Source organism: Mauremys reevesii, linkage group 1, assembly GCF_016161935.1.
Source record: "Mauremys reevesii isolate NIE-2019 linkage group 1, ASM1616193v1, whole genome shotgun sequence".
Lineage (NCBI taxonomy): Eukaryota > Metazoa > Chordata > Testudines > Geoemydidae > Mauremys > Mauremys reevesii.
This window is the reverse complement of record NC_052623.1, coordinates 216,074,861-216,218,591: the sequence shown is the minus strand read 5'-3', so window position 1 is coordinate 216,218,591 and position 143,731 is coordinate 216,074,861. Positions and strand designations below refer to the sequence as shown.

General features: G+C 48.5%; 2 protein-coding genes across 7 annotated transcripts in view; one reads left to right on the top strand and one right to left on the bottom strand.

Moving 5' to 3' along the window:
• The first annotated feature begins 42,570 nt into the window (after nt 1-42,570).
• Nucleotides 42,571-116,648, top strand: EPHA1 (EPH receptor A1). 3 transcript variants are annotated; one of them, XM_039495777.1, is made up of 18 exons: nt 42,571-42,708; nt 52,071-52,138; nt 74,996-75,271; nt 79,054-79,444; nt 86,466-86,621; nt 86,865-87,197; nt 88,262-88,386; nt 93,393-93,552; nt 95,278-95,374; nt 108,795-108,850; nt 109,170-109,295; nt 109,416-109,601; nt 110,090-110,151; nt 110,526-110,735; nt 111,326-111,475; nt 112,420-112,613; nt 112,907-113,062; nt 114,549-114,627. In XM_039495777.1, the coding sequence occupies exons 3-18, from the start codon at nt 75,014-75,016 to the stop codon at nt 114,625-114,627; spliced, it is 2,739 nt and encodes a 912-aa protein (XP_039351711.1). In that variant the 5' UTR covers nt 42,571-42,708; nt 52,071-52,138; nt 74,996-75,013. The 3 variants fall into 3 exon arrangements, with proteins under 3 accessions (XP_039351711.1, XP_039351701.1, XP_039351691.1); XM_039495757.1 differs by lacking the exon at nt 42,571-42,708 and adding an exon at nt 42,936-43,032 and having other exon boundaries at nt 114,549-116,647; XM_039495767.1 differs by lacking the exons at nt 42,571-42,708; nt 109,170-109,295 and adding an exon at nt 42,743-43,032 and having other exon boundaries at nt 114,549-116,648.
• Nucleotides 116,649-135,242: 18,594 nt separating this feature from the next.
• ZYX (zyxin) overlaps nt 135,243-143,731 on the bottom strand; it is an 18,187-nt gene continuing 9,698 nt past the window's right edge. For 3 of the 4 annotated variants that reach the window (XM_039516233.1, XM_039516235.1, XM_039516245.1), the window contains exons 3-10: nt 139,802-139,983; nt 139,203-139,307; nt 138,192-138,725; nt 137,707-137,851; nt 137,434-137,603; nt 137,034-137,212; nt 136,715-136,835; nt 135,243-136,479 (exon numbers count right to left, since the gene is read on the bottom strand). In XM_039516233.1, the coding sequence (XP_039372167.1) occupies nt 136,369-136,479; nt 136,715-136,835; nt 137,034-137,212; nt 137,434-137,603; nt 137,707-137,851; nt 138,192-138,725; nt 139,203-139,307; nt 139,802-139,983 (1,547 nt within the window). In that variant the 3' untranslated portion in view covers nt 135,243-136,368. The remainder of the gene's footprint in view (nt 136,480-136,714; nt 136,836-137,033; nt 137,213-137,433; nt 137,604-137,706; nt 137,852-138,191; nt 138,726-139,202; nt 139,308-139,801; nt 139,984-143,731) is intronic. The other variant, XM_039516253.1, reaches the window with a different exon arrangement.

The window sequence follows — 143,731 nt, the reverse complement described above, 5'->3', positions numbered from 1 at the left end:
CCTTTAATGGCAATCCGCTGACATGTTCTGACGGACAGGTCTGGGTTCTTTTGGATCCCGCCACCCACTCAGCAGGGTGAATCATTTTTCTTTTTTGTTATGAAATTAGTTGGCGGTGCCTCCACCCCCCTCTCTCCTTCCTGGCAGGGTCACCAGGGCAGCTTGGGCGGAAAATCCTAACTCCAGAGTAATCCCCACTTACTTGCCAGATAGTTGGAGACTTCCAAGAAATAACACAACACATAAAAATATATTCAACACAACAATTATATTAAACAGGCAACATATACAACATAACAGGATGAAACACTGTTTTTAGGGTCACCGGTGCCCACACTTAAAATACCCGTGACTTGATTTAACAAATGTAAAATTAGTGTCCTGTTGGTACATGTACTTTGCTGGGGCCCTTGATGACCTATACAATTCTCTGCAGCGGTTTAGCAGTGTGGCTGACTGGGTTCAGTACAGTCCAAAGGACCCACAAGTGGGAGGAGGTGGTGAATCCCTCCACAGGTGTAATAAGCAGTAGGTTATAAAATCCTCAAACCCTCACTCCCTGGCTTGAGGACACAGTTCAGGGAGTAGAGGGTCCCCAAAACAAATTCCCTGACTAACTAAAGACAGTGCACTCACGAACGATCTTCAGGTTTGAGGATGACGCTGGACTCCTCAGTCACTGCAGGTTGGCTGCTGTCTGCTGACAGGGATCCTGCTCAGGTGGGAATCAGGCTGCGTTGGTCCCAGGATTTCCCCTCACCACAAAGGGGTGCAGGGCTCAAGGTGTAGGTTATACAACTACCCTAACATCCAAACTGTAGCCTCCTCGCCCAGCCTCCAGTCACTCACTCTGCAGGCAGCAGCCCTGGACTAGCAGCACCGACCATGTGGGGACTGGTCTCACCAGGGGAGCTGGAGGCGAACCCAGCCTGGCTGGGGAAATATCTCAGCAAATGTAACAATTGGGAATCATCCGTGGGGAAGGAAAACCCAGCTGGGGAATCTGGTGTCAGGTCCCTAGAGGCCAGTTCTCAGGGGGAACCCTGCTTGCAGGCCTGGGACTCACCAGCGCCCCACACAGCCAGCTTGGCCTTTTTCCTGGCTGGCTCCAGCCTCCCCTCAAAATGGCTTCTCTGCCCTCCTCAACCCCCTGGGAGGGGCATCTCACTCCCTATTGGTTGCTGGGCAGACTCTGAGTTTGCCTTGACTCCTCCTCCCTGAGCTGCCAGCAGACAGAGCTCCAGGAATCTATGTAATCTCCGTGGGGGTTACACGTACATTAGGTACCTTTGAAGCACGGTGCTGTAACATTTAGCCTTTTCGTATTCGGTTAAGTCGTTTCCTTGAAGAACAGACTTCATTTCAGCAGCCAGTAAGGGAGTTCGGTTGTTCTGATATTTTCCTCTGCTGGAGGGGGAGCTCTTAATTGCTCCAATTGGCGGCTGGGCACCAGGTACATTTTTTTCTGCAAACTCCATTATCGATTAGTCAAAAGCCCCGTTATCAGAGGGATAGCAAAACTTAAAAGAGGTCCAGACTGCTTCACCAGATGTTTCTTTCTTTTAAGTGAAACTCTTTTGTTACACAAAGTTATTATATCAGAGGGGTAGCCGTGTTAGTCTGGTTCTGTAGAAGCAGCAAAGAATCCTGTGGCACCTTATAGACTAACAGATGTTTTGCAGCATGAGCTTTCGTGGGTGAATACCCACTTCTTCGGATGCAAGCAGTGGAAATTTCCAGGGGCAGGTGTGTATATATAAGCAAGCAAGAAGCAAGCTAGAGATAACGAGGTTAGATCAATCAGGGAGGATGGGGCCCTGTTCCAGCAGCTGAGGTGTGAAAACCAAGGGAGGAGAAACTGGTTCTGTAATTGGCAAGCCATTCACAGTCTTTGTTTAGTCCTAAACTGATGGTGTTAAATTTGCATATGAACTGGAGCTCAGCAGTTTCTCTCTGGAGTCTGGTCCTAAAGTTTTTTTGCTGGAGGATGGCCACCTTAAAATCTGCTATTGTGTGGTCAGGGAGGTTGAAGTGTTCTCCTACAGGTTTTTGTATATTGCCATTCCTAATGTCTGATTTGTGTCCATTTATCCTTTTCCTTAGAGACTGTCCAGTTTGGCCGATGTACATAGCAGAGGGGCATTGCTGGCATATGATGGCATATATTAAATTGGTGGACGTGCAGGTGAATGAACCGGTGATGGTGTGGCTGATCTGGTTAGGTCCTGTGATGGTGTTGCTGGTGTAGATATGTGGGCAGAGTTGGCATCGAGGTTTGTTGCATGGGTTGGTTCCTGAGTTAGAGTTACTATGGTGCGGTGTGCAGTTGCTGGTGAGAATATGCTTCAGGTTGGCAGGTTGTCTGTGGGCGAGGACTGGCCTGCCACCCAAGGCCTGTGAACGTGTGGGATCATTGTCCAGGATGGGTTGTAGATCCCTGATGATGCGCTGGAGGGGTTTGAGCTGGGGACTGTATGTGATGGCCAGTGGAGTCTGTTGGTTCTGTAGTCTTGAGAATGCTTGGTGGAGATTTTCTAAGTGTTGGTCTCTGTCTGCAGGGTTAGAGCAGATCGGGTTGTACCCTCAGTGGCTGGTAGACAATGGATCTTGTGGTGTGGGTATAGGGTGGTGTTAATGCACCACAGTGGACCTCCCGTGTAGATAGGTCCAGGCTGAGTTGATGGAGGGGGGGAGCTGTTGAAATCATGGGTTTTTTTTTCCAGAGTCTCCTTCCCATGGGTCCAGATGATGAAGATGTCATCAATGTAGCGTAGGTAGAGAAGGGGCGTGAGTGGACGGGAGCTGAGGAAGCGTTGTTCCAGGTCAGCCATAAAAATATTGGCATATTGTGGGGCCATGCGGGTGCCCATAGCGGTGCCACTGATCTGGAGATATATATTGTCATTAAATTTGAAATAGTTGTGTGTGAGGATAAAGGCACAGAGCTCAGCAACCAGTTGTGCTGTGGCATCATCAGGGATACTGTTCCTGACAGCTTGTATTCCATCAGTGTGTGGGATGTTTGTGTAGAGAGCCTCTACATCCATGGTGGCTAGGATGGTGTTCTCTGGAAGGTCACCAATGCATTGTAGTTTCCTCAGGAAATCAGTGGTGTCACGGAGATAGCTGGGAGTGCTGGTAACATAGGGTCTGAGTAGAGAGTCCACATATCCAGACAGTCCTTCAGTGAGAGTTCCAATGCCAGAGATGATGGGGTGTCCAGGATTTCCGGGTTTGTGGATCTTGGGTAGTAGATAGAATAACCCTGGTCGGGGTTCTAAGGGTATGTTGATTTGTTCCAGTGTTAGTGTAGGGAGTGTCCTGAGTAGATGGTTCAGTTCCTTAGTGTATTCCTCAGTGGGATCTGAGGGAAGTAGCCTGTAAAATTTGGTATTGGAGAGTTGTCTGACGGCCTCCTTTTGGTAGTCAGACCTGTTCATGATGACAACAGCACCTCCTTTATCAGCCTCTTTGATTATAATGTCAGGATGGTTTCTGAGGCCCCACAATATGCCAATATTTTTATGGCTGACCTGGAACAACGCTTCCTCAGCTCCCATCCACTCACGCCCCTTCTCTACCTACGCTACATTGATGACATCTTCATCATCTGGACCCATGGGAAGGAGACTCTGGAAAAATTCCACCATGATTTCAACAGCTTCCACCCCTCCATCAACCTCAGCCTGGACCTATCTACACGGGAGGTCCACTTCCTAGACACCACGGTGCAAATAAGTGGTGGTCACATTAATACCACCCTATACCGAAAACCTACCGACCGCTATGCCTACCTTCATGCCTCCAGCTTCCATCCCGGGCACACCACAAGATCCATTGTCTACAGCCAAGCACTGAGGTACAACCGTATCTGCTCTAACCCTGCAGACAGAGACCAACACTTAGAAAATCTCCACCAAGCATTCTCAAGACTACAGTACCCACATGAGGAAATAAGGAAACAGATCAACAGAGCCAGATGTGTACCCAGAAGCCTCCTACTGCAAGACAAGCCCAAGAAAGAAACCAACAGGACTCCACTGGCCATCACATACAGTCCCCAGCTCAAACCCCTCCAGCGCATCATCAGGGATCTACAACCCATCCTGGACAATGATCCCACACTTTCACAGGCCTTGGGTGGCAGGCCAGTCCTCGCCCACAGACAACCTGCCAACCTGAAGCATATTCTCACCAGCAACTGCACACCGCACCATAGTAACTCTAACTCAGGAACCAACCCATGCAACAAACCTCGATGCCAACTCTGCCCACATATCTACACCAGCAACACCATCACAGGACCTAACCAGATCAGCCACACCATCACCGGTTCATTCACCTGCACGTCCACCAATTTAATATATGCCATCATATGCCAGCAATGCCCCTCTGCTATGTACATCGGCCAAACTGGACAGTCTCTAAGGAAAAGGATAAATGGACACAAATCAGACATTAGGAATGGCAATATACAAAAACCTGTAGGAGAACACTTCAACCTCCCTGACCACACAATAGCAGATTTTAAGGTGGCCATCCTCCAGCAAAAAAACTTTAGGACCAGACTCCAGAGAGAAACTGCTGAGCTCCAGTTCATATGCAAATTTAACACCATCAGTTTAGGACTAAACAAAGACTGTGAATGGCTTGCCAATTACAGAACCAGTTTCTCCTCCCTTGGTTTTCACACCTCAGCTGCTGGAACAGGGCCCCATCCTCCCTGATTGATCTAACCTCGTTATCTCTAGCTTGCTTCTTGCTTGCTTATATATACACACCTGCCCCTGGAAATTTCCACTGCTTGCATCCAAAGAAGTGGGTATTCACCCACGAAAGCTCATGCTGCAAAACATCTGTTAGTCTATAAGGTGCCACAGGATTCTTTGCTGCTTCTAAAGTTTTTATAAGCGTGTGTCTCTTTTTCAGCACGCACAGTTGAATTTTGTGTCAAAGGTATGTTTCCTTTTACGGTATTGAGCGCTATTTCTGAGATGGCCGCTATTAAATCGTCAGAAGCGGAACACAGGATAGCCCTCCTTTGCTGCAGGACAATTTGCTAAGTAATTTTTAAAAGACCAGGTTTCTCTTCACACAGCTAGACATATTTTCGGTCAGCAACCCCGGCAGTTAAAAAGGGGCCCGCCAATAATTCATCTCTTTGTATACCCGGCTGTTGTTCTTTTCAAAGTATAAACCACTACCCAGCCTGGAGGGAAAAGACCAGTTCTTAGTCTATAAGCTCCTGGTGTGGAAGCATTTAAATCCACCACCAGGTAGCCATAAGGCAGTGGTCCCCAACCTTTTGTGGCCAGTAGCACATTCATGTTTTCAGAAGAGTGTGGCAGGCGCCAACAATTTTTCAAGGGTTATTTTGTATTTGTATATTAAATAATATGAAAAACATCATATTTAATATTACATAATATATGAATAAATAAGATAAAAAGGGTAATTTTACATGTAAAAGCTATTGATTAAGTTATTCGGCAATTACCGGTACTTTTTCACCTTACCATGTGAATTTGCTTTTTTTTAATCTACCTGTAAGAAAAATGAAGGAGTTTTGACAAAATAAATATCAAACAGTTTTCATCTTATTTATTTTAAAAAAGTAAAACTTTGTTGAATTGCTGGTCCAATATATTTATTATTCTTACTTTAACATAGAATGAAGCCTGCAGCCCCAGAATTCTCTGTCCCCGGCAGGCGCGGGGACGCGGTTTCTCTCCAGCTTAAGCCATGGCCCTGCGCCTGCCAGGGACTGAGAACACTGGCACCCGCAGCCTGCAGCCCCAGAGTTCTCTGTCCATGGCAGGCGCGGGGCGGCGATTTCTCTCCGGCTTAAGCAGGAGCCCCATGCCTGTCGGGGGCCAAGAACACCAGCGCCCACAGCCTGCAGTCCCGGAGAAGCCAGAGAGAAGCCGTGGCCCGGTGCCTGCCGGGGACCGAAAACACCAGTGCCCGCAGCCCCAGAGAAGCCACAGCCCCGCAGCTGGACAGAGAACACTGGCACCCGCAGACTGCAGGCCCCGGAGTTCTCTGTCCCCGGCAGGCACGGGGCTGCGGCTTCTCTCCCCTGCTGGGCACTAGGCAGGCACACATAAATGCCCAGGCAGGCGCCATGGTGCCCGCGAGCACCACGTTGGGAACCACTGCTATAGAGTCATCTGCTGTCGTCCTTGGCCCAATGACTATCCAGTCTTATTATGAATGACTACAAATTCCACTCTGAATGATTTGAGATGAAACAACATTTTGAAATGTAGGTGTTTCCAGTGGGATGGGAATTAGGTTTTTCGAACAGCTCTAATATCCAGTCTGAACACTGCATGTGATAGAAAATCCACCATGTTCTTAGGTGAGTTATTCCAGTGGTTAAGTGGACTATGCCTGGGCATGTAGTGCCCAGTCCTGAGGAAACAACCACTGGTGTACAATGCAACAGAGCACCTCCTGGCAACCCAGGTCACCAGGGCACACCAAGCCTGTTCTGGGCTCACTACACTGGCTTCCTGTTGTGTATTTGGTTGTCATGGTTTTTGTTCCTATGGCAACTGAGTTAGATTATTAGGGGATAGCTCGGCCAGCTTCGGCCGGTTGAGTGAGCTCTGTGTCTGTAAATAAAATGGCAGTTTTGTTAGCTGACTGCTGTCTGGCCTCAAGTGATTTCTTCCTAAACCGGCTGCCACCAAGGATATAACAAGTGGCAACGATGGATGGGATTCCGGTGCTGCTCCAGTAACAGAAGGAAGTAGAAGTCAAGGTAAAGAACAAACAAACAAAAATACTGCTTGTTTGCACTGACTGTGAAAGTGAAACTAAAAATCATGGCTACTCTGACCAGGCCACTGGAACCTTTTGATAAGAATATAGAGCAGTGGTATGTGTATACTGAGCGTTTTGAGCTTTTTTTTTATTGCAAATGACATTACAGAAGTGAAGAAGGTGCCAATATTCTTAAGTGTTGTAGGGGCTAAAACCTACTCCCTGCTACGCAGCTTACTACAGACTGTTAAGCCTGAGACTAAATCTTACAGTGACATTGTGGAAATCCTGGGGTCCCATTTTTCCCCAAAACCACTGGTAATTGTTGAAAGACAGAGGTTCCACAAAAGAGACCAAAAGGAAGATGAAACAGTTGTACAATTTGTAGCAATTTTTAAAAAGCTAGCAGAACACTGTGAATTTAAAGAGATGTTAAATGATGCCCTGCGTGGCAGGTTAGTGTGTGGCCTCTACAGAGAAGCTATATGGAAGCGCCTACTGACAGAGGCTCAGCTTACATTACAGAAGGCTGTTGATATTGCTGTCTCCATGGAACTGGCTACAAGGGAGGCACAATACATCGGTGCATCCCCTAGGGTGCAAAAAGTGTCACAAGAACCGACCCACAAAACAGTGCAGAGTCAAGAATGTTACCGCTGTGGTAAGCCGGGTCACCAGGCATCAGAATGCTGGTGTAAGGACCTGGTGTGTCGACACTGTGGCAAAAAGGGACACATTGAGTGTGCCTGTAAACAAAAGAAAAAGAGGCCTGTGGTCTGGCCGACAAAAAGAGGAACCCTGCATACCCTAGAGCAGACCCAGGATGATCAAGGTGACACCTCATCGCAAGAGGAAGTGCCACTGCATGTTTTGTCTTTGGCAGTGGGCTCACATGAATACTGGGTAACCCCGTTGTTGGATGGCAAACCTATAGGCATGGAACTGGACACCGGTGCAGCCGTCTCGCTGGTCTCCGAGACTGTGTATAAAGAAAAGCTACAGCATCTTCCGCTTAAGGCAACAAAAACTGTTCTGAAGACGTATACGGGAGAAGCTGTGCCCATGTTGGGCACTATTGATGTTAAGGTGGAGCTCAATGGACAGGCTGCTAAATTGCCACTGTTTGTGGTGAGAGGTAACTACCCAGCCTTAATGGGTAGGTCTTGGCTTGGGAAGATTCAACTGAACTGGGCAGAAGTGCACCGGATGACTAAAGAAGAAACCAGTCTAACCCCTATACTAAGGAAACATGCTGCTGTTTTTGGAGATGATTTAGGAAGTATGAAGGGAATCACTGTGACATTGAACATTAAACCTGACAGTCCACCAAAATATCTGAAAGCCCGAACTGTGCCATATGCCATCAGGCCAAAAGTTGCAGCAGACCTGGAGCGCCTGGTCACCAATGGAGTCCTAATAACAGTTACCCATAGCTCATGGGCCACTCCTATCGTTCCAATAGTGAAGAAAGATGGCTCTCTCCGGATTTGTGGTGATTTAAAAGTTACTGTCAACCCAGTGTTTTGTGCAGAGCAATACCCGCTTCCCTGCATCGATGACCTCTTCGCAGGCCTGGCTGGGGGACAAAAGTTCAGTAAGATTGATCTGAGTCAAGCATATTTACAGATGCACGTCGATGAAAAGTCCCAAGAGCTGTTGACTATTGTGACTCATAAGGGGCTTTATCGATACTGTCGCCTACCCTTCGGAATAACGTCTGCTCCCGCCCTGTTCCAGAGGACTATGGACCAGATCTTGTGTGGCTTGTCAGGAGTTCAGTGCTATCTGGATGATATCCTGGTCACTGGAAGAAATGAAGAGGATCACTTAAAGAATTTAGAGGCTACCCTACGAAGACTGGAAGAGTATGGCCTACAAGTTCGCAAAGACAAGTGTGAATTCTTCAAGCCCTCTGTTGAATATTTGGGACACATCATTGATTCTGCAGGTCTTCATAAGGCCCCTGCAAAAGTTAAAGCTATTGTGGAGGCTCCCCCACCTTGAAATGTAAGCCAGCTGTGCTCGTTTTTAGGACTACTGAACTATTATGGAAAGTTCATCTCACAGTTAACCACACTGCTAAAACCACTTCATGAGCTCCTTGGGCAGAACAAGGCCTGGAAGTGGACTGAAGCCCGTGATGTTGCATTTAACAAAGCTAAGGATGCATTGCTAAATTCTGAAGTTCTAACACACTTTGATCCGTCCTTACCCCTACAATTGGCCTGCGATGCCTCCCCTTATGGAGTGGGAGCAGTCGTGTCACACATTATGCCTTCGGGAGAAGAGAGACCTATTGCTTTTGCTTCACGCACTCTAAGCAAAGCAGAAACTAACTACACCCAAATTGAACGTGAGGTATTAGGAATTGTTTTTGGAATTCGGAAGTTTCATCAGTACCTGTTTGGCCAAAAGTTTACTCTTCTCACAGACCATCGACCTCTGACGTCAATTTTTGGACCCTACACAGGCATTCCCCCATTAGCTGCTAGTCGTATGCAACGTTGGACATTGTTACTTTTGGCACACACATATGAAATCAAATATCGGAAATCCACTCTGCACGGCAATGCAGATGGCCTCTCAAGGTTGCCTTTGCCGGTTAAACATCAAGATAGTGCCCAAAAGGAAATCTTCTACTTTGAACAGGTAGAGAATACACCCATCACTGCTACTCAGATAAAGAAGGCAACTCGCGTTGACCCAGTATTGTCCCAAGTTATGGACCTGGTGATGCATGGAAAATCTCGACAAACCTCTCCGGTCTCATCCGACCTTGTTACTTACATGTCCAGGAGGACGGAGTTATCGGTCCAATCTGGTTGTTTGTTGTGGGGGAGACGTGTCATTATTCCACCACCACTGAGATCACAGATGTTAGAACAGCTCCATTCCGGTCACTGTGGAATAGTGCGCATGAAGGAAATTGCACGAAGCTATTTTTGGTGGCCTGGATTGGACAGTGCTATTGAAGAGAAGGCAAAAGCTTGTATGTCATATCAGGGTGTGAGGAATGCACCCCAGTGGGCACCCCTACACCCATGGGACTGGCCTGAAAACCCGTGGCAATATATTCACATTGACTTCGCTGGCCCCCTTGAAGGAAGCATGTTCTTGGTGGCAGTAGATGCCCATTCTAAATGGCCAGAAGTCTCTATAATGCAGTCCACTACTGCAGAGAGTACTATCCAAAAACTACGAGGACTCTAGTCGTTTTGGTCTGCCAGAACAACTTGTGAGGGACAACGGACCGCAGGAGTTTCAAAATTTTATGAAGGCAAATGGGATACACCACATCACGTCAGCGCCATATCATCCATCCACCAAGGGATTAGCTGAAAGATTTGTGCAGACAATGAAACACGCTTTGAAATCAGCAAGGAGACAACACTCCATTCAAAAGCGTCTGGATACCTTTTTACTTTCCTACAGAAACACACTTCATGCTACGACCCAGGCATCCCCGGCCTTTCTAATGATGGGACGACAGCTGTGCACTTGCTTTGATCTGCTCAAACCTTCTGAACCCCGACAAATTGTGCAACATCAGCAGCAATATCAAGTCATCAGACGGGCACCCAGAGCAAAAGACCGAACCTTTAGCCCAGGACAGCCAGTTTTGGCTTGGAATTATACTTCCAGAGCTAAATGGGTCCCAGCCACAATCATCACTCAAACAGGACCTGTTTCCTACACAGTCCGGACTGCAGAGAATCTTACCTGGCAGCGACATGTAGATCAGCTGTTGCCAGGTCATGCCAGTCCTCAGGACACCTCTGCAGTTGAGGGGTCTGACTTCACCTCTTCTGGTGAGACACCAAATCACAAATCACCTGATCCTGACTGTTCTCCTCCATTACTGCCGGCGGCTGAGATACCCCTTTGCCCAGCACGAGCTGATACCACCTCCTCACCTGTTCGTGCTGCGGACCCTGAGCCCATGGTACTTTCGGGTGCAACAACACCAGAAGTTCGCCGTAATCCACCTAGAGACAGAAGGCCTCCTCATCGGCTGGATCTTTAGCTAGGGCGAACCCTCGGTTATGGGGCAAAATAATCCCCAGGGTTTAGCCGGGAATGGAGGGATGTTCTTATTGGGGGGGAGGAATATGTTGTGTATTTGGTTGTCATGGTTTTTGTTCCTATGGCAACTGAGTTAGATTATTAGGGGATAGCTCGGCCAGCTTCGGCCGGTTGAGTGAGCTCTGTGTCTGTAAATAAAATGGTAGTTTTGTTAGCTGTCTGCTCTCTGGCCTCAAGTGATTTCTTCCTAAACCAGCTGCCACCAAGGATATAACACTTCCCACAGAACATTATGTCTAATTTAATGTCTCAGTCATTCAAGGCACATCATGATTTGGGCCTGGGACACCTAAGAGATTCCCACTCATTCCAGGACTGCACCCATCAGCTTTGTCCCTTAGACACAAAGGAGCTGTCTCCTGCAAGGGGAAAGCTCATTTGTGCAGGAGACAGTTTTCTTGGGGGCCGATCAAAGACTCAAGAACAAAATTCCACAAGAACTAAAAAATCACCTGAAACTTCTTTCTGATCCACTTGCGGGGTTCCTCAGTCTGCTTTTGCTAATATAAGCCCATATCATATCATAAAATAAACTCACCAATAACCATCCATGACCCTCCATAAAAAATCCATGTGTTTTTGTCCCAGGGGAGGAATAAAGAATGAACCACGTACACTGAAAGTAAATCATTGGAAGGTGCTTTGATGCCAGAATGATGGGCATGGCAATGAATTTGTATAGATGAGAAGAGGAAAAGATAGGGGCATATTTTCTCTGCCATCTAATTGTGTGTGTTTGGGCATTAAGATACCTGTAAATAGCATCCTATTTATCTTCCTGAATTTCAAAGGAAAGTCTGGACTGGGGGTTAGGGCCATCTCTGGAGTGAGGAATATTCTGTTGCTAGGTGTCTCACCATTACCACACACCTGGCAGAATGTTCATTCTCAATGCAACACCCTGTCCAAAAGCTTGCAATACCCAAGGGGTGACATTTTACCATTATAATTTTTCGGTGGTTCAGTCTCAATCTTTCCCTCAGTGGTCTCAGGGAGCTGCCCAATACACCTCGTCAGAGAAGCATCAGCCCTGGAACAGTCTTTCAAAAATTGTTTACTAAGAAAAAATAAAAATTCACAAGGAAGAAATGTTAGAAAAAAAAGAGCAGGAATAAAAAAGCAGGACAGTTCCAGACAGTCTGATCAATAGGTAATTACAGGGGAAATCACAGACCCTGTCTCAGTCACACATATTTCTTGCCAGCAGACAAAACTCCAATATAAAAGCTGTATGAACTAGTTCCCAGGTAGGGATTGTTTCTGATGCCCTGATGGCCCAGAGAGCATTTGAAAGCAGAATAGCCCAATCATACAACATTTATGTCCTCACAGGACATTTGATCTGTACTCAGCATTCTTATAGTGATGTTCCAGAGACCCCATCTTCAACATCATCATAACCTGGGTCTCCAGGAAGCAGGGACAGGGCATCTCTCTCAGCTTCAGAGACCTCTTCGCTTCTTAGCAAGACCAGACTCCAATCTGAAAATAAACAAGGGGGCATATTACAGTCAATGTAACTATTCTACACCCATGTGCACTCATATCACATGGGTGAGCTCCCTATGGTATAGGCTGTGACTTATCCCCTCTGTTCCTGTGACTGGGGCCCTGACAAGTTTAATCCATTATCTCACTATAGCCTACAAAGAAAACATCTGGGAGTGCATTCACTCTATGCTGAGACCTGCCTGTGGCAGGAGTAGTGTAGGGATGTCAGTGAGCTGGTGTCACCTCCCTGATGCTCCAGTAGGGGCTGCTTTAATTTCCGATCGTGGTATAGTCCCTAAGGGTTCATACACCAGCTGAAACCAGGTGGGGTGGAGCAGGCTGGGGCTTCTATCTCACAGGACATTCAAGGGCAAGAAGCCAAAAAGCAGGGGACATCATAGATCTCAATTGCCCCACAATATGTGTTTCAATGTTTCTCTCAACAAGAACAATTAAATGCACATTTCATCGTAACCCACTTTCCTCTGAGGTGCAAAGTGGGAGCTCAGCCCTCAGCCCCATACTGTGAGTTGCTCTGATAAAAGGCTAATGGAGCAATTTACATACTGAAGAGAGTGATTTCAAACCTGATGCCAGGTCTCTAATTAACCCCACTGCAGGGTCCTGCTCTTCCCATTATCATCCAGGGCACTGACACCTTGTTTGGGGTAAGACATGCAGGCTGTGATCCTGCAAACGCACCCATGTAACTTTGTCCTCACAACAAGTACTTTGGCCAGGGTCACTTCCTTGCTGCATAATCCATATTCCCACCTGGACATTGGTCCCATGGATCACTGGGAAACACAGACATTTCCAGCTTTGCCAACCCCAAGCGTTCAAAAATTAGGAGTTGACAGGATGTGGGGCCTGCAGCAGAGCCAATCTCCAGAGAACCTAATAATCTGCCTGATTGGCTGAAAGAGTCCTTTGAGTGGCTCACTAGTCCAGCAGGGCTGCAGTCCAGCAGCTGCTCATAGCATTCACCCATGGCTGCCAAAGCTCCTGCCTTGTTCACACTCCTGTTCCTGCTTTACCTCAGCCTTACCCCTGCCTTGCTTCCCTCCAGGTTACCTGGTCCTGACCCTCAGCTCCAATTCCTGACTCCAGTTCTGCCCCTGAGCTCCAATTTCTGACTTTACCTCTGAGTTCAGCTCTAACCACTGGGCCTGATACTGGGTCTAACTATTGGACACGACTAACTATGTCTCAGTCACTGACAGGAGTCAGGCCTCAACATAGCATGAGATTGGCTTAAAAATCATTAGATTAAACATACTTTTTTTGGTCTTTTTTTTTTGTCCTCTGGTTTCTGAGCCTTTAGGTGAAACACAGTTCATGTTCTGAAGCAGGGCCGGCTCTAGGCACCAGCAAAGCAAGCAGGTGCTTGGGGCAGCACATTTGCAGGGGCGGTAGGGATCCAGCATGGGAGCTGAGAACCCCAGGGGCCCTGGGAGCTGTAGTTCTTAGCCAGCTCCCTGCCTATAGAGACAGCCCTGGAGCAGGGAAAGAACTACATTTCCCAGCATTCCCTTGGTAGTGTAAGCAGAGTCAGGATGAGCTCTACCCTGACATCTGGTGGTGAATTATGGGGAGTGTGGAAGGAATTTCAAGGAGTGGCAAGGATTTGCATTGCAATAGCCCACGGCAGCATGGGAGCATTATTTTGGCAGCTGGGATCTCCAATTTCTTTGTTATTGGGGCAGGAAGGAAAAAAAGTGCTGTCACCCTAATTATGTGAATGAGGAACTATGAGACTGCTTTATGACAGAAATGACTCAACCTACATTAAATAGTACTTGCTAGACAAGGGACAGGGGTTCCAAAACCCAGTAAATTGAGAAAGGCTGGGGAGTGGTGTGTGCCTGATGGTATGGGCACCTTTTGAGGGTCTGGAACACCAATTGTACATCCTTCTCTCTCCACTGTCAAAGAGCAGAGCTAATTTTGAATCCTTTAGGAGTCCATCTAGAGGCTGCTGACCTGAATTCACATTGGGCCAATATGACACTGGGGCTCCCCTACTACAAGCTGAAAGTACTAAAAGAGCTGAGCTGAGATCACTGAGTGCTGTGTTAAGTAGTGGGAGAGCCTGAAGATCTATCACCAAGCAGCTGGCAGAGCGGTGCAGTCTGTAGCACCTTGGAGCAGCCCATGGACCAGTGAGCAGTGTGGAGCAGTTTGCAGGGATGGCTGATGTGGTTCACGGGTCAGCTGGAGGAGCGGCACAGCTGGTGGAGTGGAGCCAGTCGTGGTGAAGGCTGCAGCAGAACTCCACAGAGAGGCAGAGCAGTCGGCCCCGGCCCATGTAAGGTGTCTCTTAACACCCTGTGTGTGCCCCCCCTCATTTCCACCCAGGCTGGGGGGGGGGGGAACTCTGCAGATAAACTTTTGAACTCTGAGGTGGCACTGACCAGAGACAGAGACTTTTGGGTTGTTGGACTTTGGGGTGATTGGACTTAAGACCCTAAGGGGGAAAGGACAGTGCCAAATGTACTTGGAGGTGGGTTTTTGCTTATGGTTGTGTATAGTCCTGTTTGTGGTGTCTCTCCAACGTGATGCCACATTGTTTCCCTCCTTTATTAAAAGGATTTTGCTACATTCGGACTCTGTGCTTGCGAGTCGGGAAGTATTGCCTCCTAGAGGCGCCCGGGGGGGTGGTATGTAATTGTCCCAGGTCACTGGGTGGGGGCTCGAGCCGGTTTTGCATTGTGTTATTGAAACGGAACCCCTGGATACTGAACCTGGCCCTTGTTGCTGCCAACTCAGAGGGGCAGAAGGGTTACAGTAGTGATCAACAGGAAAGGGAAGGGAAGGGAGTGAGGTAGCTGAGACCTCTTGCTGCAGTTTGCTGTGAATGGAGAGCTCACTGCTAGAACGGGGTGGAACTGTGAACACCCTCAACATTCAAGCTCAATTTGGGCAGCTGTTACTTCATTTCTCCCAAATCAAATATACTAATCCACTGTCACTTGCTGTAGAAAAAGTAGGATGAAATTGAGCAAGAAATTCTTCCCAATGGTTATTAGGACTGGAATTGCTATTTTCAACAGCCATTGCCATCTTTTTCTCTTTTTTCTTTAAGTTTTATTTGTTTAAAAGGAAGACAGTGATATTCCATTGGCAAATTCCCCATAGAAACAAAGAGTGGAACAAAAGAATAATAAAGGCACCTCAGCTTTTCCTTGTTTATGTAGGACAGTCTTATAATATGCATCCAGCTCTCTTCCAATCACACAAGCTGAAAATTGTTCCACTTTACTGCAGTTCTGTAACCATATGGGAACCAATCCTGTCTGTGTTGTGTGCACATCCAAAATTCCTGCTGAATGACCCACCCTGGGAGCGAGTTACCAGTGACCCAGGGCTGGGGCAGCAGGGGGGTACGGGTGAGGGGGGGCAGAACTGGGGTGGCAGGGTTGTGGTGGGGAGCCCATGTCTGGGGTGGGGGGCAGCCAAAAAATTTTCGCTTGGGGCAGCAAAAAAATTAGAGCCGGCCCTGTTCTGAAGCTTCTTTCTGCAACCATCAGGGCTAGAAAACTTGCTTTTTAAAAAATTAAAGCAGAAATTCTCATGTCTCCTGGAGTTTGAACTTTCAAAAATACTAGATACCATGAGACTAGCAATAAACTGCAAGAATTGGCAAAAGTGCATTTCCCCACTCACCTGTCTGTGAATCCCTGTTCCTGTCACTTTCTCCTATGGCTCCAGTGACTTCCCGGGCAAACTGTCCAGGGTCATGGTCATCATTGGGGTCAGAAACTTCTTTGACATCATCATAATCGTCCTGTGTGACATCTTCAGGCAGTGCAGGAGCCTCTGAAAAAGAGGCAAGAATTAATGGTAATGAGGAGAGACCTTCCACTGAATAGAGAAATAAATTATACACCAGGCACAAACAGCCTGAGGTACTGACACCCCAAGGGGGATGAGAAACCCAAAGTCCCTCCCCCCCAACCTTAGTGTCAGAGGAATTTAATTCATGTGACATTTGTCTGACACATTTCAAGGACCTGATATAACTGTAAATTGCTCAAAGGAGCCTCAAACAGAAACTCAAATGAAGGTTGTGGGAGATTTGAGAAGAGGTGGCTGGCAGTGGGGTTTATGTCAGAGGAAGATTTGCCCATGGTACTTTGTTGTTATACTAATTAAACAGATAAATGATTCTTTAATTTGTTCTATCCCCCATTTTCTAAACTTTCCATCATTGTGTAAAAGCTCATTTTGCCATTTCTCTAAACTAGTCTGGCACATAACCTATCTCTGATCTGCAATTTCTGGAAACTGCACCACCAAGTCAGGCCAAGCATGGGTCTATGGGTATGAAATCTGTTCATCCCTTTCGTATGTGAAACTCAGGTGTAGATTAGTGGACTTAGCCAGGCAGGGATGACTGAGAGAGACCATTACCCCAGAGCAGAGGGCTGTGTTCAGGAGCTTGTCCCCTAACTTTGTGAGTAACGTTAGTGCATATTAAAGTGAAGGTCATGGAGCAGTGACTAGAGTCAGGGGCACCATGGGCAGGGGCTGAATAAACTTATTGTAGAGTCACACTGGTTGGCCTGTGTCAGGGTTCCCTCCCCACTCAGAACTCTGGGGTACAGATGTGGGAACATGCATGAAAGACCCCCTAAGCTTATTTCTACCTGCTTAGGTTAAAAACTTCCCCAAGGCAAAAATCCTTTCCTTGTCCTTGGATGGTATTGCTGCCACCACCAAGTGATTTAGAAAAAAATTCAGGAAACAGACCACTTGGTTACAATGTGAGCATAAACCAAACCCCTTGGGTTTTAGGACACTGAAAATCAATCAGGTTCTTAAAAGAATAATTTTATTTTTTTTAAAAAGTAAAAGAATCACACCTGCAAAATCAGGATGAAAGGTAACTTTACAGGGTAAATAAAAAGATTTAAAACACAGAGGATTCGCCTCTGACTCTGCTTTCCAGCTACAAAACAGGAATTAAATTACTTCTTTGCATAGGGAAAATTCACAAGCTAAAACAAAAGATAATCTAACTCATTTCCTTTCCTTACTTACATTTTTTGGAATTTTAGATGCTCATTTCAGGTATAAAGAACAGGAGTACTTGTGGCACCTTAGAGACTAACAAATTTCTTTCAGCATAAGCTTTCGTGGGCTACAGCTCACTTCTTCAGATGCATAGAATAGAACACACAAACAGGAGATATTTATACATACAGAGAACATGAAAAGGTGGAAGTATGCATACCAACTGGAAGAGTCCAATCGAGATGAGCTATCGTCAGCAGGAGAAAAAAAACCTTTGAAGTGATAATTGGGATGACCCATAGAAGGTGTGAGGAGAACTTAACATAGGGAAATAGATCCAATTAGTGTAATGACCCAACCATTCCCAGTCTCTGTTTAAACCTAAGTTAATTGTATCTAATTTGCATATTAATTCGAGTTCAGCAGTCTCTTTTGGAGTCTGTTTTTGAAGCTTTTTGTTGCAATATTGCCACCTTCAAGTCTGTCACTGAGTGATTAGAGAGGTTGAAGAGTTCTCCCACTGGTTTTTTAATGTTATGATTCCTGATGTCAGATTTGTGTCCATTTATTCTTTTGCGTAGAGACTGTCCGGTTTGGTCAATGTACATGGCAGAGGGGCATTGCTGGCACATGATGGCATATATCACGTTGGTAGATGTGCAGGTGAACGAGCCCCTGATGGCATGGCTGATCTGATTAGGTCCTATGATGGTGTCACTTGAATAGATATGTGGACAGAGCTGGCATCGGGCTTTGTTGCAAGGATAGGTTCCTGGGTTAGTGTTTATGTTGTATGGTGTGCAGTTGCTGGTGAGTATTTGCTTCAGGTTGGGAGACTGTCTGTAAGCGAGGACTGGCCTGTCTCCCAAGATCTGTGAGAGTGAGGGATCAACTTTCAGGATAGGTTGTAGATCTTTGATGATGCGCTGGAGAGGTTTTAGTTGGGGGCTGTAGGTGATGGCTAGTGGCGTTCTGTTATTTTCTTTGTTGGGCCTGTCCTGTATTAGGTGGCTTCTGGGTACTCTTCTGGCTCTGTCAATCTGTTTTTTCACTTCAGCAGATGGGTATTGTAGTTTTAAGAATGCTTGATAGAGATCTTGTAGGTGTTTATCTCTGTCTGAGGGATTGGAGCAAATACAGTTGTATCTTAGAGCTTGGCTGTAGACAATGGATCGTGTGGTGTGTTCTGGATGGAAGCTGGAGGCATGTAGGTAAGTATAGCAGTCAGTGGGTTTCCGGTATAGGGTGGTGTTTATGTGACCATCGCTTATTAGCACAGTAGTGTCTAGGAAATGGACCGCTTGTCTGGATTGGTCTAGGCTGAGGTTGATGGTCGGATGGAAATTGTTAAAATCGTGGTGGAATTCCTCGAGGGCTTCTTTTCCATGGGTCCAGATGATGAAGATGTCATCAATGTAGCGCAAGTAGAGTAGGGGCGTTAAGGGACGAGAGCTAAGAAAGCGTTGTTCTAAGTCAGCCATAAAGATGTTGGCATACTGTGGGGCCATGCGGGTACCCATACCAGTGCCACTGACTTGAAGATATATATTGTCCCCAAATGTGAAATAGTTGTGAGTGAGGACAAAGTCACAAAGTTCAGCCACCAGGTTAGCCGTGATATTATCAGGGATACTATTCCTGATGGCTTGTAGTCCATCTTTGTGACTTTGTACCCGCATGGCCCCACAGGACAACTGTACTAGTATTCTCCCTCTGTGGGCCACCAAGGGCACCCACTCAAGGCCCCTGGCTCCTCAGCTGTCACCTCTCTTGGGCAGATACCTCCATCCCTTCTGACTGGGATTTTTCCAGGCTTCACAGTTCTCTGGCTACGTGGTGATATTCCCAGGAAGTCAGACTGCTTAAAGGCCAGTGTGTATGCTTCACTTTCTCTCTAGAGGTTATTCCCAGTATATTGCCTGCAGTTGTAAGTTGCCATTCACCTCCTTCCAAGCAAGTACATTTATTCTTAAGGTAAAAGCATTACAAAGAAAACACATTCGAGCAATAAAAGAACCTACACACAAGCTAAAAAGCTTACCAGAGACCACCCCAACTCAAACTTCAGGCTCTTGTAGGTGCCAGTCCTTCACAACCCACAAATGGGTTTTCTCCAGAGTTACATGTTCACAACTGTCTCAGATTCAGAACCCGAATCCAGGTTGGGTGGTACAGCTATTTCTTTACACAGGTAATCCACAGACAATGACCTACTCCTCAGGGCATAGCTTTAAAAGCCTGGATTTTTACATAACTGAAGGTGGTGCAATTTGCATTAACCACTCCCCAGAAAATCCACCTCACACTTATTTTGCCAAAAGTCCATTCTTGTCTAGCAAATTTTCAATATAGTCCTTTGAACACCCAGAACTCATATCACACCTCCCCTCAAATAGCTTATATGCAATCCCGGCTCATGGTAATACATAACCGTTGCATTTAATACAATGGACCCCAAACATATTTAAATTTAATTCAATAAGGCCTCCCAATGATATGCAGGAAATTGTCATATCTGCCATAGCATTCATTCTTGATTTGAAGACATCAAGAGATGGAGAATCCATCATTTCCCTTGGTAGTTTGTTCCAGTGATTAATCTTATCTTCAGACTGAGCTTGCTAGCTGCAGTGTTGAATTAACCCATTCTTTGCTTTCTTCTTTCTCTCCCCTGCCCCCGTCCCCGCCTCTTCTACCTGCAAAGGAAACTTCCACTCCCCACTCACACCCCAAAATGCTTCGCGATGCTAGCATCAGCGTTAGCAATATACAATGCTGATCTGCCTTCTGACAGGACTCCCTGAGGGAGAGGACCTTGGGGTGTGACAGTCCCCCCCTTGACCCAAATCAACATTTTGTTGGGAGGGGTCACCACTGAGGTTTCCATCCTCCTCTGGGTACAGTGGCAAGGGTTACTGTGGGTCTTCTACGTAAACAGTAATATAGCACACATAAAATTATTAGGGCAGCAACAATTGCATACACCAGCCAATAATGACATAACACATCCCCCCGTTGTCACAAATCGAAAGGCACTCTGGGGTTTGTGGTTCTCCAAACACACAGAGAGGCATTGATGAACACATGTGCTGCATGGGGCATATTCCAATGCCTCCCCTTCCCAACAGATGTGTTGAACCACCTCATAAAAGCGGCCTGGCACTACCTTCCCTTTATACACCACAGCTGCCAAGTGTTGCCCTCTGCAATCCATATGTGCTGATAGAGGATGTAGTCAGCGGGGGGGGACCCATCTCCCACACGTCACAATGGACCAATCCCAGATCCCAGATAATATGTGATGCCACCTTCCTAGGATGCTAAGCCACAATTCTCCCCCCACCCCCCCCACCAATGGATAATTGACCTTTTCTTTTACCAGGGTCAATTTTGGACACTGGTAACATTAACAAAGGAGGCCAAAAACAATGGAGACTCAAGGATTCCCATAAAGCTGTGTCATCATACATACATTGTTTTACCCTGACAAATTTTGCAGGCCTGAAGCAGCAAGAGCGGTCCCACCACTCCTGTTTGGGGTGTTCCTGGGCTCTTGCTATTATTGCCTTATCCTGTTAACAAAGCAAGACGGAAATAAAAAAACAACACACCTGTTGGGGAAACTGAGGCACAGATGAAAACTCCCTAAATTATTAATTGTCCCGTTATAGCCCTGGCGTTCATTATGAATGTTGTTTGCCTGGTTTAGGAGTTTACAACAACCATATTACATCCCAAGATCAGTAATTGCTATTGCTTGCCAAAAGGGCTTCTGTCATAAACATACAGCTAAGGGTAGCATAAAATCCCTCTTTACCCTGTAAGGGGTTAATTCCTCTTTTACCTGTAAAGGGTTAAGAAGCTCAGGTAACGTAGCTGACACCTGACCAAAAGTACCAATGAGGGGACAAGATACTTTCAAATCTGGGGGGGCAGGGAAACAGGCTTTGTCTGTCTGTTCTGTGTGTTTGCCGGACACAGATCAAGGAAGCAAGCAATCCAGCTCCTATAAAGTTAGTAAGTATTTAGCAAGGAAATGCGTTAGTTTACTTTTATTTTGGCTTGTGTTTTCCTTTGTGTAAGAGGAAGGTTTATGCTTTTGTAACTTTAAGATTTTGCCTGGAGGGGAGATCCTCTGTGTTCTTGAGTCTTTTGTTATTCTGTAAAGTACTTACCATCCCAATTTTACAGAGGTAATTCTTTTACCTTTTTTCTTTAATTAAAATTCTTCTTTTAAGAACCTGGTTGATTTTTCATTGTTTTAAGATCCAAGGGTTTGGGTCTGTGTTCACCTGTACCAACTGGTGAGGATATTATTCTCAAGCCTCCCCACGAAAGGGAGTGTAGGGGCTTGGGGGATTATTCTCAAGCCTGCCCAGGAAAGGGATGTAGGGGCTTGGAGGGATATTTGGGGAAGGTAGGGCTCCAAGTGGCCCTCCCTAAATGTTTGTTTAAATCACTTGGTGGTGGCAGTGTTACTTAATCCAAGCTATAAGAGAGAAATTGTGCCTTGGGGAGTTTTTAACCTAAGCAGAGTTCAGAGTGGGGAAGGAACCTTGACAGCTTCCCATTCCACTTCCACTCCAGGCCGCCACAAGAGGAACAGGGTTTGTCCCAACGGGATCCAGGGGAGGCTTGGGACCACCCACCAGGTATTTTGCTGTGGCCCTGCTGCGTCTATCCGGACTATGCACTGTTTCCAAGGCTCATTTCCCTCCCGCCTCCCGCCACATTATGGCTTGGGCCCCATCAGCAGCTTGATCTAGGGAGAGCCTTTGGAGGTATTTCTCTTCCTCATAATTATGATTATTCGGATAATCCCGTGGCCAGCTGGAAACCCGAATGGTCCAGGCAGGTGGCTGGTCCACAACCGAGGCCTACGACGCCATGACCAGAAACCTAGGGAGAAACGTATGTTTTGAGCTGATTGGCATGCACCCCTTTCAATTTGCCAGGTAGCTGAAGCTGGTACCTTACCGGGGAGAGGCGACTCACAATGGAGTACGGACCCAGCCACTTAACTTCTGGGATGTGGGCTGCTTTTCCCAGTTTTTGCAACATTACCTTGTTTTCAATTTGCCATCCCCGGATGTCTTTAACGACGATCCCTTACACTTGGCATTTTCCTTATCTAAAGCGGCCTCTACAACTTCATGGGTTTCACATAGCTCCTTCCTCAGCTGGGCAAAGGTGAGAGTTTTTAGTTGTGGCAAACAATAAATGTGATAATTGGTAAACACAGTACTTACATTACATTTACATTTGTCTACTAGCGGGTTGCTAACATTTCCATCCACTTTTTCCCAGGAATTAACACATATACATTGTCCATTGTACAGTAATTTGATCTCATTATCCAATTCATCCCACATGCAGGATCCTAGTGAAATGTCTTACTACAGGGCTTTGGAGCACAAACAGGCAAGGACAAGCACACCCACTTTTGAGAAGTCCACTCGGTATCACCTCTGGTGTCCAATCGCTTCCCTCCCGCCCCAGCCCACTGGCTCGAGGTCCGGGGTAGCCAGAAGGATCCCATGTGCAATATGGGGAGTAGGCTAACTTTCCATATGTTTGCTTCCAGAGTCTGTTGGGGTGTGCGATTTTAACAATTTCCCCCCAATTAAAAGGCCTGGCCTTACTATGCTAGAAACATACTGCATTCACTTATACTGATAAGTATTAAACAGTGACTTCTTTTTTTTTTTTTAGCAAGTGTATTAAAACCTTAGTGTTTCCTAATATTACCCAAAACATTTTGTGTTCCAAGGTGGACAAGTATCTGCATTTCAGTACCTCCCATAGCTATAGCAGTATGGTTTTTCATTTCCATTTGTTTCTGTATTAGGCTGTCCTGTAGCTGGGCTTAATTTATTCTTAATTACTTCCAAGTCTACAATATTTATAATCCCTGCTCCAAAACCAAGTTCTCCCGATATGCTGTCTGCTGCCTGAGGATGTTTCCCTGCAGCATTTGCTACACACCAGTGCTAGCAACACGATAAACAACATAAGACAACACAGAGAATACAAAACACAATTTCTATTGTGACCGTAGATTTATGGTATTTTGGGTTGCTTTTCAGCTGGTATCAGCTTCTTCTGATTTTCTGGAAGACAAAAAGAATATGATTCTACCAGGGCCGCCCAGAGGATTCAGGGGACCTAGGGTCTTCGGCGGTGGGAGGCCCCCACTTCGGCGGTAATTCAGCGGCAGGGGGTCCTTCCGCTCCGGGACCTGCCGCCGAAGTGCCCCAAAGACCCGGTGGGGCCCCCCGCCACCGAATTACCGCCGAAGACCCGGCACTTAGGCGGTGGGTCCTGCTTTGGTGGTAAGACCCCCCACCGCCAAAGCCCCGGAGCAGAAGCAGCTCCGGGGGCCTGGGCCCTGCGAGAGTTTTCCGGGGCCCCCGGAGCGAGAGAAGGACCCCACTCCAGGGGCCCCGAAAAACTCTCGTGGGGGCCCCTACAGGGCCCAGGGCCTGGGGCAAATTGCCCCACTTGCCCTCCCCTCTGGGCAGCCCTGGATTCTACCCCTTTTGGGGTGGCAGATTCTTGCTTAAAATATTCCTTTCTTTTACAAATACCTTTGTTGATTACAGGCAAAACAAAGGAATTACCCCATATTTTCCTGTGTTTGTTCTATAGGCAGGCCGGATTTCAATGGCTTTTACCTTTATCAGTTAGGTAATTTGCATTAACACAATCGCTTTTTAGCTTGCGTTTGGATTTAAAGCAATCAGCAGCTCAGAGACTCTGTCTTAAAAGGGACACAATCAACATTCACCAGAGTTTTGATTACTTTTAACTTTTAACTCCTGCTTCCAAAACACACAGTTATTTGAAAGAGAAAACACAACCTTTTGTGGCTTCCTTTGGCAAAGTGACAGTTTGATTACACAGAGCCACTTTAAGGCTTAGTGTGGGGCACGGTCTTTCTCTCTTTTACTACAGCTCTTATCTGCTATTTTGTTACCAAAAAGCAGATTTAAAAATCTTTTCCCATTTTCCTGGCTTTGACTGCCCTGCTGCAGCCAGGACTTTGGTCTTTATTTAAAACAGTTTAAATTTCTGTAAAGCATTGAGTTACCTTAAGGGTTAAATGCTAAATACAGTACCAAAGTTGAACAACACTAGTTACCTGTGTCTGGCAAAAGCATTTCTTGGTTTTGCAACTTTGCATGGAAGATTCAAATGGATTTTAGCGGTATTATTAAAACAACACCAATTCATCTTAAACCTACAAAACACCAGGAGTGTTCTTTTAGCAAATTTGACTAACTTGTTCATAGTCAAATGATTTCACTTAGATAACCTCTTTGCCTGGATTATTTACAGACATTCTTTTAGAAAAGGGCCCATTTTCGCTTCAGCATGGCTGCAAAGAAACCAAGAATTTTCTTTTCATAACACCTTTCCTTTTTAACATTTTTACAAAGTTTCACTGCTTAATTCCCTCCCGCCTCTTCAGAGTTAACTTCTCACTCTCTCTTTTCCAATTCCTTTAACTGTTGCCTGCCTACTTGTCTGGGCCCGATCCTGTTTTTCTCATTGAACCGTTTCTTTCCATGGACACAGGCTTTGTTCCACTACCAATTTAGCAAGGAGGTTGGTCTCTTTAACTAGCCCCCACCCCTCCTGGTCCCTTTCCTTTTCATAATTACCCCATGTGGTGCTCTCCTCATAGTTGGGGGTGCCATACATATGACCTTCCCACCCCCTTCACCCGCTGGACTTCTCCTCAGTCTTAATGAGGGCCGCTATAGGGGTGCAACAAGGTTCTGCCCAAAATTGAGGCTGCTCACAAAGGGAGAGCTAAAAGCCCTCACAAGGGTCACCCGAATCATCCCCCGTAAGGCTTGCCACCTGGACCGAATGCACAGCCAATTGACCTTCTAACTGCTCAATTTTCTTTTCGTGTCAAGCACACTGCCATTGGGGTGTCTGCTGAGCCCGGATGGTCAAATCTTTGACAAGCCTCTGAAGGAATCATAGAATCATAGAATCTCAGGGTTGGAAGGGACCTCAGGAGGTCATCTAGTCCAACCCCCTGCTCAAAGCAGGACCAAACCCAACTAAATCATCCCAGCCAGGGCTTTGTCAAGCCTGACCTTAAAAACCTCTAAGGAAGGAAATTCCACCACCTCCCTAGGTAACCCATTCCAGTTCTTCACCACCCTACTAGTGAAAAAGTTTTTCCTAATGTCCAACCTAAACGTCCCCCTCTGCAACTTGAGACCATTACTCCTTGTTCTGTCATCTTCTACCACTGAGAACAGTCTAGATCCATCCTCTTTGGAACCCCCTTTCAGGTAGTTGAAAGCAGCTATCAAATCCCCCCTCATTCTTCTCTTCTGCAGACTAAACAATCTCAGTTCCCTCAGCCTCTCCTCATAAGTCATGTGCTCCAGCCCCCTAATCATTTTTGTTGCCCTCCGCTGGTCTCTCTCCAATTTAGCCACATCCTTCTTGTAGTGTGGGGCCCAAAACTGGACACAGTACTCCAAATGAGGCCTCACCAGTGCTGAGTAGAGGGGAATGATCACATCCCTCGATCTGCTGGAAATGTCCCTACTTATACAACCCAAAATGCCATTAGCCTTCTTGGCAACAAGGGCACACTGTTGACTCATATTCAGCTTTTCATCCACCGTAACCCCTAGATCCTTTTCTGCAGAACTGCTGCCCAGCCATTCGGTCCCTAGTCTGTAGCAGTGCATGGGATTCTTCCATCCTAAGTGCAGGACTCTGCACTTGTCCTTGTTGAACCTCATCATATTTCTTTTGGCCCAATCCTCTAATTTGTCTAGGTCCCTCTGTATCCTATCTCTACCCTCCAGCGTATCAACCACTCCTCCCAGTTTAGTGTCATCTGCAAACTTGCTAAGGGTGCAGTCCACACCATCCTCCAGATCGTTAATGAAGATATTGAACAAAACCGGCCCCAGCACCGACCCTTGGGGCACTCTGCTTGATACCGGCTGCCAACTAGACATGGAACCATTGATCACTACCCGTTGAGCCCGACCATCGAGCCAGTTTTCTATCCACCTTACCGTCCATTCATCCAGCCCATACTTCTTTAACTTGCTGGCAAGAATACTGTGGGAGACTGTATCAAAAGCTTTGCTAAAGTCCAGAAATAGCACATCCACTGCTTTCCCCTCATCCACAGAGCCGGTTATCTCATCATAGAAGGCAATTAGGTTAGTCAGGCATGACTTGCCCTTGGTGAATCCATGCTGACTGTTCCTGATCACTTCCCCTCCTTTAAGTGGTTCAGAATTGATTCCTTGAGGACCTGTTCCATGATTTTTCCAGGGACTGAGGTGAGACTGACTGGCCTGTAGTTCCCTGGATCTTCCTTCTTCCCTTTTTTAAAGATGGGCACTACATTAGCTTTTTTCCAGTCATCCGGGACCTCCCCCGATCGCCATGATTTTTCAAAGATAATGGCCAATGGCTCTGCAATCTCATCGGCCAACTCCTTTAGCACCCTCGGATGCAGCGCATCCGGCCCCATGGACTTGTGCTCGTCCAGCTTTTCTAAATAGTCCCGAACTACTTCTTTCTCCACAGAGAGCTGGTCACCTCCTCCCCATACCGTGCTGCAGAGTGCAGCTGTCTGGGAGCTGACCTTGTCTGTGAAGACAGAGGCAAAAAAAGCATTGAGTACACTAGCTTTCTCCACATCCTCTGTCACTAGGTTCCCTCTCTCATTCAGCAAGGGGCCCACACTTTCCTTGACTTTCTTCTTGTTGCTAACATACCTGAAGAAACCCTTCTTGTTACTCCTAACATCTCCGGCTAGCTGCAACTCCAAGTGTGATTTGGCCTTCCTAATTTCACTCCTGCATGCCTGAGCAATACTTTTATACTCCTCCCTGGTTATTTGTCCAATCTTCCACTTCTTGTAAGCTGTTTTTTTGTGTTTAAGACAAGCAAGGATTTCACTGTTGAGCCAAGCTGGTCGCCTGCCATATTTACTTTTCTTCCTACACATCGGGATGGTTTGTTCCTGCAACCTCAATAAGGATTCTTTAAAATACAGCCAGCTTTCCTCGACTCCTTTCCCCGTCATGTTATTCTCCCAGGGGACCTTGCCCATCAGTTCCCTGAGGGAGTCCAAGTCTGCTTTTCAGAAGTCCAGGGTGTTTGTTCTACTGCTCTCCTTTCTTCCTTGTGTCAGGATCCTGAACTCGACCATCTCATGGTCACTGCCTCCCAAGTTCCCATCCACTATTGCTTCCTCTACTATTTCTTCCCTGTTTGTGAGCAGCAGGTCAAGAAGAGCTTTTCCCCTAGGTGGTTCCTCCAGCACTTGCACCAGGAAATTGTCCCCTACACTTTCCAGAAACTTCCTGGATTGTCTGTGCACTGCTGTATTGCTCTCCCATCAGATATTGGGGTGATTAAAGTCACCCATGAGAACCAGGGCCAGTGATCTAGCAACTTCTGTTAGTTGCTGGAAGAAAGCCTCGTCCACCTCATCCCTCTGGTCTGGTGGTCTGTAGCAGACTCCCACCACGACATTACCCTTGTTGTTCATACTTCTAAATTTAATCCAGAGACTCTCAGGTTTTTCTGCAGTTTCATACTGGAGCTCTGAGCAGTCATACTGCTCTCTTACATACAACGCAACTCCCCCACCTTTTCTGCCCTGCCTATCCTTCCTGAACAGTTTATATCCATCCATGACAGTACTCCAATCATGTGAGTTATCCCACCAAGTCTCTGTTATTCCAATTACATCATAGTTCCTTGACTGTGCCAGGACTTCTAGTTCTCCCTGCTTGTTCCCCAGGCTTCTTGCATTTGTGTATAGGCATGTAAGATAACTCACTGATCGTCCTGGTGTCCCAGTATGGGGCTGGAGCCCTCCTCTCTTGCACTCACCTACTTGTGCTTTCTCCCGATATCCCACTTCCCCACTTACCTCGGGGCTTTGGTCTCCTTCCCCCGGTGAACCTAGTTTAAAACCCTCCTCACTACGTTAGCCAGCCTGCTTGCAAAGATGCTCTTCCCTCTCTTCGTGAGGTGGAGCCCCTCTCTGCCTAGCAATCCTTCTTCTTGGAAGACCATCCCATGGTCAAAGAATCCAAACCCTTCTCTCCGACACCATCTGCGTAGCCATTCGTTGATTTCCACGATTCGACGGTCTCTACCCTGGCCTTTTCCTGCCACAGGGAGGATAGACGAGAACACCATTTGCGCCTCAAACTCCTTTATCCTTCTTCCCAGAGCCACGTAGTCTGCAGTGATATGCTCAAGGTCATTCTTGGCAGTATCATTGGTGCCCACGTGGAGAAGCAGGAAGGGGTAGCGATCTGAGGGCTTGATGAGTCTCGGCAGTCTCTCCGTCACATCATGAATCCTAGCCCCTGGCAAGCAGCACACCTCTCGGTTTTCCCGGTCAGGGCGGCAGATAGATGACTCAGTCCCCCTGAGGAGAGAGTCCCCGACCACCACCACCCTCCTCCTCCTCTTGGGAGTGGTGGTCGTGGAACCCCCATCCCTAGGACAGCGCATCTCATGCCTTCCAATCAGTGGAGTCTCCTTCTGCTCTGTTCCCTCAGATGTATCATCCACTCCACTCTCTGCACTAGTACCTGCGGAGAGAACATGAAAACGGTTGCTCACCTGCATCTGTGTTTCTGGTACATGGATGTTTCTGGTACTCTTTCCTCTTCTGGAAGTCACATGCCGCCAATTATCCTCACTGGCCTTCTGTCCCCGCTGCGTAGCCTGCTCTGAATCTTCAGAACATTGTGCCCGCTGAAGCTGATCCTGACGTCTATCCAGGAAATCCTCGTTTCCTTTTATGGAACGCAGGGTTGATATTCGTTTCTCCAGACCTTGAATCTTCTCTTCCAATATGGAGACCAGCTTGCACTTTGTACAGACAAAGTCGCTTCTATCCTGTGGAAGGAAGACAAACATGGCGCATCCTGTGCAGGTCACGACAGCGGATCGCTCAACATCCATGGTCTCTTCCTTCTAGGAGCTTCCTTACTTGTGGCAGGAGCTACTCAGAGAAACCTGTGAGAGGGGGGCCTCGGTAGGCTCTCTCTAGGTGAACTCCCAGGCAAACTCCTTCTGTTTGCCTCTCTGCTGTTCGCTGGTTCGCAGCTGACTGCCTTTTTATAACAGTCAGGCCCAGCTGGAACAAAGCACTCCCAATTCACACTGTTCAAACAAGCAATCAAGCAGGCAAGCACACGGTCAAACTGCCAAACTGTCCCCTCAACAGACACTCAGATACTCACCAGCGCAGTCCCCCTAATGCAGCACTTAGCATACCTCTGCTCAGACAGATCCCAGGCAAACTCCTTCTGTTTGCCTCTCTGCTGTTCGCTGTACTGGTACTTGTTTAGCCAGTGCTTCCAGGCGGGTGCGTTCTGCCTTTTCCGCCTGGAAGTCCTGTCTCAAGGCTTGCAACTTGTCCTGGGCATAGGCCTGAGTTGCCGCCTGGTTAGTGATCTGCGCTTACAGTTGCTCAATTTCCCCCTCCCTCCTCCCCCCCGGCTGTCGGGTACACACCTCTTCCCTTCTTCCCAACTCCTCTTTCTGTCCTGACAACATCTGATACCACATGGCTGCTGCGGTCCAAATTAATCCCACAGCTGCCCCAAGGTTTTTGCCCTTCTGCTTTTCATACTTGGCATACAAGTCTAACAAATCCTGCCAAGAATGCACACTGCTCTGAAGCTCCATCACGGAACCCCAGAGGTTATATCCCACCTTGGTGAGAACCTTCTCCAGCTGGGAGAGGTCCTCACTCCCCTTTTAAAGAGGCAGCAGGGTCCTGTCCCTCTTTGCCACCTCCCCCACGGCTCGGGCATCAATTCCACCTGCCTCTCATGACACCAGCTGACCTGGCATCCGGACTACCATGTCCGCACTCCCGAATGCCCATATGTCTAGGCTTGAACCCATCACTGATGCCATTGCCCACTCCATCCTGGAAGTCATGAGACATTAGAGCCCTCAGAGCAAAGATGCAGTTACAGCTATACATTGGTGTGCATGGTGTGGGGTGCATGGGGAGGGCGCTGTTGAATATTATTCATGGTGAAAACCTCCTCCCCATGGCACAGTGACTTTTATGGGGAGTCCAGAAGCTCTGGACCCACTTCCATGGCACTTTTGTTGAGAGGATTCATTCTTTGGCTTTGAGTCAAATTAAGACACATTGATGTCTCTTCTGACCCTTCTCCTCTCTGTGGGAACCCATGTGTCAGGCTTGGGACAAAAAAAAATTTTAAATGTAAAGGCTTTCCTGTGGTGCTTTATAGTTCCACAAGCCCCCTGTGAAGCAAGGAAATGTGTTCCCCTTTTTACAGGATAGGAATTTGAAGTAAGAGAAGTGAAATTAGTTGCCCAAGGTCACACAGTAAATCTATGGCAGAGTGGTGAACAGCTCCACCCCCATACCTGATTCCCAATATAGAACTTTTACCATATGACCATCTGTAAATTACACGGATGACACTGGCTATGCTCTTGTTTATTCTTTGATGTCTTCACAACAATAATGACTAGGGGCTGGTTATTATGGTTCTCTTTTTAGTGAAGCTCCCAATAGGGCATCTCTGCTGTAGCATGTTTGCTGTCTGACTTGAGCAACCACCATCACATCACAGCTGCCTTGTACTCTTCATGGCCCCGATTCAGCAAAGCACTTCATCACAGAGAACTAACTTATGTGCTTAAAGTTAAGCCTGTATTTAAGTGCTTTGTTAAATGGGATCTTACATTTAGCATAATCAGTGGATTTTAAACTGGTCCCATTGTTGTTTTTAAATCCCTTTATGTTGTAGGCCCTGGCTGTATTCGTGTTATCTCCCTCCTTGAACTTGTTTTTATTTAAACCTAGATTGTGCAACACTGGTGAGCCCTTACTCACACTCCTGAGGCCAGTATCGTTGTCCCACTAACTATACTGGCCTCACTGAAACTGCTCCTGTAACTTAGGGTTCAGCAATAGCAGGAAGAGAGATGAAAACGTTTCAAACTTATGTTAATTGAAACATAATTTTTCTGAAACAAATGTTCATAAAGCTGTTTCAGTTTTGTTGCAATTTTTAGTTTTTTCAATTTTTTTCACAAAATCTGGAGATGATGATTTGAGCATAGTGCCATTAAGTGAAAAAGAGGTCACTTTTCATTTTACTTTCAGTTTCTCTTTTGCCTTTGAGAACTTTGAATTGGCCAGCTCGGTCACATATTGTTAAGTGTTATGTCTTCCTTTTTCCTGATTAGATGAGTATAACAATAACATATAAGTGGAGTGTGCAATTAAATCGCTCAACAACTGTCTTTGTGTTCTAAATCAGCCTGCATTGTCTTCATCATCACACACATCCATAGTCTGTTACTCGGGGCCCATGAACCATACTAGCAGTGAGTAGTTAGGCTTCTGGCTTGGGCTTCCTGTGACATTATCTGATTAAAATATGACCATGTAGATCATTGTCGCTAACATTGTTATACAATTGCAACAAAGCTTTTGCAAAGTATGTCATATCTATGAAAAAGTTATAGTTTGCTGAATATGATTATCCTCTTTGTTTGCACGTATCACTTTTATAACTAACGTTATGAATATTGACTATATACCTGTATTTTAAGTGTGTTTGCTTCTGGGTAACAGCCACAAGGTATTTAACCAGCACATTGTGAAGGGACTATTCAAGTTGAATGGCCCATCAAAGAACACAACTCACAATGGACTATGGACGAAGCCTACCCACACCTGATGGACTTTCCTGAGCTGTGGACGTTCTAGCTAGAATATGGATAATGACCTCCGCTATGACTCAGCGAAGCATGCATGGATATGTGACTTGTCCATGTGATTCTAAACTCCATCTTGTTACCTATAATTTTCGACAAACTAGAACAATGGGTTTCCCTCAACATGGCAGAAGTTATAAAAGGCCCTGTAAACATCTCCCTTTGGCCTCTTTCCTGCTCAAACCTCTGGACTATGAACTTATACTAATGAGGACCTTCCAATGATTTGGGAGCAACCAGAGACTTAACAAGACAGCAGTTTATGCCATCATTGCTTCAAGCCTGATCCAAGAACCTTGCAATTATTGTATGCATTTGATTTCTTTAACCAATTTTAACTCTCACCTTTTGTTCTTTCTTTTTATAATTAAACTGTTAGATGTTAGAGACTACAGGATTAGCAACAGTGCGATTTTAGGATAAGATCTGAGTTATATATTGACCTGGGTATGTGGCTGGTCCTTTGGGATTAGAAGAACCCAAGACCAAGAATTTAAATGGCCCTTTGTTCAGCAATAGCTGAAACAATAGAAGCCACTCTCCGAAACACAAGCCCACATGGCAAGGCTGGGAAGAAGCTGTATGATACTGCCTGAGGTGTTGATATAGCAAACGCAGGGGCTAGGGCATTTATTGGTGGCACTTTGTGAGTGACTGTGTTTTTGAGATAAGCAGAACTGCAGGAGAAAACCCCGGAGAGCAGAAGCAATAGCAAAGCCAGAATAAGCACTGGGAACATGGTCCTGAGAAAAGCCTAGAGAGAGAGAGAGCTTTTGGGCTAAGTGCTGATTGGAAAGGGAGCTTGGAGCTGTGAGCAAAGAAATTGTATCTTGTTTTATTCCTGCCTTGTTCAGGGAAAAAGGACTTTGTACATTCCTTGTAAATAAACAGGAATGTATCAAAGAAATACCTGACTCTATCTCCTAACAAGCCACAAAACCCCAACATTCTGGCCAACTGCTCAGGTCAAAAGAGGTAACAATATTATTCCATGTGGGTTTCAGACTCCAAGAGCAGTTACACCCAGCTAGGGAGAGAGAGTCTGGAAAATGTGTGGGTGTGCACATGGTACACAAGATAGTTGCAAGGTTTGATCATTTCAAGCTTATGAGAGACTAACAGCTACTTGTGATACAAATAAACAATAAAAAGCTAGCCAAGGAGCCCCTTATGTCTATTATTTTCTGTTAAATGTTATGGATTTCAGGCTTGAGACTGCAGAATAACTAGAATATATTTTTAAAATTAATTGTGTAACAGTATCTCCCCAATTTAAGAGACTCTTCCATCTTCCCACAGCTTTATGATGCTCCAACTCCAAAAGCCTTTTGTTTTATACCAAATAATTACAAAAGCTAGGATTCAGAAAGGGAGGGAAGGGCCTGGTGGCTCAGAGTCACAAGGAATGGGATTTACAGATGTAATTTCTACAAAGCTTAACTTTAGTAATGTCCAAAACCTTCTCCATGCTGTTTTGGAGCTGTGGGGGCTTGCAGCGCATGATAAATGTTTCCATGTTTTACTCTGATTTAGAATCTGAAATGTCCACCCTCATCATTCAAGTGAACAACATGAGTTCAGATGATGTTACTGTTGTGGTTAGGGCCAGGCAATTGTTGAAGCTCCTAGATGGCAATGGTTCAGATGGCTGTGAGCCTTCTGGTTCAGATGGCTGTGACCCTGGATCAAAACAGAGATTTGTTCAGGACAAAGGTAGTTAACATAGTGACCAGCTGGAATTTTTTCACTTACACATTAGGCAGCAAAGGATGGTGACTCTATTGTATCAATGTATTCCAAAATTGTGACAAGTTCATTGCTGAGTGTATGACCCCTCTGAATTGCACCTGGATTGTGGATCGACATGGAATTTACCAACAAAATGAACCTGAAAACCACTTCAAATTTAAAAGAGACATTGACTGGAAGGATTGAAATGGGGAACAATTGTACCAGGGCCCCAAGCTCAAGGATGGGTCAACGTCTCTGTAAATGTAATGTCTGTGTAAATAAAGTGAACAGAGGGGGGTGGAGCTTCAGCAAACATGATGTACTGGGAACCCAAATTTCTCTTGACAGGCCTGAACATACCATAAAAATTAGACATGGAAAACCTGCATTAAGTCTTCATCTTCAGGTATTTCAATGGAAAATTATATAGTAAAAATAGTTCTAGACATGTTGGCTACTGTTATTTACATTTTTCCTCCCTTCTATCCTCAGGGCAGTGACACTTGGAAACAAATGTAAAAACCCTTCCAAACAAGACTGAAAACTTTTTTCAGTGACATTCAGAACATGTACTCATCTGAAAATTGTAACATGTGACAAAATACAGAGCTATATGTACTTTTCAAGCAGGGATTCCTATAGATAGAATGTGAACTATGCATCAGTTAATTAACCCCCAGTACTAGCTCCTAATATATCCAAACACTGTTTGAATTTAAGCTCTACTCTTTCTTTCATCACTAAAAATCAAGATTATAAGATCAAATGTTACCCTCACTGATGTGTATGCAGCCTCTTTGCCTTCAGTGGGTTTGTAATCAGAATTTAGCAAAGTTCACAAGAAGTGCACAAGAAGTAATAGAATCCAGCTCCTGCTCTCTGAGCTGTGTAGGCTGTTAATGGGAGCATAAAGAAGCAAAGACTTAGTTGGGCCACTGAACTGAACAAATGTTGCTGAAGATACCAAGGAATCAGATCTGCTAAGCAAGAAGGGACCATTTTTAAACAGTCGTTGTCAGAATAGAACTATAATAAAAGGGAAATTTTACATATGAGACAAATGTAAGAACTTGTATTTGATAATAAAAATGTGCTTGTGACATTACACTCCATATTCTTTATTGAAATATGCTTATGATATGGATATGACATAACTGAGATGTACTTTATGCAAGATGTACTTTGGATGTACTTTATACAAGGAGCTGTAGTTATCATGAAAAGGTTGGAATATGAATGAAAGGCTGCTAGGCAACTCTCTGATACCACATTCTACAGGCCATTACCCTCTGATCCCACTAAGGGATACCAAAAGAAACTGCACCATCTGCTCAAGAAACTCTCTGAAGAAGCACAGGAACAAATCTACGCAGACACACCCCTAGAGCCTCGACCAGGGGTATTCTATCTGCTACCCAAGATCCATAAACCTAGGAATCCTGGACACCCCATCATCTCAGGCATTGGCACCCTGACAGCAGGATTGTCTGGCTATGTGGGCTCTCTCCTCAGGGCCAGCTACCAGCACTCCCAAGCTATCTTTGAGACACCACTGACTTCCTGAGGAAACTACAATCCATTAGTGATCTTCCAGAAAACACCATCCTGGCCACTATGGACGTAGAAGCCCTCTACACCAACATTCCACACAAAGATAGACTACAAGTCATCAGGAACAGTATCCCTGATAATGTCACAGCAAACCTGGTGGCTGAACTTTGTGTCTTTGTCATCACCCACAACCATTTTCAGATTTGGGGACAATTTATACCTTCAAGTCAGCGGCACTGCTATGGCCCTGCATGGCCCCACAGTAAGGCAACATTTTTATGGCTGACTTAGAACAACACTTCTTCAGCGCTCGTCCCCTAGTGCTCCTACTCTACTTGCATTACATTGACAACATCTTCATCATCTGGACCCATGGAAAGGAGGCCCTTGAGGAATTCCACCAGGATTTCAACAGTTTCCACCCCACCATCAACCTCAGCTTGGACCAGTCAAACCAAGAGATTTGCTTCCTGGACACTACAGTGCAAATAAGCAATGGTCCCATAAACACCACCCTATACCAGAAACCTACTGACCACTATACTTACCTACATGCCTCCAGCTTTCATCCAGACCACATCACATGATCCATTGTCTACAGCCAAGCTCTAAGATACAACTGCATTTGCTCCAATCCCCCAGACACAGACCAACACCTACAGGATCTCTATCAAGCCTTCTTAAAACTACAATACCCACCTGGTAAAGTGAAGAAACAGATTGACAGAGTCAGAAAGGTACCTAGAAGTCACCTACTACAGCACAGGCCCAGCAAAGAAAGTAACAGAACGCCACTAGCCGTCACCTACAGCCCCCAACTAAAACCTCTCCAGCTTATCATCAACGATATACAACCTATCCTGAAGGACGATTCCTCATTCTCGCAGACCTTGGAAGATGGGCCAGTCCTCACTTACAGATAGCAACCTGAAGCAAATACTCACCAGCAACTACACACCACACAACAGAAATACTAACCCGGGAACCAATCCCTGCAACAAACCCCATTGCTAACTCTGTCCACATATCTATTCAAGGAACACCATCATAGGACCTAGCCACATCACCCACACCATCCAGAGCTCATTCAACCGGAACATCTACCAATGTGATATATGCCATCATGTGCCAGCAATGCCCTTCTGCCATGTACATTGGCCAAACCGGACAGTCTCTATGCAAAAGAATAAATGGACACAAATCAGACAACAAGAATTGTAACATTCAAAAACCAGTAGGAGAGCACTTAAATCTCCCTGGACACTCAATAACAGACTTAAAAGTGGCAATTCTTCAACAAAGAAACTTCAAAAACAGACTTCAATGAGAAACCGCAGAACTGGAATTAATTTGCAAACTGAATATAATAAAATTAGAATAAAGACTGGGAGTGGCTGGGTTAATACAAAAAGTAATTTTCCCTCTGTTGATATAATATAAATATATGTAGATATACCTATCTCATAGAATTGGAAGGGACCCTGAAAGGTCATTGAGTCTTCACTAGCAGGACCAAATACTGATTTTGCTCTAGATCCCTAAGTAGCCCCCTCAGTGATTGAGCTCATAATGCTGGGCTTAGGAGACCAATACTCAAACCACTGAGCTATCCCTCCTCCCAACTACAGATACTCACATCTTCTTGTCAACTGTTGGAAATGGGCGACAGCCACTGTGAATTGACCTTGTTAGCACTGACCCCTCCACTCGGTAAGGCATCTCCCATTTTTTCATGTGCTGTAATATATATACTGCTTACTGTATTTTTCACTCCATGCATCTGATGAAGTGGATTTTAGCCCATGAAAACTTATCCCAAATAAAAGTGTTAGATTCTAAGGTGCCACAAGGACTCCTTGTTGTTGTTGGGTTTTTTATGCAAGATGGACCATGTAAGATATCATTGGAAAGGTTATGATTTACTGAATGTGATTATCCAATTTCCATGCCTGTATCATTTCTGTATCTGAAGTTAGGAATATTGACTATGTATCTGTATTTCAAATGGGTTACTTTGGGTGTCAGCCCAACTAGCACTTCAGGTACAACAATGGAAAAGCCAGACAGTGCTAATGGCCCATTAGCAAAGACAATGGACTGTGAAAGGTTTAGTCTTCATGTAGACGCTCTACACAGCCTGCAAGTAACGGCTGCCACAGCCCTGCAGAGACATGGGTCCAGGTCACCTGGTACAAGAATCCCTCCCTCCCCTTTTGAAATGCCAGTGTTTTTCCACTGGAAGACAAAGGGTTCCAGCCTTACACAAGAGCTATATAAGGCAAGGGAGTGACATCATTGAGGTTCTCCTCTGCCTCTCCACCCAAAGAGACACTGAAAAGCACCTGGAAGCAAGAACTGAACTGGAGGGAGTGGGGTTGAGCCCAAGCTGGAAGGGCATCTAGCTTGTGATTAAAAATATCGGAGGTCTCAAGCTGCAGGCAAACGCAGCTGCCTTTCAAGACTTTCTGCAATCTGTCTGTAACAATATCTACAGTGAGAAATTATAATTTGTAACCAATTTCTTTAGTGAAACAACAAAATTGTTTGTGTATTTTGTTTTATTTGCTTAATAATCTGTTTTGTTCTGTTTGCTATCTCTTTAACCACTTAAAATTCACCTTTTGTAGTTAATAAACTTATTTCTTGTTGATAATATAACTCCGTTTGTACAATTCATAATTGGGAGTGGGGCAAGAGGCTGTGCATTTCTTCCTCCACAATGAGGGAAGAGGTGGATTTCATAATATACCGTTGGGTCTGCACTCCAAGGGAGGTGGACACCTGAGTGCTTGGGCAAGTCCCTTACGATGAGTCTTCCCAGAGCTGATCTCAGTGTCTGTGTCATTCTGCAGTTGGGTGTGGCCCTGCCTGTGTGTTTGCTGGAGGAGACTTAATGGCCAGGCTCAGCAAGACAGGTAAAAACGGCCCCAGGCTGGCAGAACAGGTAGGCCCAATGGTATCCCAGCACATCAGGTGTACTTAGATTTTAAACTCGTGTTTGAATTGGTCCTGTGCCTCCTTTCACACCTGCTGCAGCAATAGGTGCAGGTGTGGTGTAAACTGGGAGTTCTGGGAGCACCAGCAGACATTTCCCTGCAGGAACTGCTCAGCAGCTCCCCTACTGACCATCTACTGCATCACAAGTGAAGAGAATTGCTCTGGTTGTTCCATTGCCAGCTTTCCTGCCCCAAGGACCACAGGATAGGAGCTTGACTGGCTCTGCCTGAGCCTACTGCTGGATGGCTCCCTTTCCCAACAGCCACTCAGGGTAGCCCAGGAGAAGGGGAAAAAAGTGAATCAACAACCAATTACAGCTACTTGTTTCTCTGCCTCAGCCCTATTTAAAGTGGCCTGGGGGTTGTTCTAATTTGCACCAACTGGGTATAGTCCTCAATAGGCCATATGCCAACTGGGACTAGCCAGGACACGGTTTGTTCACGTCCCCCAGAGCAGACCATAGGCAGGTATAGGAGCCAGCTATGCCAGTACTACACCCACAGGAGGGTAGTACTTGGGGTATTGAGTGAATCCCCAAGGGAGAATTTACAGATGGCTTCCAGGGTAACCAGCTCTTATGATTTTATTGCAAGTTGTGATTTTTGATGTATTTCTTAAAGCTTCGGCTCATGGAGTCAAAAGATTGCATGAAAATCTCAGCTTCCTTTCTAGAAGTAAATTTCTAGACCTCATGGTTGCAGAGAAAAGCTTGAAAACACAAAGCAAGTGCACCCTAAAGGTAAAGAAGGCAAATAAAAAGAAATACAATTTAAAAATAATCTCCTGGTTATGGGCCAATGTCATGGCTTGTGTACTTGACTTATGATTTTTGAATGCTCAAGTGTGTCTGAGAATGAAGAGAGCAGAACAAGGCAAAGAATCTGCCTCTCTTTGAAATTCACTTACCTTAAATAATGTGGGACCTTCAGGCTAAAGTAGGTGAACAGCGGTGAGAAATTAAAGCCACTTGATGGCGCCAAGAGTCCATCCTCTGCAGAAGGACTGTAAAATTACTAAGATACTGCTGGGCGGGCAGCTAGGAAACTTTCGGAGATAAAGAAATACTGGAAAGGTATGCTGTGGGGTATGTGGGTGAGGGAAGGGCAGGGACATAAGGAAGGACAAAATCTCTCCTGAAATAGACAGCAGTAAAGGTTGACAGAGAGAAATTGCAATTGTTTTCCTGTCAGTTACAAAATTAGCAGATGAGGGGAAGGCATTACAGGCCCTACAGCTGGGGTCTTGTTCCTCCTTCCCCTTCCCCTTCCCCAGGATATTGGTAACTGCCTTAGACTTAAGTAGGAATATTGGTATCCTGCAGGGGAGAATTGGGCCCTTGGATCTCTAGATCATTTAGTACTGTCTGTCATAAAATCTTAACTGAAAAATGAATTCCAAATTGCAGTCACAGGGTTTGAGAATTGGCTAAATGATTGTAAAGAAAAAGCTGTGATAAATGCCAGTGTATCAATCTGGAGCATGGTATTTAACGAGGAACCACAGGGAGCAGTGTTGGGCCCTGACTTACCGGTATTTATCATCAGTTATGATATAGAAGGATGAGCAAACAGAACACTGAAATTCACAAATCTTACTGAAATCAGGAGGAACAGCAAACACTAACAAGGACTGGAAAAATAGTTTAGAAGAGACCTAGAGAGCATAGGAGCCTGGGCAAAAACCAACAGACCAAGAAGCAAATTGAAAATATGAAACTAATACATTTGAATGGGGTTGGAGATGCACAGTGGAAGGAAGGAATGTGCAAAGCTGTGATACTGAGAAAGACCTAGAGGTGATAAGACACCAAATAGATTCTATTTTTGATCATCCAGAAAAGTACTAGGCACCAGATAGACATGACTTAGCAATGTGATATGACTGCAGAGAGACAATCCCGTTCTGAGCTGCACATGCAAAGGCATCAAGTCAATGGAGCATTTCTATATGGCTGTGATGCACCTGCATCTAGAATACAATCCCTGATTCTGGGCACCACATTTCCCACAAAGAGACTGACAAATCAGGATGTTCAAAGAACAGCAACAAAGTGATCATGTGCCTGGAGGAAGTGAGTGAGGGAAGACTGAAAAAAATTGCTGAATATATGTCTATGACATGCTAACTATGTTTAAAAAACTATTGAGGCTTCACAGTGAGGCACTCAAATTAGGAAATGCCAGAATTAAGCTTTCCTGTGCAACCTTATTTTGGCTCATGTGTGTATGTATTTTTGCACAGTCTTTATCTGCATGATTGCATATTCTATTTTCCACAGGTCCTGCCTCATTCAGTGACCAGGATGGATGATAAAGAAACATAACTGAACTTTTTTCCCCAACCATCAAAGATCCTTTGGGGGATTTGGGTTTGAGTTTTGGATGGTTGGGTTCATTTCCTGTTTTATATTAAACTATTTGCCCTCAGCCCAGGTCTTAATGTGGGGTCACAGAGTGTTTTGTTTCACTATCTGGGCGTACCCTAAGACAGTGAGCTACTGGTAGAAAATATATACAAAGAGCTAGCAAATTCCAGCACTTAAAGCAACAGTAAAGCCACTTGATGCTATTCCTGGCATTATGCCCCATAAACTAACTAGCTAAGACTCAAAAACCCTGTTGTTCAGACTCCCAATAGTTGGCTGGCTCTGGCTGATGATATGGCAACATAGAGAAATGACAGCCTTGTACAGGAGCCGTGGACAGAAAATTCCTGAACAGGTCATATCAGAGGGGTGGCTGTTTGATAAACTTGCTTCTAGAATTTCTGGAGTGTCCTTCTGAAGCTGTGAAAACACCATATACACAGACACACGTCTTACAGCGCTAAGGACCTAAAAGCGAGTCCTCAGCTCTCTCTCTTCTTCTCCTCCTGCTGTGACTTCTTCCAACTGTTGAACCCAAACTAGAATTGTCATCCCCAGTGAAATCCCCCTCTCCTAATGCAGGTTCTCTCCATCTCCTCAGCACAATCTCTATCTCAGGCCTCGTCTATAGGGGTTGCCTCAATTTCAGATACTGATGACCCACCTTTGGTGTAGCTGCACCAGTGCAAACCCCTAGAGTAAGAAGGTAAGGTGCAATATTTGATCTGATGGAGCTTGAAATGGGTACGCTCCACTGGTGTAAATTGCAGCTTTTCTTGTCTACACTTTGGTTTTACACTGGTGCAGCTGCAACAATAGCTGGAATGGGGCAAACCGCAATAGAGTCAAGGCCTAAGAGAGCAAACACTCTGGTAAAACTTGACAGGGAGAGAGTTCCCCACCACCCCCTTCATTCAGCCTATCTGCCAAGATTGTTGCTATTCCCTCCTGCTTTTTGGCCTTTCTTACTGAGACATCAGCCCCATCTGCTGCTTTTGCCGATACCAGATTCCAGCCATGTACGACATTTGCCTTTTTGGCCAATGCCAGGGCCTGAACCTGGGACTTGAAAAGATAAAAGCACGTGTATTGACAGCTAGAGCTAGGGTGGCCAGATGTCCCGATTTTATAGGGACAGTCCTGAGTTTTGGTCTTTTTCTTATATAGACTCTATTACTCCCCACACCCTGTCCCGATTTTTCACATTTGCTATCTGGTCACCCTAGCTAGAGCTAATGATCAGGCTCAGTAATTGCAGCTGTAACAGCTACATTCTCTGTGGCTCAGCCATAAGAGGAGATGGTTAAGAGACATCGACTAAGATACACTGACTTGTTGCATCTGAAGAAATGGTTTTTTACCCACGAAAGCTTGTGCCCAAATAAATCTGTTAGTCTTTAAGGTGCCACCGGACTCCTTGTTGTTTTTACTGACTAGTGGATTACCTATGAACAGTGCAGGAAAGTTTTGCATGATATTAGTGATTTGTGTGTTTAGAAACAGTCCAGGCAGTCAAAAGGTTTCAATGTCATCCTCTGTGATTTATCTCCTCATTTAGATGTTCCAGTCCCAGTATCTCCTATAGGACACACTAAAACCAAACAAAAGTGGCACTGTCTTTTCTACCTAGTGCTCTGTCAAGGAATGGAGTACACTGACCAGCTAAGGCCCTTTCACAGAGGTCACCAAGAAGCAGCTGGAACAACTTTCAGGTGGCAGGAGCATTGCTTTTATCCCGGATGGGGGCTATGGCAACGCTAGCCCAGAAGATGGCATCCAGGAGCCATGCACAGCATTGGAGCAAAGGTCGGGTGGAGGAACGATCGCAGGAATAGGTGGCTGGCTGCCTTTAAGGTGGATTTATTTGTCTGCCAGATGTGAAGTCTGTAACCAGCCCCTTTAAAGAGCAGGTAAAGCAGCAAGTGGGTAGGGAGAGAACTGGCTTCTCCACCCCTCGCTTTGGTCTTTCATCATAACTCCGGGCCAGGCAGGCAGATTTTGCAATGTGTGCGCTCCCGTCAGGAGGCTCCAGGAGCAGTTCACACAGGGAGCAAGTGCCAAGTGTCTAGGGCCTGAGCCAAGGAAGCAGAGACCCAGGGTGCAAGGGGCTGGGAGCAGGGCTTCCTCCCCGGGGACTATGGAGCTGAGATCCCCTGGCAGCAGGACAGGTCTCTCCACTGGGCTCTTTCTCCTGCTTTGTGCTTTCCTGCCTCCTGAGACACCTGGGAAAGAAGGTAAGGATAGTGCCTGGCCTCCCCCATCCCCCGAGAGCCGGGCTGGGCTCTGCCTCCAGCAACAGGAACCCCTACAGCTTGGCTGAGAGAGGGGTGGGAACGGAAGGTTTCTTGGGAGACCTGGGGAGGTGGGGGGTGGGAAGGAGAGACTCCTCGGAAGAGGGAGGGAGGGAGTTGTAAAATTAAGACAGGGAATTATGTGTGTGGAGGGGTGTGGGGAGACTGACAGGTGCAGTTTGCTCAGGAAACTAACGTCTGACTCCTTACTTTTCTTTGTGATCTGTAAACTATTTTCACACTCCAGGTGCTTGGGGAAGCAGTCATGATGCTGCACCTTCAGGGAACTGCACCTTCCCTCTCCCCTAGTCAGTTTTAAGCACAACACTTTAAAGCATTTGTAGGTCCAGAAAGGATTTTTCTCCTTTTGCATTTAACACGAGCTCTGGGGTTACAAGTTCAAACACAAACCAAATGAATAAATCCCCTCCCCCTTTCCCTGAGGAATCTCTCTGGGGACTGGGGGGAGTTAACACTTTCAGCAATAACATTTTTTGTTTGATTTGTAGCTTTTGTGGAGATTTCTGCATTAGAAAACCCATCCGTACTGGTCTCCCCTTCCACTTCCTTGTGGCAGGGCGAGGAACCTGTATGGGGGTTCATCTACTCTGCACAGCTTATCTACCCTGCCCTGTGCCTTCCCTTTGATCCCTGTCTTCACCCCTCCCATTTCTCTTTCCTTTCCACCTCTTGGCCTGCCTCTGCTCCACTTCCCTTTCCTGCTTAGCTCCTTCTCCCTCCAGTCCCACCTAGCTCCTTTTGCTGGATGTAGTGATAGATACTCCTAGACAGTGTGGTCCTTGTGAGGGATTCAGAACCTGCGTAGAACAGGGTGTGGCGGGGATGATTCTCTACCTTTCTGAGAGGTTAAAGTGAACTTGTGGAACTGGCTGACCCTCCTTTACACTACCTGTCTCTGTCACTTTTCTCTGCACATTTGTATGAGGGGCTTCAGTGTTCTCCTCTCCTACTGGAGTTGCTCTTCCCCTAGCACTCACTCAGCTAGAAGAGCTGTCCACCTCTTTGCGGATTAGGGTATGGGCCTCTCTCTGGCCCTGCTCTGGGCTTTATACTGGATGTGGTTCTCAGACACACTTTAAATAGGGTTCCGGATAAATAAGTTTCTAGACAGGTTTGGCTGTATCTGTCGCTGAGAGGGCCAGATTGGATTAGAACCTAAATTGGGCTCCAAGTGAACTCCAGGAACTGGCTTGTCTGTTGGAAGAATAGTTGGTGATAACATTTTGGGGACTGGATAACTTGTTCAAATACATCTGCCTTGCCCCCTTCAGTAACAGTTCACCTGCCTCAGACTGTTTTGGTTTGGTTGTGGCTGTGATCCCTTCCTCAAGTCCAGACCCTAGAACATGTGTAGACATGCCCTGAGATACTTTGAGCTGGGGTGTAATTTGCAGCTTGAGGAAACATACCCCTGCTGCTTCTGATCAAACTAGAGCTCTAAAAATAGAATGAGGCCACAGCAGCAGGAGGGGCTAGCCTCCCCCAGTATGTGCCCGTCCAAGGCACCAGGCATGGACTCAGCTGCGGCTACAGTATATGCCTAGAGTCTCTGCTGGATAGGTACTTGGGTCAGTTAGCCCCTGATGCCAGCCACGGCAGCTACTTTTTTTTTTTTTTTTTTTAGCACAGTAGTTCAATCAGAGCCAGTGCAGGTATGTCTCCTGGCACTGGGGATCGTGCTCCCAGCCCAAAGGGTAGACATACCCTAACAGGACTCATCTCCACTGCTCATATCCCCTGACTCTGTTTGGGTCCCAGTGTGGATGGGGCCTTTATTTCTTTTGGAGAGATTCTCTCCCTCACTATATGCCACATAACAGTGAGACTTCCACATGTTAGGGGATGGGCAGCCAAGCTCTCTGCCCCACCAGTGTGCCCTCTGTCCCCTAGTATCTTAAATTTGCAGGTCTGTGGCTCAACACTACCTTCCCTCCACCTCCATGCAGCATCCAAATTGTGAGCCTTGTGGGTGGAGACCTGCTTTGCTGGTGCACTGTCCATGGGGGCAGGCAGTGCATGTATGTGTTCCCACCACAACTCACAGCAACTATCCTGTACTACCAGATGGCACTCCAAGGCAGCATGAGCTTCCACACAGCTGGGTCCTGTCCTTGCCTAGAAAGCTCTTAAATCTCTCTTGCTCACTACAGTATTTTTCTCCTCACCCTACCCTTATAAAAACTGTCTCTTCCCCATCACTTTATCCTGCCCCTTACTTGTGTGGGGTAAATATTGTGTCCTCTAGGAAGTGACTGGAGTGAAGAGCACCTCGTGCAGATAGGATTTGGGACTTCCAGTACTGTGGAAGTGTTATCGCCGCAAAAGTCCCAGAGGGAATAGAGTGGAGAGGGGAAGAAGAAGGGAGGGGTACAGGTATTCATGGCCCTATCTCTGATTCTGGGCCATGCCCTGCTTCCTCATTCCACGCGTCTCTTACACGCTTTCTCCTGGACTTTACACTCTGCTGGCTGTAGAATCATAGAATCAGAGAATATCAGGGTTGGAAGGAACTTCAGGAGGTATCTAGTCCAATCCCCTGCTCAAAGCAGGACCAACCCCAACTAAATCATCCCAGCCAGGGCTCTGTCAAGCTGTGAAAGCCAGGGCTGTGTCAAGCCAGGCCTTAAAAACCTCTAAGGATGCAGATTCCACCACCTCCATAGGTAACATATTCCAGTGCTACACCACCCTTCTAGTGAAAAAGTTTTTCCTAATATCCAACCTAGACCTCCCCGACTGCAACTTGAGACCATGGCTCCTTGTTCTATCTTTGTTCTGTAACTGTCAGGCAACACTGATCTAGTCAGGGGCAGCAAAAGAGAGATTCCGGCTCTTTAAATGGCACTTTATCACCCCCAGTTCTTATCCAGTCCAATTGGATATGGCCCTCAGAGTGAAGCTAGTGGAAATTGACAGGGCATCTTCAGGGATTTTTCTCTGTGCTGCAAAAGTGTAATTCTCAGGCCAGGTTTATACTAGGAGCGCTTTGCTGGTATAGCTGACCTGGAATAGTGAGGATGCAGCTTATACCAGCAAAACTATTCTTTGCTGGTATAGTTTATTCCTGGGCACAACCCACACCCCAAGACAAACCAGTAGACTTAGCAGGATTCAGGTTTTATTTTTTGATCATTTAGATGGGTAATAGCAATGTTTATTTTTAAGCAGTTTTTCAATGCTTATCAATTTAAATTTTCACAGTAGTAGAAAATTATTGGGGGGGGGGATCAGACAATAATAATTTAATGACCATAGATGTTGAGATGCAAAAAGTTAAAGCTTTATAATTGCTAAAACACAAATTGTCAACATCACATAGCAAAATATAAAAAGTAAATATCCTTAAATCAAACTCTAGTAAGTTCTCAAGCAGCATTTTTTTACTTTGCCTAACTGAACATTTTGATTATCAATGGAAATATTTTTCCTCAGTTTGTGTGAATTGTGACTAACATTGACCAATAAAAATCTAATCCTTCCAAGCCTAAAAACAAGCAAGACATGGAAGAGTGCAGTTCTGCTGGTATAACTGTATCTACACCAGGGGCTTATGTCAGCACAGCTCTGTTGATCAGGGAACACTCCTCTTCCTACCTTGGCGAACAGAGCCAGCAAAGTTTTATAGTGTAGGCCTGGCCTCAGGATTGCCAACTACAAAAGCATTCAACAATCATGAGCCAAGCCTCAAAAAATCATGAGACTGGCTTCTAGATCCCAAGACTTTAGGGTGCACTCAGATCACATTTTCATTTTTTTCACAGCAGCCATGAGAGATGGAAACTAAACTGAAAGCAGGATTCTCACTTAATCACATGCTTTCCAGGAGTCAAGAGACTAAGAAAAACACCAAACAGCTTGAGACTCATGAGAAAACCATGAGAAGTGGCAATACTGCATTCTGCAGCCCTTGCACACTTGCTGAGTTAACTACTGCATGAAGCAGTTGAGGCAGTGCATTTGGAGAGGAAAGGGATGAAAGGTGGTGCTCATAGGATGCAAAAGTCAAAGGAGAGAAGATAAGTTGAACACTGTGGGTATGAGGGATGGGAGATGGAAGGTTAGTGAGGGAGATATTGGGATATGGGGGGAAGTGAATGCTGAGACAAAGCTTGTAAATTTCTTTCTTATTCCCATCCCTGAACATGGAGGAGATCTTTGAGTTAAAGATCTCCCCATAGAAATACAGAGGGAGAGGAGAGAAACTGAGTCGTTGTGGACAGTCGATACTAAAACACAGCTGACAGAAACACTCCCACTGGAGACTCAAATTAGGGCTGATACTGTCCTGTATTTGTCCTGGAAATTAATTAGTTAATGTTAGTACAGCCCTTTGCACCTTCAAAGCACTGATAAAGTTTTCACTGTTATAGGTTTCAGAGTAGCAGCCGTGTTAGTCTGTATCCGCAAAAAGAACAGGAGTACTTGTGGCACCTTAGAGACTAACAAATTTATTCGAGCATAAGCTTCCAATGAAGTGGGCTGTAGCCCACGAAAGCTTATGCTCAAATAAATTTGTTAGTCTCTAAGGTGCCACAAGTACTCCTGTTCTTTTCACTGTTATAGTTTGCCATAAAGAAAGAAAGCTCTATAATTTCAGTAGGGAAAAGAAAACCAGAGTAAAGACTGCAGGAGAGGGAGAGAGAATCATAGAATCTCAGGGTTGGAAGGGACCTCAGGAGGTCATCTAGTCCAACCCCCTGCTCAAAGCAGGACCAAACCCAACTAAATCATCCCAGCCAGGGCTTTGTCAAGCCTGACCTTAAAAACCTCTAAGGAAGGAGATTCCACCACCTCCCTAGGTAACCCATTCCAGTTCTTCACCACCCTACTAGTGAAAAAGTTTTTCCTAATGTCCAACCTAAACGTCCCCCTCTGCAACTTGAGACCATTACTCCTTGTTCTGTCATCTGCTACCACTGAGAACAGTCTAGATCCATCCTCTTTGGAACCCCCTTTCAGGTAGTTGAAAGCAGCTATCAAATCCCCCCTCATTCTTCTCTTCTGCAGGCTAAACAATCCCAGTTCCCTCAGCCTCTCCTCATAAGTCATGTGATCCAGCCCCCTAATCATTTTTGTTGCCCTCCGCTGGACTCTCTCCAATTTATCCACATCCTTCTTGTAGTGTGGGGCCCAAAACTGGACACAGTACTCCAAATGAGGCCTCACCAGTGCTGAGTAGAGGGGAATGATCACATCCCTCGATCTGCTGGAAATGCCCCTACTTATACAACCCAAAATGCCATTAGCCTTCTTGGCAACAAGGGCACACTGTTGACTCATATTCAGCTTTTCGTCCACCGTAACCCCTAGGTCCTTTTCTGCAGAACTGCTGCCCAGCCATTCGGTCCCTAGTCTGTAGCAGTGCATGGGATTCTTCCGTCCTAAATGCAGGACTCTGCACTTGTCCTTGTTGAACCTCATCATATTTCTTTTGGCCCAATCCTCTAATTTGTCTAGGTCCCTCTGTATCCTATCCCTACCCTCCAGCATATCAACCACTCCTCCCAGTTTAGTGTCATCTGCAAACTTGCTAAGGGTGCAGTCCACACCATCCTCCAGATCGTTAATGAAGATATTGAACAAAACCGGCCCCAGCACCGACCCTTGGGGCACTCTGCTTGATCCCGGCTGCCAACTAGACATGGAACCATTGATCACTACCCATTGAGCCCGACCATCTAGCCAGTTTTCTATCCACCTTACCGTCCATTCATCCAGCCCAGACTTCTTTAACTTGCTGGCAAGAATACTGTGGGAGACTGTATCAAAAGCTTTGCTAAAGTTCAGAAATAGCACATCCACTGCTTTCCCCTCATCCACAGAGCCGGTTATCTCATCATAGAAGGCAATTAGGTTAGTCAGGCATGACTTGCCCTTGGTGAATCCATGCTGATTGTTCCTGATCACTTTCCCCTCCTTTAAGTGGTTCAAAATTGATTCCTTCGGGACCTGTTCCATGATTTTTCCAGGGACTGAGGTGAGACTGACTGGCCTGTAGTTCCCTGGATCTTCCTTCTTCCCTTTTTTAAAGATGGGCACTACATTAGCTTTTTTCCAGTCATCCAGGACCTCCCCCGATCGCCTTCCTTCTCCACAGAGAGCTGGTCACCTCCTCCCCATACCTAGGGTGACCAGATCACCCAGGTCAAATATCGGGACATGGGGGGGGGGGACAGGGACAGAGGGGGAAAAAATGGCGGCAGAGCAAAAAAAAAAAAAAATCCCCCACCCCCGATTCCTCCTCCCTCCACAAGCGCTGGAGGGAGGCCCGGGAGACTCAGGGGAGTGCGGGGCTGGGGTGAGTGTGACTCTGGCCTGGCCCCAAGCAGGCAGGACTCAGGCGCGTGGAGTGAGAGTAGGGGGCGGCCTGCAGGGCCAGGCGGCGGTTGTTCTCCCCACCTGGGCAGCGGGACTTGGGAGCAGCCGCTGCTGCAGCTCCCACTGCCGCGGGGGGAGGAAGCGGCCGCTGGCCAAGCTTGGCGGCTGCGGCTCTAGCACCCATTAACCCCCCGAGCCCGGGCCTGCTGCGGGGACCCAGCGCGCACCCAGTCCCTGGCCAGTCGCATCTGGGCTGGCTGCCCAGCTGGTGCAATCCCGCGGGCGGCCCCGGAGTGGGGGCAGCAGGCCCCAGCCCCTCCATCCCGCTTGGGTCCCGCAGGAGAACGAATGGGGCTGGGCTGCCGATGCCTCCGCTGCGGGATTGCACCAGCCGGGCAGCCAGCCCAGACACGACTGGCCAGGGGCTGGGCGCAGCGTGCGCCCTGCTGGGTCCCTGCAGCAGGCCCGGGCTCGGGGGGTTCTGGCCCGGGCGCCAAAGCCGCAGCCGCTGAGCGCCACGTGCTTGGCCGCTTCCTCCCCCCGCGGCAGTGGGAGCTGCAGCAGCGGCTGCTCCCGAGTCCTGCTGCCCAGGTGGGGAGAACAGCCGCCGCCTGGCCCCGCGGGCCGCCCCCCTACTCTCCCTTCAGGTACCGAGTCCTGCCTGCTTGGGTCCAGGCCAGACTCACACTCACCCCGGCCCCGCACTCCCCTGCGTCTCCTGGGCATGGCATGCTTGGCAAGAGGCGGGGATTTGGGGAGGGAGCCAATGGGGGAAGGAGGGGGCAGAGTCAGGGCGGGGGAGGGCGCGAGCCCTTCTGGGCTCCGGAGCCTTTGCTTGTTTGTCCAGTGTCCCGACCTAACATTGGTCGGGACGCGGGACAAACAAGCAAATATCAGGACAGTCCCGATAAAATCGGGACGTCTGGTCACCCTACCCATACCGTGCTGCAGAGTGCAGCTGTCTGGGAGCTGACCTTGTCTGTGAAGACAGAGGCAAAAAAAGCATTGAGTACACTAGCTTTCTCCACATCCTCTGTCACTAGGTTCCCTCCCTCATTCAGCAAGGGGCCCACACTTTCCTTGACTTTCTTCTTGTTGCTAACATACCTGAAGAAACCCTTCTTGTTACTCCTAACATCTCCGGCTAGCTGCAACTCCAAGTGTGATTTGGCCTTCCTAATTTCACTCCTGCATGCCTGAGCAATACTTTTATACTCCTCCCTGGTTATTTGTCCAATCTTCCACTTCTTGTAAGCTGTTTCTTTGTGTTTAAGACGAGCAAGGATTTCACTGTTGAGCCAAGCTGGTCGCCTGCCATATTTACTTTTCTTCCTACACATCGGGATGGTTTGTTCCTGCAACCTCAATAAGGATTCTTTAAAATACAGCCAGCTTTCCTCGACTCCTTTCCCCGTCATGTTATTCTCCCAGGGGACCTTGCCCATCAGTTCCCTGAGGGAGTCGAAGTCTGCTTTTCTGAAGTCCAGGGTGTCTGTTCTACTGCTCTCCTTTCTTCCTTGTGTCAGGATCCTGAACTCGACCATCTCATGGTCACTGCCTCCCAGGTTCCCATCCACTATTGCTTCCTCTACTATTTCTTCCCTGTTTGTGAGCAGCAGGTCAAGTAGAGCTCTGCCCCTAGTTGGTTCCTCCAGCACTTGCACCAGGAAATTGTCCCCTATACTTTCCAGAAACTTCCTGGATTGTCTGTGTACTGCTGTATTGCTCTCCCAGCAGATATCAGTGTTTGTCTCTGCAACCAGCTACATCTGGGCTGAATGCAAAATGACAGCTTCCCCTGCAGACAGGAAGACTCCTAGAAACTTAAATACAAAAACAATATAACAGTTAGATGGCTCCATATGTAGGGGAGATGATACATCCATAAATTAGCTGCTAAAGGCTCTTGTTTGCTGTGACTGATGCAGTGGAGGTTACACTCTTCATGTGGTCTCTTTACACTGTACCTTCCCATGACCCTCCTTCCTCTCCTTCCCCAGCCCTGGCTAGTTCCCTGAGGCAACACTAATTGATCTTTTGTGGTGGTAATTTGTTCAGTCACTTCAGCACTTATCTCTTTTCATCCCTCTGTCTGTGCTTCTTCTATTCTGAAGGGAGATTCTTGGAAAGGATTCCATTACCAGGCCAGTTTTGGGGCATTGCATTCCCATTTTAATTCATCCCAGCATCCGGTACCCATTTAGGGGGGTGGGGAAGCACTGAGAGGAAGCCTACTCTGCTAAGCTTCACGAAAGGCTGCTCTTCAGATTTTTGTTGCCTGAGTTTGTGGATTGGAAAGCATGTTGGGTAGCTGCAGTGTTACTGAGATCTATGCTATCCTTCATCTAGCTGTGCTGTTGCGTGGGTTGAGGGAAAAGTGTGGGTTTGGGGACAAAGGCAAAGATTCTTCATGCTCTTTTCCTGGCTGGAGAAGAAAGAACTGGGGAGAGATGATGTGGCTATGAATTGTGGGGCAGAACTGCAGACATTGCTGAATGACCTGGATACAGTCACAGTGAATAGAATGGGGAAAGTCAAAAGCAGTAGTGACCTAAGAAGCAATGACAGAATGGGAAGGTTCTCTATGCCTGTTCCATAAACCGTGGGAGTTGGGTTTCTCATCCTTTCCTTCTGGCTTGCAGTGAATCTCCTGGACACAAGCACTGCACAGAGTGAACTGGGCTGGCTTCCGGATCCTCCAGAAACAGGGGTGAGTACTATGCTGGGGAAGGAAGGGCAGAACTGCCATGGAGAGAAATCAAGGATTAATTCCAAAAAGGGACTCTTAGACCTTGGCTACGCTTGCGAGTTAGAGCACATTAAAGCGCCCTAGCTCACTACCCGTCCACACTGGCAAGGCACGTAGAGTGCTCTGACTCCGCAGCTGGAGCGCTCCTGATACTCCACCTCGGCGAGAGGAATAACGTTTGATGTGCCCTCACTGGAGCGCTGCAGTGCCAGTGTGAACAGGGTGTTGCATTAGTGCACTCTGATCAGCCTCCAGAAACATCCCATAATCCCCTTAAGTCAAGTGGCCACTCTTGTCATTGTTTTGAATCACTGCAGCAATGTGGATATGCCCTTTGAAAGCTTCATTTGACTGCTTATCTGCTCCGAGACAAAGCAACCATTAGTGTGGAATGCGAAATGCAGTGTGTGAAAGAGAGAGGTGGGGGAGAGAGGGGGTCTGCTGCTGTGTGAACTTACTAGACAGCATGCTGACATGGTCTCAGCCCCTCCAAAACCCACCCTCTCTGCCCCCACATACACACAACACACTCTCTGTCACACTCCACCCCACCCTCACCCCCCATTTGAAAAGCATGTTGCAGTCACTTGCATGCTGGGATAGCTGCCCATAATGCACCGCTCCCAATGCTACTGCAAGTGCCGCAAATGTGGGCATGCCAGCGTGCTTGAAGCTGTCAGTGTGGGCAGACTGCAGCACTTTCCCTACTGCGCTCTCCGAAGGCGAGTTTAACTGAAAGCGCTCTGCATCTGCAAGTGAAGCCATGCCCTTAGTCTTAGCCTTAGTCCTGCCTTGCAGCTCCCCATAGTATTTCAGTCCTGGCCTCCCCGCACAGCTCTGCCAATGCCCCTCAGTCCTGCCCTGCAGCCCCCCTGTTAGTCTCATGCCATGGATCCCATTACTAAGGAAATATAATAATGTTACTTTTTAGTGATTATTGGCAGTTGGTATTTAAATAAGAAATCTTTCAAATGGATTCATATGTTGAATCTAAATATAGGAGAAGGAAGTATAAAACTGATGTCCTATCTTGTCACCTGAGTTCCTCTGTCTCTTGTTGCAAGTACAGTGTGTGCTTCCCACCCCCATTGACATACCCATGACAGAACTACTTCCATTCCTAATGATTTTGAAGAATCTTGAACAATTTGAAAATAAGTGGGACTCTCTGTTCACTCCCTCTCAGGGCCTTACTGGTTGTAAACTGAATATATTGGATCATTAATTGACTGTGAACAATCAGTTGAGAGACTGCCCCATGGAGAAGCAGTATGGTCTAGTGCAGTGGTCTCCAACCTTTTTATGCCCAAGATCACTTTTTGAATCAAAGGGCAACCAAGGATCTACCCCCACCCCTTCCCTGAGGCCCCACCCCTTCCCCAAAGCTCCACCCCACTCACTTCATCCCCCCCCCCCCCCCCATTGCTCTCTCCCCGACCCTCACTCCCTTTCACCGGACTGGGGTATGGGGTTGGGGTTCGGGATGGGGTGCAGGCTCTGGGCTGGGGCTGAGGGTTTCACAGTGTGGGAGGGGGCTCTGGGCTGAGCCTGGGGCATGGCGTTGGGGTACAGGAGGGAGTGAGAGGTGCAAGCTCTAGGAGGGAGTTTGGGTGCAGAAGGAGGCTCCAGGCTGGGACAGTGTTGGGGTGCAGAAGGGGGTACAGGGTGCTGGCTCTGGGAGGGGGGTCAGGGCTGAGGCTTGGGGTGCAAGAGGAGGTTTGGGGTGCAGAAGGTGTTATGGGGTGATGGCTCTGGGAGGGGGCTCAGGGCTGGGGGTTGGGGTGCAGGAGGGGGCTTGGGATGCTGGCTCCAGGAGAGGGCTCAGGGCTGGGGCTTTGGGTGCAGCCTCCCGCCAGGCAGCATTTACCTCTGGCAGCTCCCAATAGGCAGCGGGAGCAGTGAGGCTAAGGCAGGGTACCTGCCTACCGCGGCCCCACACCACTCCTGGAAGGTGCCAACGCACACCTGCAGTCTCTGGGGGAGGGACAGAGGGCACGTAGCTCCATGAGCTGCCCCGTCTCTGCAAGCACTAATGGGAGCAGCATGCAGAGGGAGACCCCTGGCTGCAGAGCCATGCTGGCTGCTTCCAGGAGCAGCGTGGGACCAGGGTAGGCCTTAGCTGCAGCCATGCTGCACCGCTGGAGATCACGATCGACTGGGAGATCCTCTAGGATCAACCAGTCAATCATGACTGACCGGTTGGTGATCACTGGTCTAGTGGATAGAGCCTTAGACTGGAATTCAGGAGACTGGGGTTCTAGTTCTGCTTGTGTTACTGGCCTGCTGGGTGACCTTGGGCAAGTCACATTGCTCTGTGCCTCAGTTTCCCTATTTGTAAAATGGGAATAGGGATACTGGCCTCATTTTTAAAGTGCTTTGAGATCTATTATTATTACAAATCATAATATGACTCTTCTAGTTGCCAGCACTATAAACTCTGACCTGGCATTTACACATCTCACAGAGTGCTTGGTTTTCTTCTGCTCTTATCTGTTATGTACAAACAAAGCAAGCATGTTGTGATGGGTTGGATGTGCCAAGACTACTTCTGCTCCTGTTTCCCCTGCCAGCTCAGGACTCCAGCACCCTGTCTTGCTGAGCCAGACACTCCCGTCTGCTCCAACAAAGACCCAGGGCCTGAATTACCTGCCCCAAAGCTGCAGGTTTACCTGAAAACAGCTCACAGAAGTGTGCTTGTCTTTAGCACTCAGATGCCCAACTCCCAATGGGGTCTAAGCCCAAATAAATTCGTTTTACCCTGAATAAAACTTATGCAGGGTAAACTCATAGATTGTTCGCCCTCTATAACACTGATAGAGAGATATGCACAGCTGTTTGCTCCCCCAGGTATTAATACATACTCTGAGTTAATTAATAAGTAAAAAGTAATTTTATTAAATACAGAAAGTAGCATGTAAGCGGTTCCAAGTAGTAACAGACAGAACAAAGTAAGTCACCAAACAAAATAAAATAAAATGCACAAATCTATGTCTAATCAAACTGAATATAGATAATCTCACCCTCAGAGATGCTTCAGTAAGTTTTTTCCTCAGACTGGACACCTTCCAGGCCTGGGCACAGTTCTTTCCCCTGCTACAGCTCTCGTTCCAGCTCAGGTGGTAGCTAGGGGATTTTTCATGATGGCTCCACTCTCGCTTTGTTCTCTTCCCTTTATCTTTTGCATAAGGCGGGAATCCTTTGTCACTCTCTGGGTTCTCACCCCCTCCTTCTCAATGGAAAGACACCAGGTTAAAGATCACGGGTTTCAGAGTAGCAGCCATGTTAGTCTGTATCCGCAAAAAGAACAGGAGTACCTGTGGCACCTTAGAGACTAACAAATTTATTTCAGCATGTGAGCTGTAGCGCACGAAAGCTCATGCTGAAATAAATTTGTTAGTCTCTAAGGTGCCACAGGTACTCCTGTTCTTTTGCAGGTTAAAGATGGATTCCAGTTCAGGTGACATGATTACATGTCACTGCAAGACTTCATTACCCATTTGCCAGCACACACATATACAGGAAGACTTGCAGGTAAAACACAGCCATTGGCAGACAATGGTCCTAGTTAATGGGAGTCATCAAGATTCCAAACCACCATTAATCGTTCACACTTTACATAATTACAATAGGCCCTCAGAGTTATATTTCATATTTCTTGTTTCAGATACAAGAGTGGTACATTTATATAAATAGGATGATCACACTGAGTAGATTCTAAGCTTTGTAATGATACCTTACAAGAGACCTTTTGCATGAAGCATATTCCAGTTACATTATATTCACTTATTAATTTTTTATAAAACCATATAGAATGTCACACATGTACTGTCTGTAAAATGACTTTTGTTTTAGATCAAAACTAAATAAATAAGAGAACAAAAATAAAGACTCTGTGAAAAGACGGCATGGGTTTTTTGTCTTCTCCATAATGTCTGAACTGAACACAAAATAGCAGATGCCTTCAGCAGACTACCAGAAAGTTAAAGATGCACTATGCATAAAATGAAGTGCTGCATAGCCACATGCCATTACCACAGGAAGGGTGTCACTAGTTGGCACCAAGATAATATCTACTGTAAGTTGGGGAATCAGCCAGATATTAGCTCCCCAGAAGCAACAACAAGGAATCTGCATAGGTTAAGCCTGCAGAGCCAGCTTTGGTAATGACTATCCAAAGAGCAGCAACGAAAATAATGTCCCTTCTCTATGTTTCTCGGGAGCTGGGAATACAGTTCCAGGGCATGACAATTCCTATGCAATAACCCCACCCCCACCAGTGTGATCACAGTTATATCAGTATAAATGTGCTTGTATCAGTATAACTTATTCCATCTTAAGAAGCAGAATAAGCTAGCAGAACTGCATCCATACTAGGGCTTTTACCAGTATTACTATTTTGTTTAACCAAAATAGTTATGCCAGTAACACTTCTCAGTCTTTTCCCCTGCCTTGCCACCACCATGTGGCTTTGACTAATTATAGTATTCCCAGTTGGCTAATGGGGAGTACTGAATCCAAATGTTCCACTCCAGTAGATTGGTAGCAATATAAACCCCACTTTGGACTCCTGGACACTGAAGAGAAGGTATGCAGCCCCAGCTGTTGAAAGAAAAGCCTAGGATCAGGCAGCAGGGAGTGCGGAGTGCCAGTTTTGAGTAAGGGAATTTGGGAGATGGAGTAGTGTAGAGAGAACAAACTCTGTCTGTTAGTGGCAAAGTAATTTTTTGAGTAGGTTTTGCCAGGTGTCACAATGTTTGGTGTGGGGGGGGGGGGGAGTTTCCCAAAGCCCCAGCTGCTTGCATCAAGAGATTGCATAAATATCTCACCTTCCATTTAAAAAAAGTTTCTAGCCCTTGTGGTTGCAAAGAAATGCTGGAGAATGTGACCCGCTTGTACCCCAAAGGCTCAGAAATCAAAGGCAAAGAGAAGAGCCCATATATTTTGAAATCTCATTATATCTGGTGCCTGACTCATGATTCTTGAACAGACAGGGTTGGCAATAATAGATTCATCTGTACATATTGGGCAGCAAATATTCTTAGAGCACTGAGAGATCCAGGTTGCCAGATGCGTTTTATGGAGACTTTTACAGAACAGTCAACAAACACAAATTGTCTTTTTAGCCTGCCTGCTTGCAAAATGACCTGTACAGTACAGCAGAGAGTGATAGTGACTTAACTGCAATGTGCATTCAAAAGGCTTCCATGGTTGTACTGGAGTTACTAATAGAGGCCTAGTGAGATAGGAGATCTATCCTATTTTGAAAGGGCATTGAGCTCAGACTTGCTGAGACAAGGTACTCTATGGTTACTGCTCCATGACTGTTTGATTACTTTTCATTTATGGAACTCCCTGATCTCTGACCCGTATTGGTTTTCAACCAACAAGATTGCAGGGATTTGCTTAATCATTGTGCTGTTATTTCTCAGTAACTGTAATGTGGTTGGATGAAAAGTTGCCACAAGCACAAAAACAATGGGCAAAGGCATCCCTTAAAAATTAGAAGTTAAATCCTACTGAGGAAAATAGAATGGCGCATAAACTTTGGCAAGTCAAGTGTAAAAGTATAATTCGTCAGGCCAAAAAAGAATCTGAAGAGCAACTAGCCAAAGACTCAAAAACTAACAGCATACATTTTTTTAAAGTACATCAGAAGCAGGAAGCCTGCCAAATAATCAGTGGGGCCACTAGATGATCAAGGTGCTAAAGAAACACTCAAGGAAGACAAGGCTGTTGCGATGAAGCTTGATGAATTCTTTGTCTTCATGGCTGAGAACATGAGGGAGATTCCCACACTTGAGCCATTCTTTTTAGGTATCAAATCTGAGGAACTGTCCCAGACCGAGGTATCAGTAAAGAAGGTTTTAGAACAAACTGATTAATTAAAGAGTAATAAGCCACAAGGACCAGATGGTATTCACCCAAGAGTTCTGAAGGAATTCAAATGTGAAACTGCAGAACTTCTAATTGTAATATCTAGCTTATCATTTAAATCAGCTTCTTTATCACTTGACTGGAGGATAGCTAATGTGACATCAATTTTTAAAAAGGCTCCAAAGGCAATTCTGGCAATTATAGGCCAGTAAGCCTAACTTCAGTACCAGGCAAATTGGTTATAACTATTGTAAAGAACAGAATTATCAGGCACATAGATTAACCCAATTTGTTGGGGAAGAGTCAACATAGCTTTTGTAAAGGGAAATCATGCCTCACCAATCTATTAGAATTCTCTGAGGGGATAAACAAACATGTGGACAAGGGTGAACCAGTGGATATAATGCATTTGGACTTTTAGAAAGCCTTTGAAAGGTCCCTAACCAAGATCTCATAAGAAAAGTAAGCTGTCATGGGATAACAGGGAAGGTCCTCTCATGGATTAGTAACTGGTTAAAAGACAGAAAACAAAGGGTAGGAATAAACGGTCAATATTCTGAATGGAGAGAGGTAAATAGTGGTGTGTGTACTGGGGCCAGTGCTGTTCAACATACTCATAAATGATCTGAAAAAAAGGGATAACAATGAGATGGCAAAATTTGCAGATGATACAAAATTACTTAGGATATTTAAGTTTAAAACAGAGTTAAAAAGGGATCTCACAAAACTGGGTGAATGGGCAACAAAATGGCAGATGAAATTCAATGTTGATATATGAAGTAATGCACATTAGAAAACATAATCCCATGGGCTCTATATTAGCTGTTACCACTCAAGGAAGAGATCTTGGAGTTATTGTGGATAGTTCTCTGAAAACATCTTCTCAATGTTCAGCGGCAGTCAAAGAAGCTAACAGAATGTTAGGAACCATTAAGAAAGGGGTAGAAAATAAGACAGAAAATATCATAATGCCACTATATAAATCCATGGTATGTCCACACCTTGAATACTGTGTGCAGTTCTGGTCACCCCGTCTTAAAAAAGATATATTAAAATAGGAAAAGGTACAGAGAAGGGCAACAAAAATGTTTAAAGGTATGGAACAGTTTCTGTATGAGCAGAGAATAAAAAACTGGGACTTTTCAGTTTGGAAAAGAGACAATTAATTGGGGATATGACAAAGGTCTATACAATCATGAATGGTGTGGAGAAAGTGAATAAGGAAGTGTTATTTACACTTTCACATAATACAAGAACCAGGGGTCACCCGATGAAATTAATAGGCAGCTGGTTTAAAATAAGCAAAAAGAAGTAATTCTTCACACAACACACAGTTAACCTGTGGAACTTGTTGCCAAGGGATGTTGTGAAGGCCAAAACTATAGCAGGGTTCAAAATAGAATTAAATAAGTTCATGTAGGACAGGTCCATCAATGACTATTAGCCAAGATGGTCAGGGATGCAGTCCCATGCTTTGGGTGTCCCTAGCCTCTGATTACTAGAAGTTGGAAGTGGATGACAGGGGATGGATCACTTGATGATTGCCTGTTTTGTTCATACTCTCTGAAGCATTGTCATTAGCCACTGTTGGAAAATAGGATACTGAGCTATATGGACCATTGGTCTGACTCAGTATGGCTGTTCTTATGTTGTTGAAACGAACAGTTCATGAACAATTCAGTTTGAAAGCTATTCCTCCAAAATACTGGAAATAACAAACATATTCCAAGCAAATCAGGATCAGTTCAGAAAATTCATGAATAAAAATGGCCAAGTTAACAATGAATAGCTTAAGCAGCTTGATTAACAGCTAAGGGACTGGAAGGAGGATCAGGATTTGGTGGTTATTGCTGTTCTCAAATGCAGGATCTCCCATTCCAAAACTGGATTTGTGTGAATGTGTTCAGCTTGTGTGTAAGACACAGGACTGGAGTTCGGATGGGGACAGTGTTGGTGTATTGGCCACCCCACACACTTTCAGAGTCTCTGCTTGAGCTGATTTGAGTTTCCTCTGGCAGTGGTTTTAGGAGTTTCTGAAATTGTTTATTCCGGGTAACGTGATTATCCATCCTGGTGATTATTCTGGATTAGCTCAAGACCTCATGGCCATCTTGGATGTTACTGACTTGGGGCATATAGCTAGACATACATGGATTAGAGAGGAGACGAGAGGTAGAATTATACTCTTGTCATGGACTAGCTATTACCCTCTCTTTCATGGTCAAGGGCTCACTTCTCCCACTGAAGTGATGGAACCTATTATACTGATCTTACCTCAGAAGCTAATGAAACCAGGTTGGTATTGGATGACTTTGAGGATGAATGCTGACACACCTCTCTTTTGATGGCCTGGTCGGAGCATAATTTTGTGTCCTTCACTGTTGATACAATGACACATAAAAAGACCTCTCACCCACTTTTGTCCTCTAAGGTAATTTTGATGGGAGAATGGGCTGCCACAAGTGACTTAGGAGGGGTGATGGTTAGAGAACCTTGTGGTGAAACTGTGGACAAAGCTAAGTTGACTTGTGGCATAAAGAATGTTTGAAAGCTAACATCTATACAGGAGCAAAGAAAGGATTCATTGCCTCCACCCATAAATCTTTAAAGGTCTCATCAGTGGTGGATAACCTGGAGCTTTCAAGTTGTCTTCTGTCTGCTTAGCTATAGAGGCAGAAAGCATTTCTTGCTGGGAGGAATTTTCAGTTTACTTTGTGGATAAGGTAGCAAGAAATGCTTGCTGCCTCTATAGCTAAGCAGACAGAAGACAACTTGAAAGCTCCAGGTTATCCACCACTGATGAGACCTTTGAAGATTTATGGGTGGAGGCAATGAATCCTTTCTTTGCTCCTGTATAGATGTTAGCTTTCAAACATTCTTTATGCCACAAGTCAACTTAGCTTAGGCCACAGTTTCACCACAAGGTTCTCTAACCATCACCGCTCTCTTGTAACTATTTCAGAGTTAATTGTCTTTTCTCAAGGAGTTTATCAGAGGGTTTAGAAATATTTTGTCGTGTCTATGAGTCTCTGAGCTAGTGAATCCAGTAAAGCATTGTGAGGTCTGTTGTGATATTCTCACAATGCAAAAGACAGATCCCTTGAATTCATCAAGACTCTTTAAATCAAGTCCTTTGTTATTTGTCTTGACTTTTCTCCTAACACACTAAACTGTACAGATTGGCATGGGGTACTTGAACTGACATACTTCAAGAATGACTGAATTGATCCAGTCATGTACTGTGTTATCTGTTATGAATTCATCTGTAATCCTAAAAGTAAGCAAACTGATTTACAACACATTTATTATCCTGCTACTTGGTGTGTTGTAGAATAACACAATTTTAAAAACAACAGTAATCTTTTTCTTTAACACAAATAGATTTACATCAACTTTGGATCAAGGATTATGGTTTTTCTTTCAAAAGTTTACAACTGAACATTGACTTAATTCAGCTTTGAAACTTTACTATGCAGAAGAAAAATGCTGCTTTTAACCATCTTAATATAAGTGAAACAAGCACAGAAACGGTTTCCTTACTTTGTCAAAGCTTTTTTTAAACTTTCCCTTTATTTTTTTAGTAGTTTATGTTGAACACAGTACAATGCTGTATTTGCTTCTTCTTTTTTTTTTTTTGGACTCTGCTGCCTGAATGTGTACTTCCGGTTCCAAATAAGGTGTGTGTTTGACCGGTCAGGTTGTAACTCTGGTGTTCATAACTCTAAGGTTCTACTGTAGTTTCATTCTGACACCCGGTAATAAGGGTGTGCACCTCATCCCAGTCACCTGAACCCGGTCAGAGTCACAAGGCGGTGAGCAAGTCACTATCGCTCATTCCAGCCATTACTGTTGTGAAAAGTTATGGCTTGATGCAGGAATTACTGTGTGAGGTGGTCTGGCCTGTGTTACACAGGAGGTCAGACTTGATGATCACAATGGTCCCTCCTGGCCTTGGAATCTATGAATAGGACAACTTCAGCAGTAGACAGAATTGTCAGATTTTCTTTGCCGCTGTTAGTCTGGTGTTCAGTCCCAGGCATTGCATAGGCACTGCGTTGGTCAATTATTTTCTTCTGGTGGTAGGCGAAGATCAAGGATCCATGACCTGTCAGCAGCCTTTGATACCATTGACCACGAGGTATTGTTTACACGTCTGCTGACCTTGACAAGGGTAGACAGTGTCCCTCTAAAAGTGAGTCAATCCTTCCCTTTCTGAGAGGTCCCAAAGGGTAGTGTTAACTGATTTCTCGTCTGCCTTGAGGGTGCTCTCAAGCAGGATATCGGAGGGCAGTATAATCACTCCTGCTCAGTAGGTAGACACTGTCATTAGGGGAGATAGGGAGGCAGTGTGGGCTGTGCTGCCTTCCCTATGCAGCTAAATACCAGCTCTGTGCCTATTTCATCATACCTAGACGGTGCAATTAATCAGCTTTCTCAGTATCTTCCTGAAATAAGGGCTTGCAGAGGCCTGGCCAGTTGAAGCTCATTCCAGATAAGACTGAGATAATATTGATTGATTGCAGGGGAAATAACCTGTGGAAATTCTATACCTAATATTTGTCTGTCCCCCAGCTGATGAGTCTGTCTCCATGTGGCTCTGTGTGGAAGGACTAGCTCAAGGGGTGTGTGTAGGTGTGGGGTACACTAAGAAGTCCTGGGTGGGGTTGCCTCCTGTGACTCCACTTGCTGTTAATGTACGGGGCTTGTCAGGTTGGCAGTCCTTCATCTGGACTAAGTTTGCAAGGAAGTTACAAAACCTGGGATAAAACACTGGCAGATTTTTGTTTGACTTGCAAAATCAACAGCAACTGGCTGTGGAAATAGGAACGCTTCTCCTTCTCACTCTTCTGCTCCTGCTGCTGCTCATCTGCACCAAGTGGGGGAATGCCAATGTTCTTCCTCATAATAAATATTCAGCTCAGTGAAAAATAAACTGCTTTTGCTGTGGGCTGGGGAGGCAAGAGGGGAGAATTCTCTTTACACTAAGGTACTCACTGTAGGGATGAGGGGAGGATTGACAGAAGCATGAGTTGGGAGTGAATGAAAGGGCCATAACTTGAGTTCTCTCTGGTTAATTGGTAATTATTGTGTCCTGGGCTAACTAACTTTGGAGGTGAACTTAGTAGCCCAGGATACAGTCATTACCCCATAAACAAGAAGCACTCAAGTTATCGTCTAATTAATCCATTGCTATGAAGAAGAGAGCTCCAATGGCACTCCTGCAAGGATACTGTGTTTCACCATTGGCACAGAATTTCCATAGCTAATCCTGTACTAAAAAGAAGATGACAATGTTGTCTAGCAATTTCTGAGAGGTGATTAACCCCTTTACGGATGTTTGTGCAACATGCTTCTCATTAGTGCTCTGTAATGGCACGTTTCACTAAACTTCCTTTATAACTAGACTCCTCTGTCTTCTCCTGCTCTGTATTCTTCCAAGTGTACTGGAAAGTGTTTGCTTTCTTTTATAATTGCTGACAATGTGCTTGACCCTGCATGAGACACACCATGGAAACCCTTTGCCCTGAAGAATTTGCTTCTTTTGAGGCTGTGTCTGATAGGCTGTAAGTGAACTATTATGTAGCATGTGTGTGGAATTTCATTATTGCACATGCTGCACCCAGTACCACTCCAACAGGAGAGGTATCATAAACTAAAATTACAGGCAAAGTGGAGGTAAAATGCTCTAACACATGGGCACACAACACTTTCAATGTTCCACTTCGGCCACAGGAATACCATTTGTATTGAGTCAGTCATGTTGTACCAGAGCAGCCACATGTGAAAATGAGTTTTCCGTAATAGCTTACAAATGCTAGGACAGTCACAGCTGGCTAACTGTAGATATTGCTCATAGCTTCAGGGTTGGATTTCTGTGGTTAATTCCTTCATTGTTGAACCTGTTTTTGACATAGGCTACACCAGGGGTCTAGTCCATTGGCCCGAGGGCCGCATCACTGACACCCCCACCCTCACTGCCCCAGGCCTCATCCCCACTCCACCCCTTCCTGAGGCCCTGCCCCTGCCCTGCCTCTTCCCACCCCTTCCCTGCCCCTTTCCACCCCCTTCCCCAAAGTCCCCACCTCAACGCTGCCCCTTCCCTGTCACCAGGGGGTACAGGAGGGGTGCGGGATGCAGCAGGGGCTCAGGGCAGGGAGTTGTGGTGCAGGAGGTGTGCAGGGTGTGGCAGGGGGCTCAGGGCAGGGAGTTGGTGTGTGGGGTGCAAGATGGGTGAGGTGTGCGGCAGGGGGTCAGGGTGCAGGGTGCAGTAGATGGCTCAGGGCAGGGAGTTGGGTGCAGGAGGGGTGCAGGGTCCGAGCTCCAGCCCAGCGCCACTTACCTAGTATTACTTCCAGGCTTCCATCTTACTGCCATAACGAGAACACCAGCTGCTTTCAGATCTCTGGTCCATAGTAAAGACATAAACAGCTAATGCACTAGTTGTACCATAGCGTGACCTTTTTATTTAACTTGCACTGGTCACTGTGGTGGCTAAGTCCATTAGAGACCTTTCCCACTACCAAATGGAAAAATATCCTCTTGCTCCTAGTCTAGATGATGAAAAAAGCAAGAGTGAACAAATGCCTCTTGGATGCTGATCCACAAAAGTACTCAGAGTTAGGTCCTAAATCTAGGGTTAGGTGCCTAAGACCCACTTTTAGGCTACTCCTGCTGAACCAGTAGGTCCCTAAACTCACTTGGCACCTAACTTTTCAGAGTAAAAGTTCCCCTGGCACCTAAGTTTTTGCCTCTGGGCATGCACAATGCTGCCTCACTTTAGCCATCTGAGTGCCTATCTCCCCACTGATCCCCAGAGCAATCCATGAACCAGGGGAAAACATGCCCATCTTGCGTATGAGGTCTCTTCTGATGAGATGCTGCCTACTGGCTCAGGTCCCATTCAAAATTCACCAGCAGGAGGCACTGCTGCTCACTTTATAGTTTTTATCCCAGAGGTTAGAGCACTCACCTGGGATGTGGGAGATCTGGATTCAATTCCTCCTTCTGCCTGAGGGGGAGGGAGGATTTGAAACATGGGTCTCCTACCTTTGAGGCAAGTGCTTTAACCACTGAGCTATGGGATATTCTGATACGGGGTTTCCTCGGTCTCTTCTGTTAAAGCAGTTCCACCATGGTTAAATAATTAAAGTATGTTTAGAGAAGGGGGAATGAACACAGGGTCTCCGACCTCCCAGGTGGGTGCCCTAACCACTGGACTACAGAGTCACAGTCTCTCTCTGACCCAGTGACTGTGGATAATTACTATTAAGTCAAAAATAGCTGTGTAAATGTTGCTTAGACATTGTGGCTCAGGCTGTGAAGCCACCAAGGCACATAGTGGGATATGTATGCAAGGCTCTTTCTCCTCTCTGAGGTGTGTTGGGGTTTTTTGATGGGGATGGGGGGTTGATCTTTGCCTGCAAAGTAGGCCAAAGTGGATCTATGTAGCAGGGGTGGATGTGTGTGTGTGTGAGAGAGAGACAGAGATCATGTGGGAAGGTGGGAGTGGTGAGGGACATTGTAGGTCAAAGTCAAGATGATCTGAGAGAACTCAGACTTGTCATGACAACTAGTTGGGCTTGGGCTATGACCTATTAGATTAGTTATCAATGTTCAAATAGACCTCTCCCTAGGCAGTTAACAGTGGTGAGTCCATTATCAAGTCTGGTAGAAATTTGGTTTCTCAATTCTATTTTTGCCAAATAGAACAGAGCCTTTGCCTCTTTCCAGTGCTTAATTTATAAGGAAAAAAGTGCTGTAGCTCAAGCATTTTTTTACATTCATAACTGATGCAGCAAGCCCAATGGTACCGGGGCTAATTAAGCACTGCCTCTTTCTAAGATTGTTTGTTTATATCTTTACCTGACCCTAGAGCTCAGGACGCAATTTGCATTTTCTGCACATACCGTTTTGCAAATTTTTTAAAATGGCAACAAAATTTCCAGTGTCTGTTTCCATTTGGATCTTTATGCCTTTGTGGGCACCGCCCAGGTATGATTTTTTGCACACAGTCTGTACAACTTGTGCTTATGTAGTTCCCATACCAGTCTTTCTCCCCCCTCCGCAACCCGGTCTCCACAGGTCATGTTGTGGGTTCTTGGGAATGTAGAGAACTGTCAGAAAGCAAACTGTCTAACTTCTCTTAGAATATTGTGGGCTGCAGAGCTTGAGAATAGTGCCCTAAATTCCCCTTAATGGCATTACACCACTCTGGCCCCATATCTGGGCCATGACCTGCCGACTCCCATGTTTTGAAGGGTGATCCTAATTCCACATCCATTCTTGATCTGCCTCCACTGTGAACATACCCAATTCTAGAATGTCTTTAAACCTGAATATATCCAGTGCTAGTCCTCAGTCAGTGAAAACAAAGGGCTGATCTCTTTACAAGTCTTGCTTTCTGGCTCCATGTTGCTCTATGATCAGAATTTTCAGTATGCCCGTGTAGAGCAGCATTATGCAGTCCATAGATACTAAGGCCAGAAGGGACCTCTGTGATCATCGAGTTCAGTAGTTTTCAAACTTTTGTATTGGTGACCCCTTTCACACAGCAAGCCTCTGAGTGCAACCCCCCCCCCTTATAAATTAAAAACACTTTTTAATATATTTAACGCCATTATAAATGCTGGATGCAAACCCGGAGGGGTCCTGACCCCCAGTTTGAGAACCCCTGATCTAGTTTGACCTCCTGTATAACACAGGCCATAGGACTTCCCTGAATTAATTCCTCTCTGAACTAGGCTACAGCCATATTTTTTTAGAAAAATATCCATTCTCAATTTAAAAATTGCCAGTGATCAAAGTTAAATCATTAAATGCTGTGTCTAAGGCTCTCCCAATTATTCGCAATGGCCAGAGTTCAGATCCAAGACCAGTCTTCTCCAAAGGCTGCCTTTACTGATTTGCTGCTCAGCTCACTACTAATAATCCCCTGAACAAATTTACCTCCCGGCCATTCTCCTGACATAAAATCACACTTGCCCAGGGAAGCCCAAGCCTGTTGTGCTGCTTCCGCCTGTCTACGGGCACTAATGATACTTTTGCTAAGAAGCTATCTTAAGAGCTATTCATTCACTTAGCACTCTGATGGTAACATTAAACATGGTTTATCCTGGATTTGTCCTTTAGTTGACCAAATGCCTTTGGGCACAACAATGACAAGAACTTGGCTCTCTTTCTGCATTGTTCCTAAGTTATTTAGCCAAGACTTGCTTAATTAGGAGTCTAAAATTAGGTGTCTAAATAAGAGGGCTGATTTTTCAAAAGTATGGAATACCCAATCACTCCTTTTGATCCCGGGTGGAGTGGGTAAGGTGCTTAGCCCTCTTTGAAAACCAGGTCCTTAATGTTAGGATCCTGTCTTGAAAATCTTGGCCCTGCTTCTAAAAACTCTTAGATGCTTCTCATGAGCTCTAAGCTCTCTGTAGGATCACAAAAGCATGATCCAGACTCACTGCTAAAATGGTCCTTTCTCTGTTTTTCCCTCTCTTCCTAAAGCAACATCAATTCTTTTCCTCATTGCCAACCTATGGTGATTGGAGCAATGGTAAAGAGTGTGGAGATGAAATGGAAAGATAACAACTGTATTAGAGGAGATTGATTCAATACCACCAGCAGGCAAGCTGGAAGGGCAAGTAGTTTAGAGTGATTGAGCCAAATTTCACCCACACAATTCTGCAAGGACATTGAATTAATAAGCATTGCATCAGAGGCACAAACTCTGATTGGCTGCTGATGTTCCAAGGACATGACACTGCTGCCTAGCAACTAGTGAGCTGATTAACCCTTTAATCAATGTTGCATACTTCGCAGTTCGCTGAATTTAAAAGTTCAACTGATTAATGGGGAAAATTGTGGGTGTCAATAGGTGATGGCTTCATTCTGCTTTGCTTTATCCATCAGGTCTAACTTGTGTAGGGTCTGTTGCCAGTTTCATTGTTATTTGTTTGCAGGTGGGGAGAACTCGGTAGTTTTGTCCCGAACTTTGGGTAAAATTTTCAAAAGCACCTAAGGGCCTACGTTATATTTGAAACTGTTCCCTTTTGTGTACACCGACATTTGGGCTACAATGGAAAGCTTTGGAATTTCCCAAGCATATTTGTCGCTGAAGCCCCCCCCCCGCCAGCATCTTCCACGGGACTGCCATCCAGTCCATGGGAGTCTTTACATAGATCTCATTTTAGGTGAGTGCTGTCTGTAGCTGGACCATGGCCTTTCTTCACCTATCCTTGTAACTAACTTCCTGTACTTTAGAACATATCTTTTCGAACCTTTCCAGCCACTGCCACCCTTCCCTTCCCTCAAACATGTATGCAAAATCACTATGCCACCTTATGGTACTCATCTGAAACACTGTACTTAAATACCTTGTCTGTGACAAACAGTGCAGCGCAGCTGCTGGGCCTCATATTCAGAGATTCCTAGGCTAGTAGAGACCATTGTGATCATCTACTCTGACCTCCTTTATAAAGCATACTCATGTATTTTCCAACAGACACATGCAAGGCATACAGCCATACTGTAGACCGGGGTCGGCAACCTTTCAGAAGTGGTGTGCCGAGTCTTCATTTATTCACTCTAATTTAAGGTTTTGCGCGCCGGTAATACATTTTAATGTTTTTTAGGTCTCTCTCTATAAGTCTATATATTATATAACTAAACTAGTGTAGTATTGTAAAATATACAAGGTTTTCAAAATGTTTAAGAAGCTTCATTTAAAATTAAATTAAAATGTTGATCTTACGCCGCCGGCCCGGTCAGCCCACTGCTTGTCTGGGGTTCTGTTCACCTAGGCTGGCAGCGGGCTGAGCAGGGCCTGCGGCCGGGACCTCGGCTGACAAAGGTCCAGCAGCCAGAACCCCAGACCGGCAGCAGGCTGTGCGGGGCCGGCGGCCGGGACCCCAGACCAGCAGTGGGCTGAGTGGCTCAGCCCGCTGCTGCTCAGGGGTTCCATCCGCCGGCTCCTGCCAGCCGGGATCCTGGCTGCCGGACCTGCTCACCCCATTGCCGGTCTGGGGTCCCGGCCCTGCCCACATACAGTGGGTACCTACCTTCTCCCTGGTTCTGGCCCATTCTCTTCCTCTCTCTGCACTGAGCTGAGGGTGGGAGTGCACTAAGCACAGAACTGGGGGTGAAGGGTCTGGCCAGGAGCTAGAATGAGGGAGGGGGCTCAGGGTTGGGGCAGGAGGTTTGGGTGTGGGGCACTTACCTAGGCAGCTCCCATTTGGTGTGAGGGGTGCAGGTGAGAATGTGAGGGTGTGTGTGCAGAAGCCCCTGTTTGGTGCTCAGGGTGGGGGTGGGGATGTGGGGGGTGCAAGAGTCAGGGTGTGCGGTGGGGTGTGGGGAGGTGCGAGAGTTAGGGCAGGGGGGGCTGGATATGTGTGGGGGTGCCAGAGTCAGGGCTGGGGTCGTTGGGGGGGTGAAGGAGTCAAGCAGAGGGCTGGGTGTGTATGAGGAGGGTACAGGGCTCAGAGCAGAGGGCTGGGTGTGTGTGAGGGGGGGTCAGGGCAGAGGGATGGGGGGATATGCCCCTATTCCACCCACCCACCCCCTTCCCCAAGGCCCTGCACCCACTTCTCTGCGGACCCCAGGACTCCCATGCCCCATCCAACCCTCCCCTGCTCCCTGACTGCCCCCTCCAGTGACCCCCCACCCCTAACCACCCCGCCCGGGATCTCACCCCCTATCCAACCCACCCTGCTTCCTGTCCTCTGACTACCCCCCACCCCTTATCCAACCATCCCGGCACTGGGCCCCTTACCATGAGGCTCCTAGCAGCATGTTCTGCTCCATGCAAAGCCAGACACGCTGCCCCACGGGAGCGGGCAGCCCCGGCCCCCAGAGCTCTGCGCACGCGGCGGCATGGCTCCAGGGGAGGGGGAATGGCGGGGGAGGGGCTGGCGGCTTGCTGCGCTCGGCTGGACGCTCCGGCCCGGGAGCGTGGACCCCGCGGCTTGCCGCACCGGGAGAGTGGGGCCATTTGCCCACCCCTGCATTAGGGTGTGCCTGGGCACACCCCGTGCACATGCCCATGCTTCTGCCCCCTGCCCCTGGGTGGGGAGGCGGAGGGCGGAGAAGAGCGGGCTGGGCCGGGCTGGGCAGGATTTTTAATGGCACGCTGCTCCGGCAGGCAGCAGCGTGCCATGTAAAATCGGCTCACGTGCCGTCTTTGGCACGCGTGCCATAGATTGCCGACCCCTGCTGTATACAGAAAAACTTCCAAAAGCCTGTTTCAGTGTAATGAACTTGAAAAATACATCACAACGTTCCCATGTCTCCCATCCACCCACCCACCCATCCCCATCCTCTACCTCATCATGTCTCCTGAGTTAAGTGCAAATCTATACCATTCTCGGCGTGTTTGCCTCAAATGGTGTATGACTCTATAGTTATTGCCTCTCCCTTGGCTTTGCTGTTTCTCTTTATTCTTCATTTTCTCGCGCCTTCAGAATATTCCAGCCTCAGTTTCTTCTGTCTCTTTCAGTGTCAGGTTTGCAGTTAATTAACTTTATGGTCTTCCTCTTCCCCCACCCCCACTACCTTGATCCCTCAACCTACTTTTCATCCATTTTTAGTCTCTGTACTGCTAAAACACACCCCTGTGGTACCCATGGTTGCTCCTGGGCCTCTGTGGCAGGGAACATGACTAGTTTGTGCCAGTGAGAAACAGTCACTGTGACAGACTCTCAGCCCTAGTGATTGGTTGATTCCTGGTAAATTCCCACACAAACAGCAGCAGCTTGCTGAACACTTCACAGACAAGGGACATAACAGTGAAATCCTTGCTGATCTTAAATACAAAAAAAAGAAGCTTAGAAGAAGTGGAAGCTTGGACAAATGACGGGGGAGGAGTATAAAAATATTGCTCAGGCATGCAGGAGTGAAATCAGGAAGGCCAAATCACAATTGGAATTGCAGCTAGTAAGGGATGTTAAGAGTAACAAGAAGGGTTTTTACGGGAATGTTAGCAACAAGAAGAAGGTCAGGGAAAGTGTGGGCCCCTTACTGAATGAGGGAGGCAACCTAGTGACAGAGGATGTGGAAAAAGCTAATGTACTCAATGCTTTTTTTGCCTCTGTCTTCACAAACAAGGTCAGCACTCAGACTACTGCACTGGGCAGCACAATATGGGGAGGAGGTGACCAGCCCTCTGGAGAAAGAAGTGGGTCAGCACTATGTAGAAAAGCTGGACTAACACAAGTCCGTGGGGCCAGATGCCCTGCATCCGAGGGTGTGATTGCAGAGCCATTGGGCATTATCTTTGAAAACCCATGGCGATCCGGGGAGGTCCCGGATGACTGGAAAAAGGCTAATGTCATGCCCATCTTTTAAAAAGGGAAGGAGGAGGATCCAGGGAACTACAGGCCAGTCAGCCTCACCTCAGTCCCTGGAAAAATCATGGAGCAGGTCCTCAAGGAATCAAATTTGAAGCACTTAGAGGAGAGAAAAGTGATCAGGAACAGTCAACATGGATTCACCAAGGGCAAGTCATGCCTGACTAACTGAATTGCCTTCTATGATGAGATAACTGGGTCTGTGGATGAGGGAAAAGCAGTGGACATGTTATTTTTTGACTTTAGCAAAGCTTTTGAGACAGTCTTCCACAGTATTCTTGCCAACAAGTTAAAGAGGTATGGGTTGGATGAATGGACTATAAGGTGGATAGAAAGCTGGCTAGATCGTCGGGCTCAACAGGTAGTGATCAATGGCTCCATGTCTAGTTGGCAACTGGTATCAAGCGGAGTGCCCCAAGGTCAGTCCTGCGGCTGGTTTTGTTCAATATCTTCATTAATGATCTGGAGGATGGTGTGGACTGCACCGTCAGTGACTTTGCAGCTGACACTAAACTGGGAGGAGCGGTAGATACGCTGGAGGGTAGGGATAGGATATAGAGGGACCTAGACAAATTAGAGGATTGGGCCAAAATAAACTTGATGAGGTTCAACAAGGACAAGTGCAGAGTCCTGCATTTAGGATGGAAGAATCCCATGCACTGCTACAGACTAGGGACCAGGCGGCTAGGCACCAGTTCTACAGAAAAGGACCTGGGGGTTACAGTGGATGAGAAGCTGGATATGAGTCAACAGTGTGCCCTTATGGCCAAGAAGGCTAATGGCATTTTGGGCTGTATAAGTAGGAGCATTGCCAGCAGATTGAGGGACGTGATCATTCCCCTCTATTTGACATTGGTGAGGTCTCATCTGGAGTACTGTATCCAGTTTTGGGCCCCACACTACAAGAAGGGTGTGGAAAAATTGGAAAGAGTCCAGTGGAGGGCAACAAAAATGATTAGGGTGCTGGAGCACATGACTTATGAGGAGAGGCTGATGGAACTGGGATTATTTAGTCTGCAGAAAAGAAGAATGTGGGGGGATTTGATAGCTGCTTTCAACTACCTGAAAGAGGGTTCCAAAGAGAATGAAGCTCGGCTGTTCTCAGTGGTAGCAGATGACAGAACAAGGAGTAATGGTCTCAAGTTGCAATGGGGGAGGTTTAGGTTGGATATTAGGAAAAACTTTTTCTCTAGGAGGGTGGTGAAGCACTGGAATGGGTTACCTAGGGAGGTGGTGGAATCTTCTTCCTTAGAGGTTTTTAAGGTCAGGCTTGACAAAGCCCTGGCTGGGATGATTTAGTTGGGATTTGGTCCTGCTTTAAGCAGTGGGTTGGACTAGATGACCTCCTGAGGTCCCTTCCAACCCTGATATTCTCTGATTCTATAAACAGGACTAAGGGCAAGTCTACATTTAAAACTCTGCAGTGATTCAGCTGCACGACCGTAGTGCTTTAATGAAGATGCTGTAAGTTGATCGGAGAGCTTCTGCCACCGACATATCTACCTCCTCTCTGGGAGGTGGATTAACTGTGTCAATGGGAGAAGCTCTCCTGCTGACATAGCGCTATCTGCACTGGAGGTTAGGTGGGTATAAGTGCGTTGCTCAGGGGTGTGGATTTTTCACACACCTGAGTGATGTAGTTACACTGATATAGGTCTGTAGTGTAGACCAGACCAAAGGAAGAAGCTACCCATAGCTGCTGCAGACTATCACAATAAATAATGTATGATTTCCTGTGGAAAGGTGGCTTTTAAATACCCAACATGATGCTGAATCTGAGCTTTATTCCACCAGTGTAAATCAGGAATGATTCCCCTGAAATCAATGGAGTTACATCAGTGGAAATGATAGCCAAATCAGGTCCCTGGGTATAATGAGGCTGTGCAGCTTTCAGCAGCAGCAGAATCTTTGTCTTTCAGATAAGACTTTGCTGCAGGTAATATGTATCTGTTACCAAAGTATAATTTCCTCCTGAAGAAATAATGGTTGACCAACCCCTCCTGTGCTGCCTGCTGTATGAAAACTGTCCCCAAACCATCTATCTCTTATGGCGTCTCTTGTCTCTGCCTGTGTTTCCAGATGTTCATCAGGTAGGTGCCATTGCAGCACCATGCTGACTGAAAGGGTTAAACATTAATCATTTATGTAAGCAGTCTTCCAGTTTCCTTAAAAGAATTAAAACATGTTTATGAAAAACAATAAGCAAGAGGAGAGTGTTTCTACAAGACGCAACTAAACACACTAGTCTAGATTGTCACTGACAGATGTACACAATTAATAAACCATCCAGTAAATCTTTTGCTTTCTTTTGCAGCATGGAAAATGCGTATTTACTTTAAAATTCCCCATGAGCTAGCTGCCAGCCCAGACGCTAACTGAATGGTGTGGCAGCTGTGTGTTTCCACGCACAAGGAGTAACCATATACTTTAAATGAGTTATTTTAGACTAGGATTAAGAAAGAAAGCCCTGTGATTGACCCTCCCACAATGAGATTCTGTGACAGACCCATGTCCTCACCCACTCTGCTCTCCAAGCTGCTGTTGCCTTTGTCCAGGGAGGATACGCTGGAGTCTGATACCCCTTCGGGTGACACAATTTTCAGGGGCAGATGGGAGGCCTTAGACATACTCACTACATACCCGTAGGTTTCAGTCAGGTTTGTACTTGGCACCGCGCAGCCGCTACCCATGCTGCAACAGCTACACTGCTATTTATACTCATGCTAACTGAATGAGAGCCAGCATGAAGATGTGTACATAAGCAGGGGAATCACACCCCTAGCTTGTTGTGTAGACATAGCCAATACCCAGTCTTGGTTTACAAATTGCCAGTGATGGAGATTACACCACAGATGTATTCCATATTATTCCAGAGGTGATTACCTTCATTGCTAAAATTTGGTGTTTTATTTCCTGTCTGAATTTGTCAAGCTTCAACTTCCAGCCACTGGATCATGTTATACCTTTCTGTGCTAGATCGAAGAGCCCATTATCAAATATTTGTTCCCCATCTGTAGGTACTTTTAGACTGTGATCATTACTCATTAACTTTCTCTTTGTTTAGCTAAATAGACTCCAGGAGCTCAGTCTCTCACTAGAAGGCATATTGTTTAATCCTTTAATAATTCTCATGGCTCTTCTCTAAACCCTCTCCAATTTATCCATATCCTTCTTGAACTGTGGACACCAGAACTGGACACAGCATTCCAGCAGTGGTTGCACCAGTGCCAAATACAGTGGTAATATAACCTCCCTACTCCTACTTGAGATTCTCCTGCTTATACATCCAAGGATCACATTAGCCCTTTTGGCCATAGCATTGCACCAGGAGCCCATGTTCAGGAGAAGTAGTGAGTCATTGTCAGCTAGACCTGAGTCAGACCCGGATTGCAGATCATAGTTATTGCTCACAGTGTTAAGGCAGGCTCAGAGCTCTGAGCCAGAAGCAGATTTTGTTCATTGTTCAAGGCCTTGAGGTTACTCAGGATCTGAGTCCCAAGTCTGCAGAGACTTGGATCTTGTGGGTTTGTTTTATTGCATATTTAAGTGTCACATGTCTCTTCTCTGTATAACATGAGTTTGTTTGTGTGTGTTTTCTTTTCTTTTCCAGTGGAGTGAGGTGCAGCAGATGATCAACAGTACCCCCATCTATATGTACCAAGACTGCAACGTGCTCTCGGAGGGCGACACTAATCACTGGCTCCGGACCAACTGGATCTACCGGGGTGAGGCAGCCTCCCGCATCTACGTGGAGCTAAAGTTCACTGTGCGTGACTGCAAGAGCTTCAAGGGTGAGGTAGTGACCTGCAAAGAGACCTTCAATCTCTACTATATGGAGTCAGAGCAGGACGTCGGCATCCAGTTCCGTCGTCCCCTGTTCACCAAGGTCAGTAGCAGTGGGGTTGGGGATCCTTTTGATCCCTCCGCCCCAACCTAAACAAGATGGGCTGGCCAGATGGGAGACCTCCAAGGAAATCAAGGGTCCCATAGGGAGCACAGGAAATGCTCTTTTGCTGCTGCCCCAGCATGATGGTCAGGGCCCTCTTTGCTGCAGGAGGTACCAATTGTCAAATGAGTTGTTGAATAGAGGGACTGAGAATATTTAAGGTTGATGGTAATGCTTTGCATTTACTTATCCAAGGACTGTGAAGGGTTCTAACAAATATCATCATCCCCCGTTACAAATAGGGAAACTGAGACCAAGAGAGAACCAGTGACTTGCCCAAGGTAATAAAGCAAGTCAGGACAGATAAAGAACTAGGACATAGGTCTCCTGACGCCTAATCCCCTGCTCTCATCACTGGTCAGAAAAGAGTGCATGGTATTTTCTTTGAGGGTGGAGGCAATGGTCTCATTGGCTGGACCAAACTCTTTATTTGTGTCACTACACTCTGCCGCCCTACGTTTCTCCTGCAGTTTCAGTTGGATATGGTACTTGTTGTCCCTTCTGCCCCAAAAGCAGCTGAATTCCAGTGAAGAGACTCTCAGCTTTCCTGTAAACAGTCTCGCATAATCAAGGCCCAGTGTGTTTTATGGCAAGCCATAGACTTATATTCTTTGGCAGTCCTCCCCTCTTCATTCTCAGCAACACAGCGTGATAAATTCTTCTTGAAATCTCTGCAGAAACTTCTAGTAAACTCAAGCCCAGAACGTTGCACTGAATTAAACAGGAAAATGAAAAATGCAAGTATCAGGTGGGATTAGCTCAGTGGTTTGAGCAGTGGCCTGCTAAACCCAGAGTTGAGAGCTCAATCCTTGAGGGGGCCATTTAGGGAACTGGGGCAAAAATCTGTGTGGAGATTGGTCCTGCTTTGAGCAGGGGGTTGGACTAGATGACCTCCTGAGGTCCCCCTCCAACCCTGATAGTCTATGATTATTAATTTGGGTCATTTATTTTGATATTAAATTCATGTTTTTTTCTATTCATTCCCGCTGCCCCCACATTTTCACTGTGTTCTAGTGAAATTCTGGAGATTTAGGCAGTTGGGGATTTTGATAGGTAAGAGGAAATTGGGGCTTCCAGTACTAAAGAGGAGGAGATCATCATCACCCAGCTCTTATTCATAGATTACAAGGCCAGAAGGGACCATTGTGGCCTCCTGTATAACACAGACCTTAGAATGCCCCAAAATAATTTGTAGAGTAAACCTTTTAGAAAAAACATCCAGTCTTGATTTTAAAATTGTCAGTGATTGACCAATACCCTTGATAAATTGTTCCAGTGAATAATTACCCTCACTGTTCAATTATCCTCATATTTCCAGTCTGAATTTGTCAAGTTTCAGCTTCCAGTCATTGGATCATATTATCTCTTTCTCTGCTAGATTGAAGACCCCATTATCAAACATTTATTCCCCATGTGGATCCTAATAGACTGTAATCAAGTTACCCCTTAACTCTTGGTTAAATAGATAGACTCAAAGAGCTCAGTCACTGTAAAACAGGTTTTCTAATCCTTTAATCTTTCTTGTGGCTCTTCTCTGAATCCTCTCCAATTTACCAACATCCTTCTTGAATTGTGGGCACAGAACTGTACACACTATTTCAGCCATGGTCACACCAATGTCAAATACAGAGGTAACATAAAGTCTCTGCTCCTGCTCGAGATTCCCCTGTTTATGCATCCCAGGAACACATTAGCTCTTTTAACCATAGCATCACACTGGGAGCTCATGTTCAGCTGATTATCCACCACAAGCCCCGAATCTTTTTCAGAGTCACTGTTTCCCAAAGCAGAGTCCCACATACTGTAGGTATGGCCTATGTTCTTTTATATCTCCATGTTTCATCAGTAGATCTCAAAGCACTTTAAAAAGGAGGACAGTATCATATCCCCATTTTACAGATGGGGAAACTGAGGCACAGAGGGGTGAAGAGGGTTGCTGAAGGTCACCCAGCAGGCCAGTGGCAGAGCTGGGAATAGAATCCAGGTCTCTTGAGTCCCAGTCCTGTTTTGTATCCACTAGGCAACACTGCCTGCATTTCCTCTTTCCCTCCCCCTTGGGGCAGAGGCAGAAGTGATTTGAAATTTTTTTTGTGGAATTTTAACACCTACTTCTTTAGCACCAATTTTGCAGCAACAGCTGTCCCAATTCCCCCACCCCTCGCATCTGCTGTTGCTGCATCCAAAGATGGCAGTTGAGCCACTTGAAGTTTCTGGTGAGCTGGTTACCAATTAACTGCAGAGATGTTTCAGGCTGGGGTTTTCAGAGGAGTCTAAGGCCTTATCTACACTAAAGGGAAAAGTCAATCTAAGCTACGCAATTTGAGTTACGTGAATAGCGTAATTCAAATTGACGTAGCTTAGATCTACTTACACTATGTGACGGCAATGGGAGACGCTCTCCCATCGACTCTCCTTACTCTTCTCGATCAGGTGGAGTACAGGAGTCGATGGGAGAGCGATCGGCAGTCAATTTAGTGGGTCTTCACTAAATCGACCGCTGATGCATCAATCGCTGCAACGTTGATCCTCCGGTAAGTGTAGACAAGCACTAAGGGAGTTAGGTGTCAAACTCCCAAGGACTTCAGATTTGCCTCAAAAGCCTGTGTGCAGGAGCAATGCCCATCTAGCCAGGGACTGGAAACACACCCACTGTCCCCTATGGATTATATCAACAGATGGGAAATATCGAAGGCACATGCAGGACTGCTCACAAGCACCGGACAGACGGAGAATTGTCAGCAGCAGTTTATTCAACATGTAATTTCAACTAAACAAATTCAAAGACTATCACTGTTTATTGATAGATAAATTGATGACAGAAAAAGAAACAATCCACCTCAGAAGAATGACTTCTTGCTGTAGTTTGTAAGTGTGCTGCGGCAGTGCCCAAAGGTCAACCTGAGATCAGGGCCCGTTATGCTAGGTGCTGTACAAATAATGAATCAGTCACACGGCTCTTGAAGAAAAGCTAAGTGGAGAGCTGGGAGGAAAGAATAGCAATGAGGCTTGTGAGGCAGATGGGGGATGTCCATAGGAGTTATATAAAATGAGGGAAACAATGGAGAACGAGTGCACTGGTTTGATGTGTTCGTGCTTAGTCATCCACATGCAAAGATGGGCAGATCCTGGAGTCCAGAGCATCAGGGCTAGGGAGAGGCCATAGAGAAAGGAGTTACAGTGAAGGCTGTAACAGGGCATAGGTTTTCTTCCCCCACACCTGATTGTTGATCACTGTAAAAACCCTTCAGACTCTCTCCTTATAGTGTCCACTCCAGAGAATTTATTCAAGTTGCCTCCGCCAACACTTGTGCAGTGCAATAACAACAATTATAATACCTATATCCCTATTACCTGTTTTTCAGGGCCCTGAAAGGAAAAGAGACCTCCTTTTCTTGAGATCAGCTTCAGTCTGGGCATAGCTAGGCCTGTCTTCCCCTCCTGCTAATGCTTCCTTCCTGCCTTTTATCAAGAGAGTCAGCTGATGGGCCAGTTAGTTCCTTCACTCACCCAGATTCCCCATCTAATTAGCTAATTCCTCTATTTTCCTCAATCAGCTGTCACTGGGGAAACTAATTGAGGCTACAGTGATCAGAGTGCTGGCCCATCTATTAGGCCTCAGCACTCTTGTCACAGGGGCTTTGGGGTGAAAGATGCATGACAAATGTAACCTTGGAGGAAGATCTTCTGGTGCCATAGATCTTGATTCTTCCTCTCCTTTTCAGGTCAACACACTGGCAGCAGATCGGAGTTTCACAAGTCGGGACATTAAGTCAGGCATTATGCAGCTGAATGTGGAAGTGTGCCCCATACGGAAGCTGTCTCGGCGCGGATTCTACCTGGCTTTCCAGAACTCTGGGGCCTGTGTGGCTCTGGTCTCTGTCCGGGTATATTACAAGACCTGCCCAGAAACAGTGGTGGGACTGGCCCACTTTCCAGAGACACTGGCAGGCTCAGAGGGGCTGACAGAGGTGCCAGGGGTCTGTGTAGAGGACGCAGCCGAAGAAGCAGGTTTCCCACCCAGGATGCATTGCAGTGCTGATGGGGAGTGGCTGGTGCCAATGGGCCAGTGCCTGTGTGCTGTTGGGTTTGAGGAGGCTGACAGAAGCTGTGTAGGTAGGTGTGGAAGGGGGCAGTCAGGTGCAAGGGGAACGATGGGGAGATGGAGATCTGGGCACTGATACAATCCAGCAGTGTTTGCAGGGGGGTGAGAGGTGAATTATAGTCACCTGACCAAGAGCTGCCCTAAGTGCATTTGACTTTGCTACTGTCTCTCTCTGTCCCCATCTCTCACCCCTGTTGGCTGTGCCCTGTCTGTCTCTCAGTGATTCAGTTATTCTCTCTTTATTTCTCTCTTTTATTCCTGTCCCTGTCAGGCGTAACAGTTGCACACACTCTTCCACTCCCTCTTGGTCTCCTTCCAGCAGCACTTCAGGTCTGGAGCTGGTTTCTGGGAGCTGTAAGTATATGATTGACACTGACTCACTCAGCAACCGGCTCCCAACTCTTAAATGGCAGCCTTGTTCTCTGGGGTGCAGCAGCTAGGTCAGGGTAGAGCAGATGGACAGATCAGCACCTTTGTTCCCCATGGCCAGGAACTTGGGTGCATGGGTGGGAAAGGTCAGAGCTCCTCCTGTATTGTGCACACACATTCCCTGAGTGGGAGAGAATTCTGCTGTGTTGGGGAATGAGTATAGCACCCCCTGCACGTCCCAGCTCAGTATTCAGGGAGAACAAGCGCATGAGAGACCATGGGCACACCCGCTGTATTGGAGGGGAGCTCTTGGCAAACTGGATTGGGCCCATCATAGCAGTAGATTGAGTCTTCCCTTGGCAGCGAGGGGAGAGAAGGTGCTGGTGGACCGTCTTCCAGCCTGTAGCAGCTGGGAGAGAAAGGGGATGTGTTGAGCCTATGTGGATGGCACATTGCTGATCCTATATTGCTGATGGGGGTGGTGACTGTGCCCAGGCAGTTACAGGGCCCACAAGTGATACATTCCTGCTCATGTGCTTACATAGTTGCAGCTAAAGGAATGAAGAGGAAAGGGAGAATTGATGGGAGCCTATGTGCACAGGGAGTCAGGCAATCTACAGTGGATTCTTAGGGGTCTGAAGGGGCCTTGAGCGATTCCTGTCTCCCTGCCTTGCTCTCCCTCTGTTTGCTGCACTGTGGGGACTGGATCTCTGTTTGGATTGCTGATGCCTCTCCACTCCAGCCTTGCTCTGGGAGCTGATGAAGGGTTAAGGGAGACTTCCAGCATGAGATCCCTGCCCCTCCCCTTTGCTCTCCTTCAATGGCCCAGCCAGTTTTTCCACTTAGCTGTTGCTGCTGAATTCTCCCCACCCTCCTGGGAGCTGAGCACACTCTCCTGGGAAGGGGCAGGGAATCCATCATGCCTGGGCTGGTTCTCACCGCTATCATGGAGTGGGATGGCCTCCAGGTCCTGGCTACTCCCCCTCCCAACCCAAGTATAGCTGAAGCCAGATGTGTCCTCCAAAGGGACAGCAGGGATCAGGGTAGTCGCCCAGAGGGTGGTGGGTGGGGTGTGTTTGAGGGAATGGCAAAGCCTGAAGTGGCATCTTGTTGGTGGATGCAGAGAAGGAAGGGTAGGTCTAGGGCACCTGTTTGTCTTCCCACATCTCCATTCCAGCTGATTTCCAGTGGCAAGGGGCCAAGTGCTATGCAAAGGATCAGAACTAATCTAGATCTCTCGCTGAACCCACGTAGTGCGGCAGAGGCAGGGATCGTGGCTCTGACCTTTCCCTTTGGAAGGAGGCGGGGTCCAGATCAGAGCTCTGCCCTGGCATGGGGATGAGGAGGACTCAGCTCTGGCTTTTGTCCTCTGATGGGAAGAGGGCTGGAAAGGCAGGGAGAGTCTTTCACTGGGATGGGATGGGATGGGATGGGATGGGGGTGGGGGGAGATCCAGCTGTGACCGGTACCCTCTGATAAGGGAGGAGGACATCACAAGGAAGACATCTCTGACCTTTGCCTTGGAATAGGAGGATGAGGAGGGATAGTAATCGGAGTGTGAGGGGGTCCCAGCTTTGCACTAGTTCAGACAACTGCTGGGTGACTTTTCAGGTACTGATATCAGAGTGTAAAGCCTTAAGGGGTCTAAGCCCAGGCACCTCACCCCCTTGCACCCACTATAGATCTATGCTCATGTGGAGATAGACGGCTCTGCATCCCAAAGATGTTGCTTGTGGGCACTGGTGGCATAGCTTTCCCAGTGGCCAGCCTGCACCTCTGGCATTAGCTCCCTGCGGTAATACAATTAATTACAAAGGTGCAGGATGCCTCTCTTTGCCCAAGCCTTCCAAACCAATTGGGTCCCCTGGTTTCCTAGCTGGCTGGCAAAGCAGCAGGGAGTATGTGGGTTGGTCTCTTATTACTGTACTCTTGATTGCCTCAGCTTAAACTTTGTAAGGTGCCCAGTCACCCTAGTGACGTGCACCAAATAAATACTAGTAATAATGATGAATGAAGGGCAGGGCAGCTGGCTCTGATCTTTGCCCTCAGGAGGGCGGTCCTGGTCTTTTGCCTTTCCCAGAACCTGTTTTCCCCATTTGATTCCTTCGGACTTTAATTCCAAACAACAAAGCTGCCCAAACGCTATGGGGGTGCACTGGGAAGGCAGGGGGAACAGGCAGTTGGGGATGGGGAGGAGGGGCAGGGTACAGGAAGTCTGGGAATGGCTCAGCTGACGTCTCTAACGGGGAGTAACCTCCCACTCTGGGTGCACTGAGGGCAGAGACTCTCTGTTCCTCTTCCTGTTTGATGAGCCCACAGAGGCCTTGTTAAAGATAATTGCTGGGTGGGACGTGGCGGCAGCGATGGCAACAGCGCTCTGGGCCAGTCCCACACTCTGTACCGCCCACACAGGGGAGGGGTGCCTCATTTTCTGCTAATGTGGCGGGGTCACCCCAGTTTGTATCTGATTTATTTGAAACTTGTTCCCTTCTCATATCCTCCTTCCACATATGAATCAGAATTCTCAGCTCTGGTTGGGGACCTGGCACAGCTGCCCCCCAGACAGAGGCAGGGGGAACCTTGCTTTGAATGGGGGGCAAGGTTTGGGACTGGGATGTGTGCCAGGGAGTTTGGGGTGATGGGGGTGGGAGGGCAGCGGTGGGGCAAACTCTCACCTGGGCCTCGGACACAAATGGTAGGTCGAGGAAATGGTACACTTAGGGTGGCTGCAGCAGCTCGGTATCCCTCCCCCCACCCACAGGCCTCCAGAGCAGCCCCTCACCCACCTTCCTGCTCCCACCCCACATGCTGCTTTTAGACTACCTGCAGAGGTTCCTGCTCTGGAGTGGAAACAGCTCTCCCCACATCCCTGAAATGACACGGCTCTGTCTGGCCACCCCATCCCACCTAACCTACCTCCAGCCCCCACCTCTCTCCTCCGCACCAAGGGAGCCCAGGCTGCCCCTTCTCACAATGCATCCTCCCCAGGGACAGAGGAAATATTGCGGGGACCAAAACATACATCAGGTCTCACAATATTTCCATTGCTGTGGCACTAGCCTGTTCTCCTCCCCTGGTTTTGCCACCCCTGCCACCTTGCTTAACCCTTTCCTGCCATCCAGCCACCCAGTGTGTGCAGGGGTCCCTAAGGACACCTGTAAGGGAAGCAAGCTTCCACATTCTGCGCTGCAGTAAGAATATGCCTTCCTGGTGTGATGCTGCCCCTTGCTGGCGCTTGTTACCATTGCACCTTCCATCTCACCTGGGTTCACTCCCTTCTCTCCTGCTGGCTCGATGTGGTGACGTAATCCTGTCTGTCTGGCGTGCCTCTACCCTGTTAGATCCTGGGTGTGTTCCCTCCCCTGCTCTTCAGCACACCCTCCACAGGCCCACACTAAAATTTCCCACCTTGTTTTCATACCTTTAGAAGCAGCAGCCCATTCTGTCTAGCTAGGTGTTCCTCATCCAGGGCTATCATTTCAGAAAAATGCAGGGAAGGAGAGGAGAGTGCCAGCATCCCTGCTTCTGCCTCCCCGCTGAGGCCGTGGCAGCTTGTGGGGGGTTAGTGGGCTGGTCCCATCCTGGGGGGGGGAGGAGTAGCTGGCTGGTCCTATCCTGAGGAGTGGGCAATGAGATGGGGGGGGGTCCTCACAAATGGTTGGCCTGGCACAAGGATCAGGGTCCAGCTTGCTCCGTGCTCAGCTCTGGCTGCTGCTGCTTCCTGTCTGGCTGTTCCTCTTTCTGTTTGGCCAGGCCCAGATACCCTCTGTCATGACACAGGGACAACTGGACCAAATCTGCCACCTTCGGCACCAACCTAAAAGTCTGCTTGGGGGAGGGCTAGCTCAGTGGTTTGAGCATTGGCCTGCTAAGCCCAGGGTTGTGAGTTCAATCCTTGAGGGGGCCACTTAGGGATCTGGGGCAAAAATTGGTCCTGCTAGCGAAGGCAGGGGGCTGGACTCAATGACCTTTCAAGGTCCCTTCCAGTTCTAGGAGATTGGTATATCTCCAATTATTACCTGGGAGCTGGGGGGAACCAAGATCAAATGCCCTTTCTGCCACATACCAAATGATGCTTCATCCCCACCCATTGTCTTCTGATGGGCTTGCCAACTGTCACCAACACCAGCTGTGCTGGGCAGGAGAGGGGAGAACAGTGGTACATGAGGAAATATATCATGACAGCATAAGGGGAGGGTATAAAAACACACTCATCCCACTCCTTGGCTATAGCACTTGGAAACCCCTGGAGGTTCACCAGTCCCTGTCCAATCCTGGCAGCCCACCTAAAGTCCTTGCCACCAGGGGAAGGGGGAGAGAGACCCCCAAAGCTGCTTGATGGCAGGATTGCTGCAGGTGACAAGAGGATGCAGATGATATTGCTGGATAAGTGAAAGTTCAGAGGAAAGAAGGAAGGAGGAAGTCAGGTTTCTGGGGTAAAGTCAGGATGTAGGGTGAGTATCCCCTGAAGTGGTTGTTCTCCTCACTTGGTTTCCCCATTCAGCCCTTGCTCCCCCTAGCAGCAGGGACTGGGTATATATGCCATCTCTACCTACCTGGCAGGCGGTGTGGTTCCGTAAGCGTGAGGAGACCTGAGTTCCATCCCTGGCTCTGCCACTGACTTGCTTGCAACCTTGGTAAAGTTACTTCCCCTCTGTTCTTCAGCTTCCTGTCTGGTGGGGTGATAGTGCTGCTGCTTCCCCGGGTTTGTAAAGGGTTTCGAGGTCCCTGGGGAATGAGCATCACATAAGTGCTTTTGTCCTTCCAGTCCACGAACGAGAGGAGGTCTGTAGGGTTGGGCTGAAAGTTGTATGCTGAGAGGTTGCCCCTTTTGCGGTGTTAGTGATCTGACTAGGGTTTGCTTAGAAGGGTTTAATTGTCGTATAGATTTTTGGGCTCGGGCTGGAGCCTGGGCTCTAGGATCCTGCATGGTGGTCCCAGACATCGGTGTGTAATGATACAGCCCCCAAGCCCCAGGAGCCTGAGTCAGCTGGCATGGGCCAGGCGCAAGATTTTAATTGCAGTGTAAACATACCCAGAGATGGCTTCCTGGCCTGAAGCAGACTTTTTCAATTTGCTGACAAAATCAGAACATTTTCGGAACTGAATATTTTTTCAGTTCGCTGGCTGAACTGACAAATCAGTTATTCACTCAGCCCTAGCCAGGGTTCCGTGCTCGATTCTTCTATAGATCTGTCAGCACCCTTTAATACCACGGGGCACGTAATTTTGTTGATTCAGCTACAGATCCTGGCCAGTAAAGATGGGCTCACGCTTTTCCCTGAAAGATGACAAGAGAGTGCTGTTGGGCAAGTGCTTGCACGTCCTCAGTGGTTCCCTCTTCCTGCACTCTGCAGGCTTCGCTCTTTGTGGCTTACCTGCTCAATGTGTATCCACAGCCGATGGGTGAGGCTGTGATACTCTTTGGGTCATGACACCACCATTATGCAACTGACATGCAAGTCTGTGTCATCAGACCTGGATGGTGTGGTCTGCCTGCTCTCCCTGGCCAAGACAAGGAGTGGATGGAAATAAAAGGCTGAGGCTCAGTCCAGCGGTGTCAGATGTTAGGGAGAAGCCTGAATTTGTGGCAGAGAGAGTGCCTGACCCTGTTGTTGAAGGGGGTATGCCTGCCCTTTGTCAACAAGCTCCTGGATCCTGGAAACATTGCTGGGTCCCTCAACTGCTCCCCAGTTTCCAAATAGCATTGGTGGCCTGGAGCATCTCTTTCCATCTCCTTTGGGTCAGACGATTAGTCATTTCTGTGGTGCAAACCTCACCACGGTAACCCATGCCTGTGACCTCCCTATTGGGTGACTGCAAGTGCTCTTCATTGGGCTTCCCTAGAAGACTCCTGAGATGCTACAACCAATGCAGAATACAGCTGCTCTCTGCCTTAGTGGTTTTGGCCATAGGGAGCGCATGGCACATCTTTTTTGCAGTCTACACTGGCTTCGTGTCCAGCTGCATCCAAGTTGTAGTCCAGGGTGTTGACATTGATCTAGAAATTCCTACATGCCCCGAGGCTGGCTAGGCAATGCATTGCTACAGCAGTCAAGATCAGCAAGGCCACCTGTGCTCACAGTCCCTAGACTTAAACCCATGGTGTCAGTGGGCACCCCCCATTGTTATGGATTTCCCAGCCCAAAGAGAAATCCTGTATGTCCAATGAGACTTTTATTTTAGATTAAGGGAAACAAGCAAATAAGAAAAAACAAAAGGAAGGTCTTCATGGGAGTGTGGGCATTTTTTTGGTACCAAGCTGCATCGGATCTGCCTCACAGTTGCTCTTTTGACGCCCCAGAAAGGTAGAGGAGTAGTGCTAGCAGTTCCAAAGCTGCCTACACCACACTCAGCTCTGGTGTTTGCAGCCCAGGGTGGCACAGCCAGGTTTGGTGTAAATCTTGAAGGGACAGGGAATGTGCTGGATGTATGTTGGGAGGAGTCTCTTTGAGGCTAACCAAGTCCTAAGTGTTCTGTTGATTTTTACAGGGACCTCCCATGTGCAGTCTCCAGCAGCCCTGATCTTCTATTCCCTATCCCTGGGAGCAGGAGAAAGGGAGGAGTACCAGGGCTGTGGAGGTGGAAGATGAGGGAGCCAGGCAAGGTTGGCTGGTTACTTCCCACTAATCCTGTGCTTCCCTGTTGTTTGTGTGTCCGCAGCCTGCCAGCGAGGATTCTACCGTCACTCCCCAGAGACTGAGCACTGCCTCAAGTGCCCCCCAAACAGCTCATCCAGTGCTACAGGGGCCACAGCCTGTCCCTGCAACCTGGGCTTCTACCGGGCACCCACTGAGAGTCAAAGTGTTGCCTGCACTCGTGAGTCAGTGCTGGGGGAGGAGAGCAAGGGGATGTGGAGAAGAGGAAGGGTCAGGGGGAGAGAGGAGGGTGGAGAGCCAGATGCAGAGAGAGGGGATGTTGGTGCTGTGGAGAGGGAAATGCCTTATGGGGTGGGGAGAGAGGCAGGTCCTGAGCCGCATGAGGGGAAGGGAAACTACTAGACTGGTTTGTGCATTGGAGCCTGTATGCTGGATCTAATTCTCTCTCCCCCACTCTGTGCAGGCCCCCCTTCTAGTCCCCGCAATGTCAGCTTCTCCCTGGTGGGGACGCAACTCTCTCTCTGGTGGCAGCCACCCAGCGACCATGGTGGGCGTAAGGATCTGACCTACAGCGTCTCATGCCAGCGCTGCTCTGTCCTGGCATGTGAGCCATGTGAGGCTAGCGTGGTCTTCTCCCCCAGTGCCTCAGGCCTCAACAATACATCCATAGATGTGAATGGTCTAGAGGCTTATACCAACTACAGCTTCACTGTGATGGCACGTAATGGTGTCTCAGAAGTCAGCCCTTTCCCCCAGCGGGCCTCCCCTGCCATCTGGGTCTCTGTCGGGCATGCAGGTGAGTCACCAAGGTGGGTAGGGGAGCGATTTCGAGGCAAGAGAAGAGTCAATGTGGGTCTCTGAGCCTTCTTCATCTTATCTCTCTCCTTATGCTGCACCCATCAGCCTGGTACCTGCCTTCTGCCTATTGACTGAATCTCTTCTAAGGTGCTTGTAGCTCTGGCATCTCAGCTCTGTCACTGTCTTTGTCAGTCACTTTCCTGTTCTGTTTATAAACCAAAGTAGTGGCTGTAATAATCGTTCAGAAAAAGCAGTACGTTCACCAGGCTCTTTGCAGACATGATGGGGCCCAAGTCTTCTCTCAGTTACACAGCTGCAAGGTGATGGGACCTGCCCCCACGTAACAGAGCAGAACTGGGCCTGTAGAGTGAGACACCTCCCTGCCTGATATATGCAACAAACAGACCACAGCGTCTTGGTGCAAATAGAGGCTTTAAACACACTGAAATCGGGACTTTCACAAGTGCAGGTTCCCACCTCACCACTCTCTTCTACACCAATGATGGTGCCAGATATGGAAAGAGTGTGGCTTGGCTCTTGGATCCCAGGATAATTCACAGTGCTGCCATTAGAGGGTCATGTTTTCACACCTAAACAGAGCCCGTTTGCCCTGGACTAACTGAGAGATGATAAATATGGAGTCTCACAATGGCATTTCACTGTCACTTGTCAGAGCCGAGCTGCACCCGTGTGGTGTTGTTAAGTGCGGGTGTGTTCATGTTGCTGTAGGAGCCCTAACTTTGGAAATTCCTTTCTGCATTTAAAGTCTTCACCTTGGTGCTGCATTAATAGAGCTACTGTGAGTGTGGATGATGTTTCGAAAGTACAACAAAATCACAGCTGAAGTGCCCTGGCCATCAGCAGTGATTTACTGCTGGACCCCTCGCTTCCCCTCAGGCACACCAGAGAAGGATGAGCTGAATGCAGTACTGGAGGCTCAGCAGGGGCAGCAATGGGAGAAGCTGTAATCTGTGCGAAGGGGCCACACAGCCTGGGAGGATGGAGGGGATTTGGTTTGTGTTTTCATCTGACTCTGTTTCATGCCATTGCTCTCCCCTGCAGCTCCAGTAACAGTGTCCCACCTGACTCTCACCCAACGTGACGACAACAGCCTGTCTGTGTCTTGGCCAGCCCCACGACACCGCAGCCGGAGCTCAGTGCAGTACGAGGTCATGTACTTTGAGAAGGTGAGAGGCACCTCCTCTCTGCTCCTTACCTGTGTCTCTTCTGCTCTTTGTGACACACAGAAACCTTCCTCCTCTAGAAGTGTAAATAATATGCTAGAAGTCTAAATAATAAGATGGGTGAACTAGAGGGCCTTGTTGTAAATGAGGATATTGATATAAATAGGCATCACAGAAACTTGGTGGAATGAGGATAATCAATGGGACACAGTAATACTAGAATACAAAATATATCGGAAGGACAGAACGGGTCGTGCTGGTTGGGGAGTGGCACTATATGTCAAAGAAAGCATAGAATCAAATGAAGTAAAAATCTTAAATGAACTATGGATAGTAATTCCATGTTCTAATCATAAGAATATAGCAATAGGGATCTATTACCGACCACCTGACCAGGATGATGATAGTGACTATGAAATGCTCAGGGAGATTAAAGAGGCTATTAAAATAAAAAACCCATTAATAATGCGGATTTCAACTATCCCCATATTGATTGGGTACATGTCCCCTCAGGATGGGATGCAGAGATACAGTTTCTTGACATCTTAAATGACTGCTTCTTGGAGCAGCTAGTCATAGAATCATAGAAGATTAAGGTTGGAAGAGACCTCAGGAGGTCATCTAGTCCAACCCCCTGCTCAAAGCAGGTCCACCCCAAATAAATCATCCCAGCCAGGGCTTTGTCAAGCTGGGCCTTAAAAATCTCTAAGGATGGAGATTCCACCGCCGCCCTAGGCAACCCATTCCAGTGCTTCACCACCCTCCTAGTAAAATAGTTTTTCCTAATATCCAACCTAGACCTCCCACACTGCAACTTGAGACCATTACTCCTTGTTCTGTCATCTGCCACCACTGAGAACAGCCGAGCTCCATCCTCTTTGGAACCTCCCCTTCAAGTAGTTGAAAGCAGCTATCAAATCCCCCCTCACTCTTATCTTCTGCAGACTAAATAAGCCCAGTTCCCTCAGCTTCTCCCCATATGTGTCCCAAGCCCCTAATTATTTTTGTTGCCCTTGCTGGACTCTTTCCAATTTGTCCACGTCATTTATGTAGTGGAGGGCCCAAATCTGGACACATCTGGACTCCAGATGTGGCCTCACCAGTGCTAAATAGAGGGGAATAATTACTTCCCTCGATCTGCTGGCAATGCTCCTACTATTGCAGCCTAATATACTGTTGGCCTTCTTGGCAACAAGGGCAAACTGTTGACTCATATCCAGCTTCTCATCCATTATCATCCCTAGGTCCCTTTCTGCAGAACTGCCGCTTCGCCAGTCGGTCCCCAGAATCATAGAATCATAGAATATCAGGGTTGGAAGGGGCCTCAGGAGGTCATCTAGTCCAACCCCCTGCTCCAAGCAGGACTAATTCCCAACTAAATCATCCCAGCCAGGGCTTTGTCAAACCTGACCTTAAAAACCTCTAAGGAAGGAGATTCCACCACCTCCCTACGTAACCCATTCCAGTGCTTCACCACCCTCCAAGTGAAAAAGTTTTTCCTAATATCCAACCTAAACCTCCCCCATTGCAACTTGAGACCATTACTCCTTGTTCTATCATCAGGTACCACTGAAAACAGTCTAGATCCATCCTCTTTGGAACCCCCTTTCAGGTAGTTGAAAGCAGCTATCAAATCCCCCCTCATTCTTCTCTTCTGCAGGCTAAACAATCCCAGTTCCCTCAGCATCTCCTCATAAGTCATGTGCTCCAGCCCCCTAATCATTTTTGTTGCCCTCCGCTGGACTCTCTCCAATTTATCCACATCCTTCTTGTAGTGTGGGGCCCAAAACTGGACACAGTACTCCAGATGAGGCCTCACCAATGTTGAATAGAGGGGAATGATCACATCCCTCGATCTGCTGGCAATGCCCCTACTTATACAGCCCAAAATGCTGTTAGCCTTCTTGGCAACAAGGGCACACTGTCGACTCATATCCAGCTTCTCCTCCACTGTAACCCCTAAGTCCTTTTCTGGAGAACTGCTGCCCAGCCATTCGGTCCCTAGTCTGTAACAGTGAGTGGGATTCTTCCGTCCTAAGTGGAGGACTCTGCACTTGTCCTTTTGAACCTCATCAGGTTTCTTTTGGCCCAATCCTCCAATTTGTCTAGATCCTTCTGGACCCTATCCCTACCCTCCAGCATATCTACCTCTCCCCTCAGCTTAGTGTCATCCATTAACTTGCTGATGGTGCAATCCATCCCATCATCCAGATCATTAATGAAGATATTGAACAAAACCAGCCCCAGGACCGACTCCTGGAGCACTCTGCTTGTTACTGGCTGCCAACTAGACATGGAGCCATTGATCACTACCTGTTGAGCCTGGAACCCACAAGAGGAGAGGCAATTCTTGATTTAGTCCTATGTGGAACACAGGATCTGATCCAAGAGGTGAATATAGATGGACCGCTTGGTAATAGTGACCATAATATAATTAAACCTAACATTCCTGTGGTGGGGAAAACACCACAGCAGCCCAACACTATAGCATTTAATTTCAGAATGGGGAACTACACTACATAAATAAATAAATAAATAAATAAGGAGGTTAGTTAAATAGAAATTAAAAGGTACAGCACCAAAAATGAAATCCCTGCAAGCTGCATGGAAACTTTTTTAAGACACCATAATAGAGGCTCAAATTAAATGTATATCCCAAATTAAAAAAAAACATGGCAAGAGAACCAAAAAAGTGCCACCATGGCTAAACAACAAAGTAGAAGAAACAGTGAGAGGCAAAAAGGCATCCTTTAAAAAGTGGGCATTAAATCCTAGTGAGAAAAATAGACAAGAGCATAAACACTGGCAAATTAAGTGTAAAAATATAATTAGGAAGGCCAAAAAAGAATTTGAAGAACAGCTAGCCAAAGACTCAAAAAGTAATAGCAAAAAAAAATGTATGTACGTCAGAAGCAGGAAGCCTGCTAAACAACCAGTGGGGCCACTAGACAATCGAGATGCTAAAGAAGCACTCAAGGACGATAAGGTCATTGCGGAGAAACTAAATGAATTCTTTGCATCGGTCTTCATGGCTGAGGATGTGAGGGACATTCTCAAACCTGAGCCATTCTTTTTAGGTGACAAATCTGAGGACCTGTCCCTGATTGAGATGTCATTAGAGGAGGTTTTGGAATAAATTGATAAACTAAACAGTAATAAGTCACCAGGACCAGATGGTATTCACACAAGAGTTCTGAAGGAACTCAAATGTGAAATTGCAGAACTACTAACTGTAGTCTATAACCTATCATTTAAATCAGCTTTTGTACCAAATGACTGGAGGATAGCTAATGTGACGCCAGTTTTAAAGACAGCTCCAGAGGTGATCCCTGCAATTACAGGCCGGTAAAACTGACTTCAGAACTGGGCAAACTGGTTGAAACTATAGTAAAGAACAAAATTGTCAGACATATAGATGAACATAATTTGTTGGGGAAGAGTCAACATGGTTTTTGTAAAGGGAAATCATGCCTTACCAATCTACGAGAGTTCTCTGAGGGGGTCACCATGCATGTAGACAAGGGAGATCCAGTGAATATAGTGTACTTAGATTTTCAGAAAGCCTTTGATAAGGGCCCTCTTAAGCAAAGTAAGCTGTCCTGGGATAAGAGGGAAGGTTCTCTCATGGATTAGTAACTGGTTAAACAAAGGGAAGAATAAATAGTCAGTTTTCAGAATGGAGAGAGGTAAATAGTGGTGTCCCCCAGGGGTCTGTACTGGGCCCAGTCCTATTCAACATATTCATAAATGATCTGGAAAAAGAGGTAAACAGTGAGGTGGCAAAATTTGCAGATGATACAAAATTGCTCAAGATAGTTAAGTCAAAGGCAGACTGCAAAGAGCTACAAAAGGATCTCTCAAAACTGGGTGACTGGGCAACAAAATGGCAGATAAAATTCAGTGTTGATAAATGCAAAGTAATGCACATTGGAAAACATAATCCCAACTATACATATACTAAAGATGGGGTCTAAATTGGCTGTTACCATGCAAGAAAGAGATTGTGGAGTCATTGTGGATAGTTTTCTGAAAACATCCACTTAAGGTGGGAGGGATAGCTCAATGGCTTGATCATTGGCCTCCTAAACCTAAGGTTGTGAGTTCAATCCTTGAGGGGGCCATTTAGGGAACTGGGGTAAAAAATTGTCTGGGGATTAGTCCTGCTTTAAGCAGGGGGTTGGACTACATGACTTCCTGAGGTTCCTTCCAACCCTAATGTTCTATGTGCAGCAGCAAACAGAATGTTGGGAATCATTAAGAAAGGGTCTAGATAATAAGACACAAAATATCATATTGCCTCTATATAAATCTATGGTACACCCCCATCCTGAATACTGCATTCAGATGTGGTCACCTCGAGTCAAAAAAGATATGTTGGAAGTGGAAAAGGTTCAGAAAAAGGCAACAAAAATTATTAGGGTTATGGAACAACTGCCATATGAGGAGAGATTAATAAAACAGACTTTTCAGCTTGGAAAAGAGATGACTAAGGGGGAATATGATTGAGGTCTATAAAATCATGACTGGTCTGGAGAAAGTAAATAAGGAAGTGCTATTTACTGCTCATAACACAAGTAGGGGTCACCAAATGAAATTAATAGGCAGCAGGTTTAAAACAAAAGGAAGTATTTTTTCCACACAGTGCACAGTCAACCCATGGAACTCCTTGCCAGAGGATGTTGTGAAGGCCAAGACTATAACAGGGTTCAAAAAAGAAATAGATAAGTTCATAAGTAAGTTCATGGTCCATCAATGGCTGTTAGCGAAGATGGACAGGGATGGTGTCCTCTAACCTCTGTTTGCCAGAAGCTGGGAATGGGTGACAGGACAGATCACTTAATGCTTATCTGTTCTGTTCATTCCCTCTGGGGCACCTGGCATTGGCCACTGTTGGAAGACAGGATACTGGACTAGATGGACCTTTGGTCTGACTCATTATGGCCATTCTTCTGTTCTGTTTCCGTGTGTGTGGTAGGCTGTCCAAGTAACCTGTTGTCTGGCCCCCGCAGGGAGAAGATGCACACTACACAGTGAAGCAATTCCATGAACCCAATGTGACCCTGAGGGACCTGCAGCCGGACACAGCCTATCTGCTCCGTGTGCGCTCCATCACACCCCTAGGCCCTGGCCCCTTCTCCCAGGAACAGGAGTTTCGCACCCTCCCGCCAGGTGAGGCACAGCTACCCTCTATCTGACTGGTGGGTTGCAGGGGCTTCGCACTTATGGCCTAGGTTCTTCCCCCAGCACACACAGTTGTGGAAGGAAATAACTGAGGAATAGCACTTTTGGGATTCTTGTTATCTGGGGCCAAGTCCTGCAGCATTTTACCCGGCTCCTGAGCATGATTCTGATTGTGAACTCAGCTAAAAGCTGGATCAAGGTAGGTGAAGGAAGGGAGGTCTCCCTGAAAGCAGAGTGTAGCAATTAGTGCTGTAGAGAACACATGATAGGGGAGGTACCCTGTCTCTCACAGGCCTCTCACCTCCACTCCCAGGTCAGTGCAGGATTGTTCCCTGCATCCCACGTGAGGGGTCTTCCTTTCCATCCCTTTTGGAGACAATTACACACATGCACAGATCTCACCATAATGTCCTGACATTCAGCCTAAACTTTGTCTTCCTTAATGTCACACTGCTGCCGCTAGCTGTAACACTTTCTGTTTGGCTTTTGAATTGTAGTGGTCTAGCTAGCATTGGTTGTAAGTGAAATATTGTCTCATCCTTCATTCTCCCTTAATTCTCCTTTGTCTAGGAATTTCCTGTTTTTCTTTCTTTCTCCTGGGTGGTTCCCCAAATGTCCCACTAGTCACATTTTCTAAAGAATAGTGGTGTCATTAGAATTGGGTGAAAAACAATAATTAAAAAAAATCAAATAATAGATTTGAGAGGTTGTGTCAGGTAAGTGATTCAGTGAATATAATTCACCCAACTCTCCTAGTCACTTAGCCCTTGTTGTGATAAGCATGCGGGGACTGTTATGGACTAGAATTGCTCGGCCTCAAGAATCTGAATGGAGAAGAGAATTTGCTTTATTCAAACAAGCAGGACACAAACCCCATCGCAAGACAGAAACTAGGAACAATATTTTAAAAACAGGAGCCTACAGTTAGGCTCCCAAGTCCATAATTAGTCATCTGTTGGATTTTCAAAAGTGCTCTGTACCCAACAGCTGCCAATGAACTAATTGGCCTCAGGACCAAGCTCAGAGTTTGATGAATGTATGCAGAAGGTGGAGGAAAATGTCCATTTTCCAGGACAGATTGCATGAGTGGGGAATAAGGCAAGTTAGACTCCCTTGAAGACTGTGTGCCAGGCTCCCTGACTTCATTCCTGAGTAGAACAAAGGGTCTAATACAAAGTGGGTAGGTGCAAACAGGTGAGAAGGAGAGAGTGGAAATATTTGGTATCTGAAAGTATTTGGAAAAATAATTCAGTTGGAGCTGAATATCAGGATCTTAACTGGAATTCATCCAGACATCCATTTGAAGGTGAATTTTAGTTCATCCACCATGTGAAATAACAATAATAATGATATTTGGCCCAAACCTGCTGGCTTTTACACTCAAAGTGTCATGTGGCTATGCACTATGTACATGGGTAATAATTATGCACTGGGAGTCAAGTCTGGCTGATGGCCACACCCCAGGATGTGTCAGCATTATTCCTTCCCTGCTCCCATTCCCATGTTCCTTCAAATGACACTACTAGTATTTCCAGCCACTTGTAGTTCTATGCTATTGCCCAGCACTAGGGAGGGCAGATGGCCATTGCTCATTCAGCACCATCTGCTAGACAGGCTGGCTGTTACATTCTCAGTCACCACAGCCTGGGGAGGGGAGTGCTGGTCTTTTGCTTTTGTGTGGGGAAAGCATGTGACTGTCGTTCTGTCCCACAGACACGGGGGCTCCATCTGGCGGGGTGCTTGTCTCCATTGTCTTTGGAATCCTACTGTTTATTGGACTGGTTGTGGGAATCTTCATCTTCACACAAAGGTAAACTCAGCCCCTTCTTGGATGAAAAGGGTGGTGGGGTAGGGAGGGCTGGGTGGTATGGTGAGGAAGGAGCTGTGGAGAGAGAAGCCAGGCAGTGTGGTGGTGGGGCTTGACTGTTCATTGGGAAACAGAACAGATAGAAGTTGGGGTGACTGGTTAGAGATGGAAGGGGAGATGGGAGGCCAGGGCCAGGTGGAATGAGACAGCTGGGGTTTGACGGTGTACTGAGGGACTTGGCCGTTTGCATTGACAATGTGCTCATGCTGTACAAGGTGACTTGCAGGGCTGGCATGAGGTTGGCATGATAGGTCTGTCGGGTTGGCACTCACTGCTGACAACCGAGAAAGGAGCAGTGGCTTCCCACTGTCCTATTTCCTCTTGGTCATTGCCCCTTTGTGATCCGGCACTGTGACATTATGTCTTTGTCAGGATGCCATTTTATGCATTTCAGGGGGACAAAACAGGTTCGGGGTGGGAGACTCCAAATTCTAACCCTGGCCCTGCCCACCCCCTACCATAGAAAGCTGATGATGTCTGCTCTTGTTTGGATGTGAAGGAGAGCTCTTTCAGGAGGAAGGAAGCAGGAGCTGATTACGTCTGCGACATTTTAGCTGCTGAAGATTGTAAACTTCATAGTCTAAACTAGAAGAGCAGGGGGTCAGGACTGAGGCACAAACAGCAGAGCTATTTGAGGCCAGCAGTCCTGTGCATTTTCACAAGGGCCTATGTATTCTGCAGCTGCAGAAATTGCAGAAACTCCACCCCCTATTAATTATGGGTCTACCTCTCCTGGTTGCAAAGAAAATCTTGAGAATGTGAACCAAACGTAAGTGGTGCAACATCTGGGTCTGCAGACAGCCTGAAAAATGGTTACTCACCTTTGTAACTGTTGTTCTTCGAGATGTGTTGCTCATATCCATTCCAATTAGGGTTTGCATGCACTGCGTGAACAGCTGTCAGAAAGTTTCCCCTTGGCAGCACCTGTAAGGTAGGCTGTGGAGTCCCCTGGAGTGGCTCCTTCAGGGCACTCAATATATACCCAAGCTGACCCAGCGCCGCCCCAGTTCCTTCTTGCCAGCTACTCTGACAGAGGGAGGCGGGTTTGGAATGGATATGAGCAACACATCTCGAAGAACAACAGTTACAAAGGTGAGTAACCATTTTTCTTTTTAGAATGCTTGCTCATATTGATTCCAATTAGGTGACCTTACCTAGGTGGTGGGGTTGGAGTGAAGCAATGTGGACTGAAGTACCGCTCTACCAAAAGCTGCATCGTCCCTGGCATGCCGGATGATGGCATAGTGCGAGGCAAAAGTATGCACCAAGGACCAAGTCGCTGCCCTGCAAACTTCTTGAATCAGTACCTGGGCCAGGAATGCCGCCAATGAGGCTTGGGCCCTAGTGGAGTGAACGATGAGAGCTGGGGAGTGAGCGATGAGAGCTGGGGTCGGTACGCTGGCCAGCTCATAGCAAGCGTGGATGCAGGACATAATCCAAGAGGAGATCCTCTTAGAGGAGACCGGGAGACCCTTCATCTGGTCTGCCACCACAACGAAAAGCTGGGTTGATTTCCTGAATGGCTTAGTGTGCTCAGTGAAAGCCAGAGCCCTACGGACATCAAGGGAATGCAGCCGCTGCTCCCAGGGACCAGCATGAGGTTTAGGATAAAAAAACAAGCAGGAAAATGTGCTGGCTGGAGTGGAAGGCCGACACCACCTTGGGAAGAAAGGCCAGGTGAGGTCTGAGCTTCCTTATGGAAGACCGTGTAAGGTGATTCTGAGGTAAGGGCCTTTAGCTTGGAGACGCACCTCGCCAATGTGATGGCAACAGGGAAAGCCATCTTCCAGGAGACATACAAGAGGAAGCATGTGTCCAGAGGCTCAAACGGGGGCCCCATGAGCCTCAAAAGGACCAGGTTAAGGTCCCACATGGGGACAGGCTGCCAGATTTGAGGGTAGAGGCGGTTCAAGCCCTTGAGAAAGCGAACAACCATAGGATTGGCAAGATGGCTGTAAGGTGAACCTTCACAGACGATGCCGCCAGGCCTTGCTGTTTCAGGTGCAGGAGGTACTCCAAAATGAGGGGCACCAGTGCCTGGAGGGGGGGGTGCGGCGCTGGTCGCACCAATATGAAAACTGCTTCCACTTCACCAGGTACGTGGCTCAAGTGGAAGGCTTCCTGCTGCCCAGTAGTACTTGTTGTACAGAGTCCGAAAACAGAAGGTCCGTAGGGTTTAGCTACTTAGCATCCATGCTGTGAGGTGGAGAGACCGCAGGTCGGGATGACAGAGGCAACGGGACTGGAACGTCCATGGACAGTTCTAACAGCATGGTGTACCAATGCTGCCTGGGCCATGCCAGAGCCACCAGAATCACCTTTGCCCATCTCTGCGAATCTTGAGCAGGACCTTGTGCACAAGGGGCAATGGAGGGAAGGCGTAAAACAGGCGACCCATCCAGGGAAGCAGGAACGCGTCTGTGAGGGAGCCTGGGCAGCGACACTGGAAGGAGCAGAACGTTGGGCACTTCTGGTTGCTGCGGGAGGTGAACAGATCAACCTGGGGAAACCCCCACCTTTGGAAGATGAGGTGGATGACATCCGGCTGGAGAGACCACTTGTGTGACTGGAAGGACCTGCTGAGGCAGTCCACCAGCGTGTTCTAGATCCCAGGAAGGAAGGACGCCACCGGGTGAATGGAGTGGGCTATACAGAACTCCCACAGTCGAATGGCTTCCTGGCAGAGAGGGGAGGAATGGGCCTCCCCTTGCTTGTTGATGTGGAACGTGGCCGTGGTGTTGTCCGTGAGAACTGCCACACAACGACCCCGCAGGTGCTCCTGGAAGGCCTGACAAGCAAGATGCACTGCCATCAGCTCCCAGACATTGATATGGAGGGAGAGTGTGGACGGGAACCACAGGCCCTGAGTCTGAAGGTTTCCGAGATGAGCACCCCACCACAAGGCTGACGCATCTGTGACCAGGGACAAGGAAGGCTATGGACTGTGAAAGGGGACCCCTTTGCACACCACCCAGGAATCTAGCCACCAGTGGAGGGAGGCAAGGACGCACTCCGGAACAGTGACCACCAAGTTCAGGCTGTCACACCCCGGGCAATAGACCGAAGCAAGCCAGGCCTGCAGCCAGAGCCAGAGCCTGGCGTGCCGGGTCATATAAGAAGACTCAGACAACTTCTTGCCGTCGAGGTCAGGAAGCTCTGAAGACCTCGAATGAGGCCCGCGAGAGCTTGGAAATGAGTGTCCAGCAGGAGGAATCACACCTGAGGAGTCCAGAACCACCCCGATGAACTCTATTCTCTGAGTCGGTTCCAGGGTCAATTTTGCTATGTCGAGGAGGAGACCCACCTGAAGAAATGTATCCCTGACCAGGCGGAGGTGGGACTGCACCTGTTCTCTGGTGCGGCACCGGATCAGCCAGTCGTCGAGGTAAGGATATACTTGCACCCGCTGTCGATGGAAGAAGGCAGCCATAACTGACATACATGAGGTAAACACCCGGGAGGGCCATGGAAAGGCCGAAGGGGAGGGTCATGAACTGGTAGTGTTCATGGTTGAGCACAAAGCAGAGGAAATATCTGTGCACCGGATGAATCGCTATGTGGAAATACGCGTCCTTCATGTCGAGGGCAGCGTACCAGTCTCCAGGATCCAGGGAAGGTATAATGGTGCCCAAGGAAACCAAGCTTCAACTTTACCATGAATTTGTTGAGCCCGTGCAGGTCCAGAATGGGCCGGAGGCTCCCTTTGGCCTTGTCGGTTAGGAAATATCAGAAGTAACCCCCCCTGCTTCTTAGTTCCCTTGGAACGCCTCAATCGCCCCCATGGCGAGGAGCACCTGAACCTCCTGAATAAGGAGTTGCTTGTGAGAAGGGTCCCTGAAAAGGGACGGGGAAGGAGGATGGGAGGGCGGGGAGGAACAAAATTGGAGAGAGTATCTCGCTTCCACCATGTGAAGGACCCTGTGGTCCGTGGGCTAGGGGGTTTCCTCCTGCCATTACGCCCCCACCGTCGGTAAAAATCCTGCCTCAGCTGAGGATGATAGGAGTGCTGCTGTGGTTGTTGAGGCTTGAAGTGTTTCTGCTGGGTTGCTGGGGTGTGCATACCCAGGGACTTCATGGTCATCCTTGAGTCTTTAAGGCTGAGCAGCCTAGAGTCGATCTTTTCTGTGAACAGACCCTCCCCATCAAAGGGGAGGTCATGCAGCATCTGCTGAACCTCCGGGAGACATGACCAATCCCAGAGGACAACGTACACACAGACAAGTCTGCAGCGTGCAGTGAGGCCTGCAAAGAGGTCCGTGCCACCACTTGCCATTGTCAACCAGGGCCCCAAACTCCTCTCTGGACTCAGGAGGCACAAGCTCCTTGAACTTCAGCATGGAGTTCCAGGAGTTAAAATTGTAATGGCTCAGGAGCACCTGCTGACTGGCAATCTGGACCTGAAGCCTCCCCATAGAGTAGACTGCGTCCAAACAAGTCAAGGCGCTTAGCTTCCTTCGACTTGGGTGCAGGGGCTGGCTGACCGTGTCGCTCCTTCTCGTTCACAGCCGCAACCGTGAGCGAGCAGGGCTGTGGGGGGGTGAACAAGTAGTCATACCCCTTCGAGGGGACAAAGTACTTGTGCTCCACTCCCTTGGCCGTAGGGGGAATGGAGGCCAGGGTCTGCCAGATGGTTTTGGCATTAGTCTGGATGGTCCTGATGAGAGGCAGGGCCACCCTTGACAGGCCTTCTGGGGCCAAAATGTCCACCACAGAATCCTCCGATTACACCACCTCCTCAGCCTGCAGGTTCATATTGCATGCAACCCTGCGCAGGAGATCTTGATGGGCACGGATATCGGTCGGAGGTGGCCCGGAGATAGAGGTGCCTGCCACAGCCTCATCGGGGGAGGAGGAGGCTATGCGGGGAAGAGGGTCATCTTGACCCCCCTGCAGTGTGGGGGCCTGCTGTCCTGTGTCACCAACTGCAGGGCCCAGCTCAGGGATCGGAGTCGGAACGGGTCTTGAAGTGGGAAGAGTGCACACCACCTCTTCCATACCCCCCATAGCAGGCCGACTGGCAGCGGCTTCCGGCACCCGTGGGTTGGAGGAGGCTGATCTGGAAGCCCCAGACGGTGCACCCTGTGCTTGGTGGTACGCCCACAGAGTCCAGAATGTTCACTGGGTGGGTCCCTCTCCGTGTCCCTCCTATGACCCTGCCCCCACATTAAGGTGGCCACGGTCCGATTGGCCATGGTCCGAAATCCTCGAACCTGTGTCCGATCCCTAGGAGCGATAGCTGGAGCACGAGGGCCAGGGCGATGTGTGACAGGCTAGATCACAGAAAACCCCTTGGGAACTGCCAACTGATGTGCTGGGACTACCTCTAATCCCATTTTCCCTGGCAGCTTGGGACTTCAGAACCCTGCCTGGTTTGAGTCAGACAGACTAGCCTGCTACAAACCCCGACCCAGGTCAGAACAACATCTCGCAACAGCAGCAGGCTTAACTGAAAATAGCTTAAGAAGTGTTCCAGTCTCCAACACTCAGAGGCCCAGATCCCAGTGGGGTCCAAACCCCAAGTAAATCCATTTTACCCTGTATAAAGCTTATACAAGATAAACTCCGTGGTGAGCTGGAGCTGGTTCACACCAGTTCATGGGAACCGGTTGGTAAATTTAGAAGCCCTTTTAGAACTGGTTGTCCTGCGTGGGCTTCTAAATTTATCAACCGGTAAGTTGAAGTGACCCAGGTGCATAGCTGGGGCGGGAGGGGGGGCAGGGAAGCGGCCGCTCCCCCTGAGCGCATTATCCAAAGGTGGTGCCTTAGGTGTCGACCCCGTGGGTGCTCCAGCTCCCCGCCCTGCCCCCCGGCCCCAGCTCACCTCCACCCTGCTTCTCCCCGCCCGCTTCCCGCAAATCAGCTGTCCTCGCAGGAAGCCTCGGAGGGGGGAGAAGTGGTACGGCGGCTTCACGCTCAGGCCCAGGGAGGCGGAGACGTAGCAGAGGTGAGCTGGGGCGGGGGGGCCGCCCCTGCCTCAGCAGGTAACCCGGGGTGGGCGCGCAGGGGAAGTGCTCCCCACCCCAGTTCACCTCCACTCCGCCTCCGCCTCCCTGGGCCTGAGTGCAAAGCTGCTGCTTGCTTCTCTGCCCTCCCAGGCTTCCCGCTCAAACAGCTGATTCACGGGAAGTGGGGGTGCTGCGAGCTCACAGCCTGACCCAGTGCTCCAGGCGCTGCACAGCGGTGGTGTGGCCCGGCTCCAGCCGAGCAGCATGGCTGTAGCTCCGCCAGCCACCTCCAGGCAGTGCGGTAAGGGGGCAGGGAGTGGGTGGGGTTGGATAGAGGGCAGGAGAGTTTGGGGGGTTGGGGAGAGGATAGTGGTCGGGGCGGTTAGAGGGCGGGGAACAGGGTGGTTGAATGGGGGCAAGGGTCCCCGGGGAGCAGTCAGGAAGGAGTGGGGGTTGGATGGGGTGGTGGGAGGCAGTTAGGGCACAGGGAAGTGCAGGGCAGGTGTTCCAGGGGGGATCAAGGAATGCGGGGGGTTGGATGGGGCAGGAGTCCCGGGGAGTGGGGGCGGGCCATGTCCCCCTTGTGGGGTGAGGAGGGAACCGGTTGTTAAGATTTTGGCAGCTCATCACTGGATAAACTAATAAATTGTTCCCCCTCTGTAACACTGATAGAAAGATATGCACAGCTGTTTCTCTTCCCCCCACCCCCATGTCAATACACACTCTGGGTTAATTAATAAGTAAAAAGTGATTTTATTAAATACAAAAAGTAGGATTTAAGTGGTTCCAAGTAATAACAGACAGAACAAAGTGAATTACCAAGCAAAATAAAATAAAATATGCAAGTCTAAGCCTAGTACAATAAGAAGCTGAATACAGATAAAACCTCACCCTCAGAGATGTTCCAGTAAGCTTCTTTTACAGACTAGTCTCCTCCTAGTCTGGGTCCAGCAATCACTCACACCCCTGTGCTTCTGGCCTTTGTTCCAGTTCCTTTTAGGTATCCTTTGGGGTGGAGAGGCTATGTCTTGAGCCAGCTGAAGACAAAATGGAGGGGTCTTCCAGGGGCTTAAGTAGACTCTCTCTTGTGAGTGGAGCCCCCTGCCTCTCTCCTATGCAGAATCCAGCTGCAAGCTGCAGTTTTGGAGTCACATGGGCAAGTCACATGTCCATGCATGACTCAGAACTTTACAGGTGGCAGCCATTGTTCACATGCTACCTGGAACGTCCCAAGTAGATTTCTTATGTGGATTGGAGTCTTCCAAGGTTCCATTGTCCGTTAAGTGTTTCTCGACTGGGCACTTAACTTGCAAATTCCTTTCTTAAGAAGCTGACCAAATGCCTTACTAAGGCTACTTAAAACCAAACAAGTACACAGCCAATATTCATAACTTTGAATACAAAAATGATACATGCTGTGACAAAGTTCCTCCTCTACCTTGGTGGGTCCTGCGCTTATTGGTGGATTTGCTCACCTCACAGATTTACCCTGTGGGTCAGGAAACAGCCCAGAGACCTTCCCCTCTGGTAGAAGTCACAGTCCAGGTCAATTCCTCCTGTGTTTGATCAGGAGTTGGGAGGTTTGGGGGGAACCCAGGCCCGCTCTCTACTCCGGATTCCAGCCCAGGGCCCTGCGGACTGCAGCTGTCTAGAGTGCCTCTTGGTACAGTTGTACAACAGCTACAACTCCCTGGGCTACTTCCCCATGGCCTCCTCCCAACACCTTCTTTGTCCTCACCATCGGACCTTCCTCCTGATGTCTGATAACACTTGTACTTCTCAGTCCCCCAGCAGTATGCCTACTCACCCTCAGCTTCTTGCACCTCCTGCTCCCAGCTCCTCACACGCACTTCCTCTCCTCTGGCTCCCTGTCTCCCTTTGGCCTGACTGGAGTGAGCCCTTTTATAGCATCAGAGGGGCCTTAATTAGAGTCAGGTGCTTAACAGCCTCACCTGACTCTTAGCAGGTTAATTGGAGTCAGGTGTTCTCATTAGCCTGGAGCAGCCCCTGCTCTGGTCACTCAGGGAACAGAAAACTGCTTATCCAGTGGCCAGTATATCTCCCTTCTACTACTCTGCTGTTCCCAACTGGCCTATATCTATCACAATGCATACAAATAGGATGAATATGTTCAGTAGATCATAACCTTTACAGAGATATGTTACATGGCTTATGTAGCATAAAACATATTTCAGTTATGTGATATATACATTCATAAGCATATTTCCATAAAGCCTTATGGGCTGCAACATCACACAGTGCCAAGCGGATCTGCATCAGTGAGCGTCGATGGGGAGACGTGGAACAGTGCCATGGTGCCAAGACCTGGATCAGTACTGGGACCTGGACCTGGAGCGGGGCCGAGATGACATACGGTGCAGAGATTGGTGCCGGGTTCAGGATCTGCTCCGCAATGGCGACCAGCGGGCAGAGCGACCCCATGATCGGGAACGGCGATGCAAGCCAGAGTGGCGCCGCAAGTAGGGCTTTAAACTAGATTCACCAGGGGAAGTAGACCAAAGCCCTGAGGTAAGTGGGCAAATGGGATACCGGGAGGAAGCATGAGCAGGAGAGTGCAAGAGAGGAGGACTCCTGTCTCATACTGAGAAAATGGGACGATTGGCGAGTTATCTTAAGTGCCTATACACAAATGTAAGAAGCCTGGGAAACAAGCAGGAAGAATTTGAAGTCCTGGCACAGTAAAAGAACTATGATCTGATTGGAATAACAGAGACTTGGTGGGATAACTCACATGACTGGAGTACTGTAATGGATGGGTATAAACTGTTCAGGAAGCGCAGAAAAGGTGGGGAAGTTGCATTGTATGTAAGAGAGAAGTATGACTGCTCAGAGTTCTGGTATGAAACTGCAGAAAAACCTGAGAGTCTCTGGATTAAGTTTAGAAGTGTGAGCAACAAGGGTGATGTCATGGTGGGAGTCTGCTACAGACCACCAGACCAGGGGGATGAAATAAATGAGGCTTTCTTTTGGCAACTAACAGAAGTTGCTAGATCGCAGGCCCTGGTTCTCATGGGAGACTTTAATCACCCTGATATCTGCTGGGAGAGCAATACAGTGGTGCACAGACAATCCAGGAAGCTTTTGGAAAGTGTAGGGGACAATTTCCTGGTGCAAGTGCTGGAGAAACCAGCTGGGGCAGAGCTGTTCTTGACCTGCTCCTCACAAACTGCAAAGAATTAGTAGAGGAAGCAAAAGTGGATGGGAACCTGGGAGGCAGTGACCATGAGATGGTTGAGTTCAGGATCCTCACACAAGGAAGAAAGGAGATCAGCAGAATACGGACCCTGGACTTCAGAAAAGCAGACTTTGACTCCCTCAAGGAACTGATGGGCAGGATCCCCTGGGAGAATAACATGACGGGGAAAGGAGTCGAGGAAAGCTGGCTGTATTTTAAAGAATCCTTATTGAGGTTGCAGGAACAAACCATCCCGATGTGTAGGAAGAATAGTAAATATGGCAGGCGACCAGCTTGGCTTAACTGTGAAATCCTTGCTCGTCTTAAACACAAAAAAAGAAGCCTACAAGAAGTGGAAGATTGGACAAATGACCAGGGAGGAGTATAAAAATATTGCTCAGGCATGCAGGAGTGAAATCAGGAAGGCCAAATCACACTTGGAGTTGCAGCTAGCAAGGGATGTTAAGAGTAACAAGAAGGGTTTCTTCAGGTATGTTAGCAACAAGAAGATGGTCAAGGAAAGTGTGGGCCCCTTACTGAATGAGGGAGGCAACCCAGTGACAGAGGATGTGGAAAAAGCTAATCTACTCAATGCTTTTTTTGCCTCTGTCTTCACGAACAAGGTCAGCTCCCAGACTGCTGCACTGGGCAGCACAGCATGGGGAGGAGGTGACCAGCCCTCTGTGGAGAAATAAGTGGTTCAGGACTATTTAGAAAAGCTGGATGAGCACAAATCCATGGGGCCAGGTACGCTGCATCCGAGGGTGCTAAAGGAGTTGGTGGATGTGATTGCAGAACCATTGGCCATTATCTTTGAAAACTCATGGCGAATGGGGGAGGTCCCATATGACTGGAAAAAGGCTAATGTCATGCCCATCTTTTAAAAAGGGAAGGAGGAGGATCCAGGGAACTACAGGCCAGTCAGCCTCACCTCAGTCCCTGGAAAAATCATGGAGCAGGTCCTGAAGGAATCAATTCTGAAGAACTTAGAAGAGAGGAAAGTGATCAGGAACAGTCAGCATGGATTCACCAAGGGCAAGTCATGCCTGACTAACCTAATTGTCTTCTATGATGAGATAACTGGCTCTGTGGATGAGGGGAAAGCAGTGAATGTGTTGTTCCTTGACTTTAGCAAAGCTAAATCCTTTGATACGGTCTCCCACAGTATTCTTGCCGGCAAGTTAAAGAAGTATGGGCTGGATGAATGGACTATAAGGTGGATAGAAAGCTGGCTAGATCGTCGGGCTCAACAGGCTCCATGTCTAGTTGGCAGCCGGAATCAAGCGGAGTGCCCCAAGGGTCGGTCCTGGGGCCGGTTTTGTTCAATATCTTCATTAATGATCTGGAGGATGGCGTGGACTGCACCCTCAGCAAGTTTGCAGATGACACTAAACTGAGAGGAGTGGTAGATACGCTGGAGGGTAGGGATAGGATACAAAGAGACCTAGACAAATTAGAGGATTGGGCCAAAAGAAATCTGATGAGGTTCAACAAGGACAAGTACAGAGTCCTGCACTTAGGACGGAAGAATCCCATGCACTGCTACAGACTAGGGACCAGATGGCTAGGCAGCAGTTCTGCAGAAAAGGACCTAGGGGTTACAGTGAACAAGAAGCTGGATTTGAGTTGACAGTGTGCCCTTATGGCCAAGAAGGCTAATGGCATTTTGGGTTGTATAATTAGGGGCATTGCCAGCAGATCGAGGAACGTGATCATTCCGCATCTATTTGACAGTTTTGGGCCCCACACTACAAGAAGGATGTGGAAAAATTGGAAAGAGTCCAGTGGAGGGCAACAAAAATGATTAGGGGGCTGGAACACATGACTTATGAGGAGAGGCTGAGGGAACTGGGATCGTTTAGTCTGCAGAAGAGAAGAATGTGGGGGGATTTGATAGCTGCTTTCAACTACCTGAAAGGGGGTTCCAAAGAGGATGGATCTAGACTGTTCTCAGTGGCACCAGATGACAGAACAAGGAGTAATGGTCTCAAGTTGCAGTGGGGGAGTATTAGGTTGGATATTAGGAAAAACTTTTTCACTAGGAGAGTGGTGATGTACTGGAATGGGTTACCTAGGGAAGTGGTGGAATCTCCTTCCTTAGAGGTTTTTTAAATCAGGCTTGACAAAGCCCTGGCTGGGATGATTTAGTTGGGTTTGGTCCTGCTTTGAGTAGGGGGGTGGACTAAATGACCTCCTGAGGTCCCTTCCAACCCTGATATTCTATGATTCTATGACTGTCACCCTGATGGAGAGCAGTGCCAGGACTCTGAGTGGCGCCAGGAGCGGAACAGTGCCGCAACTCGACCAACAGTGCTGACGGGTGAATCAATGCCAGCTTGCTCCAAGATATGCCAACCGCAGAGGCACTGGGGTGTTGGCGTGGAGCTGAGGGGACCCCGATACCATCATGGCAATGAGGTTCCTCGTGGCCGCAAAGGTGCCCAAGGTAGAAGGTAGCTGGACTTCTACCACACTGCGGGTTGGGGAGTCCAGTGGCAGTGGACTCAATGGATCCCCCCGCAGGGCTGGAGTCAACGGTGCCGGGAATGCGGCTTTTGCTCCTGGGAGCTCCGCTCTGGGACACTCCCCAGTGGTTGGCTCCAGGGAAGCTGGTCTCAGTGTAGGAGAGCCACCCTTTTCCAGCTTCCAGTGCCGCTTCTGATCAGGGGAGTGGAAGCAGTGCCGAACTGATGTTGCTGGTTGTGGTGCCGAGAAGCATTGGTGCTGCGGGTCTCAGTCAGAGTCCAACTCCACTACCGCCACCTCCACTACTGCCGCTGGGGCGCCACGCCGAAGGAGGCTGAGGACTAAGAACTGTCTCCATGATTTAAGCAAAAGTCACTCTCCTTTTTAGTCTGAGAACTAAACCCTTTGCAGATCGTGAAATTTTTGGCTTGATGAGCCTCCCCCAGACACTTCAGACAAGAGTCATGGGGGTTGCCCATTGGCATGGGCTTAGACCAGGACCGACAGGGCTTGAATCCTGGAGACTGGGCATAGAGCCCGAGAAGAAGGGTCGGGGTGGAGGGGAAAACCCCCTAATCCGGCTAACACGAAGTAAATACCAAAAATAAGAACTATAAACCAAACTAACAACAACTATCTAGAGAGCTAGGGAAATGTGGAGAGCAAGCAGAGCAAGACTCCACGGTTCCAACAACTGTCACGGGCAGTAAGAAGGAACTGGGGAGGTGCTGGGTCGGCTGGGATATATATTGAGCAACATGAAGGCGCCACTCCAGGGGGCTCCACATCTGACCCGACGGGTGTTGCTAGGGGAAAACTTTCCGACGGCCGTGCACACGGCACGTGCACACCTAATTGGAATCGATACGAGCAAGCACTCAAAGAAGAACAATGGCTCTGAGAGGTGTGCATTGCTCTGTTTCTATTAAGGGAGTATTAGCTGTGACAATTTGTTGTTGTTATGCAATAATTTACATAGCATGGGTAACTTATTTCACTACTGATCACTTCAGCAGAAACATACAGCTAATGTGCATATCCATGATCTCAACCTCCCATATGCCACCTCCCACCGCTGTCCCCAGGCCAGTTCAGCTACCAAATTCTCCAGCTTCTCTATGATGCCATTATGTGTTGTCACTAGAAGGACCTGTGGCACACTGAAAACTAAAAGTATGGGGACAATGTAAATTAATGGATTTTAATCTCTAAGTAACTTCCCTGGGCCCTGTGCAATGGCATTGTTCATTCCCATGTGTAGTGAGTTAAAACCTCAGTTTTAACTGTAAATGAAGCTGCTGCAGTGTTTCCCACCTTCGGCATCGGAACACGGGGAAGTGGGTGCAGCACTTGGATCCACTCTGCTGCAGAGTGCATGGAGCCCTAATCCTGACCAGCTGGGGAATGGACTCTGAGACATCTGCTCTTGCCTTTGCCTCAGTGTCCTGTTGCCAGGGCCAGCTCCAGGCACCAGCACCCCAAGCAAGTGCTTGGGGTGGCCAACGGAAAGGGGCAACACGTCAAGCTCTTCAGTGGCAATTCGGTGGCAGGTCCCCCAGTCCCTCTCGGAGGGAATGACCTGCCGCCAAATTGCTGCCAAAGAATGAAGTGGCACGGTAGAGCGGCTGCCAAAGCGCCGCCGATCGTAGCTTTTTTTTTTTCTTCCGCCGCTTGGGGCAGCAAATGCTGGAGCCAGCCCTGACTGTTGCTCGGTTAGTCATTCAGGTTTGATGATGATTGTCTGTCTGTCTTTCAGGAAAGCCCGTTGTCACCAAGCACGGCCAGACTATGACATCTCAGCCTTCGACCGAGGTGAGATCCAAAGCCAGGAAGGGGAGGGGAGCTTTGCTGAGAGAGAGGGCAGCGAGTCCAGGGGGAGGTCTGGGGTGGGTCAGAGATTCTTAATGAGAGAGACTGGAGGGCCCTGGCTCTGGATGAGCTTGCTTGGCTGTCAGCACTGACTTTCTACATTAGTTTGTCTCTTCCCTTAATGGCGCTGGTATTCCACATACGATTGCTAGCTGTTTTGCCCAATGCTCTGGTTGGGAAACGAGAGCATCCTGTCTCTCAAGAGAGTCCCAGGACTCTTGGTGACAGGGTGTTTATTTCTCTCTGTTTCTCTTTGCCATAGAGGAGAAGGTCTGGTTGAAGCCCTATGTGGACCTACAGCCCTATGAGGACCCAAGCAGGGGGGTCTTGGAGTTCACCAAGGAACTAGATGTGGCCTATATCACCATGGAGAATGTTATTGGGGAGGGTGAGTCTCATTGGGGCTGTCTCCATGCCCTCATTCCTGGGTTCCCCCTCACACCTCCCCTTGTCTGCCGCCCCTATTCCTGTGTTCCCCAGTAACCTCCTGTCTTTGACGATGCCGCAGGGGAGTTCGGGGAGGTCTATCGTGGCACCCTGCGCCTGCCAGGGAAGGAGCGTATTGTGGTTGCTATCAAGACCCTGAAGTCAACATATTCGGACTCTCAGTGGTGGAATTTTCTGCGTGAGGCAACAATCATGGGCCAGTTCAATCACCACAACATCGTGCACCTGGAGGGGGTCGTCACCAAGCGTAAGAGCCCATGTGGGATGGGCAGTGATGGGCACCACTGTGCGAGTCCAAGGTGGGGGTAGAATGGCCATATTCCTGTGAGAGCCAGAAGAGAAGAGGGTGCTGCCCACTAGCCTGTGCAGGGAGGAGAGGAAGACTGCCATCCTATTAGCCTGTGGCAGGGAGAGATGTAGCTCTGTGAGAGTTGGGGGACACCATCATGAGAGCCCCCATTAAGGTTGGTGGGGGAGTGAGGAGAAGGGATGTGTCTCCTGTGGGCATGAGGAGAGGAAAGGTATGAATTCATCTCTGGAGGTGTGAGGGGGGAAGGCAGGGAGCTGGCTGGGGCTGAGCTCCAAGTTGGGGGTGTGGGATGAAGGGCACTGCAGGGTGAACAGGAGGTGAGGAGTCATGCTGCTTTGTGGGTAAGGGAGCCGGGTGGCTCATGGTGGGTCCTGTAGCAGAGAGGGGTGCAGTGTGGGTGATGCTCTCTTTTCCTCTTTCCTCAGGGAAGCCAATGATGATCATCACTGAGTATATGGAGAATGGTGCCCTGGACACGTTCCTCCGGGTGAGGGACCAGCGTTTGTAATGTGTTTGTATGCTGGGGGCACTTGCCAGCCATTGCAGGTGCTGAGGGACAGGGATACTAGGCCGTCTTGGCCACTTCCACTCACAGAGAGCTCTGTTTGCTGGGAATTGCACCTACAGCTGCAGCAGCTGAGGCTGGATCCCATTCAGACTGTTTATTGTCCAGGGGGATGAACTGCTGGGGAATGAACTGCAGATCCCTGGTTATGATTCCAGAGAGCTCTCCTTCCTCCCTTCTGAGCCTCTCACCTGTGATGTTCGCTAGTCCCCTTGCGAGCTGGTAAGCCCGCTAGCCAAGAATCTGCAAACTCCAGTGACCTGATGGGACCTGTTTCTTTCCCCGTCACCCTGTAGGAAAACGAGGAGAAGTTCAGCTCTGTACAGCTGGTGGTTATGCTACAAGGCATTGCCTCAGGCATGACCTACCTTTCAGACCGCAACTATGTGCACCGGGACCTGGCTGCCCGCAACATCCTGGTAACTCACAGCCTGCAGTGCAAAGTGTCTGACTTTGGCCTGTCCCGGATATTGGAAAACGATGTGGAGGGGACGTACGAAACTAAGGTGACATGGCAACAACCTGTGTGAAGGCTAGGGCCCCTCAGGGTCTTATAACTTCTAAATGGAGTTATTGTACATTGTGGGTAGAGAGCCTTCTGGATTTCATGCTAAGGGAGACCACGCCAGGTGAAGATTTGGATGGGAAGCTTGCAAGGAGGGGTATGGGTGACTCAGAAGGTGGTGCTCTTCCCTCTGGAGTAAGTATGGGCCTCAGTGTGGTGCTGGCCAGCACTGTGCTGGAGGGGCTGTCTTTTAGGTGAGGCGTAAAACCAAAGTCCTGACCATTTGCAGTCAGTTAGGAGCCTGTGTCACTTTGTATAAACTTTGGGGATTAACCGTGGTGTCCTGAGTAAATTCCAACCTGGATGGTTCTATGATGCCTCCCTAGCATTCCCCCTATGGAGTCAGTTGGATAAAGGAGTCTCCTTCATTTTTTCCCCCAAACTGTGTCACTCACTGTTAAAAAGTTGCCTTATTTGGCTGCTTGTGTGGATGAAGTGAGCACATTGTTATATGTGGTTTGTACTGCACTTTGGGATCCTGAAATATGACCAGATGGTAACCGCTAGCTGTGCTCTGGCCCCTCCCTGCAGGGCGGGAAGATCCCCATCCGCTGGACAGCACCTGAAGCCATTGCCCATCGGATCTTCACTTCAGCCAGCGACGTCTGGAGTTACGGCATTGTCATGTGGGAGGTGCTGTCCTTTGGGGACAAGCCCTATGGAGACATGACCAATCAGGAGGTAACAGGGAGGGAGAGGCTGTGGTGTTGGTGTCAAGGTCATATGCTGAGCAGACAGGGCTGGGCCTAGGCTGAATGGACTGGACAAGGCACATAGGACCACCACCTACTTTGGGGAACCCATTGTCTGCAATCCCTGCTGTGGCACCCCAGCCCCTCTAAGAGTAGCCACTGCCACCAGTGTATGCTAACCCCTGCCATATAACAGGGGAATAAACTCTTGTTACCCTGACCTCATTCATGTTAGTGGGGCGAGGAAAGAAAGACCCAGCCCTCTGGAATGTCACACCTGTATTTCCCCCACCCCACATGGAAGGCTGGTCCCAACAGGGTTGGTAAAGCAAGGACTTCTTCAGCTATAATGCTATATAAAGATAAAGGATGGCTTACTCTGAGCTAGGCCACCATGAGAACAGAGAAAAGCTTTTTCCCCCCTTCCCCTCTGAAAACCCTTCTCAGTCCCCTCCTACCCAGACTACCCGTTTGTAGTATTCTGGATAATTATCTTACCTCGTTGTCCCTATTCCCCACCCCCCAGCTCAGCAAGGTTATCCCGCTGGATTCTTCCTCAGAGACTGTTAACCCTTTCCCCACCAATCCTGGGACAGGACTATAGACCCCCATATCTCACATTTGGAAAGATGAACGTGTGTGTATGGAGGTGGGGGCACAGTGACAAGTGTCAATTTAAACCCCATTGTACCTATCAATGTGCTCTCTGGCACCTCCAAGCATCCTGATCCCTCGCTAGGCTGTCCAGTAACTTTCCCACACACCTGTTTATGAAGTGACCCCATCTGCTTTTCATTGCATAGGGCCCCACAAAACTGTGACCATCGCATGGACTTCCCTCTGGAGGCATTCTGGCTCCTTTTTGATCATCTCTGTGGCATCGCTGCCATGAGTAGAATCTGGTCACAAGTCTCTCTGCCCTTCTGTGTGTAGGTGATGAAGAGCATAGAGGATGGGTACCGACTCCCACCCCCTGTGGACTGCCCATCCATCCTCTATGAGCTCATGAAAGGCTGCTGGTCGCACGATCGCATGCGACGGCCCCGCTTCCAGGAGATCCAGGGCCAGCTAGAACACTTCATCTCCAGCCCCCATTTACTCCGATCTGTTGCAGACTTCGACCCCAGGTAGGTGGTGCTGGGCTGGGAGGTTCCACAGAACTGGGAGAGAATGCAGTTGATTCCTGTCTCCAGCATTGGTGCTTTCCCCAGAGAATGGGGCACTGACAACATGGGGGAGAGGAGTCTCCAGGCTGTGTGTGCAGGACACTGTTGGTGAGTTAAGGCTCAGGGAGCATAGGGAGCAGACATACCTCCCTGGCCCCAGCAGAGGGTATTCTTGCTCTTTCGATAAATTTCAGTTTTAAGGTGCTGGCGTTCAGTTCAAAGTAGTTGCCTTGATGATGACTTTTTGTCCCCAGGGTGACGCTGCGGCTCCCCAGCTGCAGTGGGTCTGACGGGATCCCTTATCAGTCAATCCCAGAGTGGCTGGAATCCATCCGCATGAAGCGGTATATCATCAACTTCCGCACTGCTGGCTTGGACACCATGGAATCCATCCTGGAGCTCACTACTGAGTAAGCAGAAACCACTGTGGCCCTCCTGGGCAGACCTGGCTCCCCTTTGGGCCAGGAGAGCTTGGGACGAGACCCACACTAAATTTATGCAGCCATGCCTATGGTATCTGAGCACACTCCAGAAATGGGTACACAGATTATCCAAGGGGATCATAGCATCCCCTTCCTGCTCCCTGGAGTCACAAAGAGGGGGAGCTTTCCCCTTTCCGGGAAGGTGATAAAACCGACTTATCCAAATCCCCTGGAGCTTGTTCCATAGTGGTAGCCCTCCCCTTCCTCAGAGGCTCTGCCAGCTGACGGTCTTCTCTGCTCTGCCCTCCTGGAGTCTGAAATATAAGGGTTATAATGTGTCCTCCCAGACGTATTGTGGACTGCCATCAGCCACAGGCAGCTGTTCTTCTTGAGCACTGAGAGGCAGTCTCCTGAGTGAGCCTGCTCCCAGCCCATGTAGGGCTTTGGAAAGGAGGAGCAGGGGCTTGCATCAGACTCAGGCTAGGCAGGGAAGGCAGAATGTGAGGCTCTGTAGGGACATGTTCTCCAGTGTCTCTCTCAGTCAGCTGGCCAGCCACTCTGTGCTCTTCCAGCTTTAGCTCCTCAGTGGCAGTCAGTCTGCCCCAGGTACAGCATGTCTGGCCTGGAGATGCTAAAGCTCTGCCTGGGTCTCTATTGCCAGGAAAGGGGCTGTCTCCTGCTCAGAGCCAGAGGGGAAGGTACATCCAGGAGCAGAGCTGAGTCTAGCAGGACTCCCCCTACCTTTGAGGACAGATTCCTCTGCAGGCTCTGCCAACTGACAAAGTCTTCTCTGCTCTGTCCATGTGGAGCCTGAACCAGGTGCTGCTCATCCATGCCACCTAGACAGCAGGCAGCCCATGCGGTTGATGCTCAATAGGAAGGAGTCAGAACAGGCTGCATGGGTGGCACAGCCCTCATGCTTGCAAGGAGATATCAGGAAATGGGCGGGGTTGGGACCAGCATGCATAGCACTAGGGGAGTACGGTAAGTACATAATTTAAGGAAGCATCTGCCCAGAGGAAGGGCTGGAGCCACAGGAGTGGGATGTAGGAAGAGGCTGGTTTATTTCGGGGGGAGCAGGGGGTGAACGACAACAACTGTATCAGGTGGAATATTTACAGCAGTGATATTTAGGTCCAGTGCCATGGGTCTCCATCTTCCTCCCTCCTCATCCCACATCCTCATGCCAAGAAGACAGCAGCTGGCAGGAAGAGTAAGCTGCTGAGTCTGATGGCAGCAGTGACATGCAGCCCTGCAGTGGGCTCTCAACGTCCATTGATTACAGGGGAGGGCACTGGGGGGCAGCAGCTCTAAGCTAGAGGCAGGGAGAAGTGCCTGGACCTAGGAACAGATCGTAGGGTTTGATTTCCACAGAATGAACGGTAGCTATGTGCCATTCCCTTCCCCTGTCAACAAGGAGCAAGAGCAGTGAGTCAGCTGATCTTTCTCTTCTCCCTCCCCCAATCTCTTTAAGGGACTTGAAAAAGATGGGGGTGTCGCTTCCAGGCCACCAGAAGAGGATTCTCTGTAGCATCCAGGGCTTCAAGGAGTGACCAGGCCTCAGGCCCTCAAGCTACCAACATTCCCAAGCCTATTGGGTATCACTTGGAGCCATTCCCATGGCAGTTGTTTCCAAGAAGAGAGACTGAGGTGATCAAAGCAACTAACAGGACAAAAAGAACTCTCCTGCAAAACCTGCCTCCTCTGCTCTGCCTGCTCCATCCATGTGTGTGTCTGCACCGAGGTTGCAGGGTGCTGTACATACACCAGAGCCAGGACACCGTTCTCAGCTCCAACACTTGACATTCTCTGTACGATATTCTGTGCAGCACTGAAATAGCCCCTGCAGCACAGACTGAGGCCTGAGTGGTACAGAGGGGGAAATCTTTAGGGATGCACAGGCACATGGAGTGACGCCCCTGTTGAGAGACAAGAGCTGAAGAGAAGAATCTCTAGGGAACCTACACAGTGGCTGGGGCAACAGAAAGTCCCATCTCTGCTTTCCCCGCTACCACCTTTGTAGCATATGTTCCCCATTGCTGCAACAGTGCATCTGCCTTCCCGATTTGATTGTTATGGTGGAAGCAGGTACAAGAAGCTGCAGAGATCAGGGTAAGGATTCTTCTTAACTTTCTTTGCAGCGAGTATATCTGGCAATAATGCTAAGTAACGATATACTTCTTCCCCCACTATACACCGCCCCCTCCTCCCTGTGAGGGAGGAAAGAGCCTGAAAAAGAAGGAAATAGGGTACCCTGCTCTTGCTCATGTGCGTCCCAGTTTCTTTCATGAGACAGAACCAAGGTTAATGCTGAAGCAAGGCTATTCCCACCCCACCATGTGTGGCCTGTATTTCCCCTTCTCCTGTCACCTGTTTTCTCCTGCAGCCTGTTCCAAACATGCTGCAAGGGGGAGATTGTTCCTGTGTGGAAGAAAATATGGAATTTTAAAGTCTCAGTGCTCAGGGGGAAGGCACGGTGGCCTGTAACTTTTTTTGTAAATAAACTCGTGGCAGAGGTGGGGGCTCTGTAGCTTTCCTTGACTAGTATGTGGGGACTATATGGCGCTTTCCTGCAGTAGTGGCCAGATGCAGGGGGAGCTTTGTAAGGGCCAGCTATGCTGGGCATAGGCTCTCTCTTGCCACACTGCTCAAACCTGAGCTGGCTTATACCTTCTCCTGTTCCCCAACAGGCACTCAACCCTAGGAGTCCCTCACACTGGTGGGGCTGGATTTGCTGCTGTATCTATTAATACTGCGCCACTTTTGTTGGCCCTGGGGATCTCCCAGCTCCAGCCCAAACTGGCTGCCCTGGCACTGTAAGATCTGACAGATATCAGCCATGCAAGCACTCAAGTGAAGCCCATGTAGGCACTCCCAGCTGCTGCTGTGAAAATGACACTCCTGTCAACCCTGCAGCCACACTGCACGAGAGACCCTGTTCAAGGGAGACAGACACCAGAATGTCAAATCCTTCCCAGGAAAACTCCTACCCCCACTGAAGCTCATTTTAATTACAGTAGTGAAAAACAATGCAGGTTGCTGAACAGGAGCCCTTTCCAGACACCATTACTCCTGGCTTTGTGTTTAGCAGACAGTCTTTCCCCTTCCCTCAGATTAGTTCTGCAGCTGATCACAAAAAAAGAAAAGTTATCTGAACTGCATGATATCACACCACATGCTGCTGATCTGCTCACATAAGGCCCCCAGTCCTTATTAGTGCTGCAGGAAATCTGATTGCTCTTGGCAAGGACATGAGGAAGAGGGCTGCTGACCCAGGGTGCTAGTGGCACATGGGCCATGGAGAGAGGAACAAAAGTGCTGTATGCTACAGGAAGAGATGTTGAGAACTCAAGCTAGACTTTTGCCTTCCACGTCCATGCAGAATGAAAGGCAATAAGAGGGTGCAGGCCTCTATCTGGAACAGCCATTGTTAAAGCTTTCATCAGTTTTTATGCAGCAGTGTTAAGTCTTGCTGATTTTCAACTAGGGCAGTTTGACCTTATTGACCTAAAACTAAACATTTGTCTTAATAAACTGGAACATAGCCGGCTGATGAGATAACCTCCTTGATGTAGATTCAGAAATGTGATGCAGTCTGGTTTCTACTCAACACCAAAAGTGGCAGAGTAAACACAGGGACAAATAGTTTATTTGCACAGCAATAGCCACATTTATTCACAATCCCCAAGTTCAGTAACAAATTCCCTGCTACCATCCTCTCTTATGCTGTAATCCTAGTATATATTGGGGTACAATGTCTACACGGTTACATACTATCTTTCCCTAGGACCCTTCCCTCATTCAGTGCACAGGAACAATGGTGCTCAGCCACGGAGGGTATGTCTATGCTACGAAATTAGGTCGAATTTATAGAAGTTAGTTTTTCAGAAATTGTTTTTATACAGTCGATTGTGTGTGTCTCCACAAAAAAATGCTCTAAGTGCATTAAGTGGGCAGACTGCAGCCACAGTACTGAGGCTAGCGTCAACTTCTGGGGCATTGCACTGTGGGTAGCTATCCCATAGTTCACGCAGTCTCTGCCGCCCATTGGAATTCTGGGTTGAGATCCCAATGCCTAATGGGGCAAAAACAGTGCTGCGGGTGATTCTGGGTACATGTCAGCCCTTCCCACCCACCCCACCCCCCGCCCCGTGAAAGCAACGACAGACAATCATATCACACCTTTTTTCCTGGGTTACCTGTGCAGATGCCATACCACAGCGAGCATGGAGCCCGCACTGCTGACCGTCACCATAAGTCTCCTGGGTGCTGGCAGACGTGGGACTGTTGCTACACAGCAGCAGCTCATTGCTTTTTAGCAGCAGATGGGGCATTATGACTGGTAGCTATTATCATTGTACTCCTGGGTATTCTTTTAGCTGATCTCAATGAGGTCAGTCAGGGGCACCTGGGCAGATATGGGAGTGACTCAGCCAGGTCATTCCCATCTTCTGCCAAGCACCCAGGAGATGACCCTGGCTAGTAGTCCTACTACACTGTCTTCTGGCAACCAGCCAGAAGATGATGATGTCTAGCAGTTGTAACACAGCATCTTCTGCTGAGCACCCAGGAGATTACAATGACTAGCAGTCAAACTGAACTGTCTACTGCCAGCCTAAAGATGTAAAAGATAGATGAAGCTGATCAAAACAAGAAATAGACCTGATTGGTTATGTATTCATTTGCTTCCTCCCTCCCTCCGTGAAATCAAGGGCCTAACCCCAGGGTTTTGAGTTCAATCCTTGAGGGGGCCAGTCTGTGTGATCGTTGTTTGTGTTTCTCCTTGATGCAAAGCCACCCCCTTTGTGGATTTTAAGTCCCTGTAAGCCATGTCATCAGTCGCCCCTCCCTCCGTCAGAGCAGACAATCATTTCGCACCTTTTTTCAGCCCAGACACCATAGCACTGGGATCATGGAGTCTGCTCAGATCACCGCGGCAATTATGAGCACTGTAAAGACCATGCACATTATCCTCGAGTATATGCAGAACCAGAACCTGCCAAAGCAAAAACAGGTGAGGAGGCAACAGCAGCACGGTGACGAGAGTGATGAAGACATAGACTTCTCACAAAGTACAGGCCCCAGCAATGTGCACATCATGGTGTTAATGGGGCAGGTTCATGCTGTGGAACGCCAATTCTGGGCCCGGGAAACAAGCACAGACTGGTGGGACCACATAGTGTTACGGGTCTGGGATGATTCCCAGTGGCTGTGAAACTTTCGCATGCGTAAGTTCATGGAACTTTGTGACTTGCTTTCCCCGTCCTGAAGCACCAAAATACCAAGATGAGAGCAGCCCTCACAGTTCACAAGTGAGTGGCAATAGCCGTCTGGAAGCTTGCAATGCCAGACAGCTACCAGTCAGTCAGGCATCAGTTTGGAGTGGGCAAATCTGCTGTGGGGGGCTGCTGTGATCCAAGTAGTCAACGCAATCAAAGAGCTGCTGCTATCAAGGGTAGTGACTCTGGGAAAATGTGCAGGTTATAGCTTTGATGCAATGGGATTCCCTAACTGGTGGGGCAATAGGCAGAACCCATATCCCTATCTTGGCACCGGAGCACCCAGCCAGTGTGTAATAAACCAAAAGGGGTACTTTTCAATGCTGCTGCAAGCACTGGTAGATTACAAGAAACATTTCACCAACATCAATGTAGGATGGCCAGGAAAGGTACATGACATTGCGTCTTCAGGAACTCTGCTCTGTTTCAAAAGCTACAGGAAGGGACTTTCTTCGCAGACCACAAAATAAGCATTGGGGGTGTTGAAATGCCTATAGTTATTCTTGGGGACCCAGCCTACCCCTTAATGCCATGGCTCATGAAGCCATATCCAGGCAGCCTGGACAGTAGTCAGGAGCAGTTCAGCTATAGCCTGAGCAAGTGCAGAATGGTGGTAGAATGTGCATTTGGACGTTTAAAAGCACACTGGTGCAGTTTACCAACTCGGACAGACCTCAGCAAAACCGACACTCCCATTGTTGTTATTGCTTGCTGTGCGCGCCCCAATATCAGAGAGAGTAAGGGGGAGAGGTTTGTGGCAGGGTGGGAGGTTGAGGCAAATCACCTGGCTGCTGATTACGTGTAGCCAAACACCAGGGCTGTTAGAGTACAGGAGGGCACCATGCACATTAGAGAAGCTTTGAAAACCAGTTTCATGACTGGGCAGGCTACAGTGTGAAAGTTCTGTTTGTTTCTCCTTGATGAACCCCGTTCCTTGGTTCACTCTACTGCTCTGTAAGCTAGCCACCTTCCCCTCCCCGCTTCAGTCAGCACTTGCAGAGGCAGTGAAGTAATTATTGCTTCACGTTCATGCATTCTTTATTAATTAATCACACAAATAGGGGGATAACTGCTAAGGTAGCCCAGGAGGGGTGGGGGAATGAGGAAAGCACCAGGTTGGGTGGGGGAGGAGGGAAGGACGGAAGGACAGACAAGGCCACACTGCACTTAAAACCTTTGAAACTTACTGAAGTTTTAAAGACCAGCTTTCTGTTGCTTAGGCAATCCTCGGGTGGAGTGGTTGGGTAGCCGGAAGCCCCCCCACCGCATTCTTGGGCATCTGGATGAGGAGGCTATGGAGCTTGGGGAGGAGGGCTGTTGGTTACACAGGGGCTGCAGCAGCAGTCTGTGCTCCTGCTGCCTTTCCTGAAGCTCAACCATACACTGGAGCATATGAGTTTGATCTTCCAGCAGCCTGAGCATTGACTCTTGCCTTCTGTCAGCAAGCTAACGCTGCCTATCATCTTCAGCCCACCACTTACTCTCTTCAGCCCGCCACCTCTCCTCGCATTCATATTGTGCTTTCCTGCACTCTGACATTGTCTACCGCCACGCATTCTGCTGTGCTCTGTCAATGGGGGGAGGACAGCAGCTCAGAGAACATTTCATCCCGAGTGCGTTTTTTTTGCCTTCTAATTTTTGCTAGCCTCTGCGAAGGACAAACATTTGTAGCTGGTAGAGGAAAAGGGAGAGTGGTAGTTAAAAAGACACTTTAGAGAACACTGGATACACTCTTTCACGTTAAACCTTGCTGTTCACATTACACAGCACATATGCTTTCGTTACAAGGTCACATTTTGCCTCTTGTATTGAGGGCCTGCTGGTTTAGTGAGAGAGATCACTCACACTTCACCTCTCTTCCCCTCCCCTCCAATGTGGCTAACAGCAGGGAACATTTCTATTCAGCCACAGCCAAACAGGAACGGGCACCTCTGAATGTCCCCTTAATAAAAGCACCCTATTTCAACCAGTGGTGATGAATGTCGTCACTCTCCTGAGGATAACACAGTAAGACAAAACAGATGTTGTTTGAATGCCAGCGAACACCGGAACCATACGCTGCCAGGCTTGGTTATGCAATGATTCCCGACTATATGCTACTGGCCTGGCGTGGTAAAGTGTCCTACCATGGCGGACGGAATTAAGTGCCCTCCCCAGAAACCTTTTGCAAAAAGTCTTTGGGAGTACATCCAGGAGAGCTTTATGGATGTCTCTGGAGGATTTCCAATCCATCCCCCTACACATTAACAGACTTTTCCAATAGCTGTACTGGACGTGAATGCCAGGGTAAAGTAAACACACTTGCTTTTAAACCATGTGTAATATTTACAAAAGGTACACTCACCAGAGGTCCCTTCTCCACCTACAGGGTCTGGGAGCAGGCCTTGGGTGGGTTCGGCGGTTACTGGCTCCAGGTCCAGGGTGAGAAATGCATCTCGGCTGTTGGGGAAACCGGTTTCCCTGCTTCCTTGCTCTGAGCTATCATCTTCCTCGTCCCCAAAACCCGCTTCCGTATTGCGTGATTTTCCACTGAGAGTCAAAGCACAGGGTTGGGCTAGTGGTGGCTGCACCCCCTAGCATGGCATGCAGCTCAAAGATGCGGCATGTTCGGGGCTCTGATCCGGAGCAGCCATTTGCCTCTGTTTTTTTGGTAGGCTTGCCTCAGCTCCTTAATTTTCATGCAGCACTGCTGTGCATCCCTGTTATGGCCTCTGTCCTTCATGCCCTTTGAGACTTTCTAAAATTTTGGCATTTCGTTTACTGGAACGGAGTTCAGCTGGCATGGATTTGTCTTCCTATATGGCAAGCAGATCGCGTACCTCCCGTTCGGTCCATGCTGGAGCTCTTTTGCTATCCTGTGACTTCATCATGGTCACTTCTGCTAATGAGATCTGCACTCACCTGCACCGTGCCACACTGGCCAAACAGGAAGTGAGATTCAAAAGTTCACGGGCCTTTTCCTGTCTACCTGGCCAGTGCATCTGAGTTGAGAGCGCTGTCCAGAGCGGTCACAATGGAGCACTCTGGGATAGCTCCCGGAGGCCAATACCTTCAACTTGCATCCACGCTACCTCAAATTCGATCCGGCAAGACCGATTTCAGCGCTAATTCCCTTGGAGGTGGAGTAAAGAAATCGATTTAAAGAGCCCTTTAAGTAAAAAAAAAAAAAAAACAAGCGGGGGGGGGGGGCTTCATCGTGTGGACAGGTCCAGGCTTAAATTGAGGTAACTGCTAAATTCAACCTAAAATCGTAGTGTAGACTAGGCCTCAGGCAGCTATCCAATATATTTTATTGACTGCAGGAACAAATACTCGTTTCCTCATGGGCTTCTTCAACAATGTCAGAGAGCCTCCCACACAACTGAATGTAACTTCCCAACATCTGAGAGATGGAGATAAGATAGCTGAGGAACTAACACAGGCACAGAGACAAAGACAAAGTTGTGTATGACCACTATTTTAAGTCCCATTTGATGCACCGACCATCCTCAGCTCCCACTGTCTCCAACTTTACTTGAGAGCATTCTGCACTTTTGAGAAGTCAGCTTATAGGTGTTTCATAGTGGGCCTCCAGAAAATGAGGAGCATACAATTACCAATCTTGCAAAACCTCTGGTTTAAGTGATTTGCCCAGCAGCAGCTTGAAGTCTATGTCAGACACAGAACAACTGCCTAGTTTCCAATCCAGGGGCTTAAACACAAAGCCATCTTTTTTCATGCAATCTCCTCCCTGATTCTCTACACATCTTCCAACATGATAGGCATCCCACAAGCAACGCTTCTTCAGCCACTATCTATCCATTATAATGGATTGGGGAGGGAGAGAAAGAAGGATGTAATGGGATCATGAGCTTGTGCAATTCCTCAGTTGCCTCCAGCTGTAGAGTGAAGAATATTTGTCTGCCCCTTGGGTAAGGACATGTAGCCTTGTTTAGCCACAAGGGTTATGAAGTATACAGAAATATTAACACCAGGTAGTAGAAAAGGCTATACGTGAGGCCCTGTTCCATTGACTTCAAGCCTAGTGCATCTTCCCCTAAACAAAAGGGTACTGAGAGCCTATGCACTTGGAACATTCTGCAAATTAAGGAACACCTGTAGAGTAAGTTGCATTGAGCTTGGGCAAATGGTGAGATGGTTAGAGGCACAGATAACTTGGCAAGTCACAGGTACAACAAAAGACAACTTCTCTCAACATGACAGGCCAGTTTTTTAATTCCTACTCTAACCTATGGAGGTGTTACCGCTGATTTTGTTTTACACACATTGCCAAAGTTACCTTCTCCCTACCCCTGATCCAGAAAAGCTTGAACTGCTTGTGCTCTGACAAAACAAAAACAAAAAAAATCTCAAAGCCCAAGCATGAGAAATTTCAGGCTGAAAGAGTTGGGTAGTTTTTAGTAATTGAAAAACAGGGTTTATAATGGAAAGCGTTAGACAACCTGAAACTATAGGCAGCGCTGTGCACTCCACCTACAAATTTTTATTAAACTGAGGAAGATAGTCAAGAAATGAAACCCTTTCTTTTGAGAATTCCCCTCACCTACCAAAATGTTCATGAGAAAGAAAAATTCTCTACCCAAATTCTATTTAAAGGTCACCAACAGGTTTCCAATAGATCAGTTCAAATTGGCTGAAAATAGTGGTGAGGTTTTTTATCTTTTAAAACACAGGAGAGCAAGCTTCCCATAAGCCATTTTCAAACTTATGGAGCAGAAAGATAAGACGGTTACTCACCTGTAGTAACTGTTGTTCTTCGAGATGTGTTGCTCCAATCCAGTTAGGTGTGCGCGCCGCGCGTGCACGGCATCTCGGAACTTTTTTCCCTAGCAACACCGGCGGGCCGGCTGGCGCCCCCTGGAGTGGCGCCGCTATGGCGCTAAATATATACCCCAGCCGGCCCGTCCGCTCCTCAGTTCCTTCTTGCCGGCTACTCCGACAGTGGGGAAGGAGGGCGGGTCTGGAATGGATTGGAGCAACACATCTCGAAGAACAACAGTTACTACAGGTGAGTAACCGTCTTTTCTTCTTCGAGTGATTGCTCCAATGCATTCCAGTTAGGTGATTCCCAAGCCTTACCTAGGCGGTGGGGTCGGAGTGAGACGTGGCGGAGTGTAATACCGCGGAGCCGAAGGCTGCGTCGTCTCGAGACTGCTGCACCAACGCGTAATGGGAGGCAAAGGTGTGGACCGAAGACCAGGTGGCCGCTCGACAGATGTCCTGGATCGGAACGTTGGCCAGGAAGGCAACAGATGAGGCGTGCGCCCTCGTCGAGTGTGCAGTGATGCGACCTGGTGGTAGGCGAGCCAGCTCATAGCAGGTCCTGATACACGCAGTGACCCAGGAGGAAATCCGTTGAGAGGATATCGGCTCCCCCTTCATGCGGTCGGCAACCGCTACAAACAGCTGGGGCGAACGCCGGAAGGGCTTCGTCCGCTCGATGTAGAAAGCGAGCGCTCTGCGGACGTCGAGGGTATGCAGCTGCTGCTCCCGAGGCGAGGCATGTGGCTTCGGGTAGAACACCGGGAGGAAGATCTCCTGGTTGAGGTGGAAAGCTGACACTACCTTTGGTAGGAAGGCCGGATGAGGGCGAAGCTGCACCTTGTCCCTATGGAAGACCGTGTATAGCGGGTCGACCGTAAGAGCGCGAAGCTCAGAGACTCGTCTCGCTGATGAAATGGCGACGAGGAAGGCCGTCTTCCAAGAGAGGTAGAGCAGGGAGCACGTGGCTAAGGGCTCAAACGGAGGACCCATCAACTTGGCCAAGACGAGATTTAAGTCCCAGGTCGGGGCCGGGCGCCGCACCGGCGGATACAAGCAGTCCAAGCCTTTGAGAAAGCGGGAAACCATCGGGTTCGAGAAGATGGACCGCCCCTCCACGGAGGGAAGGAAGGCAGATACCGCTGCCAGGTGGACTCTCAAGGATGAGACCGCCAGATCTTGCTCCTTAAGGTGCCAAAGGTAGTCCAGGACGGTAGGGACCGTGACCAGAAATGGATTAAGACCTCGATGATCACACCAGAGTGCAAATCTCTTCCACTTCGCTAGGTAAGTGGAGCGAGTGGAAGGCTTCCGGCTCTCGAGCAGGACTTGTTGAACTGCTGTAGAACAGCCCCTCTCCGCGTGGGTCAGCCACTCAGGCACCAAGCTGTAAGATGGAGGGACTGCAGGTTCGGATGGCGGAGTCTGCCGAAGTCCTGGGTGATGAGGTCCGGCCACAACGGGAGGGGGATGGGTTCCCGAACGGAGAGCTCGAGCAGCAGGGTGTACCAGTGCTGCCTCGGCCAGGCCGGCGTGACCAGAATGACGTGAGCTCTGTCCCTCCGAAGCTTCAGGAGCACTCGGTGCACGAGCGGGAACGGAGGGAAGGCGTAGAGGAGACGGTCCGTCCAGGGATACAGGAAGGCGTCCGACAGGGAGCCCGGCGAGCGACCCTGGAACGAGCAAAACAGGTGGCACTTCCTGTTCTCCTTGGAGGCGAATAGGTCGACTTGGGGAAACCCCCACCTCCGGAAGATTGTGTGGGCGACATCTGGACGGAGGGACCACTCGTGGGAGAGGAACGACCTGCTGAGATGGTCGGCCAGCGTGTTCTGCGCTCCCGGAAGAAAGGATGCTTCTAGGCGAATTGAGTGGGTGATACAGAAGTTCCACAGGAGCATCACTTCCTTGCACAGGGGGGAAGAGCAGGCTCCGCCCTGCTTGTTCATGTAGAACATCGCGGTGGTGTTGTCCGTGAACACTGTCGCGCAACGACCCTGAAGGTGGGTGCAGAAGGTGCGACAGGCCAGGCGGATGGCGCGCAGCTCGCGAACATTGATGTGAAGGGTGAGCTCCTGTGCCGACCACTGGCCCTGCGTGTGGAGATCGCCCAGGTGAGCCCCCCAACCGAGTGCTGAGGCGTCCGTGGTCAGAGTGACGGACGGGCGAGGAGGGTGGAACGGAACTCCGGCACACACGACCTCTGGGTTGAGCCACCAGTTGAGGGACTCGAGGGTCGTCCTGGTGACCGTGACCACCATGTCGATGGGGTCTCGATGCGGTCGATACACCGACGCGAGCCAGGACTGGAACGGACGAAGGTGGAGCCTCGCGTACTCGGTGACATACGTACACGAAGCCATGTGGCCCAGGAGACGGAGGCAAGAGCGCACCGTCGTGGTAGGAAAGGCGGCGAGGTCCCGGATGATGGAGACCATCGTCTGATGCCGAGAGCAAGGGAGACAGGCTCTGGCCACTGTGGAGTCGAGAACCGCTCCGATGAACTCTAGCCGCTGTGTAGGAACCAAAGTGGACTTCTCGGTATTGATGAGAAAACCGAGGCGATGGAACAGAGACATGATTTCCGACATCTGATCCATCACCAGCTGCCGGGACTGGCCACGGACCAGCCAGTCGTCGAGATACGGGTACACATGCATCTGACGACGTCGGAGGGCTGCGGCAATGACCGCCATGCATTTGGTAAACACCCGCGGGGCGGTGGACAGCCCGAACGGCAGGACTGCGAACTGGTAGCGAGTGTCGTTGATCACAAACCAGAGGAAACGACGATGGGGAGGATATATTGCGACATGGAAGTACGCATCCTTCATGTCGAGGGCGGCAAACCAGTCTCCCGGATCCAGAGAGGGAATGATGGTCCCCAGGGTGACCATACGAAACTTGGGCTTGAGCAGGTATTTGTTCAGCTCGCAAAGGTCCAGGATAGGACGCAGCCCGCCTTTCGCCTTGGGGATGAGAAAGTAACGGGAGTAGAATCCCCTGCCCCGTCTGTCCTGAGGCACTACTTCTATGGCACCCACGCTCAACAGAGTCTGAACCTCCTGTAAGAGGACTTGCTCGTGAGAGGGGTCCCTGAAGAGGGACAGGGAGGGTGGGTGGGAAGGCGGGGGCGAAACAAATTGCAGGCGGTATCCCGACTGGACTGTGTGGAGCACCCAGCTGTCCGATGTTAATCGGGACCACGCCGAAAAGAAATGGGAAAGGCGGTTGTAAAACAGAGGGGAAGGATCCGGCAGGGAGAGAGTGATGGGCCGTCCTCGAGCGTCCCATCAAAAGGCCTGCTTTGCCCCCTGAGGGGCCTTCGAAGTGGCCTGGCCCTGGTTGCGTCGGTTGCCGGATGGACGACGGCGATTTTGGGCCGGACGTCGGCTGTTATACGGGCAATACCGAGACTGGTAGGCCGGTCGAGAGGGCTGCGGACGGAACGGCCTACGCTGCGTTGCTGGCGTATGCATGCCCAATGTACGAATTGCGATACGGCCGTCCTTTAATGTTTGGATCCTAGAATCCGTTTTTTCGGAGAACAGCCCCTTCGTATCAAAGGGAAGGTCCTGCAACGTGTATTGGACTTCCGGCAGCAGGGTGGAAGACTGCAGCCAGGCAATACGCCTCATCGTGACCCCCGAGGCTAGGGTCCGCGCCCCCGAGTCCGCAGCGTCAAGGGCAGCTGAGATGGAGGATCTAGACGCCCTCCTTCCCTCCTCCAACATGGCCGTGAACTCCGGACGGGAGGCCGACGGCAGGAGCTCGGTAAATTTCGCCAGGGACGTCAGAATGTCGAAGGCGTACCTGGCAAGGAGGACCATTTGGTTGGCAATCCTCATTTGCAGGCCCCCTGCCGAATAGACCTTTCGGCCTAGCAGGTCCATACGCCTCGCGTCCTTCGACTTGGGCGCCGAAGCCGGTTGACCGTGTCGCTCCCTGTCATTAACCGACTGTACTACCAGAGAGTCTGGGGTCGGATGCATGTACAAGTATTCATAGCCCGTGGGAGGGACAGAGTACTTCCGCTCAACCCCGCGGGCTGTAGGGGGCACGGACGCTGGTGTCTGCCAGATCGTGGTGGCATTTTTCTGCACCGTCCGTACAAACGGAAGTGCCACCCGAACCGGCATGTCAGACTCGACCACATTGGTGATCGGGTCCTCATCCTCGCGCACCTCCTCTATGGGCAAGGCCATCGCAGTCGCCACCCGACGAAGGAGGTCTTGGTGAGCCCGCACGTCAATGGGGGGAGGCTCCTTAGCCGCTGCCCCGGCCACCGCCTCATCAGGCGAGGATGAAGAGGACAATCCCTGGACGGCTGTTTCCGAAGGCGGTTCCGCCACCTGCCCGTCGGAGGGTGCGGGCTGCGCGTGGCCCTGGGACTCTGATGGAACTGCGTCCGCCGCCGGTGGCGAAGGGGCCGGTTTGGACACCGTCGCCTCCGGGACTCTGCGCTCCGACGCGGGGGGCCGTGGTGGAAAAGGCGCCCCCTGGGCCTCGTACTGAGCCCATGGAACCCAGAAGCCCCACGGTTGAGTCCCTTGAGGATGGTCTCGTGGGGTGGGCGGCAGGAGTCCGTAAGCGTCCACGCCGGAAGCGACCGACGCGGGTCGAGAAGGCCATGGCGGTGCCCAGGTGGTTGCCGAGTGCGCTGCCGAATGGGTCAATCCGTCCCCGGGTGGCAGAGAAGTGCGAAGCTGCTCCGGGCGGTACCGGGAAGGCGACCGGGAATGGCGTCCGCCATGGTGCCGGGAGCTCGACCGGTGCCGGGAGCTCGACCGGGATTGAGAGCGATGGTGCCACGAACGTCCGCGTGAGTCGCGGTGCCGGGACGGCGATCTACGATGGTGCGGACGCGACAGCGACCGGGATCTCGTGTGGCGTCGGGAGTACGACTGGTACCGCGATGACGAGCGGTACCGGGACTGCGACCGACGAGGTGAGGGCCTATACCGCACGGGCGAGCGGCGCCGAGATCGTGAGCGCCTGGATGGAGACCTGCCACGGGACCGGGACCGGGACCGAGAGCGTCGTCCATGCTGGCCTTCCAGGGACGGTGGCCAGGTCATCCTAGCCGGCTTCCCCGCCGAAACCACGGCCCGCACAGGAGGTGCCGGGGGCCGGAGGCTTGGTGCCTCTATAAGGTGGATCAGGTCCCTTGCAGAGGCAAATGTCTCCGGCGTCGATGGTAGCCGGGGCTCAACCGCGGACGGTACCGGGGAGCGTGGCGGCGCCGGACTCGACGGGCCTTGCGGCGCCGGAGTCAAGGGTTCGGGGCACGGCTTGTGCATGGGCACCATTGGGGCCGCCGGCTGAGTCACCGCTCTGGCAGAGTCCTCCGAGCGGACTTGAGCTAGCGCCTTCGCCAGTCTCTGTTTCTTCTGCGGCGAAAGAGAGCGGTGCCGGGACTTTCCAGCCGCCTTCTGCACCGGTGGGGCCGCAGAGGTGGAGCGGCCCGGTGCCGCCGGCGCGCTCTGCACCAAGGCAGTTCGCGGTGCCGGCGCGGACGGTGCCGGTGGTTGAAGCGACGCTTCCATGAGGATCTGCTTAAGGCGGATATCTCTCTCTTTTCGGGTCCGCGGTTTAAATGTCGAGCAGATCGAGTACTTGTCCGTTCTGTGCCCCTCGCCCAGGCAACGGAGACAGGCGTCGTGCGGGTCCCCGATGGGCATAGGCTTCTGGCACGCCGCGCAGGGCTTAAAGCCCAGTGCCTTGGGCATGAGCCCGCACCGGGTGAGGTAGAAAGGGGAAGACCCCCCCCTTTCACCTTATCTATATACACTATACTATACTAACTACTAAAATTGTAAAACTAACTACAAAAACTAACTATATACAAGGGAGATGTGAACGCTAGGGATCGTGGAGAACGAAGAGCACTCCACAGTTCCAACTGGCCGTCATGGGCGGTAAGAAGGAACTGAGGAGCGGACGGGCCGGCTGGGGTATATATTTAGCGCCATAGCGGCGCCACTCCAGGGGGCGCCAGCCGGCCCGCCGGTGTTGCTAGGGAAAAAAGTTCCGAGATACCGTGCACGCGCGGCGCGCACACCTAACTGGAATGCATTGGAGCAATCACTCGAAGAAGAATTTTAAAAACCCTTAAATTAAATTCAAAGACCAATCAGTTCTCAAAATGCCCCTCCATCAGTCTGGACACCCCCCATTTCACACAGGTTTAGTTGGCTAGGAGTATGTTCCAGTGTGGTGGGAACAAGAGGAACGAGCAGGCTGCAGTTCCACACCACCTTTCCAAAAAGGCACACCAGTCCAAGTTCTCCCAACAGAAGATTATAGAATCTCAGGGTTGGAGGGGGACCTCAGGAGGTCATCTAGTCCAACCCCCTGCTCAAAGCAGGATCAATCCCCAGATTTTTGCCCCAGATCCCTAAATAGCCCCCTCAAGGATTGAACTCACAACCCAGGCCAATGCTCAACCCATTGAGCTATCCCTCCCCCATTCCACTGCTCCAATTTGAGGGGCTACTTATCAGTTTCATGTTGAACAAGATTGATTGCTATCGAAGCAAAGGCACTTCTAGGACTTGTATCCCTGTTGGCTACAATTGGCGATGAATTAGCGCACTAAGAAAAACAAATGCAACTCCATTATCTGTCACTGGAATATTTATGTATTACTCAGAAGTGATAATGGCACATCCCCAGAATTCCAGGCAAGCTAGGCAGAAGCACAGCAGCATGAAAATACCCCCAGAATAAAAATAGGGGGCACAACCAAGCAGCAACACCTGGTGGAACAACACTAAGTCAGTAGTACAGTGGACTCCAACCTTTTTACACCCCAAGATCACTTTTCAACCAAGGATCTACCCTTCCGCAAAGTCCCGCCCTGCTCGTTCTCCCCCACCCTCACTTTCACCGGGCTGGGGTAGGGGTTCGGGAGGGGGTGGGGGCTCTGGACTGAGCCTGGGGCAGGGGGTTGGGGTGCAGGCTCTGCGAGGGGGATGTCAGGGCTGAGGCTTGGGGCATTGCCTCCCGCCAGGCAGCAGTTAGCCTCACTGCGCCTGCCACCTACTGGGAGCTGCCGGAGGTAAGGCAGGGTCCCTGCCTACCTCAGCCCCACACCGCTCCTGGAAGGGGCCCAACATACCCCTGTGGTCCTGGGGGGTATGCATGTAGCTCCACATGCAGCCCCTCTCTGGCAGGGGGAGCTGCAGGGTGCTTGCAGGCAGGAGCAATACACAGAGGGAGACCCCCGTCTCGCCCCCACCCCCACAAGGGCCGCTGCCCACTTTTGGGAGCAGCGTGGGGCCAAAGTAGGGAGTCTGCCTTTGTGGCAGCCACACTGCACCACTGGAGATCATGCTCTAGGATCAACCAGTCAATTATGAGCGACCAGTTGGTGACCACTGCAGTAGCAGATGCAGTATCCATTTTGTCTAGCTTGTAGAGTGCTCACTGCCCCAAACCAAGTGGGAGACTGGTTTTCCTGGAAAAGATCCAGTTTGCCATCTGCAAAATTGCATTTTTCAGGCCAGGAGCACACATTTTCTATACTCCTAATCACTCTCCCATACCATTTCAATGGGATGGAATATTATGCTTCACTTCTTGTCCTGTTGTGCAGAGTTTCATGTATGCAACAACTAGGGTGACCAGATGTCACTGTAAAAATCAGGACAGTCCTGAGATTTGGGGCTTTGTCTTATGTAGACACCTATTACCTCCCAGCCCGTCTCAATTTTTCACCTGTGGGTGGTCATCCTAGCAACAACTACATTTAGGTATTAGATCATTGGGCCAGTCTCTGTATGCCAACACAAGCACTTCAGCATCTCTATTACAGGAAGCATGCCAAAGAAATCAACAGGGAATATTGCTGGCTTAAATGCACACAAGAAATCCAGAATTAGATTTCCTATTGCAAATTTTATTGACACCCCCCCCCCCAAAACACACACACAGCTGTATTGCAGAAAGGCTTTTGTTAACTCTACACACACACCTGCTACATGGTGGACATATTATACCTGGACTTCAGCAAGGCTTTTGACATTCCCACATGATGTTCTGATAACTACGCTGGAGAAATGCAGGATTGGTGGAACTACTATTAAACGGATACAAAAAAATGGTTAAACAACTGCAAAGAGTAACTATTAATGGAATGATGTCAGATTGGAGGGAGGTCTCAAGTGGGGTTCCACAGGGATCTGTTGTAGGTCCAATGTTAACATCTTTATTAATGACCTGGAGGCAGGTATAGAGAGCACACTGATCAAGTTTGTAGATGACACAAAGCTGCAAGGGGCAGGGGTTTGCCAATACTTTGGAGCTAAAATTCAGAGATCGTGATAAATTGGAGGATTGGGCTATAGAGAACAAAATGAAATTCAACAGAAACACATGCAAGGTGCTAGACTTAGGGGAAGAAAAACCGAAGGCACAAATACAGAATGGGGGGGAAACGGTCTTGGCAGCAGCACTGCTGAGAAGGATCTGGGAGTTGTGGTGGATCACAACCTCAACATGAGTCAGCAATGCAATGCAAAAACAAAAACAAAAAAAAACCGCTAATGCAGTTTTAGGTTGCATTAACAGAGGCATAGCATGCAAGTCACAGATGATAGTACCACTCTAATTGCCACTGGTTAGGCCTCAGCTGGAGTACTGTGTACAGTTTTGGTCACCAATGCATAGAAAGGATGTAGAGAAACTGGAAAGGATCCAGAGGCAAGTGACAAAGATGATCAAAGGGATAGAATGCAAACCATACGAGCAAAGGCTGAAGGAACTGGGTATGTTTAGTTTGGAAAAGAGGAGATTAAGGCTGGGGAGGGGGGATTTGACAGCCATCTTCAAATACTTGAAAGACTGCCATTAAAAAAAAAAAGATGGAGAAAAGTTCTTTTCTGCCACAGAGTCAGGACAAGAGGCAATGGGGTCAAACTACAGCATAGCAGATTTAGATTAAATCTCAAGGAAAACAAAACAAAACAAAAAACTTCCTCACTGTTAGAACAGTACAACAATGGAACAGGCTGCCTAGGGAGGTTGTGGAAGCTTCTTCACTGGAGGTTTTCAAAAGGAGTCTGGATAGTCATCTGTCTTGGATGGTCTAGATGAAATAAATCCTGCATCTTGGCAGGGGACTAGATTAGATGACCCTTGCAGTCCCTTCTAACCCAATGGTTCTATGGCAAGTTTTATGATCATGGGATGTATATGTGACAAGCAATAGCCACGTACATACAGACTGCAAGAGAGTCTTTGGCCTTTAAGGACTCAACCACTGGAACTAAGGCCTTGTCTACACAAAACAGTTGCTTTGCCAGTATACCTATCTCAGCAAGACACTAGAGGTGCCGTAAACCTGAAAGTTCAATTTAAGCTAATTTCAAAACATTCAGGCAGTGGTAGTTTTCCGGTGCCCAGCTTAGATGAGGAAGGATCTTTTAGGTCAGTTCAAGAGCAACTTGGGAATCTACCTCTCCTGTCCCTTCCACACATACAGACCCCCAATATATTCACCAGCTACCCCTTTAGCTTCACCTTTGCTGCACCTGTTACAAGTAAAATACCCTTGTGCAGAACCTGGGGAATAGGCTGAACATAAGCTTCCCCAGAGCAATATTTGAGTGATATCATACTAGTGGATCACACAGGAAGGGCAACCAACCATCAACAGGAAAAATGCCTAGACAATGTTATCAAATACACATTGTAAACAAACAAAGGAGAATATTTCTCTAATCTCTTTCACTTCTAGTGATTTTGGGGGTTACTTAGAATAGAGATGAAGCATTCAGAGGGAAACACGAGTTTCAAGTTGACAGTGTTGCTTTCAACTCTCCCACCCTTGTTTCCTGCCACCAGGAACAATGAGTTTATTACAAGCAACAGGTTACATTCGATATGCATAGGCTAGGTTAAGATGATGCTGAGCTTTCAATTGCACTAAAGTTGGCGAAGCATGTCTCATTGTGCATATGATCTCACAACTCAGAGACAGCAAGCAATAGGACTAACTTTATGGGATTGTAACAGGAGATGCTTGTAAGATGCATATGTAATGCACACACACCCTACAGTGCTCAGTGCACAAACCAGAAGCCTTCAGCACAAAAAAAATCAAGAGCACCTACCACAGCTCTAGAAGTATTAATTCAGCTGTAAATAAGTATCAGGCAGAAAAGATTACACGTATGTGCAAGACCAGGCAAAATAAGAGATACTGGGTTTTCTGACAACAGTGAGTCAGTCAGTCAAATAAAGCATTTATACACTTAATGCACCGAGGCATCGCTAGCAGTAGATGTTTGTGAAGTGATGGAATGAATGCAAGAATTTGTGTGTAAAGCAACAAGTATTATTTCCACCACATTCTTATTTGGGCTAGAAAGGCCTATGAATTAGATACACAACCTCTTGCTTGCTAGAAGCATCAAGCATTCACATGACCACAAAGCTGCTAGTGGGATGCCTCAGCGGTCAGTTGCTTCTCAGTTTGCGAGTGATCTTTGGAGGGAGGCAACTGTTGTCTGTGTCTATTAATGCAATTTTCTATTTGCATTAATAGTTTGACTTTCAAGTTCCAAAACTTTATTCGTACTCACAGTATGTTTAGAATCATAAAAATAAGGCAACCTACATACTGTACTGGTTAAACACAAAACATGTTGCAAGCGAGAGGGAGACAAAATGTGGTTCTACTCAGAAAAATTACTATGAGAAACTGGCCCCTCCTCATTCTCTACTGCTACACCATGTGTAGCAGAGTCCCAGCTACATACTATAGCATCTAAAGATTGTCCTGCTTTTCACTCCTGTGAGTGCTGCAGAGACACTAGACAGAGCTAACAGGTTAGGTGCCTATCTCTTCTCAGGATTCACAGCCACAAACCCCTCTTCTGGGGCTAGGCAAGTGGTGTTTGTTTTGTTTTTTAAAACAGTGAGATGGTGGTGCTGTTCCTCCCCCTTTATAACTTTTGCCCCAGGGGTTAGAGCACTCACCCAGGCTATGGGAGACCCAGGCTCAATTGCCCCCTCTGCCTGATGTGGAGAAGAAACTGGAACTTGTGTGGCCCCATTCCCATGCAAATGCCCTAGCCACTGGTCTATGGGGCATGCTTCTCATTTCTCTTGTTTGAGCTGTTCCGCTCTGTAAGTAACTTAAGGCCAGAGAGAGGACTCCATAGACCAGTGATTAGGGCATTCTTGTGGGGGGGGGGAGGGAGAGAGACAGAACCCAAATTTAAATCTCTTCTCCACATCAGGCAGAGGGGGAACTGAACCTGGTCTCCCACATCCCAGCTGAGAGCTCTAACCAGTGGGTTAAGAATTAGAGGGGACACCACCACTACTCCCCCCTCCCACCATTTTATGTGGTGTTTAGCATGCTTGGAGAACTCTGAATGGAACAGGCCCCACACACAAGATAAAGTAGGTGTTCCCCCACCTGGTGTTTAAGTGTGAGATAAGCACCTGGGCACCCCACCCAAGGGGGCTGTGCACATGCTCATTGGCAGAAACTTGGCACCTAAGGGACTTTAGTAGAGGAAGTTGAGGTGCCTAGAGGATTAGGCAGTAGTTGAGTGGAGATCTGAAGATGTGTGTCACTTGGGCTAGATCCATAAGATTTAGGTGTCAAAAAGCAGAGGATACAACAGAAGCATTGTTAAAGAGCCCAGAGATGCTATGGTACTTCCAAAGAAGGATATGCATTCAGGATTGGGCACCATTCAATTCTGGAAAAGGTCCAGAGAACAAACAGTTAACCTAATCAAAAGTATGGAGAGCTTTAAGGTCAGATATTCAGTATTAAGGCTCTTAGAGATGCATCAACAGAAGTTAGGTACCTAAGCAGGTGTCTTATCTGCATCAATATATGTCTAAATACCTTTGAGCAAAGGGCCAGATTTTTATAGAGTGTTGAGCTCTTCATCTTACACAGTTTGAAGAGGAAGCTAATAATGGAGGGTGGGGAGACCCAGCCCTTCTCATTGCCAATGCAAAGGCAGAATCCATAGCCCCAGGGTTCAGGTGAGGAATGGGGAAGTGACAGCATTGCTGTTCCAGCAACTCTCCATCTCATAGCTTGTATGGTAGTGGAACATAGTGATTCTCGTGCACAAGGTTGGATTAACAGACCAAAGGAGGAGATTTCAATAAAAATGTTTTATTGGATGCACACAGTGGCTGGAAAGTACAGTATCCAAAATGCCCGTTCAGTCAGAGCAATTCCAGCCCAGGAAGAGGGGATTGCCCTAGTGACAGGCAGAGCCCATTAGGCCATTGCAATTATCACTGCAGCCTTCCCAATAACAGTGAGCAACCCCTATTGGTACCTGGGGAGACATTCCTCCAACCTGTGGTATTAGGAGTCACTGCCAGCACCCTGGGGCCGTTCCCTGTGGGGGCTGCCAGCGCCCAGTAATGAGCTCTAGGAGTCCTTTGTGTAAACACAAATCCTTTGGATAGTTTGCTGTGCCAAGCGACTGGGCCAAGCACCAAGGAAGACACTGAGTGAAAGGAAGTGGGGAGTAGAGACCTTCTGGGAGGGGAGGAAGAGGGTCCCAAACCCAGTGAGAGGCCTCTCCCCAGGCTGACAGGTTTATCTGGCAGGGAAAAATGTTAGACAGGATCAGCCAGCTGGTGAAATCGACAGAGGCAGGAAAGCTATAAACCTAGATTAAAAACTCTTTCCAACCCGGGGAGCAAGGCTGCCCACCAAGCTCCGTCTCCACTCTTCTCAGAAATACCCATATCTAGGAGCATAGGCATGAGAGGGAGACAGCAGAGAAAGGAGCACTGAAGAGACGGGCACTTCATCTCACAATGCCAAATATGTGTACTGCTCCATAGAGCAAAGATACCTTTAGCCTCAGACACAACCACTAAGCAGTTCTGCCTAGCTCTACCAGGTAGAGCTGAAGGAGTAAGAGCACACTGTTGGAGAGGCCAACCTATTTCCTCCAGGATTATTGAAATGTCCATTCTAGAGCAAATTTATGGGAAACAGGGCGGGGGGGGGGGGGGAATCTCCCACACTCCCCAGTCTGAAATGCACTGGAACCAGGAAAAGCAGGCATTGCAGAGGGGGATCCTGGCATGGAGGAAGGGATATGGGGTGGTGATCCCTGTGTGAAGGAAGGATCACTGCCAGGGTATCTAAGTAGGAATGTGCCCTGTAGGGCAAAGGGATTGGACCATTGAGAGCAGGGGAATGCAGGCCATTGGTATGGGGGAGGAGAGGTATCAAGGGCATACCCCACTCCAAGCCCCTCAGCGCGCAGCTTTGGCACGAGTGGTGTGACACTTCATACACAGTACGTGACCATCCAGGGGGAAGCAGCCGTTCTCATCTGCCTCAATAGACAAGGGCCTCTCACAGTCCTGAGGGGGGGAAAATAAAATAAAATAAAAATAGATGACAGGAAGTTCAGTGACAACTAACACTAATGTGAACAAGACACGGGTGGGGGGAAGGGAAGAGAGAGAAAGACAGATGCACATGGAAGGCCCCGTGGGAGGGCTGACAGGCTTGAGAACAGGACAATGCCATAGTGAGACATGGACAGGAGATGGACATAGGGGAAATGGAGGGAGATTTGGAGGAGAGGCTGGTTACCTCGCACTTGTAGCACTTCATGTGGAAGTTCTTCTCCAAGGCCACCACACGCACGGTCTCATCCTTTCCGGGCTCTGGCATGATGGGCTCACCACAGACTGAACAGCGGGGGGCATACTTCCTGCAGCACACAGAGGAGAGATGAGACACTGACAACTGCAGCCTTCCCAATGGGGATCCAGCCAAACACTGCAGGAGAGCAGAGAGGCAGCCGAGCAGCAAGGATGAGCGGCGGGCGGGGGGGAGAAACACATCTCCTCTCTTGGGAGGCTCTCTCTGTGGGGCTGGCTCCTCCTCTGGCCAGATGCTTCCTGCCTACCTGTGATAGTCATCCACACAGTGGGGCTGATTGGCCTGGTCCACAATGAAAGATGCCCCCTCAAGGGGGGTCTGGCACACCACACAGGTGAAGCACTGGGGATGGTATGAATTGCCTGTGGCCTTCAGCATCCGGTCTGTGATGGTCTGTTTGCAGACACTGCACTTCTCCAGGGTACCCTAGGGAGAGGACAGGGCAAGTGAGCCAGAGACATGAGCAGCCCAACCCAACAGTATCCCTGGACAGGAGGGGCAGCCTTCCTTCAGCAATTGAGGGAGGGAAGACGGGGGCAGGCCAGCCACACAGGGCACTGTGCTGTGCTGTGAGTGGGCAACACTCCTATGCCCATTCCCCTTCCAGCACAGCAGTGCCCCACACCATGGGCCCCTCCATCACTCACAGCATAACAGTCCTCACAGAAGGGCTTCTCATCCACATTGTAGAACTGCTGCCCTTGCAGCTGCTTCTCACACTTGAAGCAAGTGAAGCACTCCACATGGAAGAGATGGTCAAGGGCACGCACAGCGGGCTGAGTTCGGGAAAGGGGCTTCCGGCAGAGGCCGCACAGCTCTGCCATAGGAGGAAGAAGGTGGTTACAGAAGGGGAAATAGCCACCATAACCCAGACTAATACCCAGCTTCTCCACAGGGGGACCTCACTTGCCAGCACCCACCAGAAGTGGAGGCTTCCGCATGGGGTGGGTGCTCCATATCCTTCATGAGCTTCTGGGTCAGCAGCTCCAGCTCTTCCACCTCTTTCATGGTCAATGAGGAGTTTCCCCTGGGGGGCTCTGAACCAGTGACCACAGGAGCCCTGTGCTGCAGAAAGACAGAGGAAGACATTCAGCACCAGAAAGCACTTACTGGGAGGATGGGAGCCCTCCCTCCCCCCATGTTTGTGCCCCTTTCCCCACTGGCACAGTATCTCTCAGGAGCACCCTGCAATGCCTGCCCCCTTCCCAGGTATCTCTGGGGAATACCCTTCTCCACCTACTGCCTGCCCCCTCCCCTCACATAAGACACAGTGAGGTCTCTTCTTCAGCTGCTCCCTCTCGGATGAGTACTAACTCTCCTTATGTTGGAGGCAATTCCATTTTCTCCCCCCATCCCCGACACACTCCTGGTCACAAGCCATCTGGAGCATGGCTCTGCTCCTTACCATGTCCCGTGGGGCAGCAGGCTGTCCCGTGGGATGTGGCTTCTCCTGCACCTGAGGTCTCTCCCGCTGCTGGGCATAGGTGAAACTGGGAGGCTGGGGCCTTGGGGCCAAGCCCATAGCTGAAGGGGCTGTGAATCGGGTCTGAGCAGGGGGAGGGGCAGTAAATCTCATGGAGTTTGTGGGGACCCCAGAAGCACCAGCAGCTGGCTTGGATCCAAATTTGGGAGAGCTGGCAACAGTGGGTGGGGTAAATTTAGGGGCAGGCTGGGCTGAGGGAAGAAGGGGCGCAGATGGGACTGGCGCTCTGGACTGTGTTGCTGGGGGGTCTCTACGCTGCTGTGGGGCTGCCCAAGGTGCTGGTGCAGGGACCACATTCACTTCAGAGGGTTTTGGTGTGAAGCCTCCACTGGGTTTTGGGGTGAACTTGGGGGGGAAAGATGCAGGAGCTGGGGGATCTTTAGGCACAGCCATGATTTCTACATGGCCTTTAGGGGCAGAAGATATTTCCAGGGGAGCTGTGGATCCTGGAGACATCTGCAAGGAGAAGAGATGGGGAGAACAGACAGCCAATCAGTATTATGCAAGTGATTATCCACCATGCTTTGCAGAGCATGTTGATGCACTTCAGCGTAAGTCTGCATCGCTGCTTGAGGCAATCCCCAACCTCAGACACACACTGAGCTCATCCACTCCCACAGACTGAGGGGGGACTAGAGCTGCCCTTCTTTCTCCTCCCTGACTCCACACTCCACCTCATCTATCTGGCTACCCCTTCAATCCACTAAACATCCCTCACTGACCTGCAACTGAGAGGTTTTTCCCCTTCCAGCTATGCTCCCTCCCTCTATGGTTTATCTATCCATTTCCTACTTCAGTAATGGCCCCTACCACACAATCCCCATTCAGCCATCCCCTCTGACCCGACCTTACCCCTAGTGAAACCAGCCTACCACCCCTCCCCTTCAACACGACCCATACAGAGAATGCAATGCACCATGGAGGGAAGCTCACCCGGGATTTGAAGGGATCATTCTTCTCCATGTCATCCAGCATGGAGGACAGCGAGTCAATCTCCAGTTCAATACTATTCATCTTCCCACGCACCTGTGTCACCAACCAATGGGGGAGGAAGGAGCAATAGGGCGTGTTATGTGACTCACCCTTATCAGGAACAGCTGCAAACCTGGGGACATCCTCTATCCCACCATGAGGTTCCCAGCCCCACAGTCCTCTGCTGGGACAGAATGCTGTTGGCCTGGGATCACAGCATAATCCTACAACTGATTTTGGACAAGAGGCAAGCTAGAGGGAATGGTGGGGGGTTAGGTACATGCTATGCGAGCACTGTGGGCAGTACAGAATGCAGGCCCAGACAAATGGTGCCACAGTAGTGGCTTCCCCAGGAACAAAGCACTTTGAAAACACTAAGGAGGTGCCTGAAATGCGAGAGCTTCTCTGCTCCCAGCATCTTCCCAGTGCTGAGGTGTGCCTGCAGAGATGTTGACTCAAGGCCATGCAGCCCTGCCAAGTGCCTGCACGTGTTCAGAACACAGGGGACTAGAGTGGCCCACCTAAGCAATGAACCCCAGACCAGCTATGGCTATACTTACCTGTGGGTCAGGCACCCCAGTCGCAAGTCCCTCGTCAGCCATGGGGGGAGGGGGAGAAGGAAAAACCTCTTCTGGGGCTGGGGGGAAGGGCTCTTCGAATGGCGGTGGAGGCAGTGGGAAAGCACTGGTTGGGGAGATGCCCGTCTCCTCTCCTGGAGGGGGTGGAGGTGGCAGTGGCAGCTCTGCAGGGAAGAAGAAAGGGGTGGGAAGTGGGGAGAAAAGGGGACAGGTTTTGACCATGCTTCTCCAGCAACATTCAGCCACAAGATCGAGTGCTTTCCAGACCAGGGACATAAGAACGGTCAAACTATGGGGGTCGCTAACTCCCATCCCACAACCCTGACAAGCTTGGCATCACACAGAGACCATTCCCAACACATTTGCCATTGTATAAAAAGAACACACAGTAACTGTGCACCTTTGAGAGTTACCAAAGCATTTGATGCATTTTAGACTCCGTCTTTAAGGTCAGAAGGGACCGTTGTGATCATCCAGTCTGATCTCCTGCACATTGCAGGCCACAGAACCTCACCCACCCACTGCTGTAATAGACCCATAACCTCTGGTTGAGTTATGGAAGTCCTCGAAATGCAGTTTAAAGACTTCAAGTCACAGACAATTCACTATTTACACTAGTTCAAACCAGCAAGTGACCTGTGCCCCATGCTGCAGAGGAAGGTGAAAGAAACCCACGGTATCTGCTAATCTGACCGATGAGAAAATTCCTTCCTGACCCCTAATATGGTGATCAGCTGTTAGACCCTGAGCATGTGGGCAAGACCCACCAGCCACACACCTGAGAAAGAATTCTCTGTAGTAACTCAGAGCCCTCCCCATCTAGAGTCCCATCTTCAGCCATTGGGTATTTTTGCTACTGGCAGTTGCTGATAGGCCATATGCCCCATCATCCCATCCCCTCCCCTCCATAAACTTAACTCAATCTTGAAGTTAGATTTTTTTTTCCCCCCTTCATTGCTCTCCTTGGAAGGTTGTCTAATTTCAGCCTAAACTTGTTGGCCAGTTTATACCGATTTGTTCTTGTGTCAACACTGGCTCTTAACTCCTCTCCCTCCCCAGTATTTAGAGAGAGCAATCATATCTCCCCTTACCCTTCTTTTGGTTAGGCTAAACAAGCCAGCCTCGTCGAGTTTCCTCTCATAAGGAAGGTTTTCATTTCTCAGATCACACTTCTCAGAGAAGTAAACCTTCTCTGCACCTGTTCCACTTTGAATTCATCTTTCTTAAATATGGGAGACAAGAATTACTCACAGTATTCTAGATGAGGCCTCTCCAGTGATATTAACACTTGCCGGTCTCTACTGGAAATACCTCACCTGATGCATCAGCCTTTTTCACAGCCACATCACATTGACAACCGATAGTCATCCTGTGATCAACCAATACACCCAGGTCTTTCTCCAGCCCCCCACCCCCGTCACTTCCAACTAATACATCCCCAGCTCAGGAGAATTTCTTCTTGTTATTCCCTAAATGCATGACCTTGCACTTTACATTACTAAATTTCCATCTCATTTCTATTACTCCAGTTTACAGGTCATTCAAACCTTGTAGGATATTCTGGTCCTCCTCTGTATTGGCAATACCTCCCAGCTTTGTGTCATCCACAAATTTTATTAGCACGCTCTCACTTTTTATGCCAAGGCCAGCAATCCGTGTTAAATAAGACTGGACCCAAGACCACGCCCTGAAGAACTCCACTAGTAACCTTCCTCCACCATAACAGTTCACCTTTCAGTATGACCAGTTGTCTACCCTTTACCCACCTTTCAGTTTTCATATTAATCCCCATCTTCTCCAGTTTAACTAGTTTCCCCATGTAGAACTGTATCAGATGCCCTACTGAAAGCCAGGCAGAGTAGATCTGCATTTTCTTTGTCTAAAAACTTGGTTATCTTCTCAAAGAAGGATATGAGGTTGGTCCGGCACGATCTACCTTTTATAAAACCATGTTATATTTTATCCCAATTATTCTTACAAAAAGTAGGTCTTCTTTGAGATAACTGATTTTTTAAATTGATATGGCACATTGTGATGGGGTGTGCATACCCCACAGTGGGCTGGAAGGGATTAACACCACAGTATGGGCAGAGGAAGTCCTGCCCCTCAGACCATACTGGGCATGCTCCAAGTGCTATGCCAGTATAAAAGGGAGCAGTTCAGTCTGGACTGACTGCTGGAGAGGGAGGACCTTTGGTGGAGTCTCCAGCTGAGAAGCCACCACAGCCCTTGGCTGCAGGAGCCGGAGATCCCAAGAACCAGACTGGATATCTGTAGCTAATGAAGCCCCAGGGAATTACCTGTGCTGAAGAGCCCAGAGACCCGGATAGCCCATGGACTACAACGTCAGGAAGCATGGTAGGAAGTGACTCAGGGAGAGTGAGCAAGTGATATTCCCCCCCACCTGGGTGAGGTCAGCACCTGTGTTTCATTGGGATTCTGTGCTGACCCAGTGGTGGGCCACTCCGCCACGGATAGGGTTCTGGGCCGGGGTCAAGTGGAGCCAGGTGGGCTCCAAGCCTCACTACCTGGGCCACCACCCCCCTGGTGGCAGCCCCTTGAATAATGGCCACTAGGCCACGCTGCCCCAAACCCAAGGACCACTGCTTTCACTCTGGCCCTTGGACTTGTGTGTGGTGAGGTATGAGACAGTCGGGTAGACAGTAACCGCAGTGTCCACATCCTCACTATCCACCCTGGCAGGGGATGGGGTATGCATACCCCACCACGCATGTTCACCCTTATTTAAGTTTCTCCCCATTCTCCTGCACATGCTCCTCCAATGCCTGATCCTCTCCCATTAGCAGGTGGCCTCCCATTTCCTCTCTCACTCCTACATAGCAGCTCCCATTAGGGCAGAAGGGGAGAGTGCCTATTCCTCATTTCCCAGTACTTTTGCAGGCACCCAGGCTTGTTGCAATGAAGAGCCTAGAAAACTATATAGATCAAGTCAAGCAGACAGCACCATATAACTTGCCAGCAAGTACACATGGAAGACAGGTTCAGGAACTGGTGCATTAGACCAGTGGTTCTCACCCTAGGTACATGTACCCCTGGGAGTATGCAGAGGTCTTCCAGGGGTTACATCAACTCACCTAGGTATTTGCCTAGTTTTACAACAGGCTACATAAAACGCAATAGCAAAGTCTGTATGAAATTTTAGTTTGTACTACGAGTTGTTTATACTGCTCTATATACTATATACTTGAATTTCAGTAAAAAGCAACAGAGTATGTGTCTGACAAAGTGGGTATTGACCCACAAAAGTTTATGCTCCAATACTTCTGTTAGTCTATAAGGTGCCACAGGATTCTGTCGCTTTTTACAGATCCAGACTAACACAGCTACTCCTCTGATACTTTACATTTCAGTGTAATATTTATATGTGTTGATTTTATAATTGTATGGTAAAAATTAGAAATTTTTCAGTACTAGTGTGCTATGACTTTTGTATTCGTCATTTTGTTAAGCAAGCAGTTTAAGTGAGGTGAAACTCGGGAGTACACAAGACAAATCAGACTCCTGAAAGGAGTACAGGAATCTGGAAAGGTGAGAGTCACTGCATTAGACTATCTGGCCCATGACACAAACCACACACTAGGGTGCAGTTGGAAGCCACTATTCTTTTTCTGGTAGCTGAAAGAAGCATTGGCTTTGGGGTTAAAGTTTCCCGTGCCTGGTCTCCACAAGGACTTGAGAAACTTAACACCTTCTTGACAGAGGTAGAGATGAAAGAGGAAGGGACCTACAAGTCCGGGGATCATGCTCTGGTAAAAATCTCAATTCTCCTCCAGTTGTTGAGGTTCTTATGAAGCAGATGTCCCTGGGCCCAGCTTAGGGGATCCTCTAGCCACCAGAGATCAGATAAACCTGTACCCTCTCTTCCTCCCCACCTTCTAGAAGCGAGGAGAA

Coding starts and splice junctions, on each gene's coding strand:
- EPHA1 (XM_039495757.1), top strand. CDS start 42,936: ATGGAGCTGAGATCCCCTGGCAGCAGGACAGGTCTCTCCACTGGGCTC. Junction 86,622..86,864: donor TCAAAGTGTTGCCTGCACTC/GTGAGTCAGTGC, acceptor CACTCTGTGCAG/GCCCCCCTTCTAGTCCCCGC. Junction 93,553..95,277: donor GTTTCGCACCCTCCCGCCAG/GTGAGGCACAGC, acceptor TCTGTCCCACAG/ACACGGGGGCTCCATCTGGC.